The 141392-nt window shown below is 36.5% G+C and overlaps 1 protein-coding gene across 1 annotated transcript; it reads right to left on the reverse strand.

Annotated features, from left to right (window-relative positions):
• Positions 1–40189: 40189 nt before the first annotated feature.
• On the reverse strand, positions 40190–119489 carry LOC149564191 (chaperone protein dnaJ-like protein). The gene is made up of 7 exons (XM_089827268.1): positions 119402–119489; positions 117426–117605; positions 84067–84121; positions 41670–42004; positions 41432–41570; positions 41173–41298; positions 40190–40775 (listed from the first exon to the last, which is right to left on the reverse strand). The coding sequence occupies exons 1-7, from the start codon at positions 119457–119459 to the stop codon at positions 40403–40405; spliced, it is 1266 nt and encodes a 421-aa protein (XP_089683394.1). The 5' UTR covers positions 119460–119489; the 3' UTR covers positions 40190–40402.
• Between the last annotated feature and the right edge of the window lie 21903 nt (positions 119490–141392).

Raw genomic sequence — 141392 nt, forward strand, 5'->3', positions numbered from 1 at the left:
CCACATTGGGCAGCTGGTGGTAAACAATTATGTTTATAACCCGGCGTGCACAATAATGGAGTGTCTTTGATCTATGTCTCTTATGAGACTGTCGTTGCTTGCTTGAGGGTCCCGAACGGTCAACACCATTTGACTGTTCCCGTAGGGTCGAGAGACAGATATCAAAGGTCCACATTCTTACGAGGAGGCCCAATGGCGTATGGACGTAAACAAATTTTTGAGGTTCCCCGATGCTATGCAAACCTTCCCGTAGGACCGAAAAGAAAATTTTAAACAATTACGTTGTTACGCTTAGGTCGTAAGATCGATAAGATCGAAAAGCATAATCCTTTAGCATGAGAACATAGAGGTAAAGCCGTAGGTATTACGATGTTACGAAAATTGAGACCTCATGTGGGCATCAATCAAATTTCAAAAGACTCCGCTCTTACATTGTAAAGGCAACGTAAAGGCGAGAATAGAGATCAAATGGGGTTTTGGGCTTACATTTAAGCCCGTAAGAACGCAAAGGCATATTAAGCCCATCTGCACGTAAATGTAAATATGAAGAGCCTCCGAGGTTACGAGAAAGAAATGGAAATAATTAATTAATTATTGGTTAATTAATAAACTGTAAGGACTTCAAAAGGTCTCATCCAGTCAAATTGTGCCATGTGGCATCCCCGGATTGGAGAGATAAGGAGGATAAAGTAAAACTGAAAGTAAAATGAAAATTCAGAAAAGTTAAACGCATGGAATGAAAAGTTTGAAATATTTTCAAATTTTATATAGTTATGACTATGCAAAATTTTAAATTTTTCATTTTTAGTGCAAAAGCATGTCTCAGGACCAAAATTTCAAAGTGCTCTAACAAGGCGATTTTTATCAGAAACAAGTAGTGCAACATACCGTTGGAACCGGGAGAAAGTAAATTTTCTGAATTTAGGATTAGATTTTGCACAGGTCTTCACCGGTTCAGTCTGTAAGCAGTTTTGTGAAATCTGAGGCATTCTCAATGCAATGAATAGATTAGTAAGGTCTGAATATGAAGGAAATCATTTCCAGAATATTTCATTGGCTTTTAAAGAGTCATTTTTAAAAAAATTGATTTTCATTTTTACCGTGAGTAAAATATCAAGAATCAAATCAAAAATTTGTTCAATCATAGTTTTAGATATTTGATGCTTTTAGAGCCATAACTAAAAGGGATTTGATTTAGCATTGGAGGGAAAAGATCTGAAAGTTGTTTTGAATCTGTTGAGAGGGTTTTTCCAGGTGGATAGATGTCAGTTGGAGATTCAGATCCGGGAATTAACTCTTTCCGATATCTACTTTTCTTTTCCTCATTGTAAGGGTTCCAGTTCCTTGGAAAAAATTTGCTCATGACTGTGATACCAGATTTTGGATCCAGTTCTTGATGCATTTCCAATACTGAGACACCATATTCTTCAGCAGATTCTTCTTGTATGAACAGCAGTAGTGCAGATAATACAAATGGTTCAGACATGTTAGGTGTTTTCATATTTTGATTACATGCTTTTAAATGTATTGTTTCAAGGAAATTAATACAGAGAAATAGGAATTTCATTAGTTTCTTTCTGATTCTCATCTCCCTTATTAGTGATCTTCAATGTTTTACAATCTCTGAACAAAGAGTTTAGGTTGTAATTGCAGCTCCTTAAGGCTGTGTGTTAGTTCATTGTTGCTTATAACCCAAGAGGTTATGTAAATGCTTCAGAGAATCAACAGGGTTGCAGGTTTGTCGATGGGGATATCATGCAAGAATGAGTTTCAGATTGAGCATAGATGTCCATTTACAAGTTAGATGGATAGATTAGATATCTGAAGATACACATATGTCTCAAATATTCATTTGTATGCATTTGATTCATGGATTTGCCCAATAGATAAGACACTGGTCATTTACAGGATCACTTGTTCATGTTGCTACATTTTAGGGGTTTTGTTGAATCAACATCATTAATCAAACAATCTTTACTTTTTATGTTGAAGAGCTATCATAGAATGCCCTCACTCAGCTTATGAGGTTCATAGATCTGCATCTAGCTATCATAGGTCTGTGTTATTTCATGAATTCTTAGGAGAAATAAGGGTTTTTATCTGCTTTGAATAGATTTAGTGTATGCTTTGATAACTGGTATCATATAAAGAATCTATAGGTCCACCCGCCTAGGTTTTGCAGAGCCTGAAGTGTAGGAGTATAGCCTTATAGTTGGCCTGATGTCTAAATGGATGTGTTGATAATGGGAGTTAGCTGCCCCTAGATGCATCAGTTTCTCATTGGGATAATTGGAAACGGATAACATTTTTAAACACCAACACAAGTATTTTGACCATTGTATGAAGTGTGAAGTATGAAAAGGAGTAGAGTGTCTACTAGATGTAATTAAGTGATACAAGAGATTATTGGATGTGATTTTTGTGATATGGTTACAAGGTCAGACGGAGAAGAGGTCCAATTGATAGGATAGAGGAAGTACTATTCATTTCTATTATTCTACAAGAAATAATAAAGAGATCATTTGGAGAGTGGGTTCATTGGTCTTAACCTTGAAGTTGTTTGGGCAAAGGATCCAACTATCTTCCACAACTCCTAACAAGGTTGGCACAACTTCTAATAGGGGTTGATATGTACTGAATGTTGTTATAGACTCCTAATAGGGTCCATCCTCTAACAAGGAATATTTATATTAGTACATCATCTTGTGGGTATTGGTCTTAAAAGCTCTTCCAAATTTGCAAAATGTTAATAAAGAAAAAGGGTGTTCAAATGTTCTCTCTGATTTGGAAAACCCCTAGTGCAAGTATGCACTATTTTGCAAGTATTTCTTAAAACTATTACAGAATTTCTCAAATGTGTTACAAGAAGTTGTAAATGCACTCTTTTCATTTCATCACGATCTATTCTGCATGGTGGCATTTTTATAACTCTCAAATGCACTTTAATTTTTAGGATAGTCATTTCATATGATAAAAGTGTTATTACATGTTGTCTATTAACGTAGTGCAAGGTAGGAGAATCCCCAAAGGAGATGTCCTAATCCCTAGCAAATAACCACACAAAAACAATGCAACAACAATGCAAGATCTGATACCAAATGAAACTCTTTATTTATAGAATAATTGTTTACATGTAATATTCCCTACTATAATGCCTTCAAGGTTATGGCCAAATACAACAACAATTACAAAAATAATTCTACAAGATCCCTCAAGATCCAACTCAAATCCTATTTTAGCTAGCCCAAATCTATAACATAATAGCAATCTAGCAGAAACCTCCAAGATCTCAACTTGTTCTTGTAAACCACCAAGAAACATTCTTGTTTCTAAACCACGGCCACTAGCTCTTCTCACAAACTCACAACTCCACCACAATCCTATTGTAAACTACCTCACATTCAATGCTCTATCTACAAACTTAGGAAAACTTGCCCTTCAACTACTCCACATTGAACTCAAGATCCACTCCCTCTAAATGAATAAATCACTCCATGAATGAATGCCTAAAGACTCCACAAGACCCCCTACTTATACCTAACTAAGCCACAAGTCAACATAGCAATTAAAAAATTAAATAAACCCATTGCATTAAATATATATTTCAGCCACAAGTCAGCTCAAAACAAACATTAAAAAAAAAATGTTAACCCTTGCATTAACCTGTAGTTAACACGTGATAAGTACACAAAATACTTAGGATGAGCCCCAAGTTTACAACACTAATTGAATGCACACAGAAGAGATAACCAAGACCACACATAGGTCCACACAAACTCTCATATCAATCTATTTTACCATCACACACTATATGCATTAAATGCACTAAGAACTCTAGTTGGCATGAACATACTGTTGAGTGTTAGCAAACTCCCAAGCATTGTTGAGTAACCAACACATGTTGAGAAGCCAACACATGTCGAGAAACCAACACGTGTTGAGAAACCAATACATGTTGATCACAACAGTCTCTGTTGAGCTCCTTGAATGACTAAGGCCCCTTTAATAATTGAGCTACTCAACCAACTCTAAACCCATTAACAACTGAGCACCACTCCTTCAATTGAGTACCAATCCAAGCACCCTCCAAAGAAACTACTAAGCCTCCTCCCATGAACTCCAAATTTGTCACCAAGAAAAGCCAAGATGCTCCTACATCAGATTCCATAGGTAAATAGAAAAGTGTATCCTACACTTTGATGCCCAAAGAAAGATTAACAACCATCTTCATCTTCACCAAAGGCTTCCATTCCAACAAGAAAAAGAAAACCAACATGCAAATCATCCACATCTACATCATTTATTCAAACACTAGAATCTCAACCAGTCAATTAGCATGCATAGTCCCAAGAACAAAATTGAACACAATGCTTCATCAAAAAATCCTCATCCACAGTAGCAACTAGTGAATCCACACCAGCAACAGAAAACTTCATATCAGTAGCAATATGTAGATCTCCATCAACACATGTCAAACTCACAATACTAGCAATCTCATTGCTCACAACAAGATGATGTACAACATACAACTCATCACCAACAGTAACCAAATCATTCACAACCAAGTGTTGTGCAATCTCCATGTTAGACCCAACTGACTAATCATGAAAACCAACCTCCATCCTAGCATCAACAAGGTTAGGAATATCCTCAGTAGCAACCTCCATTTTCTTTGTAGGTTCTATATCAGACTCCACAAACTAATCAACAAAACTAAACTCTTCCACCTCGACCTTGCAATGCCATCTTCTCTCTCAAACAAGTCTTCTAATTGATTAAATAACTCTCTTGTGGATCAGTAGACTCCATCTCCACAAATCTCTATGGAACGCAACCATCCCTTCCTTAACTCGCTCAACCAAACTAACTTCAAACTAAGCAGACATCTCAAAAAATCTTCTCTTTATGACATCACGGATATTTGTAATCATCCTAGGGTCTAATCCTATTAGAGCCATCTCCCAAGATTTTCACAAACCCTCTGTAACAAATCCTTCCCATGCTACTTGTGATAGACCCAAATTATTTACAAGTTAGATTACAACCTACCACTTCACATGAACAATCAGGAACCACATCACAAGTGCAGGACCACATATCTACAATACACAAACTCTCTGTGATCATGCCTCAACATGATCAAACTTCAATATTCACATCCATCGATCCGTATGCAAGCTCTCTGCAATTTTAAGTGAGAGCCATGATTTTCCACCTCACAATAAAGAGATCTATGATTCTAGAAAGAAGAATTCACCACTAGATGAAGATCTTCTCATATCAACTTCTCTCAACCCAAGTCCTAGTGCAAACTACCACAACTTCAGTGATCTGTCTACACACTCAGGAACAACCTTCTCTCTAATACCACCTGACATAGTGCAAGGTAGGAGAATCTCCAAAGGACATGTCCTAACCCCATGCAAATAACCACATAGTGAAAACACAATAATAATGCAATAACAATACAAGATCTGATACCAAATGTAACTCTTTATTCGTAAAACAATTGTTTACATGCAATATGCCTAGCTATAAGGCCTTTCGAGTTATGGCCAAATACAACAACAATTACAAAAATAATTCTACAAGATCCAACTCAAATCCTATTCCAGCTAGCCCAAATTTGTAACATAACAGCAATCTGGTAGAAACCTTTAGATCTCAACTCATGCTTGCAAGCCACCAAGCAACCTCCTTGTTTCTAAACCACAGCCACTAGCCCTTCTCAAAAACTCACAACTTCACCACAATCCTACTATAAACTACCTCACATTTAGTGCTTTGTCTATAGACTTAGGAAAACTTTCCCTTCACCTACTCTATGTTGAACTCAAGATCCACTCCCTCTAAATGAATAAATCACTCCATGAATGAATGCCTAAAGACACCACAGGACACCATACTAATACCCAACTAAGCCACAAGTCAACCTATAGATTACAAAATTAAATAAACCCCTTGCATTAAATGCATATTTAAGCCACAAGTTGGCTCACAACAAATATTTTAAAAAAATGTTAACCCCACGTTACCCAGCAATTAGCACATGATAAGTACACAAAATACTTAGGAAAAGTTGTCATGACCCCAAATTTAAGGATATATGAATATTTGATTAACATATTATACAATGATAATAACTAAGAATAATAATATTATAATCCATTATAATAGTGATATATTAGACAATGTAAACAATATATAAGATTATAGCATAATTTTAATGTAAAATATTGTATTAAATAACAAATAAGTAGTTTGATTATAAATGATATCAAACACTAATAATAATTTTATAATGCACCTACATTGGATAATATTATAATATAATTGAAAATTACATATTATTATAAATAATATACAAAGAAATACACTACGTAATAGTATTATGAATAATGATATTATTAATATAATATATATATATATGTTATAATTACATTATAAATCTTTAACTGATAGTATATCTAAACTATTATCAAAACTAATTTAATATAACAATGTACTATATTATGATCTAATAATATAGTTAATATAATCAGTTAATATTAATGCAAGAATGATTGTGAATCTATCACATCATTAGTAGATTATTCAGCGACCTCCATTCTAGTATTGAATGAGTTGATATTTGAAATCAAAATAAATCGACATTTCATTGATTAAAATGATTCTTCAATATTACGTAATTATATTAAATGTATTAATATCATGCCATTGTATATACGTATCTTAATACATCCATATTACCCTATTCTTATATCATACTTTAAGAGGGAATCCTATAATTGGATAAAATATAATAATAGTTCATATGCTATTATCAATTGTTCACAAAAGAGATAATATTGATACACTATATGAATAAATATTAGTTATTATTCATAATAATGGTAAATATAAATATTATTAATAATATACGTTAATGAATAAATGAATTATGCAATATATATCTAACCAATAGTAATTGTATTACATATATAAAAATAAATATTATAATATATTTCATTTATGTAATGTTAATAACTAATAATGATAAATTGATTAATTAATCAATATAATAAGGATACAAGATTTGATATAAATACAATATGATATATATATAATAAAGGATGGTAATATTGGTGATAACATTATTATGTTATATAGATGGCTTATATTATCCATAAGCCCAAGGACACTACGAATATGGAAGTTTGAATAATTAATAAAAGTTATACATATATATAATATATATTAATGTATATTATTAAATATATGTTAATAATCATTATTTAACCCTAACCATAACAACTAGTTAATTATTGAAGGGTTGCAACCATATATGCAAAAAGAGGGGTAAAAATTTATTAAGACAGAAAGGAATACAACAAGGAGCTCGATCCTGAGCAACAAGATCATCAAATTCTTGCACCATCTCAAAGGACAGTTGCCCCCTATCCCTAATATTCCAACCCGGATCATGACTAGAAGCCCATTTGGCTAAACAATCAGCAGGTCTATTCCATTCTTGCGGAATATACTTGAACCTAATGAACTTAAAAGAGGAAGAGAAGAAAAGAATCTGCTTAACAACAGTGGCCAACTGCCAACTAACATCCTCAAGCTCTTGCGAAGAAAGCATGTTCACCACCACCTGGGAATCAGACTCACAAATTATCTTACTCCATCCCCACAAGCAACACTATTCCACAGCATATAAAATAGCCTGAGCTTCCATGAGATTGTTAGTATAATCACCCTTATGAATTGAGAAGAAAAATTTAACATTCCCAGAACTACAACGAGCCACTCTGCCAATACCAGCTGAACCAGGATTCCCACGAGAAGAACCATCAGTGTTAATTTTTAGAACTCCACAGGGAGGAGGAGTCCAGTGCCCATCCCGGTTAACTCGACCCTTCCTCTGATGGTGAAGCTGCCTGGACATAGAAGGAAACCTATGAGCCGCAACCCCATCCTACAGATGAAAATTGAGGCGATTACAGATAGCAAGATCAACCAGATCCATACCCCCATCAAGCTCACACTTCACAAGAATAGTTTCCTCGAGAGAATGTGATATTTTCCACCAAAGATGCAAAACACCAATCCGAACATCTTGGAATATGCGACAATTCCTCTCCAACCAGATATGCCAAAGCATGAAAGATGGGCTAGCAATCCAAGCAGCATGGAGAGAAGAAGACTTGGAGGGAGCAGTACCCAAGCGAGCCCAGAACTCAGTCAAAGAGGAAGCATGCCGACAAGAGCAACCCCAAGCGCTCCACCAAAGGTGCCATATCTGAGTAGAATAGGAGCAATGGAAGAATAGATGGGAGACAAACTCCTCTCCATTACCACACAAAACACAATAAGAGGGGCCCTAAAATCCACGTTTACAAAGATTATCCCAGGTAAGACAACGGTTGTGAGCCACTAGCCACATGAAATAATTGCACTTGGACCAAGAAACTTTATTCCAGACTTGCTTCCACCAAGGGACCTCAGCATCCCCCAATAATTGTCTAGTTATCTCCTGATACCCAGTAGGGACATGATATTTACTAGACAAGGTACCACCCCAAGCCAATACATCTGGACCAAGCAAAGAGGAACACTCTCTAGAGGCCAAAATTTGAGAAAGCTCCTGATGATCCATGTCTGTACCTCCAGGAGGCCAATCAGAGGAATGCTTCCATCTATAACCAACAACAGGTCCCAATTGATAAGGAGTCTTGTAATGAGCACTTTATCCCATCCAGCGGCAAGAAAAGACTCACAAAGAGGCTGAAGATGAGGGTATATGGATAAAATGCAAGGGAATCCATCCCAAGCATCAGACCAAAACAAAGCCTGAGAACCTCCTTTACATATCCAGAACAAACCCCTCTTCACCAACATCACACTTATCTTCAAAGTATGCCAAACCATTGAGCCACGACCTTCAAGAGGAAGTGCAGAAACAGAGCAAGGATCAGCACCATGAAAATATTTATGAGTGATAATACGAGCCCAAAGTTGATGCTGTCCAGAGCACCATCGCCAATAAAGTTTAGCAGCCAAAGCTTGTCTACTCAATAGAGCAGAACGAAGACCAAGACCACCCTCCTTTTAAGGCCTACAAACAGTTGCCCAATTAACCAAGCTCCATTTAGTACTACGCAAATTACCAATCTAAAGGAATTGTCGAGAAAGAGCATCAAACTCCTTGAGAAAGTAAATAGGTGCAGCATGAACCATGCTTCTATAAGTAGGAAGAGCTTGGATAACAGCTTGAAGAAGAGTAACCCGGGCAGCAGTAGAAAGCCATCTATGAGTCCAATGATTTACCTTATCCTGAAGCTTGGTAATCAAATTTTTCCAGAAGAGATGTGGCTGCCTGGAAACAGCAATAGGTATGCCAAGATAAGTCAAAGGAAGTGAACCTATCTGAAACCGTAGGATACCAACAATCCTGTGCTGAATAGAATCAAGAGTGTTAAAAAAGTAAATGAAAGATTTGTGCTCATTAACTTTCTGGCCTGAAGCTACCAAATAAACGTCCAAAGCATGCCGAAAGGCTTCAGCTTCCTTGATCCTAGCAAGACTGACAAGAGCAGAATCATCAACAAATTGAAGATGGGGAAGAGAAGGTAAGCCATTACCCCACCGCCAGCCTTGAATAGAATTCTGGGACACCTGATGCTTAATGAATCTGCCCAAGCCTTCAGCCATGATGATGAATAGATATGGGGAAAGAGGGTCACCCTGGCGGAGGCCTCTAGAAGCACCAAATAGTTGCGAAGGTTGACCATTAATAAGAATAGAAAAAGAGGCAGAAGTAATGCAACTCATAATCCAACTCACCCAGTCAGAGCTAAATCCCAAAGAAAGAAGAATACTCCTTAGGAAGCTCCATTTAACTCTATCGTAGGCCTTAGCCATATCCAGCTTAACAAACATGGCTCTCTCCCTTGAAGTAGCCATAGAGTGAATAGCCTCAGTAGCAATAACCACCCCATCCAAAATTTGTCTTCCAGCAACAAAACCACCTTGTTCTTCTGAGATAATAATGGGAAGCCACCTTTTCAGTCTCTCAGCAATCAGCTTAGTAATAAATTTGAAGACCACATTACATAAGGCAGTTGGTCTAAAAAACTCCAATTGATTAGCACCCTCTCTCTTAGGAATAAGAGTCAAGAATGTAGAGTTCAAAGCTCGAAGCATCTGCTTGCTAGCATAGGATTCTTTAACCACCTCCAACAAATCATGATTAATGATGTCCCAAAATTCCTGAAAGAATTCAACTAGAAAACCATCAGGACCAGGAGCCTTCCCCTTAGGCATGCCAAAGACCACCGCCTCCAGCTCTTCCAAAGAGATAGGACGCATGAGATAATCATTCATTTCCTGAGTGATAAGGGAAGGAATACAGGACAAAATAATATTTTCTTCATTATCAGCAGGAGGAGAGTCCTCAGAGAAGAGGGTAGAGAAGTACGAAATAGCCTCCTAGAACAAAGCTGGCAAGGAATTTAGTTGGATACCTTGAGAATTATCCAAAGAAGAGATAGTGCTCTGATTCCGGCGAGATTGCACTGTTTTATGGAAAAAGGTAGTGTTGCGATCACCTTCCTAGAGCCAATCAACTCGAGCCTTTTGCTTCCAAAAAATTTCCTCTCGAAGTTCCCATTCTTCCAGAGCTCTAGAAGCAAGGGATTCAGCCTATCCAAGATCCTCCGAGAAACCTCGATCTCTAATCTCTCTTGTGATGACATCAAGATTTCTTGAGCAAGCCTCTTCATAAAGTGAAGATTCCCAAAGCATTCCCTATTCCATATCTTGAGCTGCCTTTTAACATATTGAAGCCTTTTAGAAAATAAGAAAATTGCAGTACCATATGCAGGGGCACCATCTTTCCACCAACAAAAAACAAAATCATGAAGAGAGGAGTCACGAAGTCACATCAATTGGAACTTAAAAGGAGGATGCTTCTGAACATAAGCCCCTATAGCGGAAAATTTGATTTGCCAATGATCTGAACCCCTCCAATCAAGGATTTCTGAAGAGATAGTAAGGGTGCCACTAAGCCAGAAGCAAGAAATAAGAAATCAATCCAGGTGTTCTGAGATAGCAGCAACACCAGTCCTGCGATTATTCCAAGTATAGAGGCCATTAGAAGGCTTAACATCAGAGAGATGCAAAAGAGATATGTATTGCCGAAGAAGAGCAGAAGAAGGCCCCAATCTAGCCAAACCACCATGCTTCTCTTCCAGACTTAAAACTGAATTGAAGTCCCCTGCTAACACCCAAGGATGATAAGGATGACAATTTCTAACATATTGAATATGTTCCCAAAGTTCCTCCTTTCCCACAAAGTCAACAGGTGCATACACATTAGTAACCATGATTACCTCTCCTGAGTCTAGAGCAGAAGCTACCATAAAGAGAGCTGAGCAAGAAGACATCCAGCCAAGAGGAGAAATTTTTTGAGGATCCCAAAATATAGCTAAACCACCAGCACTGCCTGTTGCCCCAACACACTGGCATTGGCCATGAGACCAAATACTAGAGGCATGTTGGACCATAGACTCCACAGAGAGCTTAGTCTCTTAGATACAAAAAACATCAAGACTATGATCAACCACCAAGTTATGAATAGCCTTTTGTCTAGGGATGCTATTCAACCCCCTTACATTCCATGAGAGAATAATCATCATTGGGTAGATTTGGGAAAATGAGAATCCAAAGGTTTCACTGAACCAGACTCAATCAATATATCTCCTGTGAGTTTAATCTTCTCTTGGTCTATTTTGCACCCACTCCTTATAGGGGGAGAAGAAGAAGCCCTCTTAAAGGGTCGAGGCAGCAACCCCAAGGGGAGAGGAGATCCCTTGCCCTTACCTAATGGTAGCACATCCTTAACCAAGTCAGCTAAAACAACATCATCATCTTCCAACACTGCAGGAGTCACCAGAGCCGATGTCACAGGAGCTATAGGAACCTCACAATTCTAATATACTACAACTTGAGATGCCCCACAAGCATTATTAGGAACAGATCTCTCATCTGGGCAAGCTGGATCAGAAGAGATAGGAGGAGGAATACCCTCCTCTAGAACCATACTATCTAGCACCTCAAAACGGTTAAAACCTGAATCAGATAATCTTTCTTTCAAAGGCCTCTTTTGACCACGTCCCTTAGCTCGAGGATGAACAGGGGTAAATCCATCCTTATCCTGCATTGGAGCCTTACCCTTACCTGTAGCATCTTGTGGAGTCATCCCCTTGGTAGTATTAACCATTTGAGATTGTCCTTTCCCTGTAGTATCTGCCAAACCACCAGCATTTCCAGCTGTAGACCGATCCACTCCTTTAAAACTTGAGTTACGGGGGCACTTCCGCAGTAAATGACAATACTCATGACAAATTTGGCAACGGAAAGGGAGGGATTCATAATCTAACTGCTGCACCCAAGAAGAATCCCCCAGACAAATTTCCAAAGAATTTGGTAATGGGTTATCCAAATTAACTTCAACACAAATTTTAGCAAAAGAAATAACCTTTTTATCGAGGGTTTTATGTGCGATCGCAGCTGGCTTCCCCAACAAAGCAGCAATTTGTCGAAGGATGTCTTCACGCCAAAATTCCAAGGGAAGACGAGGCAAGCGAACCCAAACTAGCACTGTTGAAGGAAGATCCTCAGCAGAATTAAAACCTGAATGCCAAGGTTTGACAAATAACCCCACATTGTTGTAGAAATAAGGGCCTCCTTCAAAAACATGATCACAATCAGACATGCAAGAGAATACAACAAAAAAATAACTATTCCCTGCCAACATAATCTCCATATCGCCTTCCACCTGCCAAGAGCGGCGGATCCATGCCTCAAGAGCGGATAGGGAAATCCGGATTCCAAGAAATTTGCATATCAAAGCATGCTTGGTCCAATAATCAATGTCCTCCATTATAGCCATTGGAGGAATAACCAGAACAAGGCGATCATGGCTACGCGGAAGACAACCATTAACTTTTTTCAGCTTGGAGCTCTCCCCTGAATAAAACGATTCAGATCGCATTGCATGCATAGTTGGAGAAGAACCATCTGTTCTCACCAACGGAGAAGAAATCCCAGGCCCTGCCATGCAAACAATAAAACATCCAATCCAAAATTGACTGCAGAAGATCTCCAAAAACACCAACGCAAATTATGTCCAGTAGCTAACAATCTAAACAGAACAAAAAAATAGTAAAGATCAAACACCAAGAACAGGCTAGGGGAAAAACCCTAGCCAAGCCGGCAGTCAACGTTTCTCAGAGAATCCATCGCACCTTTCCAGAATATCAATCCTAAAAGGGTTTGTGGTAAACCTAGTGTGACTCAAACCGGAGTTGATGCATAGCACCGGGATCATTAGCCTAACACTATGCCTCACGACTCGCCTTCACACCAACTCGGCTACTCACTCACCCTTAGCAAAGGGTTTGTGGTAAACCTAGTGTGACTCGAACCAGAGTTGATGCGTAGCACCGAGATCATTAGCCTAACACTACGCCTCACAACTTGCCTTCACACCAACTCGGCTACTCACTCACCCTTAAAAGGGTTTGTGGTAAACCTAGTGTGACTCGAACTGGAGTTGATGCGTAGCACCGGGATCATTAGCCTAACACTACGCCTCACGACTCGCCTTCACACCAACTTGGCTACTCACTCACCCTTGCAACCATATATGACCTTTCACTTGTAATAACATATATAAGAGAGTAAATGATAGGCTAATGGGATATCATATTCATATCATTATTTAAAACTTATCAAATACGGAATAAGTAAGGAAATGTCCAAAATGGGACATTACAAAAGCCCCAAGTTTACAACACTAATTAAATGCACATAGAAGAAACAACTAAGACCACACATAGGTCCATAAAAACTCTTAGATTGATCCATGTCATGTTTGCACACTATATGCATTAAATGCACCAAGAACTCCAGTCGGCACCAACATACTCTCAAGTGTCAGAAAACTCCCAAGCATTGTCAAGTAACCAACACATGTCAAGAAGCCAACACATTTTGAGCAACCAACATGTGTCGAGAAACCAATACATATTGAGCACAACAATATCTGTCAAGCTCCTTCAGCGACTGAGGCCCCTTCAATGAATGAGCTACTTGGCCAACTCTAAACCCAATAGCGACTGAGCACCACTCCTTCAACTGAGTACTAGTCCAAGCACTCTCCAAAGCAACTATTGATCCTCCTCCCATGAACTCCAAAGTAGTCACCAAGAAAATCCAATATGCTCCTACATTATGTATGCACTGCCTGGGAAAGTATATGTGATATTTGGTGGCTTAGATGTGCATGTTGGTGATGTATATGCACTATTCTAGAGAGAAAATGTGTTATTTGAGGAGAAATATTGTTTCCTTGTGATTTTTGACAATTTTTAATTGAAAGTTTGAATTCTTAAAATGTTTATTTAACCCAAAAAAAAACATATACAAACTAAACAACTAGAAAAATAGTGAAATTCCTAGTACAAACCTAAAATGCAAATGGCTTCCTAATAATGGTTTTACTTAGGCTGGTGACTACTAGGATTTAGTATTATCCAATAATGATCAAATTTACCTCTCCATAAAAGAGATCTTCTCACCAACCTGGGGCAGGTTTGGTGCAATCCCTTACAAGACTATTGGAGGAAGGATATCTTTTAAACATTATTATCTTGCATCCCATTATGAATGCAAGTTTGTAGGCTATCCCTCTTGTCGGCCCTATTAAGGAAAATCTTGGGAGGTATGCCTTTCTATGGCTTTATAATCTACCTATAAAAAGTGAGGAAAACTAACATCAAAAGTAGGTATGGGAATTCGATCACCCTAAAAGGATGAGAGCATATCCCTACTACCTCAACTTCCAAGCACATCAGACATGACTTGTTCAATTCTAGAGCCTTTAATCTATGGAAAACAAGAGGCGCTTAATTAAGTTAGGTTTTTTTTTCATTTTGTAGCTAATTCTCATAACAAACTAGGTATTTTTGGCATTCTGATTCACTCGTGGGAGTGAAGAGCATAGCCCTAATACCAAGTTAGAGATTTGAAATAGCTTGTCTAGCTTAGGCTACATTTGGAACTAGAAATGCTGCAATTTAAGTGTAGATACCAAAAGGGTTCAGACTTACTTGATTCAAAGCTAGCAAAAGGCTAGGTGCATTTTTTAGGTTTCCTCACTTCGTTTCCACATTTTTGATGACCTAGTTGCTTCCTTGTATATTTTCAGAGACCTATGATTACCTAGAAATCAAAAATATAAATCAAATTAATTAAATATAAGATTTATACAAAAATAGAAAAAATGCACTATAGAAAGTTGCATAAACTTTATTATGTGTCATATAAGCACCACAAAATATTGCATATGTGATATAGAAAACCTCAAATGTCCTATATCAGAGAACATATGTGCTGAAAGAAATTGTATATGCACAATAGAATGTTTTAAATGTGCTAAAATAGAGACCAAAGCACTAAAATGACAGAGTAGATCTCAAATCTAGTATTTAGTGATCTCGAAGCATCTTTGAAAGGTTTTGATGCACATTGTGTGGCTTCTCAAAGTGCTACTAAGCCTACAAGAAGTCATATATGTCCAATCAAAGAGAGAAAAACATAGATCTGCAAGAAAATGTAAAGGTTAGCATGAAAAATTAAGTGAAAACAAGGCCTTAATTTGACCCCACGGTGGGCATTATTTTGTACACAAGGAAGGTGTATTCATGAGACCTTAGCACGAAGTGCTAGAGAATGATATTAACTCTAAAGTAGACCCAAGGAACAACTACCAAATTAACAATTCATGAACATCCCAACTTTCCCTAACTATAACTGCTAAAATTGCTCTCAGATCAACATCTTAGTGCTCAATCCTAGAATGGGATTAACCTATCATGCAGATCTAGGATGATATGATGAAGATTGGAACAAGCTATATGCAATCTATATGAACAATGGATATAACAAGATAAACATATGAAATTACTCTAAATATGATGCTAAATAATGTTAAATGATGCTAAATGATGCTTAATATCTTCTATAATAATGATGCTAATAACTTGATAGCTCTTAGCTCTAGTATGCCTATAATAAGGATGCATAAAACTTGGGTCCTTTGCTCTTGATTTTGCCTCCTATTTATAGGATTTTAGAAGGAGTTGGGGTAAAGATGTGGGATTATACTTTTTCACTAGGAGTAATGGTAAAATTGAAAATATCTCACAAAACACCAAGAGGAAAAGTCCAATAGACTTGAATTATGAGGATAAAAAGGCTTTTTCATTTCTTTTTAAATTAAAAAAGATGGATTTTCACTTTTGAGAGGATAATGGCTTTATTTGATTTATTTAAATTTGCATTTCTTTTCAATTTTTTTTTTCTCTTTTTTTTAAATTTTTTATTTATCCCTTTGAATTAATTTTCCTATTTGAAATGATTTTGGAGATTGAATTGCAAAATGATCAAGAACTTAGGAAATTAATTGATTAAATTAAGTACATAAATTACTTGATGTTATGATTAATCCAAATGTATTTTTTTCCTCATTTTCTTTGATTTTATCCTTGATCTTTACTTATTTGATAAAAATCATGTTTTTGAAGTCTTGCCAATTTTAGGGTCTCTACAGTGGTAATATATAAACTAGAAGCTTTGACTATAGCTTATAATACCTTCTTAATTCACAAATATAGTTAGAATTCCCTACTTTTGGGAGTCTTTGTGCCCCAATAGTAGAGGTTATTCTTGAAGAATAGGTTAAAATAGGACTTAGACTCAAACTGGTACACTTTCAACTAGCCTTGGAGTTAGTGTTGATCTATCGGTATCATTGTTTACAACTATTCAATAGAAGTGTAGTTAGAGATTTCATCTTTCCCATTACTTGATGCATGGGTAAGTGGACTCTTTCTTGAAAATTAAAATAAAAGAATATTAGTAACACTCTTTCAAAATCTCTCAACTTCTTGCTCATCTTGACTTGATCCAAGGAACGGTGAGAAGGGGGCACCTTCCCTAAAAATTAGGAGAGAGTTTGTCTCATATGTTGTGGCTGGTCTGCCTATTATGCAAGTGAATTTTAACAAACTATAGGTTGCACAATATCCACCCAACACACAAGATCTGGAAATAATGACCCATGTCATAGGAATTTCATATAGTTCAAGTTGAAAGAAAATATTCTATACAATTGAAACTATCATAAGGCATAAGGTATGGTGTATCAATACTATTTTTTATTTTAAGTGTAGACATATTTAAGTCAACTCTATTGAGGATTACACAACATACCTTCATCGCATTCATACCTATTGTAGAATTCATATCCAATATATTGTCTCCATATTGAAGTATCCAATCAAGTTTCTTTGAAATTAAATGCCTAGCACAATGTGACCTCTCCATCTCCATAAATACTAGCACTCTTGATATTCAAACCACTTTTTGGGGTTTTCCAAAACCTATTATTGTATTGAAAGGGTATTACTACTATTACACATGTATCTTCATGAGTAAATTTTGTGATTAATATTTCCAATATCATCCATTGTAGTAGAATCATCATTAGAAGATTGAACCTCAAATGTGATCATCTTCTCATGTACCTTTTCCTTGTATTTGTTATGCACTACTTTCATGGGAATTCCAAACAATATAAATCACTCAACTGATTGATGTGATTGCTTACTAATAATGGTGAAAAGAAGGACATTGTTTCCAAATTTTTATTATTCATTCGACTATGACAAGGTATGTCTTCCTTGCTCACATGTTGAACTCGGTGGTACCATTTCAATATATGTTTTAGCCTATGAATCATAATTTGAGTGTTAAAATGCAAGGGACAACCATATTGTGTATGTTCGTGACTAGGACTACTACCTTACCCTATATGGAAACCATGGAAGGATATTCCTCTAGTCTAAATGTGCATCAATACCTATGAAAATCATAAAGATTGTTCATATTAGTTATATGTGTTGGCAATATGACCAATCAGTCAAATAAGATGAGAGATGTGGTTGCCATTTATGGCAACATATGTTTTACAGTATAGCTATGATTGTTTGTGATGGAAAATTGTCTAAGTATTGGACAATGTTACAGTAGCATGATGATATTTATTGATAGTAGAATATTCCTTTAGAATATTCTCTTGTGTAGTTGACTATAGATACATGAAATCATCTTGATAATCTATACCACTGTACATGTCCATACAGAGAACCAAGTTCAAGTCATGAAGGAAATATCATGCAAATACTTCACTGCATAGAACAGAGCAAGTCAGCAAATCGAGTTGTATGACTTAAAGAATTATTTTGATTATTAATTCTTGATGAGCTAACTCTAAGGATGATATGTGAGGTGACTAAGGAAGGATCTATTAATATGACTGATATGAGTAAAGAACTTCATTTACAAAGTTAGGTTTGATTGCAAGGTCATGTTATGTGATATGATAATGCAAAATATGATGCAAATTGATACATGTGCAGTCACTCCTTGTTTATGACATTGAGCGAACAGGAAGGAAGATTGCCTACAAACTACCAAAGGCATGTATGAAGAGCTAACAATCAGAAGAATTGTGAAGTACAAAAAATGATCCATTATTGTATGTATATCTATTCTCTTGCAGAATCTATGGGCTCTTATTGCACACATTTGTATATGATCCACCAACTCCTAATAGGGTTGAGGCTTCTGACAAGGCCTAGTATCCTAATAGGGACTCGAGACACTATACATTCTTCATAGACTCCTAATAGGGTCAATATCCTTAACTAGATTCTTTATATAGTGAATCATCTTGTGGGTTTCATCCCCACTAGGGTTTTCCCTTGGCTAGGGTTTCCCTAGTTAAAAAATTATGGTGTTATGAGCTCTCTTTATGTATGGTTTTTTATATTGTTTAGCATTATTGGTTTACTTTCTTATGCATATGGAAAAGTAATTAATAATATCCAATTGTGGGAAAAAAGATTGAAAATACTAATTCACTCCCCCCACCCTCTCAGTATTATCTATTTCTAACAATTGGTATCAAAGCCTAGTTATTTAGAAGAGGCTTAATAGCATGAATAAAATCCCTATGGATATGGAATAGTTGAAAAAGAATCTTGAAGAAGCTCTTGAGAAAATTGATCTCCTTACTGATGAAAGAGATGGCCTAAAGGATAGATATGAAGATGCAAAAGCTTATATTGGTAAACTAAAGGATAAGATAGATAACCTGAAGCAACAAGGACCTAGTGAGAAAACTAGTGATGATGATATTGAAGATCTAAAGAAAGAAAATGATCTTTTGAAACATGAGTTAAAAATAGTAGAACTCAAGCTAAGTCTTAAGAAAAATGGAGGAAAGAATGATGATTCTGAAATAAAAGTTGAAAATGCACATCTAAGATCCCAGTTAAGAAAAGTAACATCTAAATTAGAATCTATCAACTTGGAACATGCAGAATTAGAGAAATGCAATATTATTGTGAAAGGTGAACTGGTGCAAACCAAATGAAAACTTAAGAAATTATATACCAGCAATGAAAAGATTGAAGAACAAATGTCTATACAAAGACCTATTTATGACAGGACTAGACTTGGATTCTTTCTTGGACAATCCACCAAGAAATCTATTGAGAGAAAAGAACTTGATCCTCTCGAAGTCAAGAAAGATTTAAATATGAGCAAATCTGATGATAAATTCAAAGTCAAAGAGAATGTTATTTACTCTACGAAATCTAAGGAATCTAATCAAGATGGGAAAAGTAGAGAAATAAAGGAATCTCATGTTAAATTCTTTCCATATAATGAACCTAAACATATTGGAGATGATTGCAAAGGTAATTTTTTTAAACCTATTTCAAGTTTTTATTATCATAATTGTCATGGATATGGACATTATGCAGTGCATTATAAGAAACCTAATTTTGATAATGATAATGCAAATAGTAGAATGTTTAGGAACACTAACCATGCAGATAATAGAAGAAGGTCTCATAGTAATGAAAGTGGAGAAATAAGACAAATTGTTTGTTATAGATGTAATAATCTTGGACACATTGCAAGGAATTGCAGAGCACCTGACAACCAATATAATGAACAAAGAAGGAATGTACTTGTATGTCAGTGATGTAATAACTTTGGACACACCAAAAAGTTTTGCAAAATGGAGAGAAGAAACCTAAACAAGAATTAGAAATACAGAAGGAACAACAGAAGAATTGATGACAGACTGAAGGAAGAAAGGAAGGAGCAGAAAAAAGCATTCAAGGAAACATTTGTAAAGGCAAAAGAACTTGTAAGTTCTCATACAATTTTGGAAGAAGTACATCCTAATGTACCCGATAAGATAGTAAATTCACATATTTTTTGTGACTCATCCTACCTTAATTAAACATTCCCATTAAAATAGCACATTAGTTAATAAAAATTGATGTTAGAGAGAATACCACAAGTTGCATAGTTAGCGGAATATACTAGACACTGAGAGAAGTCTACAGTAAAGTGTGCATTGCTTAATATGATCAATATAAGGTTATGCAAAAAAATAATCTCTATTACATAGAGATAGTATTTTAAATTAGTGGCAGATATGCATTTAATGTGAAGTACAAATTGTATAAGATTTAAAGGATGAAAATGATTTACAAGCATCATTTGCTTGTGTGAAATCTTAAGTGCAATATTGAAGAGTGATTTCATAGTCATTTGAAGTGTTGAAGAAGCTTGTAGATACATGTGATCAGTGAAAGCCCTAAAATGTGAAATTGAGGTATTTTTCAAATTTGTTGAGCATATTTTTAGCAATGGCAACACAAGAAGTGTTTGATATTAGTAATAGACCTAGATATAACTTCAAGAAGCACCCATTTATTTCTCTTCTTGATGATCCCATTGGAGCATTTTTGCAAGTAACAAAAACCGTTCTTCATGTTGAGGACATAAGAATTTATATTCACTATAAAATAGAAAGCATAGGAGATACTGAGATTCATAAAGAATTGGAGAGAATGTGCAACAATTATTTATCATTGAAACTAGAATATGCATACCTAGAACAACTTAACCTAGTTAAGTACATGTTTTATACAGACTTTGAAAACCACAAATGGAGAAAAATCATTTTGAGCAGAATTCATGATGACCTTCTATGGTTAGGAGATTCACTTATATGCATTGATAATGACCTAATTCACAAGGTCACTGGTTTGAGCAATGAAGGATGCAATCCCATGAACATAAAGAATGTGAGAAAAATAGTTGAAACAAATCTCAACACAAGTTTTGATGGCAGAAACATGAAGATTAACACTATTCAAGATGATGGAGTAAGACTTCTAAGTAAAATTTTGGGTTATAAGTTCAACCATGGATCTACGATAGATTCAGTCTTAGCCGAATTTCTTCACACAACTTATATGATGGCAATAAAGGGTGAAAAGGTTAATCTATGTGATATTATCCAAACTCACTTGTTGGATAACATATCAAAGATCAAGAAGTCTAAGAGCACAGTCTTTAGATTTGAATCCCTATTGACACATATATTCTTCTACACAACAAAGAAGTTTCCTAGTATTTCAAATTGGGATGGAAGCGAGTGCGTAATGCAAACTATCACTTGAGTTTATAGATATAAATCAAAAATAGTCAGGGACAATGATATTGGTCGAATGATGAAATCATTCCAAGCTAAAATGAAGCAGAGTTATAGGATACCACCTGTGCTGATAGAGAAATATAAGGATGAATTGTGTTTCATGGTAGAAATAGATTTCTCATGTATGGAGGCAATAGTTCCTTGAGTAAAGTTAATTGAACTTATGGGTTATGAAATGAACACTAAACTAATTGAAGGCTATGCACAGATAATTCTACACTCTGAAGTAGATTCTAGATGCCCTAGATGGGGTACATATACTAAAAAGATGAAAGAGGTCCGAACAAATCTAATGGACAAGGACATCAAGAAGAAAGTAGAAAAAGAAATTAATTCTATCTTAAAAGAATTAGGGTTGTCAAGAAAAGAACTAGAAGAGGTGAAAGGGATAGCCTTGGAGATCAAGGCTAGCAGTCAAACTGAACTATTAACTCCTAAACCTATTACAATGGTCGAACCTATTGTAGAGGTCACAATTGCACAGACAAGTGTGCAAGCACCTACAGTTCCATATGCAATAGTTGTGCAGAAGCAACCCTTGAGGAAAAGGACAAAGGAAGCATCAGTGCCAAGAAATTCTACAAGGTTTGAGAAAATAAAACCAGTGCAGATCCCCTCTCCTAAGAAGAGAATTAAGAAAACAACAAGTGGACCAAGTAAGAGGATGAAAACCCTGTAGATTAATTCCTCAAAATCTGAAGAAGAGACTAGTGATAGACTAGTAGAGCCTAAAAATCAGGAAGTAAAGACTTCAGCAAGAAGGAAAGAATGGAAGCCAAAGGTAGAAAATCTTAATATGAAAATTATTAATGACAACAATTTTGTGCAATTAAATAAGTATTATGACTTGTACAATAATATGAATAGGAGATAGCTAGAGAGTGTTGTAGTTAAAAACATGATTCTAAAAGATAAAAGGTTCAATAGCATAAAAGGTCAAATCCTTGAAGCTTTTTATAATAGATTGAGAAATAGAAAGAGTAGAGTAATTAAGGAAGATAAACAAATAAGGATAAATAAGGTGAAAAAGCTATGTATAGTAAGCAATGAGGAAGAGTTAAAGGAAATTCTAAAAGTTATAGCACCCTTGCTGAGGAATAAGAAGAGATCCATTCTTCTTATAGGAGGAAATTATGAAGAGGTAAATATGGAAACTCAAAAGGAAATAGTCGGATGCATGTCTACTATGCCTAAGGGGACTAAGAAGAGTGTGTAGTTAGGGAGGACAAGCCCTATGTGGCAACAGTCAGTCCTTCTCACAGTTTTAAGCAACCAACTTAAGCTTCAATTCCAAGTGATTCACCACACATTACCATTGATAGTGAATCCATGAAAGTAGATAACACTAATGTAACAATGGATAGAATTGAAGATCCATTCAAACATTTTGGCTCTAACATTGTTGGCAATATTGTTGACTACAGTAGCTCTACTGATGAAGAAGAAGAGTAAGAGCAAAAGAAAGAAGATGTATCTTCTAAGAAGAAATTTGAAACTATGTCAACTAGCAATAAGGTAGCTACTACAAGTATGCCCATAGCCATAGTAACAGTAACATCCTCTACACCACCTACACAAGTGGAAATGGTCACTACAGTAGTACAATCCGATGATGAAGATGAAGCACAAAACCTTATATCTTCTTTGAGTAAATTACTTGAAAAGAAGAAATCAGTTAAGTCAATTGAGAAGACTTTAACTTTAGTTTTGGACAGATTAGAGAAGACAGTAAGTTATGTTGATACATCTACAAATATTCAGCAGAGAGCAACAATTATGTGCAAAACTTTTGACAATGAGACTATAACACTTACCAATGTTACTATAATGCAAGCACAGACTGAGCATGATGCTAATCTTCTTAATACTATGTGTATAAATATAAGGAATGATATAGGAACATTAAATATATGCATTAAGGTATTGAGGCAGAGTATAAAGGAAGGGAAGTAGATATATGCTAAGTGCAACTTGGCATACCTTCACCTTCATAATTTTGATGAACATATCAAAGGAAAGATAACTGAACAATAGACGCTTACTAATAACTTTTTGAAACAAGATCAGAAGTTAGAAAACTTTGAGCATTCAATGGAAGAAATTTATGATAGCATCTGGGATATACAAGCAAAAAAAGAGAAAGCCCTAAAAAGATCTAGTCTTTTGAGAGATCATTTATCCTCACAGATTACATCGTTACAAAATCAGTTGGAGGAATGCTTGGCAACTAAAACTTCAAACAAAAAGTTTGTGGCTACAGACTTGAATGCAGCAGAGTTGGCCACATATTCCTTATGTGCACTAATAAATGTGTCAGATGCACTAAAAGACAGTTGGAAGAAACACCTTGTGTAGTTGAAGACTGACTTCAATGATTGTTTCTCCAGATTTTGATGCAGCCTTCAGACTCTGACAGGATTTTTTCCTTTATTGACACCTTTTTTATTGATGTCAAAGGGGAGAAATAAGGAAAATTGTAATTGTAAGTTATATAGTTGTATTTTGAAGTATAGTAGTAAGCTTTGCTTCAAGCAAGCTTTGTAATTAGAGTTATAAGGGATGTAATATTTTTCTCAAAACATGAATATAATGTTTTTACTGCATTATGTATGTTTATTTACTTTGATTGGTATGACAACATTTTTGGGACTTAGCCAATTTTCCCAAAATGTTGTCATCAATGCTAAAGGGGGAGATTATTGGTAATATGACCAATTAGTCAAATAAGATGAGATATGTGGTTGTCATTTATGGCAACATATGTTTTACAATATAGCTATGATTGTTTGTGATGGAAAATTGTATAAGTATTGGATAATGTTACAGCAACACAATGAGATTTATTGATAGTGGAATATTCCTTTAGAGTATTCTCTTGCACAGTTGACTACAGATACATGATGTCATCTTGATGATGTATACCAATGCACAAGTTTGTACAGACAACCACATTCAAGTTATGAAGGAAATATCGATGCAAATACTTCACTATATAGAACATAGCAAGTCAGCAAATTGAGTTGTACGACTTAAAGAACTATTTTGATTATTAATTCTTGATGAGCCGACTCTAAGGATGATATGTGATCTAACTAAGGAAGGATTTATTAATATGACTGATATAAGTAAAGAACTTCATTTGTGAAGTTGGGTGTGAATGCAAGGTCATGTTATGTGATATGATAATGCAAGATATGATGCATAGTCACTCCTTGTTTATGACATTGATCAAATAGGAAGGAAGATTTCCTATAGTCTACCAAAGGCTTATATGAAGAGCTGACAATTAAAAGAATTGTGAAGTACAACAAGTGATCTAGTATTGTATGTATATCTATTCTCTTGAAGAACCTAATTGTATAGTTGCATGTTAGGTCAATGGGCTCGTCTTGCACACATTTGTCTATGATCCACCAACTCCTAATAGGGTTGAAGCAACTCCTAATAGGTTTGAGGCTTTTAACAAGGCCTAGTCTCCTAACAGGGACTCAAGACACTATACATTCTTCATAGACTCCTAACAGGGTCAATATCCTTAACCGAATTCTTTATATAGTGAATCATCTTGTGGGTTTTGTCCCCACTGGGGTTTTCCCTTGGCCAGGGTTTCCTTTGTTAACAAAATATGGTGTTATGAGCTCTCTTTATGTATGGTTGTTTATATCGTCCAGCATTATTGGTTTACTTTCTTATGCATGTGGCAAAGTAATTAATAATATCAAGTTGTAGGCAAAAAGATTGAAAATACTAATTCACACCCCCCTTGTATTATCTATTTCTAACAATATGTGTAGTTAAGAAATTATTAGAGACACTCTTTCACTTTTCTTGCAATTATAAACAATCTCAGTTAGAATTTTCTTCTTACATTTTGTATTATAGATAATCATTAATCTTATTTTTTTTGTATCAAAACTTTAAGGTGGTTTCATTGAATGACTTATATGAAAGAAGTTCCATTATGAATCCCTTGAATTTTCTCTCTCAATTAAATATTTCAATATGCCAGCTTCAATCCAAGCATTTATGGACATACTTCTTCCATCAAAGATTTGTAGGAGACTATTCCCTACTACATAGGCATTGAACAACTTCATCAATTAAGTGATTCCTATCAAAATCAATCTGGTAGGCAATAAAAATGTTATCTACACATAATACAACAAACTTGGTAGAAATTCTACAAACATTTGATAACATACCAAAACATGCAATACATATATAGTAATCAGAAAATTAGTTATAAAAATACATGGACAGAATAAGTGTAAGAAATTCAAATGACAATTTGGCATACTATAAATCTTTAAACTAATAAACATGAAAAATATGACAATGACTTCATTGAAATTTGAAGATTGACAATGGTAAATAATGTTTTTGAATTTTGAGAGCAAATCAAGAGTAAGATTTATAAATAAGATTTGACACACTAAGAGATGTTTTAACTAATAAACATACAAAATATTATAATGTTTGCATTAACAATAACAATAACCATGGTGAGTGGAGGGTTGAGGTTGATGGTTAGCGCCTCTTATACAGTTTTGGGGCCAAAGCCTCCAATCGATTAGGGGAAAAGACCTTTGCAGATATCTTTCACTAAATCTTTCAAAGGAGATTAAGGGTAGCATCACAATTGTTGGTGTAATCAAAATTCACTAATTATACTTCTATTAAGTTTACTTAGGATAATGCATTTGCATATTTATCATCATTTAGACACATAGGAATTTGCACTTTATTTTAGCACGTGGTTTCCAAGAAATTCAATTGCACTTAGTTGTTATCTCATACATCTTTGTTTGTGAGATCCACCCTTGTGTTCTTATCACATTATCATCATCTCACTGTTGCACATGTTGTACATAGTTTCTTGCACAATGGAGGATGATCCACCTTTGGTAGACATGTGATTACACCTTATCTAGTTGATAGCTTATCACTTGTATATCAGATAACTCCCCCTCACCTCTGTCTCCTCCATCTCCACTCACACATCCCACTCTCTCACTGGTTTCTCCTTGGCTTTCACCTATCTTGGGATGGTTAATTATACTAACATGCACTATGCATAGGTTAGTGTCACATTTGTGTGCCTGATACTCACCCATGCCACTATCATCTTCCCCAATCATGACTAGTGTGCAATCCTAATAGTGACGCTCATACCTCATAGTCTACCTACCTCATGCAATACCAAAGGATGAGAAAACCCATCTGAAACTACATCATGGACCTGTCCAAACCAACATTAGTCTGTCAAGGGCATGTATGTAGTGATCATGTATGTAGAACACCCAATGATCAAGCAGTCCCTCTAAACATATCAAAGGTAATTAAAGTCCCCATTATTGTCCTCACAATACTCATGTTGTGTATGATCTCGGTGACCCCATCTCTTGCACCCTATATATGGTGCCTAGTTCAAGATGATAATCTCATTCTAATCATCTTCAAAACTCAATCGAGTTTATAGAAGTGTAATAGATGTGTGGTCTATATTAGCAGGCACATGGCTCGTGTAGTTGTTAGGTCTCTTGGTGCCTCAAAGGGTGTTTGTTCATTTTTATTCTCCCATGATCACACAAGCAGTAGTGTAACTCTAGGGCCCAGTGTCCTCCCCGTCCTTTAGGTGCACATGTGCAAATCGCAATATAGTTGACCCAAGACAGTGTGCAACCAATAGTATCTCTTGCCTCCCTCCTAAATCATGGTGCTCAAGACTCGTGTTTAGCCAATAAAAAATCCCTTCTCCACATGATCGAGCATCATTTGTCTGCCAATCAGTCCTGCCAAATAAAACACCAACCTTGGTAGTTCAGGTATCTCTGTCATATATTCTTACCATGATAGTCATTTCCTATTTGTTAGGATCTAGTCCATAGGTCACCTAAAGTCAGCCTCCATGTATGGCTCAGGATTGGGCCTCATACAGGTGTGTGATAGATCTTCCATGCATCATGCAGGGTGATGGTGGGAAAAGATGGTGTACCAACAATATATTTTGCCTCCTTCTTGAAGCATGTTGCTCAAGACTTGCACCCTAGGAATGGGAAATCACTTCCTTGCATGATCAGGCATCATTCACCCATTAATCAGTCCTGCCAAATAGAACACCAACCTCAAGAGTCGAGGCATCTCTACCATAGTTGTCTGTTATGATAGGCAGACCCTATCTATTAAAATTTGGTCCATCAGTCGCCTAATGTTGGTCTTTGTGTATGGCTCAAGTTCCTCCTAGATGTCCTCTATGATCAAGCCTCACACAAGCATTCACTAGATTTTCCACACATCATATAGGGTTATGGTGGCCTCCCCTTTTGGCAAATGGAAATTCAATGTCAGTTTGTGGCATCACTTGACAAGTTTCGTCATCAATGTTTTATGTGCCCATAGTATAGGCCACTCAAGAATGGGACAGGCTAATCTCCATCAAAAAAATACCAAAGACAAACCAAAGTCAAACTTGTTTTATCTAGATTCATGAAAAGTGATTTTTTTCCAAGTATTTTGTTGTTTCTGACTACAAACTATACAAATCATGAAGATCAAATGCTAAATTTCCAAAAAAATCCATGATTTTTTTGATCTTTTAAAAATTGGTCAACTATACAGTTTTGATGGACGATAGTTGTGTCCCTCGAGAACATGCTCTAGGTCACAGTATCTGACCTAGGCCCACTCACTGTATGTCAATCGCTTCACTAATGCCATGGTCCCTTGATAAGATGAATGATCTAAATGTTGGAATGACCCTTCCTATCAAACCCAAATCATGCTAGTTTCTTGACTAAGTCTAAGTCCTAACCCCTCCCAATCTAAGGCATCATAGCTCCTATCCATCTTGGTCAGTCCTCAACCCCTTAGTTTGGCAGTGCACTTAGTCCTTAGTCTAAATTGGTAGAGATGTCAATTCCTTATCAGAGACACCAAATGTCAAGACGAAAAAGTTTATTTGCCTCCAATCTCTTGTCATCTAACTCCCACCCAAGTTAGCTTCAAGAGACATTCCTATAAATTTCATCTACGAATATGACATTCCTATTAATGTTGTGAATGCAAATGATAGTCAATTGGTTATCATCTAATCCATACCACATTTTAAGCCCATTTCAGCCCCTGAATCCTACTCAACCTAGTGGAGTCAAGAAATTGATGGAGTGAGATTGTCACAACTCAGTAATGGTGATGTAGGGTGCTCCCCTTAATACCATAAACTCATAACAAAAACAAAGAAACAATAGCAAATGTGAGAACAAAATATGAAATTCTTATTATCACTGCAAATGCAGAATTACAGAATTCTCAATTACAATATGCTAACCCAAATGGGTTCCTTTGTTATAGTAATCTACAAGATAGCACTACGAACTATCAACCAGAGCTCTACTAAACAATGTTCAGGCCTTTATTAAATAGCCAATTTTATGCTGCTCAGGAAGGTTCTAGACATTGAAACTTCATACTTAGGGCTGACAAACGCTAACATTATATATAGAGTTGGCCAAATACATCTTTGACAATTATTTTAGATATTTCGGGTAGCCTAACTTTGAAAGGCCATAACTCATGAACCATTGCTCCAATTGGCTATTATAACCACTTTTTGGAAATGCTCACTCATGATCTACAGCCTCAAAACATTGCTTGCACCCTTCCATCAAGTTTTCATACCTCATCTGGGCACTCTAAGGCCTCTAACAATGAGCTTGAAGGTTTTTCTACAAAATTTTCACCGAAAATCTGTAATAACTTCTCTGATACTTATGCTTGAGCAATGAGATTTTTATGGTAGGCTTACAACTCTAAAATGAACCTTCCTCTAGAAAATGAGAACATTCTAAGCTCATATGACAAACTTACTAAAAAATAGCAAATTCCCATAAATAGTAACCACCCTGTCTACTAGCCCTTATTAAAATAGAAAAAGACTAAAAATAAAATATTTTTTGGTGATGCAAGATTGCCCTTGTACCTAGGATGCTCCTACATGAAACATCTAGGGTAAATTGAGAAATGACCCCATCACGTCTGAGGTGTTCAGAGAAAAACCAAGATGGCTAACGTCCTCCTTTATTAGCCATGATGAATCTTCAACTGGTCTCCCTTTCCATTTGACCAGCTATTCCTCATAAGTTCTATTTCTAGTACTTTTTCCAACATGACTATCTAGTATTTCCTCAATCTCCTTTGTAGCCGAACTAGCTATTGGAATGCTCCACTGTGCTTCTACAACTTCATCTCCATCACCTCCTTCATAATACTCTATCAAATCTGAAATGTTAAATATTGGTGAAATATTCAATTCAGCAGATAACTCCACTTTGTACGCATTTCCTGAATCATATCTCTTCACTATCTTGCATGGTCCAAACTTCTTCATTTTCAGCTTATTATATGTACCTACTAGAAAATGCTCCTTTCTCAAATGAACCATGACTTCATCTCCAACCTGAAATTCCTTATATCTCCTTTTCACATCTGCCTTAGCCTTATACTATGTATTCATCTTTATGATGTGCTTCCTCACCTCCTCATGGATGTTCTTCAAATGTTCAGCAAAATCTTCTGCTTCTGCACTACTTATCTCTCCTTTATCCAACTTCCTCAATTCAGAAACATTTTTGGGACTATTCTCATATACAATTTGGAATGGTGATTTACCAATACTCCTATTGATTTAATTATTATATGCAAATTCCGCTTGTGGTAAAATCATATCCCATCCTTTTGGTTTATCTCCAACCAAGCATCTCAGCAAGTTTCCCAAATTGCAATTCATAGCTTCTGTCTATCCATCAGTCTGTAGATGATATGATGAATCGAACTTTAAATCTATCTTCAACTTCTTCCACAATGTATGCCAGAAATACCCAACAAATTTGGTATCTCAGTCTGAAACTATACTCTTTGGTAGATCATGTAATCTCACCACTTCTCTAAAAAGCAACTATGCTACATGAACAGCATCAATAGTCTTCTTGCAAGGAATAAAATGTGCCATCTTTGAAAACCTGTCAACCACCATAAAAATAGAATCATGCCCATGTTGTGTCCTCGGTAATCCAAGAATAAAATCCATGTTGATATCCTCCCATGGTTTCTCTGGTACAGGTAATGGCTGATACAATCCTATATTTTGCTTCGCTCTTTTCACCATCTGACATACTCTGCAACTTTGTACAAACTTCATCACATCTTGCTACAACTGTGGCTAGTAGTAATTTTCAGCAACCAAAGCTATGGTTTTATCTCTGCCAAAATGTCCAATCAATCCTCCACTATGCTTCTCCTTGATGAGATTCTCTCTTATTAAACTTCTGGGAATGCACAATTGGTTTCCTTTGAACAACATATTATCCTGGATCATGAAATCTAACCACTTTGTCCTATCAAGTGTCACATGTTCTGTACAAGCCTTCCATGCTTCACCAAAATTAGGATCATCTGGATACAAAGTATTGAGTTCCTTGAACCCACCACCTCTATCTGCATTTTTGTCAACAAAAGTTGTCTTCTATTAAGAGAATTTGAAGCTTTGTTAAACTTCCCACTCCTGTGTTTCAAAAAAAATGTATAACTCTACAAAAAATGAACCCACTTTAAATGCCTTTGATTCAATTTTCCTTGACTATTCAAATATTGCAAAGCTTGATGATCAGTATACAAAAAAAACTCCTTAGGAAGAAGATAGCGTCTCCAGTTCTTCAATGCTTGAACTATAGCATAAAATTCCTGATCATAAACATTATATTTTCTTTTTGCATCATTCAACTTCTCACTGAAATAAGCAATAGGTCTACCTTCTTGACTCAAAATAAATCCTATTTCAGTACCACTAGCATCACAGTCTACTTGAAACACCTTGTTAAAATTAGGAAGTGCTAAAACAGGTTGCTCAGTAACTTTCTATTTCAATAGATTAAAACTCTTATCTGCTCCTACAGCCCACTTAAACTCTTTCCTATCTCTTCTCATTGTTTTAGTCAAGGGTCCACAAATATTACTAAAACTTTTTATGAACTTGTTGTAAAATGTAGCCAATCCATGAAAAGATCTTACCTCTGTCGCACTCCTTGGAGTAGGCCATGTAAGAATTAGGTGAAAAACTAATCTCCCAAGAACACCTGCATGCATAACCCTGTCACATGGATGAAGCAAAGAACAGAGGCAAGGAAAAATCAAGGAGGCCAAAAAGCCAGATCCATCTTATGGACATGCAAAGAGCAATATCTCATGTAATCCAATAAGTGAATGTTTAAAATACAAAGAGGTGAATCCTTATAAAGGAATCATGAAACCCGAAAAGGGAAACTAAAGCCTAAAAAAGCTAGGGTTGCACAATATAATTAATAGAATATTAATTATATGCACCTACAAGATAGCTTAAGAAAACTAGAGTAATAGGCAACTTAATTAATTAAATCAAAGTGATTTAATTAATAAGTTAGAACAAATAATTACTCTAACACCCCCCCTTAAGCGAAGCTTGGGAGGAAGCTAACCTAGCACAGCTATGAAAAAGAATTGGGTCCCGGCAACAAGCCAGATCAGGTACCCAATCACAACAAAATCTCTATAAAGAGGAGAAATAGAGAAAACCACATGGGAAAAATCCTACTCCAAAAAGAGATAGCAAAGAATGTTCTAGAAGAAGGAACAAAGAGATCAAAAGAGAATCATTGAAGCATGAAGAACCGCAAAACTCTGTCAAAATGCTGATCTGTAGAACCTCCATGGAAATAGAAGGCACGAACCGTCAACCAAAGGAACCTCCATGGAAATAGAAGGCACGAAACATCAACCAAAGAAGCATAGAATAGAAATATAACCTCCCCTTAAGGCAGGTGAGGTGACAGGCAGCTGAAAAGATGGGCCAAGAATCTCCTACAACACAGGAGCCAAACACATCGAGAGTGAGGTACAAAACACCCATAAAGGCATGTGTCATCGACACTGCATGAGGAATTTGAGAAAGAGGGCCTATAAGCGGCAAAAAACTATACCCCCCATGGCACTTTATAAAATAGTGCGAGTACAACGAATCACAATGATGAAAAGGATCTTGAAACGCAAGGGTGGCACTTTATCTCAGTGTGTTGCATAAAGATGCTTACAATGAATATCAACAATGATCAGAAAAAACATAAGGCTGAAACAACAGAAGGTAGAGCCCAAAACGAAGCAACTGAAGCATAAAAATCGATCCCCGGACCTGAAACAATCAAGACATCCACCAGAATGTTAAAACGTAAAAGAATGAATAAGATGTGCCTAGAATAGAATCTGGAACAAAAACTAGCATCACTGGAAAGAGCACAGAAAGAGCTTTCTAGCAATATAAAGAAGTCCAAAATCGGAGATCGAAAGCTCAAGATACGCCTCCCGGAGTGCAAAATAGAACATCCAGCTTTGACTGCCAAAACAGGCAACCAAACTGCATCAAAATCCAAAAAAACTTATACCAGCATCTCCGTCTCGGAACCAGCTTTTCAACGCATTTTTTGGATTGAAAAAATACGTCCGTATGCTCAAGTTACGGAGAAAAAACCTCCAGGGCCTTTGAAAATGCAAAAAATTATTTTTTTTTAATAAAAAAAATAATAAAAAAACAAAAAACTCCAAAAAAAAATCTCCACCGCCGGCGGAGCGGCGGCCGGGCGGCGGGAGGGAGGAGAGCCGCCGCGGGGCGAAGCTGCGGCGGTGGCCGCCGACGAAGCCGCTGGCGGACCGCCAACGGTAACCGCTAGCGGTGGCCGTCAGCGGTGACCGCTAGCGGCTCCGCTGCGGTTAATTAACCGCCGGCGGCTTAAACAGCTGAAATAAGATTTTTTTTTGCAATTTTTTTTATTTTTGACGCCTCATACTTCGTGCATGGGGTCGTACGGCCCTTTTGGACAAAAAAATTTGCCTCCCAGACCAACGGTGTCCAAAATGGACAAATTTTATATGGATTTTGACTGTAAACAGCCTTCCGAATCCAATGGAAGCGTCCATTTGAGCCCAAAGTGCTCCAAAAAAAAAATGTCCGTACAGCCTCCCATTGCTCCAAAAAAAAGCAGCTTCTGAAATGCTTCAACAAACCACGAACAGCGAGCAGCAAGCTAGCTCTGATACCATGTAAGAATTAGGTGAAAAACTAATCTCCCAAGAACACCTGCATGCATAACCCTGTCACATGGATGAAGCAAAGAACAGAGGCAAGGAAAAATCAAGGAGGCCAAAAAGCCAGATCCATCTTATGGATATGCAAAGAGCAATATCTCATATAATCCAATAAGTGAATGTTTAAAATACAAAGAGGTGAATCCTTATAAAGGAATCATGAAACCCGAAAAGGGAAACTAAAGCCTAAAAAAGCTAGGGTTACACAATATAATTAATAGAATATTAATTATATGCACCTACAAGATAGCTTAAGAAAACTAGAGTAATAGGAAACTTAATTAATTAAATCAAAGTGATTTAATTAATAAGTTAGAACAAATAATTACTCTAACAGGCCATTCGAGGATAGCCTTCACTTTCTCTGGGTCCATTTTTAGACCTTCTCGAGACTACAAATCCTAGATATACCAACTCTTTCTTTACAAAATTGAACTTCTTCATGTTTATCAACAACTTTTCTTCCCTCGACTTATCAAACACCTTGTGAACATGAATCAAATGCTCCTCTAATGTCTTACTAAATATCAATATATCATCTAGGTAAACAATGACAAACTTACCCAGATACTCCTTCAGTACCTCTTTCATGAGCCTCATGAAAATGCTTGGTGTATTGGTTAGCCCAAAAGGCATGACTAACCACTCATATAGTCCTTCCCTTGTCTTGAAAATAGTTTTCCACTCATCACCTTCTCTTATACGAATCTGATGGTACCCACTCTTCAGATCTACCTTTGTGAAATACTTAGCTCCACTCAAACAGTCCATAATATCATCCATCCTTGGCAATGGAATATGTACTTTATTGTGATTTTGTTGATAGTGTGAGAATCTGTGCACATCCTCCATTCTCCATTCTTCTTTGGTGCTAATACTATTGTTACAACACATGGACTCAAACTCTCTTGAATCAACCCCTTCTGCAACAACTCATGAACTTGCTTGTTCAACTCTTCACTTTTTGTTGGTGTCATTATGTGCACTGCCTTGTTTGGCAAACTGGCTCTTAGAACCAAATCCATCTGGTGATTGATCTTCCTCATTGCAATATCAGAAAACTCTTCCAACATATGTACAACTTCTATAGGTACCTCCTCTACTTCTTCTTTACTATCTTTAGGAATTATAGCAAAACACATATGCTCATGTTTCATACCTTTAAGAAACTCTTTTCCATCAAAAAAACATATTCTAGCAGCACTACATACCTTTTATTCTTTATCCTTCAATGGTTTTAACTTATGTTTCACTCCATCCTTGGTCAGAGTGTAGGTATTTGCTAGCCCATCATGTACAGCATGCCTATCAAACTGCCATGGCCTATTGAGCAACATATAACATATGTCCATAGGTATGATATCACATAGTACCTCATCCTGGTACCTTCCAATCTTGAACTTCACTGAGCACTGCTCATTGACCATGACCTTATAGTCATCTTGCACCCAAGCAATACGATTTGGACACGGGTGTTTATGTCTCCTCAACTTCAACTTAGTAACCATCATTTCTGACACCAGATTGTTAGTACTTCCACCATCAATGATCACATCACAACACTTATCTTCACATCTGCACCTTGTGTGAAACAAACTCCTTCTTTGATTAGGTTCATTCTCACCACTCAGCAAGACTCTTCTATTGACTAGGACTTTTCTTTTAGCATCTTTAGAATGTGAGGATTTGGCATCGTCATCAACATGTGCAACTCTAGTCGGGCCTTCAGTTCTTTGATCTGTCCTTCCTTGGCACTAGATACATTCAAATGCTCTATGCCCTTCTTCTCTATAGTGAAAACATTTTCCACGGAAGCCTCCTCTTCCAAATCCTTGTCCTCTGCCTCTTCCTCTTTGATCTCTATTGTTATGATCATGGAAATGATTGGAATTGCTTCCCCTTTGGTCCTAATTGCTACTTCCAGCCTTATCCTTGTCATTTTGATCATCATTATAGTCTCCATAAGATCGTCCACTAGATATTCCACCATGACCTCTTCCACTATTCTTATTGTCAAACTCTTTGCTCAATTTCTCCTCAACTCTTAGGGAAAACTTGTATGCCTCCTCAATACTGCTCATTTGAACCAGACTTAGCTCATACTGAATGCTTGGCCTTAACCCATTAAGATAACGAGCGACTTTCTCCTTATCAGCTTCTGCATGGCCGGTTCTAATGAGAACTCGGTAGAACTCTTCGATATACTCTTGAACAGATTTTCCCGCTTGCTTCATTCCTTGCATCTTCTTCAACAAATCAAGCTCATAATCCATAGGAATGAATTGTCACTTCATTTTAGCTATCATCTGATCCCATCTGGTGATTTTGTCCTTCCCCTTTCTATTTCACTCCAACTAAACCTCTTGCCACCTGATCTTTGCATGTCCCTTCAGTTTTGCCTTCGCAAACTTGACCCTATTCGGATCCTCAATATCTTCATTCTCACAGTACTCCTCTAGTTCATTGATCCAATTGATCAACTCTTTTGGGTTAAGATTTCCTGAAAATGTGGGAACCTCAAACTTAGGTCTTTTTCCACTCTTCGAGATGGCCCTAAAAAGTCTCTCTTCCTCTGGATTTAGAACTGCCTCTGCTTGGGCATTTTCTTCTACTTCATCCTCATCCTCGCTTTCATCTCTTACAGGAGGATTTATTCCTCTTCGCATTTGTTCTTCCAATGCTTGCATCTGCCTTTGCAGGGCTTGAAAACCCTTAGGTGTAACACCTACAGCTCTTCCGCCACGCTCTCTTTATGGTGGCATTTTTGCACTTCCACTGAAACCCTAATGTAAACTGTCTCACAATCGATGATCTGTCTACACACTCAACCCAAACCACGGTCCTAGGGCAAACTACCTCACAATCGGCGATCTATCCACACACTCAAGAATTCTAGCTCAGATACCACTTGATGCAGGGTGCTCCCCTTAATACCATTAACTCAGAATATAAACAAAGAAACGACAGCAAATGCAATAACAAAATATGGATTTCTTATTGTCGCCGCAAATGCGGAATTACAGAATTCTCAATTACAATATGCTAACCCAAATGGGCGCCTTCATTACAGTAATCAGCAAGACAGTGCTACAAACTATCACCCAGAGCTCTCTTAGACAATGTTCAGGCCTTTCTTAAATAGGCAATTTTATGCCGCCTGGGAAGGTTCTAGACATTGAAACTTGATACCTAAGGCTGACAGACCCTAACAATCCATATAGAGTCAGCCAAATACATCTTTAACAATTATTTTAGATATTTTGGGCAGCCCAACTTTGAAAGGCCATAACTCGTGAATTGTTGCTTCGATTGGCTATTATAACCACTTTTCGAAAACACCGACTCCTGATCTACAAGCTTAAAATAGTGCTAGTGCCCTTCTGTCAAGTTTTTGAACCTCATCTAGGCACTCTAAGGCCTCCAACGATGAGCCTGAAGGTTTTTTTGCAAATTTTTCTATCGAAAATCCACAATAACTTCTCTGATACTTATGCTTGAGAAATGAGATTTTTGTGGTAGGCTTACAACTCTAAAATGAACCTTCCTCTAGAAAATGAGAACATTTCGAGCTCATATTTCAAACTTACTAAAAAATGGCAAGTTCCCATAAATAGTAACCACCTTGTATATTAGCCCTTATTAAAATAGAAAAAGACTGAAAATAAAATATTTTTGGGTGATGCAAGATTGCCCTTGTACCCAGGATGCTCCTACATCAAATGGTCTAGCATTTGTCAATTTATGATGTATTTACACACGCTCTCCTAATTGCAATTGCTCTAGTGGGCCCTTGATGCTCTACTCTCCTCTCATTTTTCGCACTAGGTTTATGTGAAAATGACCTCTCCTTGAGCCCCTTAAAGGCTTACATAGGTCTCCTGACACTCGTTTTTCATCTTGGACCCTAGTTTTCATTTTGTTTCTTCTTGTCTAACTCATAAGTCATGCAAATGTCCAAATTCTTGGTTTTCCTACTAATTTTACATCTTGAGCCATTTTTGAGAAAAATCATTAATTTAATATTTTTTGCCATATTTTCTTAAGGGGACACCCTCCTCAGTTGTCGCCACTATGAGATGACTCTTAAGATTTCATTTTCCCTATGGGGTATCTTATACATTTATTCTTTGATGATGTGCTAGTTTGGATACTACATCAAAGACAGGGAAAATGTAGACACCCAAAATCCTCTCTTCAAATTTATATTAATTTATTTAATATTTTTCATATCCCTATAATTAATTATCAATTATTTATTTATTATTGTTATATTCAACCACATTTAATTAACTACGTTCATTTCTCTAATGCGTATGAATTTAATTTAAATACTATCACCTAATGTGTTAAATTTAATTTAACTTGTTTTTCTTGATAAAACCCTATTTAAAATAAGTGTTATTTGTTTAATTCCCCTTGCATGATTTTTGTTTCCTAAACTATGATTAAGTTCAATCCTATTTAATTTAATCCTAATCTAGCACTAGATTATACCCTACTCCCATCACTTTCTAGATAATAAACTTACCCGCTAATAAATAGAGACCTTGTCTCAAGCAATTATTATCTCCTAGTTTTGCATTAGAGTTATGGTAGTATTTTGCATTTTAAAAAATTATAATTATTAGAGTATTTTTTTTAAAATTATTATAATTATTAGAGAATTTTAAAAAAATTATGTGCTCGCATTGTCTTGATAAATTTAGATTCATTGCATTAGTTAATACTCATCTAATTTCGTGGATGCATTACAAGTTCTCTCATTTATTGCATTTGGATCTAGATCTTAGTTGCATCTACTCTTTCATATTGCTTTGAATGTTGTTGAGAGTGATTGATTGCATAACCATCTCTTCAAGCATTTAATATTTATCCATCTAAGATCTTGTATCTAGTTCATCATCATCCTTGCATTTACTATCAATCATATTTGCATTGTGAAATTTAATAATTTACTTGTGTTGAAAGAGCACACCCACAATCCTTGTTATGAGTAAACCAATAGGTTATGGGTGCACTTGTCGATCTTTGAGGTTGTAAAAGATGTCCAGTTGTATATTTGAGATCTTACTTTCTTTGTTTTGTCAAAGATTTATATGTTTGAATCCATGTTTCACTAACATTTGCATGTCGATCACATTTCCTCACATACAATTGCATGCACATTGAGAATGATTTTAAACTATGAATGCATATTAAGCATTGAGTTTCACTATTGAAATATTAAATATTAAAGTTCTGTGATGTTCAAATGGTATGGTTTATCCATGTTTTCCTATGAATATTATCTATATATGCAAATTTCCTATATATTTTATTTTTGTCATACCTTGTTCCCTATCATCTTCATCCTGAAAAGTTAGGATACCGCTACTCTTAATTACTTTTTTTTTATATAAAGCATAAATAACCTTACTCTCAATTCTACATTTGTGATAAGTTGAAATTTAATAACATAGCCAACCACAAGATGCTTACTAAGTCTAAATAAATCTCAATCAAAGGCTACAAGATAAAATATGGTGGTGCATGCAATGATTCAATGCAACTGAATTCCGGTGCCTACAAAGAGTGTGGTTATGGTCACATCACTCAAGTTTCTATTTAAAGACTTCAATAGGGTGCCTTGCTAAGTTAAAATCACTTGTAAGTGAAGCCCACATTTAATGAATGTGTTGTGTCATTTCCAAATGGGCCATGGTGGAAATTTACAACGCTCTAGTGACTAGTTAGGTTACCAAAAACTATCCACAAGGACTAGTGTAGCATCTTTACGATGATCTAGGAGCTAAATCTAATATTTAACCTAAGTGGCATGACATGTAAGCAGAGTCTAGAGCCTGCAGTCGAGAAGCAGAAAGCACCATTCTCTCAAATGGAGTTTTTGGGCAACTTCCTAGGGATCTCAATATACTAGTATGTTAGTCTTAACTATCTTTTGTTTGATTTTTCATATGCTTAGGAGTTGAAAGTAAATGTGCATATAAAAATGGACATGTCTGTTTCTGTTGTCTTAATAATAATGTTAAAAGGGAGCCATTTGTAGCATAATCTGGCTGAGGAAATGAAGTCTGCGGTCTCTTAGCCAGATTGTGTAAAGTATTTATTTAAAACATTGGAATTACGCAATAAATCGAATTCTTCTACAACCCCACTCTCATTAGTGTAGATGTGCCTACCACAGAAAATTGGCAATAAAAACCAAATTCTGCATTTGTATGATTTTATTTCATGAGAAGATTTAAGTATTCTTCCATAATTTAATGAGAAAATAAATAATACATAAATTTGCGCTTTGCAATGAAAATGAGTTGAAAAACCATCAAGTACAAGAAAGCATCTTCAATTATAAGATAGAAAACTGAATGCAATTTCTCTCACAATCTAGCTCTATAGCACCAACAGCAAGCTTACTCAAACTGTAAACAATCAAAAACCATGCCATAGAACACAGCAGCCTCACACAGGATGAGAGAACACAGTATCCTCTTGATCTGAAATCATTTCTCATCTTTTTCCTAATTGGCTGGCTTAACAGGTTCAAGGACGCAGCCAATTCAGACAGGAGCATAGCCCCCAACACCACTGCAATGGATAGTCCCTAACATACACCTCTCTGCTGAGGCCTATTATATAAAATGTAAAGGATCTATTACGATGGGTCATGATTACCCGTGTAACAGGTACAACAGTAATTTGGTGTCTTTCACATATAATTCTTGCAGTTGGCGGAACAGGAGCCCTATCAGCAATAATGTCAGAAGAGAATTTGTTAAGAGCAAAGACATTCGCTGGCTTGCACTGGTAAGCTTGAGTGTTATATAATTGTACACCTTTAGCTCTGTGGAATACTTCATCAGGAACAGAAGCTGCACTGCTACAAGCACTGACTTTTCTGGTTAGCAGCGTCCTCCTACACAAAGTACGAGGTACATCAATGTATGTAATAGGCATTGCCAAAATATTGATAACAGACAGGCAGATGCAATGAAAACAGTGGAAATGAAATTATCAAAGAACATAAACAAAATAAATGGACATAAAATCTTCAAATTTAATCAAACCTTAGGTTAAAATTACAATTTCATTTATATATATATATATATATATATATATATATATATATATATATATAAGTTGACAAAATTCTATATAGGCATTCAAGCAATGCAACCATAAGTGTTCCCTTGTCTTCCTCATTTGCTTTTATACGCAGACTAGGGAACAATTGTTTTAGAGAGAATATCTATTAAACAAACAACTCAGAATCTTATACAGTATTTTAAAAGAATTGTTTGCAAAATGCTTACCATCTTACTATTGCAATACTTCGGGTCAGGAGAGAACCGTTTCCCCGACACTTATCACACTTAAGTAGTCCACGGGATTGACAGGTTGGACAAGGAAGCCTTCCCTCACCTTTACAATTACCACATCTGTTTGGAAAAAAAATGATTGAAAATTGGAACAGAAGCTCAGTAAATAGCTACAGTTAAAAGTCTTCACACTTGAACTTTAAAGTACATGAATTTCAGAAAGTTATTCCCTGAAAAGGAGGAAAAAACTTACATTGTGTCTGATCCATCAGCATGAGCAATTAGTCCCCTTCCGTGACAAACAGAGCATACTGTCATTTGTGCTGTATAGGATCCAGGTTCTTTATTGGCATTGCATGTAGGACAAGCTAGCTCGCCACGGCCAGTACAAGCTGCCATGTTCTCAAAAATCATTTAGAATATCACTTTATTTTATATCATCAGATTTTCTATGTGCAAAAAATATACATATTCAATTTTTGAAAACCTACCTGAACATTTTTCTATAGCTTCGGAATGTGGAACTTTCATCCTGGCCTCCTTCCGTGATACAAACAAAAGTGGAAACTCGGATCTCATATCCAGTTCCCAAGGTCCAGGCTCTGGACCAGAGTCGGTCCCATCTATTTTTCCACCTGCATATGGCTCTACTTCTCCAATGACATCTCTTTCTTCAATAAAAGTTTCCAGAGTACCAACATATGCATTGCAATCTTCCACTGCATGTATTCGCCATCTACGAGCTGGCCGGTTTCCCCAACAACAACGATGACCAACATGGTCTATAAGCAATTCTCTGATCTCTACCTCATCCAGCGCCTGCCCACTGAAAAATAAATGCAACCGCTTACTCTGTAAAAGTTATCATCTAGATAAGAACAATCATCTTTAGGTTCCATGTAGTACCTAATTAAAACTAATATTATTATGATTATTATTTTAATTTTGGATACATCTGGATGAACGCAGATTGGATTACTATTTTGTTAGTCAAATTGGTATGACTAGATTAGCATTGTTGATATATTTGATCAAAATGTAACATTATTTCAGCAAGATGTCAATAATATAGTTCACTGACTAATGATGATGTGTACCAATAACTTATTTCCTCTGCCATATGAATGTGAAGAATACTTCATGACCAGACAAATGATATAATGTGGGAGGATGACAATCAACTCAGCATAATGGAAAAGGTAGAGACTGCTCAGTAGAACCATGCACATAACACATAGCATGTGTCCATGATCAATTAGCATTGTTCTAATAATATTAAAATAGTCTCTCTGGATGGCCTTAATCCAAGGCACAAGATTCATGTTCGTGTTTAAGTTTGAGGCAAAAATTCAGAACAAGTTCATCAATTGATGAAAGTCTAAAAAAGAATCAAAATTATGTTTAAAAATAAAAATCTATAATTTTTAATTATAATCCAAAAAACAAATCAAAAGATTATCAAGACAAATAGTACTAAACAATTTTGAAAATAGATAAGAAGGTTAAACTGTTGTTAAAATAGAAGATTAATACTAGACAAATTCAAAAACAAATTTAAATATAAGATTTGGCACAGCTTTTGAAAAAAAAGCTTAAACTAATATAGATTTTAGTGTTTGCATTAAAAGAAAAATATATAGAACTGTGAAAATTAAAAATAGCTATAACTAAATGTAAAGTTAACAAATTAGTACAAGATTTAGCCAAATAAATTCATAACGTAAAACATAAAAAATACAAAATATTAATAATTTTAAATCAAACATTGAACTTAACAATAACTAAAACTTACCATACAACTTCATAAAATTCAAAACTTATCATATAACTTAATAAAAATCTGTTAGCACGAATGCTGATGATATTCCTATGGGGGAGTATATTAGCATTGTTGGAGGCATGATTCAGAGCTTAGATGTTGCATTTATGATAGTGTTTGTCATTGATGTCAACATACTTATTATTCTATGAAGACTGGCAGAGTTACAGAGGATGAAGTGTTTAATGTGGTTCGAGAATTGACATAATGATACCTTTGTCATTGATGTCAATGGGAGAGAGATATGTACATGAAAAACATCCCTTGAGGGAGAGTGACATTCTTTGAAGAAGATTTGACGATGCTTATGTATGGGGGAGATTAACACCTTCGTTATGTATGCTGATTACCATATGGTTGCCATCTGAACATGAAAAACTCTTTACAACCTGTTTGGAACTAAGATGTATGATGACATTCCTGAGCAGCATGAATGGAGGAGTAAAGGCAGATGAGGAAGAAATATATTTGGTATTCATGGTACTTAGATGTTTGTCATCTATGTTGCCATCGATGCCAAAGGGTGAGATTGTTAGCATGAATGATGATGATATTCCTATGGGGGAGTATCTTAGCATTGCTGGAGACATGATGCAGAGCTTATGTGTTGCATTCATGTCAGTGTTTGTCATTGATGTCAACATACTGTTGTGAGGTTCTCACACCAGCGCCCCAAAATTTTTGAGGACCCCCTTTTTTTTAGTTGCCTTGGCAAAATTTTGGATTGTCCAACAATTCTTCGTTTTTTCGAGATTTTGAGCCTTGGACACCTTCAGGCCAGTGGGAGAGACTTAGCTTATTTCCACCCGGTTTCGCTTGCTTTTCCAGAGCCACCAATTTCATCCTTAGGCCGGACAAAATTTTAAAAGAGCAATATTTGGCAAGATAAAATTGTAAATTTGTACTTAGATGTTTTCTTTTGAAAATTCGGATATAACTGTGAAAATTTGAATAATCTTTCAAAAGAGGAAATTTTGTTAGACTTGGGTTTTGGAAAATCTTAAATTTTTCCTTTGGTGAACATTTTAATTTTGTAGAAATGAGGCCAAATTGCAAAAATCGATTTTTGGCTCTAGAAGCAATTTTGTTTTATTTTTGTCAAAAAAAAATTGAATTAGCATAGCAAAATTGATTTGGGTAAAAATTGCAAAAAATTGGCTTTAATAGATTAAAATTGCCTTGAAAACTTTTTGCCTTTAATGAAATTGGTAATTTAATATTGAAAAATGGCTTTTAGTTAGCCAAAAACCAATTTTAATGACGTATTAATTACTAAATCCTCATTAAATGGAAATATTTAACATCTCCAAGGCACCATTTAATTTCTTTTGCAATTTGGAGCTAATTGGCAATTTAAAAGGACAATTTTTCTTTTGGCAAAATTAAATTTTAAGCTTAATATTTAATTGTGGGCCATAATTTTGCATTAATTATTGTTTTTCTTGCTCCCAGGGTCCAAGTCGGCCAGCTTGGAGGGAGTAAGAAAGTTGAGTATAAGAGGAGGCCTCTCTCCCATTTCCTCCTCACTTCACTTCTCCTTCTTAAGGTGTTGGCGATTTTGCAAGAGCAGATCTGCATTCTTCTTGCTTGGCAAATTTTGTGGGAGCCGAATTTTGTGGAAGGCGAATTTTGTGAGAGCCGAAATTTGTGGAAGATAAAATTTTGATTTTTGCAAGAGGCTGCGATTTTTGCCCTAAGTTGGGTAATTTTATTTGGAGGTGAATTGCATGATAAATTTCTGATTTGCAAGTGGATTTGAAGTTCTTGAGGTCTAGTCCTGATTTCAAAAAGTTGTACGATTATTGGTTAAGGTGAATTTTAATCATTTAGAGTTGAAAGGGGTCCTTAAGCTGGCATCCTTCTTTCGTTCTATTCTAAGGATTGCTTCCCTTGGTTCTACTTGCCTTCTGGTCCACCACTCTACCATCCCGTAATAGGGTGGCGAGCATGGGGGATGTTAGTGCAAGTAAGAATCCCAAGCGGACAAACACTAAAAAAGAAAAAGAGGATATGATGCCCAAAACACCCTTCTTGAAAATGAAGAGAATAACCGACACCAATATTGATACAGTGGACATGATACGGATGAAGGACAGACTAAAGGAAGGACAATCCCCCTTGGCTATTGGTAAAGGTAATTTCAAATCATTTAGAGTTGAAAGGGGTCCTTAAGCAGATTTCTCTCTTTCGTTCTAGTCTAAGGATTGCCTCCCTTGGTTCTACTAGTCTAATTGTCCACCACTTTACCATCCCATAATAGGGTGACGAGATGGAGGATGTTAGTACAAGTAAGAATCCCAAGCGGACAAACACTAAGAAAGACAAAGAGGATATGATGCCCAAAACACCCTTCTTCTCGAAAATGAGGCGAACAACCGATACCAATGGTGATACAATAAAAGGATATACAAAAGGCGGTTGCACATCACAGCCCAGGCATCGACACTTCCATTACAACCATGATGAGCGACAGCAGAGCATCCCTTCATTTGAAGACATCAAAGAAGAGGATGTCAATGAGGCAGATTTTGGATCGAGGTTGGATGAGTTAGGAAAGGTTGTTATCAAGAAGAAGCATTTAGGCACCCTTTCCTCTCTCAATGCTTTTATTGGATTTGCGAAAGAATATGAGAAGGACCATGAAAGGATACTACAAGCAGCAAGCAGCGTGGTGAAGTCAGCGGAACTCAGGGCAAAGCACACACCTTGTCCTCCTATAGAAGAAGTTAACGAAAGGCTAGCTAAGTTCATTGCCTTAGCTAAAAAGATGAAGGAAAAGGGAAGAGTTATATTAGAAGATCATTTAATGTAAGCCCAAGTGGCAATTTCTCTTTCTTCTAGAATAGGACAAGTGTCTATTTCTGATTGGCCACTATTTTGGTGCCTTCTCATTGGTTGCCACTTTTTGCACTTTTTTCATTGGTCCATTGATGAGATGGCGTCTTCTCATTGGCTAATGGGGTGGCAACCCTAATTAAGGTTTTTAAGATCCAATCTGGATCGTTGATCTTGTTTTGATCTCCACCGTCCATTGTATTTTTGGCCCCTATATAAGGCCATTTTCTCTTATTTGTAAAGTGTTGGAGAAATTGTTGCGAAGATAATACCAATATTGCTCTCTTCTTCATTATTGCAATTTGCATGTTGATTAAGAACATTGGGTGTTATTGCATGTTTTCTACTTCCACTTAGTTAGATTTCCTTTCTAGTTGTTGAAGCAAATTTCATTTCAAGTTGTTTAAGTGAAAGTAAAGTAGATGGATAGTTGTATGGTAGCTTTGGTAAATGTTTGATAGGGGTCAATACTAGACCACTAGCATCCTAGCGGCTGGTTGGGAAGCTTTGTGTGGCAAACTAGTTTATTATTCCTTCGAATCATTGCACCTGTGGAAGTGAGGCCGCTGATCAACTCTCATTAGGTTCGATCCTTGTCCATTTGTTGACTTTCCATTCGTAGGAGTAGGAGTAGAATAGTGAGTAGCTAGGTAGTTGAAGTTTAGAAAGAGAAGTTAGAGAAGTCAAATATTAGAACACATCCATTCACCTTCCACTACCACTGCTCTCCCACCAACATCATCATTGGCAGACACATCCTACATCATCACCACCATCAACATTATCTGCCTCCGCACATTTCACAAACCGAACCACCATCACCTTCATCCCACCAAAGTCCAAGTCATCCTCAACAATTTGCGTAAGGCCACCTACGTGATTATCAGCAAATCACATCGATAAAACTGAGCGAGTATCCACAAGTGTAAGGAACATTGGAGTTATTCTCATATCCCATGAGCAATAACTTTTCAAGAGAGGAATTGTATGTTTGATACTCCGTATCAGATATTTTTTACTAATATGTTATGTAAGTGATACAAAACTCGCATCAACACATACCTGTTATTCTGTGAAGACTGGCAGAGTTACAAAGGATGAAGTGTTTAGCACGGTTCGAGGATTGAAGATCAGCTTATGCGCACTTGAGGATATGTTTATCAATATGTCTAGATGCTACAACGATGAACACATACGAAAAAATGAAGACTAGTTCAAGTTATGAAGGATTTACTAAAGGTAGCTTTTAGACAGCATTTTCGGAAAGCAGGTATTATTGTTTTCATTCTATCTCCTCACAAGGATGGAATTGGCTTAAACGGACTGAGACAGAGGTTGAACACATGTTAGAGATACCTTGGTTAAGCGGGCATAATAGAAGCTCATTGTGTGAAAAGTTATGGAGGCTGTGACCCAACAGTTTGCTCATAATCTTGAAAAGATGTAAAAGAAATTGTGTAATGTGTACTGTAATATTTCAAGATTGTCCTATATTATTATTGTAAATTGGGAAAGCCTTAAGGCCAACTCAATACTTATTCTTTAGGACTTGGTATAAAGGAAAGGTTGTTTCCTTGGTTGTAATCATCAATGAGATCATTTTTTTGTTATGCGAACTAAAAAGTGAAATCTAGTACGGATAGTTATTTTGTGAGTAAACCTGAATGAAATATATTTTGATCAGAGTAGAGATTGATGAAGATTGATGTATTGTGAGCTTCAGAGGAACTGTATTGACAAAGGAGTTGTTGGTTAGTCAATTCAAAGATCTTGGATATGCTAATCCGGAAGATTGTCTAGTGAAGACTATTTCTGAGGCTATTTGGACAATGGGTTCAATTGTCCTTACAACTCTATTAGGAGTTGTCACAACTCTTAACAGGGTTGGCATCTCCTATTAGAGACTCAAATGTTTTAATTGTATTTCATTGACTCCTAATAGGATCTATCCTTTCACAAGGAACTTTTATATTAGTACATCTTCTTGTGGGCATCATTCCCACCCGGTTTTCCCTCTAATCAAGGGTTTCCCTAGTCAACATATCTGGTTTTAAACATTGCAGTTGTGCATGGCTATCTTTCTATGGTTCTTGCATCTATTGTTTAATAAAGTTATTGAGAAATGTTTTAATTGCATAACTGATTCAACCCCCCCCCCCCCCCCGCCTCCCTCAGTTATCTTGGTGGACTTTGCTTTCTAACAAAATCACTATGTTCCCTAGAATCCATGTCTGTGGATCTTGAAAGATGCTCCCCTCTTGAATTACCTTGTCAAACTCGTTAAGTGCTTCAAGAGAGAATACCATGCCCTCTGTCATTCTTGCCTCAAAGTTATCTTGAGGCTGAATGCCCGAGAAAAAGCAATCTTTCTGAAGGGAAAAAGAAAAAGCCATGAACTTGGCAAGAAAATGGCAGTTGATAAGCTTCACTTGGAAGGAGATTCTCAAATAATTATAAATGCAATAACCAATGGGGAATCACAGGTCTGCACAATATATGAATTCACTAAACAAATAATAAGAGCCAAACTGTCATCCTTCAAAGACTTCAGAACTTTGCATATTTACACAGCTGGTAGGTAACATGGTGATGTGAACTGTTATAAGAAGCGAGTATGTTTGAGGTGGCATCACTTGTTTTGGCATTCAAAGTAGAGTGTGGAGAGCAGTAGCAAGGTAACAAAACCATAGCTCTATCCCCATTTCATACTACTTTGGTCATGGAGGGTGTGAAGCGAATTATTTAAATCTGCAAGTGACAAGGATTAGAAGAACAGCCAACTAGTTGGACAGAGTTCAAAACACAGTGCAGAAAAGCAGTGGTATGGAGCCAACTTTTCCCTGTGCATCAGCATTGCAGACCCCATGTTACAATGAAGATTTTGTTGGGTAATGATTACATGGACGAAAAGTACAACTACAGGACCAATCTATGGATATTGCATCCCTTTTTCTTGTCCAGTGTTTGGAATTGAGAGGCAAGGAAGATACCAGATAGACAATGAACACTTATGTACAAGAAGAGTGGCTCTATGAGTTGGAAGCTATTATCACCGTCTCCATTCTTGGTGAGGGCTTTAGGGCCAGAAGCGGGGGCTGTCTTTATGTTGCAAAATTTACACTGCCATTGCTCCACTCCTGATGTGGAGCACCACACCAGACAAAGAAAGCGGAAGGGCTCAAGCCCAGGCAAGATGACAAAAAGCATCAAAGAGTACCTGAATGAGTGGGAAGCAGAGCTACATGGGGTCACAAAGTAACAGGCTCAGAAGAAGAGGAAGTGGAAATTCATGAAAGACAACTGCTGGAGATGCAGCAAATGAAGAGAATCAAGTCAGATTGATCTCAGCTGGATTTTGTTCATATTTTGATATATATGTTTTCTAGCATATAGTGTTAGACAATATGCTAAACGTTAGTTTGTAGATAATGTAACTTTTGGTGTATGAAAAGAAATGGTAATATTGGCAAATTTTGTATAAACAGAGTTATATGGGATAAATTTCAGACTTAATGTCGAAAAAGCCACTCTCACGAAAATTAAAATAATATTTTTTGCCAATTAATATAATAAACTATTCTACCGATCAAGAAAAAATAAGAGATCCGAAATTCTTTTGGTAACCAAGATTTTTATGCTCAGATCTCAGCTGTTTTATTAGTTTGACTTTTTCCAATGGTTTTGGGGTAGCCATTTTTTGGTTTCTGATGAATTCCACCTTGCTTATCATGTGAAAATGTATTTTCCCATGAATTGTGAAATTATTCATTTTCCACGAATGTTGGCCCATATTAAGAAAACCAATTGAGATGTAGATGCATTGATGAGTGTGTGTGTGTGTGTGTATACATAGTTTTGTATTAATAACATCAACATATACATATAGATAAATACATACATACACACGTGTGTGTGTGTGTGTGCACACGCACGCTCCACCACTAAATCGACTGAAAATGAATTTGAAAATGACATAATATTTGTAACAGACATAGTATTTGCTTGTTCAAGAATGGCAATGTAGTTAATCCACTACTTCAATTCATAGGTTTGTTATATATATATATATATAGTCCTAAATTGTAAGCACCTAACTTATGCCCAATTTTAGGATCATTTTGTTCCTACTGTATTGTATTTTCTATGGTAGGACCTCGTGTAGCACTTAAAGGGTACTTAAATTCAAATATGAGTCCTCCACCTCTTTTGGTCTTGCTTAAACTTGAGATTGGCCCTTACTTCTAGGCATGCTTTCTTGTTTTCCATCCACTCCCATAGTTCATTCCTCTCCTAGGACCTATCCACTTATTTTCAGCCTTTGATATCTGCTCTAACCCTGAAATGAGTTTTCCTTTCTTTCCCCACACCTCTATCTCCCTAGCACCCAGATCAAATCTAGGCTCATTCTTCCAAGGACAAGTCACCACTATCAGCATGTCCCCAAGGAATTCGGCCCAAAATTGACCTAGAGCCCTATGCTAGGATTTGGTGGGGGTGGGGGTGCGGGGGAGAACCCATGGTTGGCCTGGTGAGGTTTAACTCCCCGAAATGTATATAATCCCCCTATCTCTCTTCATTTGATCACCATGAATCTATTATGAACATCCATTATAACTGAGCAATCAAGCATTCAAGTGTGAGGAAGCAATCAAGAGCTATTAAGCATTCAAGTCTTCATTCTTCCCAAAGCAATCAAGGTGTCTACTTTCATAGACCTAGCTTCTTTACCCCATTAGAGACCAAGCGAAGAAGTTTTCCATCAAGGAAGGAGATCCACATTCATCTACTATCATTTACGTCTTCTCAATCCCACATTTTGGCAAGTTACAACATCTACTTCATAAGGTTTTGTCTTTTCATACCTTACAATCTCTTTTTTCCTATTATGTTGTTCTCCATAATGCAAGACTCTTTGCATAATATGCATTAGAGGCATCATAATAGGACTTCCTCCTTGCTTCCTCACTTGGGGGTTAAGTTCTTATTATTTCACCTTCTTTTAATCTTCATTCAAAGAATCCATTATCTCTTTATTGGTCATCTCTTTTCTATCATGATGTCCTATGCTCGAGCTTGTTGATCAGGAACTTTCTCCCTAGTATCCTTCTTTCAATTTCTTCCTTGCTTGGAAGTTCATATCTTGTCTAATTGGGTTAACCACTAAGTTGACATAATGTTGCATCATTTTTCCTCTTCATCATCTCTTTATGGATATGTATTATTTCATAATGGTACATCCTTTATGGTATGAGATACTTTGCTTCATGCAAGATACTTACATCTTTGCTTAATATTTTTCATCCCTCAAAGGGCATGTCTACCACAAAATAATATTCCTATCATTTATCTCTTTCCTTGATGCTTTGCTTACTTTACAATATGATGTTCTTTCAAATGTAAATAAATTTGTTTTACATTAGGAGTTTTTCTTTGGTTTACAGCTTATTTTTCTTAAAATTATATATGCATTATAAATTGACTATCATTAAGGATGCATCACATATTTTATCTCGCCTTCACTCTCAAGGGAAAGGTTTCATATTTTTCCTACTCTTTTATAAGGATCTACTTTCCTTAATATAGAGGAAATTGTTTAATATGTAATATTCTTTTCTTATAAAGAATTGATCGTCTTTTATTTGGGATTCTCTCTTATCACGAGGTGTGAATCCATGATCACAACCTCTTTATTTGTTAACTACTGTTCATTATAAGAAAATTCCCTTACTTTGGGTCATAAAGTATGTCATCTTTCATCAAGGATCAGTTTTCCACCTAGCAATAGGGGGCTAAAGGGTGCATTCTTGTTCTCTTTCCCTCTTTTTATTGAAGGTGTATTGTTGCTCAAGAACTCTTCTTGAAGGTAGATGTCTTGGAACCAAGATCTCTTCCTTGCAAGAATCTTGTCCCATAAGTGGACTACACTTTCACGATTATCTATTTTCTTAGCTAACAAGAATTCAAACTTTTTGCTAAGACTGTGGCATAGATTGGTGTTTTAAGGATATCTTCTTTTTGGTGGAAGTAGGTACCATTGTTTTCTTTCCTTATGATGTCACCTACATTGCCATCATAAGGAAGGGGCATACATGCGGGCTCCCTTGTACTAGTATATGCAAAAAAAAATTGTTTTTGATCCCCTAGGAGACCATGCTTTCTTTAGGTCTGCTCATTTCATGGATCTACATGAAGACAATGTTTTCCACAAGACTGATGCCTTAAGCTGCCCCTTTGCGCACAACATTTTCCAAGCCACACCTATGTGCAAAACATTTTCCAAGCCACCCCCATGCACAAATTTTCAAGTTATAATTAATTAGCTTAACACAACTTGCTAGACCATCAATTAACTCTCTCTCTCTCTCTCTCTCTCTCTGAGATGAGCGGAACTAGCATAACACAGCTTACTAGCCTCTTCTAGTCTTCTCTCCTCTTCAATAGATCACCTAGTATAACACAAGTTGCTAGCCCATTGGAATCATTGTCTCCCTCTCTTTTTTCCATGCTCTCATAGCTATGCTAGTGGGTTAGATCATGGAGTTTCCTAACATCTTTGTCAATGCCCTTTCTATTTGATGGATTATGCTCTTGCAATAACTTCCTAGATATTATATTAGTGGATGGGCCACTTTCAGTTGAGGTCTCTTCTACTAATTGATTTGGAGTTTTGTTTTCAGAACTAACCTCTTGTGTAGTGTGTCTTTTGTCTTTGTTTCAGTTGTAGTGTCCCCTGAATAATGAAATTTAATAACCAAAATATAAATCTATAAACACTTTGAAATCAAAAGAAACAATATTTATGACAAAGATATTGATTAAGAGATTATTATTAATACCTGATATTATTGGAAATATATATATATAAAGAATTATATAGATCTAAACATTATAATATATACTCATATTAAATATATATTAATTGAATTATAATTATAATAATAAAATGAAAATAAACCCTGATTAATTAGTCACTAAAGGTTGCGACCATGGAGTCTATTGAATCACCAAATGGGAAGTAATAAAGGGAGATTCGTAAGGAGAAGAACAGTTTTTTGAGAACCATCTAATATTCACCAAGTGAAGGAGTAGAAAGTCAATGTGAGCCATAGAACAGTTAGTTGAGAAATGACGGAAGCTTAGTGACCTTGGTGTTTATCAAATGAGACTTTCATGGCTATCGATTCAGGGAAAGATGGAAGAGCTTACTAAGAAAACATATCCAGTCATGGCTGTCAACTAGTATCATTGAAACCATAGAGACAAAAAGAAGTGAAGAATGAGAACACTCCAGTGTAAATATCTATATCACATCATGCTGCCATGGGGGGAATACTAATATCGAATAAGAGGAAAAATAAAAGGCAGAAGGAGTTATTTCTAGTGAGCGGCAAGACAGAAGATTTGAGCCAATAAAAAAATCAATTTAAAACCATCAATATAACATCCATGTCAGACATAGAGGATGAACGGAGCAGTATCCAGATCAAAAGGAAGACGTAGACATCCAACTTGACTGAGCTAGCATCGTGATCAGAGCAGTTATACAAGGTTTGACAATAAATATATATCAGTCACCTTCCAACACAGGATAACAAATAAATCCCTTTTCCAACGTGAGTGCAACAATCATTGAACCGTAGTAAATGAGATTTACTCAACGCAGACCAAGACCTGACCTTTATCCATTACCGCACAGGATATAATAGAGACATCACCAGACATAGAAGCAGAGAGTAACCGATCCGGGATTCATAAATAATCGAACTTGAAGGGGCAAGGCAATATAGACATTCACAGATTACAGGAGGAGAAACTGATCTGAAAGGAGTGATCAACAAATATTAATTACAGTCAGCAATCTGGGCAACATTATTACGCTGAATAATAAACTGTAATGTGTAGAGTCATTGCAAATCACAGGCTGTGACCATATACAAGAAATATCAATAATATATTAGTCACTGAAGGAGAATGGTAGAATTTCATAACATAATAAACACAGATACGGAATAAGATTGCAGAATTCGTAACAAACTCAGAGACCATCCAGAGGTATAATATTCTTATTTTATTCTCAGAGAGAAAGGAGAGATTGTTCGAGATTCAATCATTAAAGGGCATCCATTATGGACGTTGAGTTTCCCAACAAAAGGAAAACTCAGGGACTAGAGGGCATTCCAAGTTGAATGTCAGATCTCCAAATTGGGATCCAAAGAGGGATCTCTAGAGGATCCATTAGAGGTAAAATATATTGTAGTGGTTAAACATATGCATATGTTAGAGATAAGAGACTTGGCAGAGGTGGGATCTCTACCAAGTAGTGTTACCAGAGATCCCAAAGAGGCCTAAGGGAGAAGCTCTTTCTATGACAATTACCTAATCAAGACGTAGTTCTCACTAGAGGGTAAGGTGATTGGAGAAAGGATCTCTCCCGAAGGATTAGGATGGGTAGCTTGGGTAGTATTTAGATTAGTATTTATTTCAATCTAATGTTGCTAATATGTTTTAATATACAATTTTCAACATTGTACTGACAAATGGTTGTAGGTTACAACTTTCGAACCTAATCGGAAATCGGGGACATCACATCAGTGTCCTTGTGCATAAATGTTTGAGTTAAAATCCTATGTTTGGGGGCTTGTGTCCTTAAACTTAATGATATCTTGTCTCTTTGCAATTTCCCAATGATCATCTCTCTCATCATTTTCGCTTTCTTCTATTTCTTCCATTATTGTGAGCATGAGCTTGTCTCATTCTCCTACTAAGGTGGGGGCTAAATTTATAGTCCTAAATTGTAAACACCTACATGTGCTCAATTTTAGGATTATTTTGGGCCTACTTTAGGGTATTTTATATGGTAGGACCTCATTTTGTGCCTACTTTAGTGTACATAAATTCAAATATGAGTCCTCCACCTCTCTTAATCTTGCTTAAACTCAAGGTCGCCCCTTACTTATATGCATGTTTTCTCATTTCCCATCCAAACCCCGTTATTTATTTCCTCACCTAGGACTTATCCACTTATTTTTGGCTTTCGTGATCTATTGTGACCCAAAAATGAGTTGCCCTTTCTTTTGTTGCACCTACTCTATCTCCCTAGCACCCAGATCAAATCTAAACCAATTCTTCCAGGGACATGTTTCCATTGGTGACGTGTCCCGAAGGAGTTGGACCCAAATTTGTCCCAGAGGCACCTATACTAGGATTTAGGATTAAAAAAGAACTTGTGGTTGGCTTGCTAAGGTTTAACTCGCCAAAATGATGTGAAATGTCTATAAACCCCTTTTTCTCTTCATTTGATCATCATGAATCTATCGTGAGCATCTATTATAACTACACAATCGAGCATTCAAGTGTAAGGAAGCAATTAAGAGCCATGAAGCATTAAAATCTCCATTCTTCCCAAAGCAATCAATGTGTTTTCTTCCATAGCTCTAGCTTCATTCCACCATTGGAGGCCAAGCAAAGGAGTTTTCCATCAAGGAAGGAGATCCATTCATCTACCAACATTCAAGTTTTCTCTTTAATCCCATATTGTGGCAAATTATAACATCTACATCATAAGGTGTTGTCTTTTCATGATTTTCTTTTGGGTTTTTGTATTTAATCAATGTTATTGCATCAACATACTTAATAACATTTAAAGAAGTAATTGTATTTACAATGTATGATATAGTCCATTTTCTAGATCTAGCCTTTTGCTACATGACAACATGTTTCCCTTCATTTCATTTCAAAGTTGATTCCTAAACAAGGGTGTGATTGAGGAAAACCCCTTTTCAACCTTCTTCCAATTTTTTCTGTGCAGGAAACAAGTCACGGAGCTATCAGATCTTTTCTAGGCAATACATGAGTCATTCAACAATCTATGAAAGTTTAGTCCAAAAGTGTCGAGTACACATTGCCGAAGCCAACCTGTCCCCAAGAACCAGTGAAACTCCAAGACTCGTAACCCCCCCCACCACCAACCCAAAAAACATCTTGAAGTACCCGTGCCCGACACATCCCCACACCAAGTACTTGGAGTACATGAATACCCCTGCATCTACCATTTGGCAACCACACCACTGTCAAAACAGGTACTTGAATATTGATTTTTCAATGTTACTATTGTGTATGTACTATATACTATGTTATTATGTTGAATTTTCAATAGTTATGATTCATGGTGCAATTTTTTTATGTTCAAGAATTTCAATTTGGTATGTTATACTGAAACATCATTTCATAACTAGCATTTCAAGTTCTATGTGTATAGTAAACAGCACTTGCCATCATCCCCCCATCGTCCCAGAATTGAGGCCCTTTCTCCCCCCTTCCTGATGTACTGCAGCACCAGTGTTACATTGCCAAGAAGAGATCAAATTTCAACCTGTCCCTCACATTTTTTGATGAAATTTCTGTAGCAGGTGCATTTTGTCTTCTGATTTTTGTTTTCGTTTGTATCAGACTATCGGTTCATATTAGTCTGTTTTTATCAACCTTTTAGTGACTTTCTCAATAGATGACATACATTGCTTAGACATTCTTCCACTTCAATCATTAACATATTTAGGAAGAATAAATTGTATTCTCCTTAGAGCTTGAGTAAACCCTGGAGCCTAATGGGGATACTATTTCTTCTTAAAGTGCGAACTATGAGGTGGGGAATAATTCACATCAAAGCATTGTTTTCCATTTCCCACTATACAACATCTCTCTCTCTCTCTCTCTCTCTCTCTCTCTCTCTCTATATATATATATATATATATCAGAAAAAATAGGGAAAATTTTTGGTTTTCAAAAAGTGTAGAAAAAAGGGGAAAAAGAGAGAAAAGGCTACCATTTTAAATGTAAAGATGTTTTAATAACATAGAGATATAGAAGGCAAATAAAATAAGAGGTTAGCCATAGGGTACCCAAAATAGAATCTAAAGAAAATCCATATCAGAACTAAATCCAAGATTTTGGAGGGAGGGATCCAATAATATAGATTGTTGCCTTTTTGGATTAAACCGTGTGACTTTTCATCATCAATGTTTCAAATCATACTACACAATCCATCATCAGGAAGAAGCAAATAAATAGAAAGAAAATAATGCTTCATCTTGATGACTGATAATGGGGTATGATCCAAAACATTGATGATGAAAAATCACACAATTTAATCCCAACAATCTAACATGATGCACTATGGAAATTACATGAATCTTATTTAATATATCTGTCAAACTACCTTCAAGTAATTTATTTATTTTTAAAAATGAGCATTTTGTACCTGCATTTAAAGAGTGTTTATGATGTAATTTATTCATACTTCACAATTTGTTAGCAAAGAAATTATGAATTGATTGATGATGAAACAGGAATAGCAATTAGTTAGGTTTAGCAAGAGCGAAAAGTAAGACTATTGAATGCATCACATGTAACCTTAGTTACCAGATTCGTGCCCTTGATCCGGATCCAGATCAGTGGCTGGATTCATCTGGATTCTTACCAAAAAAAAAAATTCTATTATTTTCTTATAATTATAATGAATTTGATCCATAGATTCATACCAGAATCATAGATTCATACTATGAAATGATTTAGAATCATAGATTCATACTTTGAAATGATTTAGTTTTAGAATTATGTATGTTTCTCTCCTTTTTTAGTATATATAATGCACAAATATATATATATATATATATATATATATATATATATATATATATATATATATATATATATATATATATATATATATATATGCACGAATCATAATTGGGGAAAAAAATTAGGAATCCACGAATCCGATTTGCGTACTCAAATTGGATTCATTTCACGAATTGGTTATATATATATATATATGCATGAATCATAATTGGGGAAAAAAAATTAGGAATCCACAAATCTGATTTGCATACTCAAATTGGATTCATTTCACGAATCGGTTACTAAGCATGTAACTAACCAATGAGACGCCGTGTTATAAAGTTTAATATTGACCATGATGTCTAGAACATAGGATTTAAAACACTGTTTCAATTATTTGTGGTGGTGGTTGTGTGGTGAGGCCAAAGGGAAAGCATTTCTTCACTCTATTGTTTGCCGCCATCCCACCATGAGTTGTAATGTTCCCAACTAGGACTATACTTGATTTACCCTACAAATCCCAACTAGGGTTTCGATTTCACTTGGAAATGACAATTCATATGTTCCCTACTTGGCTGCCAAATTCCAGTGATTTATACATCACTATGCCTTTCAATCACATTAAATTGAGAAACAATCCCTAATTCCTTACTTCTTTCCTAATTAATAACCATAAGGATGACGATTTACTTGTCCTTAGGAAACTTGGAAACCAATCTATGAGTAGACTCCCTGAAAGTTCCAAAACATGTGTTGAAAGGTCCCCCTCTTTTCAGTACATAGAGAATTAATATGCCAGCCCAATTAAATATTAAAATTGGCTTATGAGGGGCTTAATGCAGAATTATAAAAAGGTCAATTTAATATTGTAAAGAGGGTTAATAAGAATCAAAATGGCAAGAAGACAAGGAGACGGGATGTTGAAGATTATGTACTTGCCTACAATGAGGAAGAGGATATTGACATTATGGAAGAGCTTCATTATGCCTACAAAGTAGATGGAAAGCTTAAGTAAAAGAATGCACAACAGAGATCACAAATTCAAGAATTGTGTGAAGCCCAAAAAGAATTTGGCAAAGTAATTGAAATTTTGAAAGTGCAATTAGAGGAAGCCAAACAAATTGAGAATGAGATGATGAGGAAGTTAAATGCTAAAGAAGCGGATTATGCAAAATTAGAGGAAGAAGTCACCATGCTGAAATGTGATTTAGAGAAAACCACTGCCAAATTGAATACCTATCTCAAGCTCAAAAAGAGTTCTGAAATCCTAACTAATATCATTGACAGCCAAAGGCCATCTTCCAGCAAGACAGGAGTAGGATATGACAGAGGTTCAAAGCATCAAGATTGTACATTCAAAGGCTTCGTTAAGGAAGAAAATAATATGCAAGACTCATCCACAAAATTTGAAAGAGAAGTACTTTAAAATAATTACAGGAAGCAAGGATATAAACACAGACTTCAATCTAGCTTTTATGGATATTGCTATTCATGCAATTATTTTGGTCACAAAGTAAAAGAATGCAGAAAACAAAATAAAAGCTTTCTTGGATGGAGAAATAGAAACCAGTATGGGCTCTTAGTGTACTATTGCAGATATGGGTACATGAAGTCACACGAAGGGTACAAGAGATTTTATACCAAAAACAAAGAAAAAGAACCTATCTTTGTACGGAGAAAGAAAGTTGACAAAGACATAAAAAAGACTGAAAAGAATGATTCCTTATGGACTTCAAGACAAAATAATCAAAAGGAAAGAACTACGAGAGTTTGGAGAATAAAGATGACTAAAGGAGAAGAAGAAATGAATGCAAGTGCAACTTGCAATTCATGTCCCTCTTAGATAAAGTAAGAAGCATGAAATGAGGGGGAGATACTTATGATAATATCCATTAGTCCCTTGAAGTGAGTTGGTGAAGACAAGTTGATATCTCAGAGGATTGAAAAGCAGATTGTATTTATGTCAAAGTTGCAAAAAACGTTCAAAGAGAAAGATGCATTAAGGGCATCACTAGAGCATGCAAGAGTACAATGGAAAACCCTTTTCTAGGGGAGTATGAGAGGACTTTCACAGGGGGAGTGTTTGAAGATTAGTTTGCAGATTGAAGCCTAATAGTTATCCCTTTGCCATTGATGTCAAAGGGTGAGAGAAAACGAAAAAGGAGGAGAATCATGAGAGATAATAAAGTATTGTAATCAATGACAAAGGGGGAGATTGAAGGAATATTGTCATTGATGTCAAAGGGTTTCACAAGCATGGACAAAATTGTTAAATGCAAGTATCATCAATGTCAAAGCAAATCAATAGCAATGTCTATATGGAATATATATGTCATGGAAGATACAGCTACAGTGATCATGTGAACAATAAGATTCATACAACTTCAAGAGATGGCTTAAGATGGAGTCAATAGAAAGAAGAGTGAATGAAAGTCATGTGATTAGATAATAATGATATAAATATACAAAGAAAATCTAGCATGATGAAAACATTTAATTAATGTGGATAGAAGTGGTGAAGATCACAATCATTTAATCAAATGTTACAAACCAGATTTAACAAATCAACCTGTCTAGTCTGCCGAGCAAAGAAGAGACGCAAGAGGGTAGTGAAGAGAAACTATCATTATCTTAGAAGCAACAAATATTCGCAAGGGAGCTGTGACATTCATTTGAAGTACCCAAAGAGTATACTATTCATAAAATACACTACAACATTGTTATGCAACAGAGCAGTTTAGATGGAAAATGTTTTATTATAAATGGAAGTTTTAATTGAGATTATCGAGATCTATCACAATTTGACTTGCTGTGGAAATTATCTCTTACTTATCAATTGATGAGTTTGAGGGGCTTTCTAATGAATGGTTCATAAGGCACAACACTTCGTGAAGGTTTTGCAAATGGGGTTGCAAACTTTGGGTTTAACCATGGAGGAAACTCCGTAGTTAAGCGTGCTCAGGCTGGAGTAGTACTGGGATGGGTGACCTCTCGGGAAGTCCCGGTGCTTCACACCTGTGAGCATCACCTAGATCCAATGAGTCCTAAGTGTTCCATTTATTCTCATGAGAGATGGATTCATGTTGAATCACTATTCGTGAAACATGGGTGAATGAGTTTGACTCAAAATCACACAGTTAAATCCTGATAGCAATATCACAATTTGACTTGCTGTGGAAATTATCTCCTACTTATCAATTGATGAGCTTAAGGGGCTTTCTAATGAATGGTTCATAAGGCACAACACTTGGTGAAGGTTTTGCAAATGGGGTTGCAAGCTTTGGGTTTAACCATGGAGGAAACTCCATAGTTAAGCGCGCTCAGGCTAGAGTAGTACTAGGATGGGTGACCTCTCGGGAAGTCCCGGTGCTTCACCCTTGTGAGCATCACCTATATCCAATGAGTGCTAAGTGTTCCATTTATTCTCATGAGAGATGGATTCATGTTCAATCATTACTCGTGAAACATGGGTCAATGAGTTTGACTCAAAATCACACAGTTAAATCCTGATAGCAATATCACAATTTGACTTGCTATGGAAATTATCTCCTACTTATCAATTGATGAGCTTAAGGGGCTTTCTAATGAATGGTTCATAAGGCACAACACTTGGTGAAGGTTTTGCAAATGGGGTTGCAAGCTTTGGGTTTAACCTTGGAGGAAACTCCGTAGTTAAGTGCGCTTAGGCTGGAGTAGTACTGGGATGGGTGATCTCTCGGGAAGCCCCAATGCTTCACCCCTGTGAGCATCACCTAGATCCAATGAGTGCTAAGTGTTCCATTTATTCTCATGAGAGATGGATTCATGTTCAATCACTACTCATGAAACATGGGTCAATGAGTTTGACTCAAAATCACACAGTTAAATCCTGATAGCAATATCACAATTTGACTTGTTGTGGAAATTATCTCCTACTTATCAATTGATGAGCTTAAGGGGCTTTCTAATGAATGGTTCATAAGGCACAACACTTGGTGAAGGTTTTGCAAATGGGGTTGCAAGCTTTGGGTTTAACCATGGAGGAAACTCCGTAATTAAGCGTGCTCAGGCTGGAGTAAAACTGGGATGGGTGACCTCTCAGGAAGTCCCGATGCTTCACCCCTGTGAGCATCACCTAGATCCAATGAGTGCTAAGTGTTCCATTTATTCTCATGAGAGATGGATTCATGTTGAATCACTACTCATGAAACATGGGTCAATGAGTTTGACACAAAATCACACAGTTAAATCCTGATAGCAATATCACAATTTGACTTGCTATGGAAATTATCTCCTACTTATCAATTAATGAGCTTAAGGGGGATTTCTAATGAATGGTTCATAAGGCACAATACTTGGTGAAGGTTTTGCAAATGGGGTTGAAGGCTTTGGGTTTAACCATGGAGGAAACTCCATAGTTAAGGGCGCTCAGGCTGGAGTAGTACTGGGATGGGTGACCTCCCAGGAAGTCCTAGTGCTTCACCCCGGTGAGCATCACCTAGATCCAATGATTGCTAAGTGTTCCATTTATTCTCATGAGAGATGGATTCATGTGGAATCACTACTCATGACACATGGGTCAATGAGTTTGACTCAAAATCACACAGTTAAATCCTAATAGCAATATCACAATTTGACTTGCTGTGGAAATTATCTCCTACTTATCAATTGATGAACTTAAGGGGCTTTATAATGAATGGTTCATAAGGCACAACACTTGGTGAAGGTTTTGCGAATGGGGTTGCAAGCTTTGGGTTTAACCATGGAGGAAACTCCGTAGTTAAGCGTGCTCAGGTTGGAGTAGTTCTGGGATGGGTGACCTCCCGGGAAGTCCTAGTGCTTCAGCCCTGTAAGCATCACCTAGATCCAATAAGTGCTAAGTGTTCCATTTATTCTCATGAGAGATGGAATCATGTTAAATCACTACTCATGAAACTTGGGTCAATGAGTTTGACTCAAAATCACGCAATTAAATCCTCATAGCAATATCACAATTTGACTTGCTGTGGAAATAATCTCCTACTTATCAATTGATGAGCTTAAGGGGCTTTCTAATGAATGGTTCATAAGGCACAGCACTTGGTGAAGGTTGTGCAAATGGGGTTGCAAGCTTTGGGTTTAACCATGGAGGAAACTCCGTAGTTAAGCGCGCTCAGGCTGGAGTAGTACTGGGATGGGTGACCTCCCGGGAAGTCCCGGTGCTTCACCCTTGTGAGCATCACCTAGATCCAATGAGTGCTAAGTGTTCCATTTGTTCTCATGAGAGATGGATTCATGTTGAATCACTACTCATGAAAAATATGTCAATGAGTTTGACTCAAAATCACACAGTTAAATCCTAATAGCAATATCACAATTTGACTTGCTGTGGAAATTATCTCCTACTTATCAATTGATGAGCTTAGGGGGCTTTCTAATGAATGGTTCATAAGGCACAACACTTGGTGAAGGTTTTGCAAATGAGGTTGCAAGCTTTGGGTTTAACCATGGAGGAAACTCCGTAGTTAAGCGCACTCAGGCTGGAGTAGTACTGGGATGGGTGACCTCCCGGGAAGTCCCAGTGCTTCACCCCTGTGAGCATCACCTAGATCCAATGAGTGCTAAGTGTTCCATTTATTCTCATGAGAGATGGATTCATGTTCAATCACTACTCATGAAACATGGGTCAATGAGTTTGACTCAAAATCACGCAGTTAAATCCTGATAGCAATATCATAATTTGACTTGCTGTGGAAATAATCTCCTACTTATCAATTGATGAGCTTAAGGGGCTTTCTAATGAATGGTTCATAAGGCACAACACTTGGTGAAGGTTTTGCAAATGGGGTTGCAAGCTTTGGGTTTAACCATGGAGGAAACTTCGTAGCTAAGCGTGCTCAGGCTGGAGTAGTACTGGGATGGGTGATCTTTCGAGAAGTCCCGGTGCTTCACCCCTGTGAGCATCACCTAGAGCCAATGAGTGCTAAGTGTTCCATTTATTCTCATGAGAGATGGATTCATGTTGAATCACTACTCATGAAACATACGTCAATGAGTTTGACTCAAAATCACACAGTTAAATCCTGATAGCAATATCACAATTTGACTTGCTGTGGAAATAATCTCCTACTTATCAATTGATGAGCTTAGGGGGCTTTCTAATGAATGGTTCATAAGGCACAACACTTGGTGAAGGTTTTGCAAATGGGGTTGCAAGCTTTGGGTTTAACCTTGGAGGAAACTCCGTAGTTAAGCACCCTCAGGCTAGAGTAGTACTAGAATGGGTGACCTCCCAGGAAGTCTCGGTGCTTCACCCTTGTGAGCATCACCTAGATCCAATGAGTGCTAAGTGTTCCATTTATTCTCATGAGAGATGGATTCATGTCGAATCACTACTCATGAAACATGGGTCAATGAGTTTGACTCAAAATCACACAATTAAATCCTGATAGCAATATCACAAAATGAAATGGAGTTTAGAGGGCAATCACAGATGGCATATTGAAGGAAATTGCCAATAACATTAAAGATACGATTTCAGGAAGCCCCATAAGACAAAGACATGTCAATAATCAAACATATCGAGAAGCAATGTAATTAAGAGCATCCATTTATGGTATCGAGAGCATGCAATTACGATAGAGAGGTGATACGTAACTCATTTGCAGTCATAAAAGAAATGAATACAAAGATATAAAGTGTGCATGGTGTTGTCTCCGTTACTCAAATTGAGTGCGTCTTGTATATTCCAGCAGTGCTGTCTACTCTTCCGAGATGACAAAGTTTTCAGCCAGTATATATATTCCTAGTCAGCTAATGAGAAGCAATTTGTTTATAGAATGATGACTAAGCAATGGAGTTTAAACGGTGGCATCGACAATAGCAGTAGAGGCACAACATACAATTATCACATAATGAACAAGACAAATAAAATCAGTAAATAAAAATAGCCATGTTTGCGATATGTTAAAATTTCTATAAACAAGGGGAGTACTATTTACGAAAGGATACATTCATTTAGAATTCAAAAGCCACGTCTTTTACATATACAAGATATAAAAAGAAAAAAAACATATCATTTAGAGAGTGTGGAATTTCAATAAAGAACAGTAAACAAAGATGTAAGCGGTGAAATAAGGAAGTGCAAGCGCAGAGAAGAGTATGAAGTCAGTGATAAGAAATAGAGAGATAGAAGTATGTGAAGAGAATAGGGAAAAGATAGATGTGCGTAGAAGAAAAAGGGAGTGTGTGTGTGTGTGTGTGTGTGTGTGTGCGCGCGCATTTATAGAGCAGAGGTTGAATAGGTGTTATTAAAATAAAAGAGATGTATTGAAGCAATATATAGTAAATAAAAAGAATTGGAGTGAAGTATTCATAAAAAAAAGAAATATAAAATAAAAAGGGGAGAGAATTAAAATAATAATATATTCAAATATATTATATTCAAAAGCTGACTTGAAGAAAAGGAAAATTAAGTGATAAGAGAATATATGAGCAAAGATTAAAAAATATCAAACTGAAGAAGGGAAGTTGTGCATTTGAATTGTCTATTATGAGTTAAAGTAAGCAACAATATCAAAGTGGAAAAAAAGTTTTTGTGCAATGGGTTGGTGCTTGCAAAGATAGAAGCGGGAGTTGGTGCTTCCAGTAGGTCGTAGCCTGCAAAGCGTGGGAGTTGGAGCTTCTAGTGAATCGGTGCTCATAAGCATAGAGGTTGGAGCCTCTAGTAGGTCGAAGCCTACAATACATTGTAAAAGAACAAAGTTCATATAAAAGCATTTATTGTAATGGTTTTCTCCCGCATTGGGTTTCCATGTAAATCTTTGTGTCACTGTGTTCATGTGCATAATTATTGATTTCAGCATGAAAAGTAATTAATTGGACAAAAGTTTTAAATTGGCAAAAGTTGTTAATATACTGATTCACCTCCTCCCTCTCAGTATAATCACGTGCACTTCAAGAGAGTCATGCTTGGGCATTAAAAGAGGAAGACTTCATTCATTTCATCATGCTTGGATATTGATTTGGTTTTGAGATTTCTCTTGGAAAATTTGAGAAAATTTCAACTTCTATTCAGGGATCCTGAGAACTCAAACTTGGTTCAACATTAGCTGTGGTAAATTCACAACAGAATTCACATCTTGATTTACAAAATTTGATTGTAAAATTATATTGCTGCTGGTTGTTTATGTATATTTCTGGAAGTGGAAATAAAATCAATCATTTTCCTAAGGCTATTATTTGCTGGTTTAAATCTGAAGTTGCTTAATTTTTTGTTTGCATTCTAAAAATTGTTTGTGAGAATTTGGGAGAATATCTGGACTGGGATATTTCATGTGCATACCTATCTTAGGACTTCCCCCTCGAGGATTCATGATATATGTCCTTACCCCATCTTGTGAGTTTCCTCCTACATTGAGAGGTATTAATCCATCTTTCACAGACAATACCAACCTATCTTTGTAATGGTATTAGCGAGTGATTCAGGAATAGGCTATGTATATAATACTATCTTATTTTTTACAAACATAACTGATAAATAATTCCAATTTCAATATTATTCCTATTTTATGTATTACAAACATAACTGATATGTAATTCTGGTTTGATTATTATTAACAGACCATATAAAGGTTGAAACAGTTGCAACTGGTGAACCGGTTTCACAACTACCAATCCCTTGCGTGAGTCCAGCCATACGGTATGCTTTCTCTCCTTTTATTTGTGCTGTGTATGAGTAGTACGGCCTCTATGGGCTGACTTTATGTACTGCACATTGTTTTTCCTTGCTGCCGTACCACACCTCATGCTATTCCTCAAATCTGTACGGTTTTCAATCAACGTGCTTTAACCATGTATTTACTTCCCAACTATGCGGTATTTATTTGTTTGCATTGCAGGCGTACGGCTCTAATGGTCACCCTTTTATTTCCTGCTTTGTCCATACAGTATTAAACTTTCCTGTCTATTAAGCCTCTTTTCAAAGTCATACTGCACCAAACAACATGCTCCTGCTATTTCATCACAATCGTACAGTCTTTCCTCGATAGCGATTTCTCCTTGGTGCAATGCCCTCCATACGGTGGTTTTCTTCTTGTTTGTCTATACAAGATAGTTCCCTTTCTTGCCTCCCACGTCCGTATGGTATCAACCTCTCTTCTCCAATTTCACTATGTCTATACGGTAGCTCTGTGGTCTTTTCCCTTCTATTATGTCCGTGCACCGTACGGTATCCTCTGCAACAATTTGGTCTGTACGTTCTGCCTTGATGGAGCCTTCAATCCCGTACGGTATTTTATTGAGCTACTCACCCTTCGCCTACAAGGTCGTATGGTATAATCACCCTTCGATATATCCCTGCCTTTTCCTTTCTAATTCGTACGATGGTCTCCTACTCCTGATTAGTTGTACGATACAATGGTGATCAACAAATTTCTCTTCTATACTTACCATATGGTAATGACCTATAGCTTTTGTGCTGACCATTCGGTGTACAATAATCTCCTGCTTGTGTTGGTAGTACGATAGAACCAATGTGTTTCTCACAACCTCCCTATGTCTCCTTGGGTTGTATGGTATTCTAATACATAGCCCTCATATATAACCGTATAGTGTGTTGCCTAGTGTCCGTATAGTAACTTTAGGTTATGCCCGTACGATGCCAGGTGTATTTGATTGCTTCTCCAAGTCATACGGTGCTATATAATCTCTTGCTTGCTTAATTTTGTCATTGTTGTAATTTCCATACTATAATTTTCATTTTCATTTTCCCTTTGACTGCTTGACCATCTAGTATCTTTGTACTGTGATCCTTTTGTCTTGTTCTTATTTTGTACATGTTTATTATAATTATTTATATTTACTTATCTTACATATATTAATACACATTACTAACTGTTAGTCTTATACTATTGTTGAGTTGCTCGTCTGTGAATGCACGTTATTTCTTTCATGATAGACTTTCAGCTTCAACCCATTTACTGCATCGGGCACTTCCTTCCCATTGACAATTCAAAGTTTTATTGCTCCATTATTGCCAACTTCGCGAATTTTATATGGCCCTACCCATTTCACCTTGACTTTGTCTGGTTTGATCTCATTGCGCCCATTATACTTCAACACTAGTTAGTCTGGTTGGAACTTGTTGAGCTTTAAGTGCTTGTCGTGCCATGCCTTACATCTACACTGTGTAACTTCAGTGGTCCATTGTGCCTACAGTCGTCGTTCGTCAAGTTTATTTAAATTATACAATTTTTCCCTCAGACTTTTTTTATCTCCTAGTTTGTTTTCAATCGGAATTATTAAACTTGGTACCATGAATTTCATTGATACCACAGCCTTCTGTCTATACATCAACTGAAATGGAGTGTGTCCCATGGTTACCTTGTATGAAGTGTGGTACGCCCATCCGATGGTAGCTTTTCTTCCCAATCCTCTCCTTCGACTACGCAAGATTTATAAATTACCCCAACTAAGATTTTATTTGTAGCTTTCGCTTGTCTGTTTGCTCTCGGATAATATCTCTGTGGTTATTAACCAAATGACATGATTGACAAAATGTCCCCCACGGTCGCTTGTTCACTATAGCCGGATTTCATACCTTGTAGTGATTTGCTCGTAAATGAATTTCGTTGTGCTTACTGCACAGTTGTCTGCTAGGTCTTGCGCCTCTACCCACTTGGTAAGGTACTCCGTCACAATGTACCTGCATCTCCGGGTTTTACTTACCTTGAGGGGTCCCACAAAGTCCAACCCCTAGTGTTTATATAATTCCTATGTGTGTGAAGGGTTCAGAGGCATGAAATCTCTCGTCAATGGTTTTCTAGCCCTCTGACATGTATCGCACACAACAACCCACTCCCTAGTGTCGTTGTGCACTGTTGGCCACCATAACCCTGCTGGAAGTATCTTCCGCGCAATTGTATCTGGCCCCATATATCCTCCTATAGGTCCTTCATGTGCTTCCTTCAACACTTTTGCTATTTCTTCCTCTAGAACACATTGGCTTAAAATTTGGTCAGGTCCCATCTTATACAGTAACCCATTGATCAACTAGAACGTTCAACTCCTTAGCAATAGTTTTCTCCTCTCGTTTGATGGCATTTCCCTAGGAAATTGCCCCGTTGAAAGATATACCCTGATGCTTGCATACCAGAATGGTAGTACCGCAATCTAGAATAGTTGTGCGTTAGGAAAATCACTATTGACTCCCTCTGGTGGTTCTCTCGATTTGGTCCTTGATAAATGATCTGTGCTTACATGGCTTTTTCAGGTCGTACCACAATTTTGAATGTGAACTCCTGTAACAATAATAGCCATCTTCTTAACCGTCCTTGGATGATCGGCTTGTTCACGAGATATAACAGTGCTTGATGATCTACATAAAATACAAATGGCGCCGCCAGTAGATAATGTCTAAACTTCTATACGGCATATACCATTCCAAGAGCTTCACACTCGTACTATAATTCTTCTCTACCTTAGATAATAATCTACTCGAAAAGTATACTGGATGATCCAATCTATGGTCCCCTGTCTGTGCCAACGTTGCTCCAATTGCATGGTTCGATGCGTCGACATGGACGTGGAACTCCTTATCCTAGTTCGGATAAGCCAGGATAGGTGTTTTAGCTAATCTTCTTTTTAGTCCATCGAAAGCTTCATTTTGCTCCGCTTCCCATTTGTAGGGTTCGCCCTTGCAAGTTAGTTTGTTGAGCGGATAGGATATTTTCGCAAAATTCTTCATATACCTTCGATAGTATCCAATGTGTCTAAGGAATGATTTTACCTCCATTACATCCGTCAATGGTGACATATCCAAGATTACTCGAATTTTGTCAAGATTCATTTTTAATCCTGCTTTGCATACTATATGTTCCAATAGCTTCCCCTACGGTACCATGAATCTACACTTCTTCGAGTTTAGTGTCAGTCTCACTCATCTACATTTTTCTATGCATTCTCTGAGTGTAGTCAAATGCTTGTCCTCCACACAAAAATTGACCAATCGTACAAAAATGCCTTGAAGTTCACAACCGACATCTTATCAAAGATGTGCAAGATAATTCTCTGAAATGTTGTTGGGGCATTGCATAGTCCGAACGGCATTCTATCGTAGGCATATACTCTGTCTTCTACTATGAAGGTTGTTTTAATCCTATCCTCTTCTATGATGGATATTTGGTTGTATCTAGATAATCCATCAATAAATGAATAGATTGTGTGCCCTACAACTTCTTCCAATATACTATCGATGAATGGTATCGAGAATGGATCCTTGATCGTTATTGCATTCAAGCATCGAAATTCCACACATCTTTCTCTGAGTGGTGTCCTTCTTCAGAGATATGACAATCGATGATACCCACTCACTTGTTTGCACCCTAAAAATAATGCCTACTTCAAGCATTCAGTTGATCTCATCAATGACCCTTACGGCATAATTTTTGTTCATCCAGTACGGTCGCTTCCATATAGGTACTACTCCTATCAGTGATATACTGTGGACACATTAATCCAATGGTACCCCTTTCAGGTCCTTATATGTCCACGCAAAGACATCCTGATATTCCATGAATATTTTAAACGCTACCGCTTTCAAAACTGGATTCTAGTCATCTCCTACAAATATATTTCTCGGGTTAGCCTCATCCCCTAAGTTCATCATTTTTACTATAGGTTCTTCGTATTTAATAGGTTTGTCTTCACTAAACATATGCACAGGTGTTTCATCTATCTGTGCTTCTCCTTCCTTCACTTCTCTATACTCCTTCAGGAATTCATTCTCCTCTCCTTTATTTCCATGCTCGATTCCTAACATGGTATAGCTCAGAAAGAGCTCATAGTCCTCCATCTGCCAATGGAGTAGGTCGTTCACTGAGTCCAGGTCCTCATTGTTAGACTCTCCTTCCAATCTCAGTATTCCTTCTTTGTTAGGCTTCATTTGTTTCTTCCCTCTATCGTCTTCTTTGCCTTCGCCTTCGGAATCTAATGATGTTGCCTCCTCTCCTATCATCTGTGTATGTAGGTCAATTACAAATCTCTGACCTCCGCCTTCCATGGACAAAGTATTTCGTTTCTAGTCATGTTTTACTTTCACTTGTACTAGCTGGCCCCATCCAAGGATGCCATCGTACCACTTTCTTTTTAATGGTATAACCACGAAATCCAATAAGAATGGTTGTGTCCCAATTCTTACAAGTTGCGCCATCAAGGTCCCTAAAGGCTTGATCCTGTGTTGATTGGCAGTGAGCAATTGAAACGTAGGTGGCCACAACATAGGTTGCCCCAACTTATTCCATATATCTTTCAGTAGTACATTCACTCCTAATCCTCCATCTACGATTGTGTCCGTGAGGATGGTTCCGAGGATACCCATTTCTACTACTACAGGGTGTCTTCCTATAGTGAGTGCAAGTAGCATTGTGCCACCTTGTGTCTCTTTTCCTAGCTCTTCTATCGCCTTCTAGAGTGGTGTCATGTTTACGATTGCAGTTTGTAGCTAAGGCATTGTAAGAAGGTCATTCAACTTCATAGGAACCTCTGTTTGTATTACCTATTGTATGATATTTTGTTCTGCCAAGTTCCTCTTTGAGGTGCCGACAGTGTCCTTTTTTAATGATTTTTCAACTTTCATTTCTTTTTCTAATTCTGCCCGTGCTTGTTGCAACCTCCTCTTCTCCTCTTCCGGATCTGGATACGTTGTCTTCTTTACTTGCTCGCAAGTGATAATTAATGTCTCTTCATCACATGTTTCTATACTTAACAAGTTCACCCCTTGCTTAGGGCATTTTGAATTCTCATGGTCTTAGGGACCACACCATCTGCACAACAGCTATGGTGTTCCCTTCGTGGTACAGCCTCTGTTGAAGTGTCCCTTGAGGTTGAATGCACGGCATTGTATCACCGGTCATCCACTTGGATTGTACTATATTCGGCTTCCGCCCCCATTATTGTTATTATTATTATTTTTGTTACCACCTTGTTCGTGTCCATTGTTGTTACAATACCCTCCCAAGGTTGCGTCATTGTTCATATTCATTCCTGCTCCCGAGGTGGATACTTCTTGCATCAATAATACTTGTTGATGTCCCTTCGTTTTCATATTGAACAGGAGCCCTTTGTGTGGCCCTCCTTCTTACAATCTATACACCACAGTTCCCCTTCTCTCGCTGGACCAAGATTCTTTTTCATGTTTTTGAATTCCTTCATCATTTGTAATGTCCTTTTGTAGTGCTCAAACCTTCTTACTTGACTTTTCGTCGCTGTTGCTACTTTTGGAGGATGAATCGTCTGAGCCCGATGATTTGTTTCTCTTCTTTTTGCTTATTTTCTACTCACTCTCCAGGTTCATCACCCAGTTATATGCATCCACATATGATGCTAGGGGTACAATTTTCATCTTCTTCTTCAATGTTGGTCGTAGCCCTTCGACAAACCACCTTTTCTTCAACCCGTCAGCTGGTTGGCTTTCCATTTTTCCTACTAGCGCTTTCAGCCTCCTTGTATATATGCGGATTGTTTCATTTTTTCCTTGCTTAGTACTGTAGATTTCCACTACTATCTCGTTGTCATCCCTCAGTAGTCGGAACTCTGCTATGAATTATTTCCTGACGTTTGGCCATGAAGTTAACTTCTACAGATTGGCATCTGAAAACCAATCAATCACTACACCCCGTAGGGTCGCCGAAAACTGTCGGACCATTCATCTCGGTCCATTACATCATCTGTCATCTAGATTGTTTCACATGTCTTACAATGTCTAACTAGATCAATTATCCCATCACCATTAAACTTTGGTAACTTTTCCTTAAGTCCTGCCATCGTTAATTTCTTCAGAGGTACTTGTTGCGTACCCACATTGTTCTGAGTACCCACGTTGTTCTGAGTACCTGTGTTGTTTTGAGTACCCATGTTATTCTGAGTACCCACGATGTTCTACACAACCACACTACTTCAGACAACTGCCTTACTTTGGAGTCTAGAAAACCGTGTTACCCAATGTGAAGAGATCTTCTTCAAGTGAAGTTGTTCAATTCTCTACCTATATTCGTTCATTCATCAAGTGTATCAGGAACGAAAAGTTCACCCCACACTCGTGCTCCTTTGGCACTTCGAGCCATGCGAGTTCCTTCCCTTCCATTCGGATTCTCTACCCTTGGCGTATACAAGTTTAAAAACTCCTCCCTTGTCTCTTCCACCAGCGTCAATCTCTATTGCATTTCCTCAAGCAAGTCCTCGGCACTCCTTGGTCTGCTAGGTGAATGCACTCCCTCCATCAGTGCTCCTTCACCCCCTCTGTGTCCATCGGTAAGCTGCTGAAACTTTTGTCTACACTCTGCTTGTTGTGTTAATAATGCTTCCTATGTTGTGTGTATATCATCCTTGTCTTTTATTTTATTCCTATCCTTATTGAGCAAATTCGGCATTAATCTTCATAACACCTCTTGTATACCAAGTTCAATTGGCAACAGTGCCAAATGTTTACCATACAAGGTAAACGGATACTATCGCATTAATAGATTAGAAGGTAACACAAAACAGAGACTTTATTCATATAAGCAATATGCAATTCCAATTACAATGATTACAATGATGATCCAATAGTCCATTCGAACGATGTACAAATACTTTCCCAAAGGGGTGACTCAACTGTCACGTGCCCTTTTGGATACAACTCTACCCGTCGGCTATAATACTTTTGACTAACAACACCCTGTCCCTTGTAGAATTCAGATATAACATTCTGTAAATCAGTATCTAACTCATAAATACATTGCAGCATCATTCGCTGTCAGCCAGCCAGCAATGAAAAGGATATATTTCCTTTCTCACAACTTCCTTGTGAAGAGTAACAAATATATTTGGTAATATTTATCCTTCTATTATTTCAATCGAGGGATCCAACTCTTTCGTGATCCATTGCATATGGTCAGTACCAAATGTATTTATATAAACCCTTATTTGATTTCTTCTGAAGTGTGATGGAGCTTGCTCTTATAAGTCCAAAGCGTGGCAACCTTCAAGGTTCAATTAGTCATGTCTTTCCTTGATCGATCCATTTCATAACAATTGTTTGTTTGTTGTCTAGACATCAATAATAACTGCTATCATAATTGATAATGGATTCTTAGTAATGTTTGGTTCCTTTAACAAGTATCTGAATTTCTAGCAATTATCATGGTTAATTGATGTTCCTTGATTCTTATGTTTTTTTTTATAAAAGTCTTGATAATTGATTTCACGGATGTTGTTTAGTCACTTGTTAATACTCAGCAGCAATCTAATTCCTGAATCATATGTGTATATCGGCTCCCCTTACTCATATACAGTGATCTATTTTACGTTATCACAAGAGATAATGACAAGAACAAGGATAAGTTTCTCTATGCTGATAACAGGATAATCCAAGCTGGATTATTGCTCTAGTCTGATGCCAATGCTCTATGATATACTAGTTGTATACTATCACAGTAGCCACAATGAGTAGGCTGTAGGATATGAAAGTTAAACTACATTTCAATAAGTTTCATTGTCTTAGTCCACAAAATATTCATGCAATTATTCAAAGTCTCGCCAACGCAAGGAGCTCGATTATGCAAATGAATAATTTGTCCTTTAGAGCCACTTTAAACAACTTCTAACAGCTATTGTGGATTTTAATATGGAGGATATATTCACCATAGAATTAATATTATTCGTTCCAAACAAGAGGTTTCATAAAGTACGATTACAAATATATCACTCTTAACTATCGTCAGCTTCTATTCTTCTGTGATTTTTTTCCTTAGAGGCTTCACAAAATTGAGATAGCTAGTTTCCTCGTGATTCTATTATATTATACTTTATTATTATTTCTTTATTTTTATATTTTGTATTTTGTATTTTATTATTACTATTTATTATTAAATCCTATTTCACAAAGGGGATAACACAAAAGTTGTCAGGTCACCTCTCATCTTGGTGGTCATTTAAGGAAAAAAATTTAAAACCCTAATATTAAACCTATTTAAACAAATTTAGGGGTGAATTAGAATGAATTCAAAGAGGATTTTCTCAAATTTGTAGATTTCTAATAATTATTCAAAAATTTGTGATTTTGAAAGAAGCGTGAAACCTTGCAACCCACAATTTTTATGATTAAAATTGCAAAAAAATTACAAGTTTTTGTACTATGGTTTAATGTGCTTGCCAATGTTTTATATGGTTTTAATTGATCAATCATTGTACTTGCATTTGCATTTGATTGGAAACATTCATTATACATAGATACCTCTACTCGCTTTGCAAAATCTCTCATTTCTAGTATGGATTCAAGTAAACAACCTTTTTTGCTTGGACTTCAGCTCTAATTGATATTGTGCTACTTTTCTCTACATCAATTATGTTGTGCTCACTTTCTACTTTAAAAACACAACTTATCATGTTATGTTTTGGGTTCTGTAATGATGGTTTTTGGATTCATTTTAAAACCTGACATCAAGGTTAGGGGTGCCTTCAAAAACCCTAAGGATCTCCATGTTCAAGAGACTATTTCCTTGATGTAGGCATTGGCCTTGTATTAGGTTCATTGAAGAAGCTGATGCATTGTATGATCTATGGTGTAAAGTTGTTGTCTCTTTGCTGGTTCTGGGCTGTGGTTTTATAATGTTCTATTTACCGTAGTTATTTACATTGGTGGGGTTCCAAATCCCACTCAAAATTGTATTGTAATAGGCTTTAGGGCCCATTCAAAGCCTGTTTTTCTTTAATCAAAAACCTAACATCATCCTGTTCTACTCTATCTTTTTGGAAACCATGTACGTGTCATGTCCCCTTTCTAGCGACATAACTTCTACCAGGGATTTGCCTATCATTGACTCTCGTAGGCAAATAATTTTGGAAGAGAGAGTCATCCTGTTGACAGATGATTACATTCTTGCTCTCAGAAAGTTATTATCCAGTTAGTGGGGCCTACTTGTCTTAATGTTGAATTGAGATTGTACTTTAACTTTATAAAGTTATTTATTTAATTTTATAAAGTTAATTAATAATAAAATACATTATAATAAGTTGTTCTGGAAGCTTCCAGCGACTTCTCAAAAAGTGAATAAATAGAGAACAAGAGGCACCCATTTGAGCAAGCGGTTTTGTGGATTGGAATTCTATTTCAATTGGAGCAATTTGTAGTCATTTGGTCTGCAAATTCTCAAATTATCCTTGGAAACGAAAACTTCCATGGGTAAGCAATTTTGAGGATGTGGAATATCATCCGAATTATTGCAATCAGGAAGTGATATTGCAGTCACTTCAACAGAGCAGAAAATCTGTGGCCCAAGGCCAAGTGAGAGTTTCTTAACTAAGAGGAATAAATCGCCATCTTTCAAGATTATTGCAAGATTGGGAAATTTCGTAGTGAAAGCCAGAATAATGATTGGGATCAGAGAAGAATCTGATATACGTTTCAAGCAAGGAGGCGGAATTACAATCAATCACAAGCAGAGTTCTCCTTCTAGCTAATAAGTGTGGGCCACCTGATCTGCCGGCGTCTCATGATTATTGGCGTCTCATAAAAGATTGGATTTCAGGCCGGACAGGAAATAATCAGCCACACGATTTGAGTTAAGGCGATTACAGTGGTTAAAACGGCAGCCACGACCACAACCTAGAGTAATCGGGGGCATTTCGTGTGAGTCTGGGCATTCCCGACAACGAGCTACGCATTCATGACAAGCGTCTGTTAATTTCGGCGGCTAAAACTGGGTGTGGTTTGATCCAATGTTGACTATGTTAATAGATTAAAGCGAATCTCTCTGGACCCGACGGAACGACCAGCACACCATTATAACTGGAAGCAAGAGTGCACAAACCATAGCAACTGGAGTCGGCAATTCAGCACGATTTTCGACAGGGACAGCCACAAATCCGTCAGTCACTTCATCAGCGGGTTTACAGTCAGACTTGGAGGAGTGTCTTCATGCCTATGATGATTCATTTGGGAAAACCTCAAGTTCTTGCTGTTAATCTCATTGTATGAAAACTAAATATGAACATTGTTATTCATTTACCCTTTGATATTACCGTTTGAAGTGTCACAGTTTTGTTGTTCTCCTGAATATTGTTGTTTTTTATTTATCAGTACACCTGTAGGGTGGATCTGTTTGAGATTTAACAGTTACACATTAGTATTTGACAAATTTGACATAAGCTCAGAATTAGGGTTTTTGGTGACCTTTATAATAAGGGTCATCTCAATGGTATCAGAGCAGTATTCCTGCCATCCTATTGGGTAGAACATTTTATGCAACCATATTCCAGATATTATATTCGCAAGAGAACAATACTTAAGGGCAGAGATATGGGTGAAAGACAGTCACAGAGTCCACCTAGATTTCCCAGAGTTGATGACGATGAAACCAGAGAGTTTTATAGAATCATGACTACCGGACAGCAAGAAATAGCTCAGTCACTACAAGCTTTGACTACCATAATGGAGAGAGTTGTTCAGACCAAGATTCAGGAACATGGTAGAGGTACACCTGATCATGATAATAGAAGTGTGGCAGGCTCACAGTGTGCTCCCAGGCGCAGATCATGGACAGCAAATAGGCCTACTCGTCCCACCTTCCTGAGGGAAGAGGCTCAGGAGATAGGAGAAGACGATTTGCCGGATGATTTTCAGGATGATCTCAGAGCTGCTACCGCGGAATGGCAAGCATTACCCCCACATGTGCGTGAACTATTGAACTTTGATCGCTATCTGAACCAAAGGAGAGAGCATATGAGGAGCAGCCGTCAGAATAGGAGGTCTAGAGGAGGTCATGATAGTGAGTTGCAGCGAGCTGTTAGCAAACTTACTTTACCATCTTTCGATGGTAGTGGTCAGATGACAGCACAGGCTTGGGTTCACAAGTTGGATACATTCCTGGCATTGAGGCCTATGTCAGAGATAGATGCCATCAGATATGCCACTTTGCATTTGGAGGGAGCAGCTCATGATTGGTGGTCACACGGGATGGTTACGTTGCAACACAACTAGGTGACATCTTACCAGGACTTTGTGGATAGATTGGTTGAACGTTTTGATAAAAAGGATCCGGAGATTTATTTTCGCGACCTCGCTCAGTTAAGACAGTCAGGCAATTTGGAGGTTTATATTAGTGAATTTCAGAGGTTGTCAGTTATGGTACAGGATGTGTCTGAGAGACAGTTGGTTATCCTATTCACAGAAGGATTGTCTGAACCCCTCAAGGGGTGGATTAAGGCATTTGATCCACCAACACTTCAGGAGGCCATGAGGAAAGCGCGGAGTATGGAGTATGGAGTATGGAGTCTGAACTACTTCTTTTAGAGATAATAAGAAGTTTGATAAGAATAAAGGGAAGAGTATTGAAACCAAAGGAAAATCCACTACACCCTCGGATGTAAAAGCATTAAACGATTTGCGCAGAAAGAAACTATGCTTCTATTGCAAAGGCCCATATGACAGGGACCATGGCCCATATGACAGGGACCATGATTGCCCTCTGAGACCTAAAGGGAAGGCCAACAGAGTTATGTGGGCATATTACGAAGGGTCAGATTCCAATAGTGCAGCAAATGAGGATGATCACAGTAGTTCAGAACTTGAAGGAGAAATAGGGAATTCAGAACAAAAGGAAGAAATTGAGTTACATTTACAACAAGGGTGTTTGTTTAGTATTCAGCAGGAGGGATCTTTTAGGTTACGTGGTGTTCTAGCAGGACAGAAGGTGATCACATTGGTTGATACAGGTGCCACACACAACTTCATTGATGCACGATTGGTTGAGCACCGTGGAATCAAGACAGAGGAGTTTGAGGGTCTCCGAGTACAGGTTGCCGATGGATACACTCTTAAGTACAATAGAATGGTCAGAGACATGCCTTTACGTCTGAATAATTATGAGTTTAAAGCAAATTACCATGTGGTCAATATGGGCGACTTGGATATCGTTTTGGGTATGGCATGGTTACGTTTATTGGGCGTAGTCACTTTCCGTCTCAAGGACATGGAGATCAAGTTTGAGGTAGATGGGAAGCAGCATGTGTTGAGAGCTATCAGGAATAGTGATATCCGAACTATTTCTCTCAGAAGATTGGAAAGATTGGTGAGGCATAACGATATTGAATGGGCAGCCGTGTGTACTCTCATGCCTACAAAGGAGGAACAACAAAAGACAGAATATCATCCAGACATCCAGATATTGAGGGAAAAGTATAGTAAGGTATTCAGCGATATTCCACCTGGAACACCACCTGATAGAGGGATTGAGCACATCATCGAATTAGAAGAGGGTGTTAAACCAGTTATGATCACTCCATACAGGCATCCAAAGAGGCTCAAAGATGAAATAGAAAAAACCATCAAGGAGCTTCTCACAATGGGACACATTAGACCTAGTAAGTCTCCTTTTGCTTCTTCAGTAGTTTTGGTTAAAAAGAAAATGGTTCTCTTTGGATGTGCATTGATTACAGAATGCTGAATAAGAAGACCATTAAGAATAGATATCCTATTCCACGAATTGATGAGTTGATAGATGAACTACATGGGGCATGCTACTTTAGTAAGATAGACCTGACATCCGGTTACCACCAGATTAGAGTCAGAGAACAGGACATAGAGAAGACTGCCTTCAGATGTCATTGTGGACACTTTGAGTTTGTAGTGATGCCATTTGGGTTGACCAATGCACCAGCTGCTTTCCAGTCCACCATGAATAAGGTCTTCCATCATCAGCTGAGAAAATTTGTGTTGGTTTTCTTTGATGATATCTTGGTATACAGTCAGACTTGGCATGAGCATATGGAGCATTTAGAGACAATATTGAAGACCTTGCAGGCAGAGTCTTTATATGCCAAAGAATCCAAATGTGATTTGGGTATGACCGAGTTATTATACTTAGGTCATATTATCAGCAGAGAAGGAGTACGGATGGATCCTGATAAGATTCGTGCTATTGTGGAGTGGCCTATTCCTGAGAACCTAACTCAGCTGAGAGGATTCCTTGGTTTATGTGGCTTCTATCGCAGCTTTGTTTGCGGATATTCGCAACATGCGGCTCCTACGACAGATTTGCTTAAGAAGGGAGCTTTTGTTTGGACAGCAAAGGCACAGGCTTGTTTTGACAGATTTAAGGAGATCATGACTTCATGCCCGGTACTAGCATTGCCCGATTTCTCGAAGCCATTTGAACTTCAGTGTGATGCCTCAGGAGATGGTATTGGGGCTGTTTTGATGCAAGACAAACACCCTATTGCATATGAGAGCAGGAAACTCCGTGGGCCAGAGAGAACATTCAGCATTTATGACAAGGAGATGTTAGCTATCATGCACGCATTAGCTAAATTCAGGCAGTATCTAATAGGAGGTAAGTTTTGTATAAAAACTGACCACAACAGTTTGAGACATTTCCTTGGGTAGAGAGATCTTAATGATAGACAGCAAAAATGGGTGAGTAAGCTACAGGCATACGACTTTGATATATCATACGTTAAGGGCACTCAGAATGTTGTAGCAGACGCCTTGTCACGCAGGCCACATCTTAGTGCGATGATTGCGATCTCTGAGGATTGGAAGCATTTGATTGTTGCAGAGTATGTTAGAGACTCTTGGGCAGCTGGGATAGTTGATGGGACAATTGTTGACACCAGGTATTCACTTATGGATGACTTGATCATTTACAAGAACAGGATCTTTTTAGTCCCAGGATCGAAGGTGAAACGGTCTATTATGCGGGCTCTTCATGATTCACCCATAGCTGGTCATCCCGAGTACTTTAAAACATATAGACAGGTGCGGGAACGGTTTACATGGAAAGGACTCAAGAAGGATGTATTGCAGTATGTTCGTGAGTGTCCTGTTTGTCAACAGAATAAACAGGAGCACACCTTCCCAGTAGGTCTCCTACAGCCACTTCCCATCCCTAGACAAAAGTGGGAATGCATATCCATAGATTTCATTACAGGGTTGCCCAAGGCTCAGGGACGCGATTGCATTTATGTGGTGGTGGATAGACTAACGAAATATGCTCACTTCTTTCCCATTACCACGACTTATACAGCAGAACAGGTAGCCGAGGTATTCTTCAGAGAGGTTCTCAGGTTACATGGGATACCCCGTAGTATTGTCAGTGACAGGGATAGTAGATTCTTGAGTCTTTTTTGGAAGGAGGTGTTTCGATTATGTGGCACTGAGCTCACACCCAGTACTAGTTATCACCCGCAGACTGATGGACAGACGGAGATAGTAAACAAGTGGGTGGAAGGCTACTTGAGGAATTACGTGGCTGATCAGCAGAAGGCATGGGTAAGATGGATTTATTTGTGTGAATATTGTTACAATACCACTTTTCACATGTCAATTCAGATGACACCTTTTCGAGCATTATATGGGTATGATGCACCGAGCTTTACTGACTTGCTGATGGGGGATGTGCGAGTTCCACGTGCTGGGAATTTGATTCAAGAAAGTAAAGACATTATTAGCACTCTTCGAGATAATATCGCTCGGGCACAAAATCAATATAAGCAATATGCAGATCAGAAGAGAACTGAGAGAAGTTTTGAAGTTGGTGACATGGTTTACCTCATGCTTCAGCCCTTTCGGCAATCTACTCTTAAAAGAAGTGGGTCAGAAAAGCTCAAGCCTAGATATTATGGGCCTTTCAAGATCACCAGACGAATAGGGGAATTGGCTTATGAGCTTGAGCTTCCAGCAGATAGCAAAGTGTATAATGCGTTCCATGTGTCGCGCCTCAAAAAGGCGTTGGGACAGAATGTGGTACCTTCTACAGTATTACCTCCTTTGGATGATGAAGGGAAATTGATCTTAGTGCCGGAATTCATTTTGGAAAGTAGGGAAAAACAGCTCCGCAGAAGGGTAATCAGAGAATATTCGGTTAAATGGAAAGATCTACCAGTTGAAGATGCCACTTGGGAAAATGAAACAATTTTGCAGCATCCAGCTTTAGGATTGCTCGAGGACAAGCAATTTCAGGAAGGGCGGACTGTCATGTCCCCTTTCTAGCGACATAACTTCTACCAGGGATTTGCCTATCATTGACTCTCGTAGGCAAATAATTTTGGAAGAGAGAGTCATCCTGTTGACAGATGATTACATTCTTGCTCTCAGAAAGTTATTATCCAGTTCGTGGGGCCTACTTGTCTTAATGTCGAATTGAGATTGTACTTTAACTTTATAAAGTTATTTATTTAATTTTATAAAGTTAATTAATAATAAAATACATTATAATAAGTTGTTCTGGAAGCTTCCAACAACTTCTCAAAAAGTGAATAAATAGAGGACAAGAGGCACCCATTTGAGCAAGCGGTTTTGTGGATTGGAATTCTATTTCAATTGGAGCAATTTGTAGTCATTTGGTCTGCAAATTCTCAAATTATCCTTGGAAACGAAAACTTCCATGGGTAAGCAATTTTGAGGATGTGGAATATCATCCGAATTATTGCAATCAGGAAGTGATATTGCAGTCACTTCAATAGAGCAAAAAATCTGTGGCCCAAGGCCAAGTGAGAGTTTCTTAACTAAGAGGAATAAATCACCATCTTTCAAGATTATTGCAAGATTGGGAAATTTCGTAGTGAAAGCCAAAATAACGATTGGGATCAGAGAAGAATCTAATATACGTTTCAAGCAAGGAAGCAGAATTACAATCAATCACAAGCAGAGTTCTCCTTCTAGCTAATAAGTGCAGGCCACCTGATCTGCCGGCGTCTCATGATTATTGGCGTCTCATAAAAGATTGGATTTCGGGCCGGACAAGAAATAATCGGCCACGCGATTTGAGTTAAGGCGATTACAGTGGTCAAAACGGCAGCCACGACCACAGCCTGGAGTAATCAGGGGCATTTCGTGTGAGTCTGGGCATTCCCGACAACGAGCTACGCATTCATGACGAGCGTCTGTTAATTTCGGCGGCTAAAACTGGGTGTGGTTTGATCCAATGTTGACTGTGTTAATAGATTAAAGCGAATTTCTCTGGACCCGGCAGAACGACCAGCATGCCATTATAACTGGAAGCAAGAGTGCACAAACCATAGCAACTGGAGTCGGCAATTCAGCACGATTTTCGACAGGGACAGTCACAAATCCGTCAATCACTTCATCAGCGGGTTTGCAGTCAAACTTGGAGGAGTGTCTTCATGCCTATGATGATTCATTTGGGAAAACCTCAGGTTCTTGCTGTTAATCTCATTGTATGAAAACTAAATATGAACATTGTTATTCATTTACCCTTTGATATTACCATTTGAAGTGTCACAGTTTTGTTGTTCTCCTGAATATTGTTGTTTTTTATTTATCAGTACACCTATAGGGTGGATCTGTTTGAGATTTAACAGTTACATATTAGTATTTGACAAATTTGACATAAGCTCAGAATTAGGGTTTTTGGTGACCTTTATAATAAGGGTCATCTCAGTATGTGTTGCCTAAGTTCATGTAATACTTAATTGGTGACAGAATTGTGGAAAAGACACCCTAAAAGGATCTAATTGAGAGGCAACAAAAATGGGTGAGCAAGCTTCGTGCCTATGACTATGGCACAAAGTGTGCTGAGGGAGATAAAAATGCAGTAGCTTATGCTTTCTTAGAAAGCCAATTTATGCTCTATGTCTAACAATTTTACAAATTGGATGACCAATCTTACAACAGCATACACCAAGAATGTTTTTGCTACTACATCCAGAAAGGAAAGTTGATGATTTTTTGGTCTTCCCCCTTGCCAATTGCCCTTCTGTGCACTCTTGTTTTTCCTCACAACTCACTCTTCCCCTTTTTTGCCAATAGAATGAAATGAGCTCACTTTTAGGGTTGAGGAGACCAAATAGAAGGGGGAAAAAACAACTTTAAAAACTTTATTTTCTTGTTTTTCGTTGCAATTTTAAAACTCAACATCGACCTAGTCCTATCATTAGGACTTGTCGAGTCAAATTTGGCTCACCAAGTAATGTGTTTGGGTGAGTCTCACCCAACACTCAGTTGAGTCTGAGTCTAGGCCCCTAGGATGTGTCCACGGTCACCTAGCCCAAGACTCACCAAGTTCTGGCGAGTCCCAGAATTATGGTCAAGATATAGGCTTTATTTCAATTTAAATGCATTTTTTTGGTTCCATTTATGAGCCTTTTCTATTATTTATATTCATAATTTGTTGTTTAAATTCTCACACATTGTATTGTTATATGTCAAACATTATCTACTTATTTTGAGATAACTCTATATCAATATACAATCCATATTTTAGATCTATAACATCATGCATTGAAAAAACAATATGCCACTATCTTGATGTTAGGAAATACATTTATGCATCCTAACACCCCCTATGCCATCGTCTTGATGTTATGCATAGAATCTTAATCCAATGTTTGTTTAAACATCCTAAAGCAAAGGAATAATAATAGCAATCCCTAAGAATGGATAGTTTTGAGTAATAGTAAATTATCATAGAAAACCTGAAGTATGAAATATAATGTTAATAGTAAATACTTGTATGTCAATATTGACAATTGGTTACAAAGCAATATTCATGCAATTAATAATATTATACTAAGAGGTACAATTATAAATGATTATATCTGTGAAATGTGTTTTTTTGATGTGAATGCCTTTAAATTTGAGATAAGAAGACATTTTAAAACCTTACCTGCTAGGCATCTTTTGATTACCATCCACATAAGTTTGTTGCACGTCAGTAGAACCTGCATAAAAATGATTTGAAATCTCAGTACTACTCATACACACTTTATGGTCTTCATTTATAACAAGCATCTAACAAAGAATATGATTAAGCCACAAAATGAAAGCAAGTAAAAAGGTAGTGTTTTCTAAGCTTACACCAGATATTTTTTATCTAAGATGGCACACATCTATAATGAACAATATGGTCATAACATAAGGAAAAATTCTAATGCATCTGCATGCATTAATTATCACTACAATATAGAAATGTCAAAAAAAAAATCCAGAATTCAGGTGCCAAATTAAACCAGATAAAACAACCATATAACCCTTGCCTAGAAACTGGAATATAGAAAAGAACTACATATCCAAAAAAACATTCAAGGTGACTCTTCATGGGATTAGGACCTAGTTAGAACACCTATCTTTAGATTTCTTTTGTAACCAATAACTGTGAGAAAGCAAATGTGAAGCATGCCCTGGACTACAACATTGTAGCGATTCAATGAACTAATCATGGTAATTATGATTGGTGCCCAACCATAATTTGCATGGGTTACGCATATTATAATCAAGCTGCACGAACTTCAACAAAAAACAACTAAATGGATGGGTATCTATTGTAACTTAGCACTTGAATTCTCTGTGAATTAGTAGGCAAAAACTTCAATTCAAATACAGCTAGGAATGCAAAGCTTCATACTTAATTCGCTGGATCTAAATATATAGATGCTTTCAACATTTTTTTCAATAAATTTTGTGAGAAAATGAAAGGGATATCAACGAGAAGATTTATAGTGAAATTAACGGCAATAAGTATGGTCCACATGAAAAGTACAAAGATAGCTTATTAGCATTTATAATCAGAAATGCCACCTTATTCTGTCTAGAACCTGGAATTACATATTCAACCTAACATACTAAGCCTGACCATGGTCTTCTAATAGATTGTTGTTGTCTACATTGTTTATTTGGAGATACCCATGATTGACTAGCTCCGTCAACAAACTAGGATCGTTGTATTTTTTAATTTATTAGTAGTGTACTCTAGGATGGGCAGATCCTACTCAGTTATAGATGCAAGTTGACTGCAAATGTTGAACTTACAAGCACCTTTTTTCAACCCACAGAAGGCACAAGTGATAATATCCATACTTGCAGATAACATCAACATCAAGTGATACAGAACACTGAACTATTAATTTAGTGGCACACAATAATTAATTTCTTTTCAACCCTGAGTGTTTGGAAAATGGTGTTTGCAATGTGTTACAATTGAATTATTTTATCAACAACAGTAAAAGAAACAAACCACACACATTGCAATGCAAATTCAACTAGAAACGGTATTACAAATTCCAATAAAGCTTTTTGAGTGTAAAAATTCAACCAACATAAGCATCTAACATACTTTAGTCTAACAGAAATATAACTCAAAGTAACCGACACAGACAAGGAGTGTATAATTTACTAATGCTCAACAACTCATGCACTGGAACAGTCATATAATGAGAAATAAGAAGAAAATCAATATTAGCACCATAGCAAGATTACATCAAATAATTTGATAATGTCCCACCAGATTTCACATTTGCTGTGATCTTATTTATACTAATAGACTGACAATTATGGGATATATACTTTTACCAAATTCTAGCTTCCTATCAACACTGGCATGTTTGCAACAAATGACACAGATTACTCCCACATCATGGCCTTAAAAAAGATGACCATCTTCAATGTCGTCATCCACATATTAACAATAAACATGTTGGTCATTATTAATACACAAGAAAATGAATATCACAGGGTAAATGAATGTCTTACCCTCAAGATAGTGAGAAACAACATTTTAGCAATATATGGGACAATACATGAGATTACAAGTTCATGAAGATCACTACTGAGGAGCATCCCATAGTTCAAAAAATTGTAACTTGGGAAACTCAGCAGACCCAATTTGGACTTGGACATGACAACTTTCCAAGACTGGCCAATGCTCGCCAAGACTTGCCAGAACTCATCGAATACTCAGCTAGGCAAGAAAATGGGTGATATACTTGATTTTAAAAATAACCCAAATTTGGAGAGCAGTTGACAGGTATTTGAGCTATGATTAGAGCACAAGATTAAGATTGTAATCTTAAGAGAGCTTGTAAAACAAAAATCCAAGAAGGCATTTTCAATAGAAATCTCTTCCATATGAAGATAAGCATCAAGAGCTTTCTAACAATATACAGCATGCTATGATTGGTAGAACAAACAAGAAATCAATTATTTTAACTTCATTTTTCTTAAACTTTGAAGTCAAAAGTCCACTGCCTACTGATGACTGATTGCACAACACCACTCATCTCCTTTGATCATCAACACTTGTTCCCCCTTGGATCCATAAGGGAAAGAATTTAGGCAATGGGAGTGACAAATCCAAGGACAGGAGGCGAAATCTAAGGCAGCCTCATAGCCAAAATCCATACTTTATACACGTTCCCTATGCACTATGAAAACACAAATGCTATGGTTATGATTCAGGTTTAAAAGCACACAAAATTGGACAACAACTATTTGAAAATTTATCACAGGCCTTCAAAAACTTGTATCTGTTCATTTGACCTCTCTATACAAAATCTGATCTGGGTTTTTCTAACCCCTCTGATTTTTCAATTCATTGTATAGCAGCCATAGCAATTGATTTTCCATGATGCCACTCTTTCACATTCTCTTGTCCCTTTTTGTGAATGCTGCCCAAAATAAAAAATAAAAGAAATATTTCATGCCTTTTCAATGTCAATCCCTCTATACCTACGATGATCATGCTCCATATACCCCATGTTACTAAAACGCATTGCAAGCTCCTTCTCATTAGCCATAAACTCTTCAACAGTGTGATCAAAGCCACCAATCTCTGCAGGCTTCAACCAATCAAAATCCTCCACTCCAATTTGACAAATCCACTCTGTCCTCTTGGGATGCACATAATCCAACTACTTCTGAGATTTCGCACTATTGCCCCAGTACAAATGGGAACTGTTGTCCTGCATTTTGAAATGTAGGTAACAATACGAAACTTTTTCAAAATAGTTTCGCATTTCTCTAAGTTGAATTTGTTATTTGATTGCTTAATGTTTATCAATCAATCAACTCCAATTCATGTAGCAAATTATTTTACGGAAGGCTTTTGTTAAGTCCTTTTCTTTTTTCTGATTGTCGAGCCTATGCTTAATTTTGAGGCCTTCATCGTCTTTTTCTTTATTTTTGAGCATGTGTTTCTCAGTTTTTAGTCCTTTGTTTTTGCTCCAATCATTGCTTTCGGTTTCCCCTTCGATTTGATCTAACTTGGGGCTTAATCAAAGTTGTCAGTCAAAAGATATGACCATTATAGTGCCCAAAAAGTGGACCTTTTCTATGCAACTGCACGAATTAAAAATATCATATTATATTTTTAATTTGACATTCACTTTTTTAAAAATATAATTTAAATTCACTTTATGTTATGTTTTTAAGTTATTTTATCAATTAAATTTTCACTTAAAAGTAACTGTAGTGCACTTTAATTATATTTTTAAGTTGAGTTTGCTTTTTCATTTTTCACTTAAGTGACTATATTAACGATATAGATCAAGTGAAGAGAACAGCGGATTTGATTATCAAAATTCAGAGAAGAAGAGACAAGTTAACCAAAACTTTGCAACTGACTAGTTTGGCTCCTGACTCAGGAGGGCGATTGCATGGGTCCCATAGACTACTTTAGTCTCGTGGACGTCATTAAAATCTATCATATCATATCATATCATTTAATTTTTGATATTTAAATCAAATGCTTTAGTAAATATTATGTATCAAATTATATTTACACAGTATAATGTGGATATGATAATGTAAATATAATTTATGTCCCACTTAAGTAATATTTTATCAAAATTAAATTGACATGTGCTTATAAAAATCACTTAAAAGTAAACCTTTTTCATGCCATTACATATAAAATCACTTAAAAGTGGACATTTTTTATGCTATTGCATCTAAACTCACTTAAAATGTGCAATGACATCAAAAAAGTGAGCTACATGTGTTATATGTATATGCATCAAAAAGGTGAGCTTTTGCCTTGAGTTGCATATGCATGTAACTTAAACATGTCTTTACACCAAAAAGGTGTGTTTTGCACCAAAGACATGTAATTGCACTTCTCAAACTCGTCTTTGGGCAAAAATCATGTTTTTAAAACATGCGCATGCACCAAAATGGTGTGTTTTTGCCTTGGGAGAGCTCATGCCTCCAAAAGGTGTGTGTTTTGCTTCATATGACATTTTTAAAACATGCTATCACCTCCAAAAGGTGTGTTTTGCATTGAAACACATGTATTTGTTCCTCCAAAACCTAGTTTTGAAAAAACTTTATGCGGTTGCTCTCCAAGAACCTGTTTTTCACTCAAAAACATGGATTTGATCATGGAATGACTTGAGAATCCCAAAGAGGATAGGCGTTTTTGAATCTTTTGGCATTTCCATGCTATGGATGTTTGATTACATGCTAAAAACGTTCCTTTTATGATGATTTGCAGTTACGTTTTTCTTCAAAAACGTCCATTTTAGAGTGATTTTAATCACATTTTTGCTTGGAGAAGGGTCGTCTTGGCACATACATCCATCTTTAATAAACCAAAGGGCACGTTTTTGCATTCAAATGACAAAAACGACTTGCAAACATGCAGATTTGAAACACGTTTTTTTCCCAAAAACGTCTCATGAACGTGCATTTGTTAAAAACATTGGAAGTTTGAGGGATTCTAGGGCACATTTTTGACATTGTGCATCAAAAACGTCTCATTTGCTGCCCCTTGTGAATTTTTCTTGCAAAGTTTGAAAAGATCTAAGTTTGTTAGAGAATTTTTCAATATTGGAGTTTTTCCCCCCTTCATTTTTGGCACATAATAATCATGTAAGTTGACATTTTCCTTTTTGCTAATTAATTTGTTATTATCTTGCTGTTTTAGGCACGTTTTAGCTTGATGATTTACACTTGTTGATTTTGTTGCCATGGAAAATGTGTTTTTCCTTTAAAAATGATAAAATGGTTCATTTTCATGTTTTTGTTTTTTTTCTCAAACTCCAAATTTGAAATTGCATATTGAAGTGCTTTGCCTGTTGACACGTTTGAGTCTTTTGCCAAAGATATGTTCTTTTTTGAAGTTTGTTTTTGTGTTTTGTGTGCTTGCTTTGATTTTTCTTCATTTTTGGAGAAGTTGCAAGTTCCTTCCCAAGAACTTGGTCATGTTTCACTTCACTCCACCTTCCATTTCATGCAAGAGCATTATCACATTCCATTTCTATCTTTATGCCACAACACTTTGCATCTCATTCGTCAAATGCGATTACATGTATTTCATATCATTCATCATCCACACGTACATGTAATCTCATTTTCCATTTCCATTTCCATTTCCACTCATCTCACTTTCCGCATCCACTCGCACAACATGATTACATGAAAAGTCTTACGAGTAATTGCATTTTTAAAATTTGTTTGCTTTTGACTTAAAGTCACTTTTTGAAAGATCAAAAATATCATATGCATGTTTTCCCATGTATTTTGACTTCACCTTTCCACAAAGATGATTATAAAGTTCATTTCACCTCAAGCTACTTTCCATTTCCATCTTTCCATATGCACTTATGCCTCCATGAGCAAATACATGTTATTCCACTTCTCGTGTCATTACACACTTCACATCTCATCCATTATCTGCACTTACATGTAAGCTCATTTTCCATTTGTATCCGCATCTCATCTCACTTTTCATCCCTCCTTACATGTTGCATTTACATATAATCCATTTTCCATGCAATAACATCTTGAAAACCTAAGTCACTTTTTGGAAATCAGCAATCTTCATTCATGCGCATTCCTATGCGTTCCACTGTCACATATATTCATATCCTTCCATTTCCACTTTCATAATATTTCACTCCACCTTTCATTTTCATTCATTGCATATGTATGATGTCTCTTTTTGAGATGATTTCATCAGATCTACAAAGTATCTAATCCATACTCAAACTTTAGTTGCTGATCAAGAATCAACCTTTATGGCGATTTCCTTTGATTGTGTTCATATTTTGGGATTTTTGTGTTGCAGCGCAAGCGCAAAAGATGCCCTCACCATCCAAATCTAAGGGCAAAATCAAATATCAGTCTGATAAAGAGTTAGCTCATGCAACTCCATCTCAAGTTACATCCATTCTTGACAACATGTTAGACACAAGGATCAGACACGTGGACATGACTAATTTTCTGCAAAGAATAAAAACCCATGTTGGTCATGAGATGAAACGTATCAAGAGAAGTCATATTCACTTGGTATCTATGTTTCCCATGGTTGCCATGGAACCTGAGTTTGTTCTCGGATGCGCAAAGCGCTTCAGCCCAAAGTCAGAGACGATCAAAAATGTTGACGGCAAGGTTATTATTAGTCTTGATCCAAAAATTATTGAGCAAATTTTCAAAGTGCCGCATAATGCAGAATGCATAGATTTGACTAAAGAATATCTTTGGAAATATGGAATGAGAAAAAAGGAGATTATCAGAAGTATGTGAATCAATATTGATTGACTACCAAGAGAAACAACTTCTCAAGATGGACAAAGACCGTTCACAAGTCTAATTTCAAACAGGAGTACAAAGATCTTATCATTCTTCTTAGCAAGGTTTGTAGTCTTAAAGATTTCACTGATTTTGAACCATGGATGTACAAATTCATCTTCCAAATCATGGAGAATAAAGAACATATCTTTTGGGGAGAACTGATTAGCACTGCACTCTATCAACAGTTGCTCAATGTATGGACTTCAATGCCTTTCTACATGAATTCCTACCTTGTTTATGTTGTTGTTGCCATTGGATCTTTCTCGGGGCTCTCAACCAAAGGATATCGTCTTCAAATTCTAGTTTGGGATTACTATGATCAAATCACTCTACCTAATAATAAATTTCATTTCAGAAGAGTTCATGACACTTTCTTTGGGCATTTCCAGTGTCTGTTTGATAGACAATTATCCATCAAAATGGTATCTGATGAAGCTTGGGAAAAAGTAAATGTTACATCCCAAATTTGACCTAATTTAAATTTATTTATAGTCATTGGATTGAATGGATTTTCTTTCATAATCATGTAAAGAGAGTAATTAAATATATCTGTTATATTCATTATGTTAACTGTTTAATGATGACGGTCACTATCCATTATTTGTCATGTGATGATTAGCAATTGCTTGATTTCGGAATTATGGTTAATAATTAAATTCTTTATCTAGATTAAATGTTATTATGGATTTATCATGGAACTTGTTATTATCGTGGAAATGTTGCACAGGTGATTGCAGGAGAAGATGATGGGGAGAAGCATTTATAAATGAGCTCAATAGAATGGGATACTAGCTTAGTCTAATTATCGAGTTGACAAGTGTGACCTTTAATTGTCTTGGTAAGGACCTAGTGACCTGAACATCAGGATACAATCGATGGATCCACATGAGATATTAAATAAACATTAATTATTTTAATTAAAAATAATGTGTACCTCAAATGGTTTTTTATTGACTTTTCCACCACATCATTATAACGTATATTTATGTACATGCACATAGATATAGGAATAAAGGTGACACCATAATATTATTTTTATAAAATAAATAATATGATGCCACCTCACAAGTACATCTACATGCAAGTAGATATATATTATAATTATCCTTGATTTATAACTTTCAAATATTTTTCCTTATTTATTCAAATTTTTGATAGAAAGCGAAATGCACAATTGGCATATTGGCGTTCAAGAAGCCAAGTCCTTTTCTTTTTAAGTTATGGCTTCTTGAAGCCAAAAGGTTTTTTGAATACTCCTTTATATTATGAAGCCGTGAGAAACCATGGGCATTATTACTCACGACATATCTCTGCATTATTACACCCGATATTCCTTTGCATTTTTACTTGCCGCAATTTACTATTTCATTATATATTTTCCTTGTTGAAGCACATAATTAGTATCCCCACTAAGTCTGCAACCAAAGTTATTCTGTGAACGAGACTGATTGATAGCATCCACCCAAGACTCAATTATATTTCTAAATTTTACCAGGTTATGTGGTTGCCCCCATATCCCAGTGATTGTAATATGTTTTATTTTCATATACTACTACATTTTGAAATTACAACAGTAAGATACAATTCCAGAATATGTTGTTAATCATCTTTGTTTAAATATCATCGATTAGTCCCTCTTTAGGACAGAATTGCTTATGATGAGTCAAAACCTAGTATCCATGACATGATATCATATCTTTATTATGCCGTTAAATGTCAGAATCAAATGGTATTTATTCTGCAAGTCTTAAAGTTACATTTCTCAGATCACAAAAATGTGATCAACTGGAAACATATACTATTCTTATATCAGTTAATGATCAGCAAAAAGAATTGGTTGCTCTGAGATTCAAACACCTGGAACTCACTCGACTGTATAGCCAAGGAAGAGGTGAAGAGGTGAGATAGAAATCCACAATAACATGGAAATAAGAATAAAAAATGACATAACAATTCTAAATTATTTTTAAGAGAAAATCATTCAATAGCTCATGCATGTTCATACTTAATGTTCCCCTATTGTCAAGTCGAGCAACGGTGATTGGGTCATTGAACCCATTAGAAAACCTTGGCCAAGGTCGTTAAAAGCATGTTTTCCATCTATGATCACTTGATATCAGTAGTGTCAGTTATTCAAACATGTCCGTCCATAACTGTGCGAACATTCTAAACATCAAAATGCTCAAGTGGTTAGACTAAACGTATCCCAAACCTGATCCCAAGGTAGGGAGAGCCTTTCTATTCAATAGATTGTGTGGGGATGAATATGGTCCGAGGTTGGGAAGTTAAACCTAAGTCAATGCTTCTCCTCTTATCGAGAGCCAAAGCTTGCACAACCTATTAAAGACTTACCACTTACTTCTTGTATGTTCCTCTTTCTATTTCATGTTATGCATTTACTTTTACTTGTATGCAAAGAAAAATAGTAGATCGATATTTCAATTTATCATTGTTACAGTTGTTTCAATTGATTGTTATTACAGTTACTTCAGTTGATCATTGTTATAGTTGTTTCAGTTGATCATTATTACAGTTATTTTAGTATATCATTGTTACAGTTGTTTCAGTTGATCGTTATTACAATTATTTTAGTTTGGTTTTGTTATCTCAATTAATCGTTAGTAGTAAAAATCAGTTCATGTCTCATGAAAAAGAATTCAAGATACTTTGTTTCAATAGTTAGTTGAGGAAAATTCTTTCTAGATCAACTTTAATTTGTTATGAAAATCCGCTTGTTACAATCAATTAGTATGGTTGTATCTTTATCTAGTTTCCAACTTTTACTTACCTGAGGGTTGGATACTTTAAAGGTGAGTCATTTACCTTACCTAGGTATGCTACTACTGATAAGATCATTCTAATGGAATTAACCAAACAACTCATGGAAATTTAGTTTGATCAGCAAGCTTTGCATAGGCCTGGTTTTGGTATTTCTTCTGCCAAACCTTTGGTAATTGGTAATTATTTGATCAATTATGTACATAACGCAAAAAATATGGAGCAAAAGTGCAGCTGATCACTTTGAAGAAGTTTAAAGTCGAATTTGGCTTTGATTACCGAGAAATGAATTCTCAAATCAAGAGGGCTTTAACACATGTTCATCGCATGGAGGATGTTTGGATTGACATACAAACAGAACTGGATATAATGAAGATGGTGTTGATCTCAGATTGGTTTTGACAAATGAGTGTCAACACATTTAAGCTATTTACTCAATTTATGCCGAACTAGTAATACAAACATGTAAATATTAGACCATGCCGAATTGCAATGAGTGTTGAGTCACTCAAGTGTCGAGCAGATAGACTATGCTGAGTAATGCAAGTGCTTAGTCAAAATCAGAAATACAATGCATGCCGAGCACCAGTGACTTCCTATGCCCAGTGACACAGTTTTGACATATTTGTTTGTAATGGCACAAACAACTATGTAAACCGTTTTTAAGCCAATTTAAGGATGGATTACAATTTTTTAAAGATAAGGACGAATCTATATTTGGATTCCCTATGTAACTACATGGAGCCAATCACAAAATGGGAAGGTTTAAACGGCAAAATGGATGAATCTCAGCTGTAGATTCATACCTAACCTTAAGCCACCAGAGTCTTCTTAAGGAGGACGAAGCCCTAAACTCTTAATAGTGTATGATGGGTGAATGATCGAATTGGAAGAGTGAACAAGATAGTTTACAGAGCATTCAAGGTGACTTAGAAGTAAGAGTAAATTGCAGAATCAATTAGAGAAGAACAGAGAATATAGAGAAGGATACAGCATTAAGACATCAGATTATGAAGGATCAATTAGAGATTGTGTAAAAGTGATCTGTTATCAGGCAAGCAAGTGCCAACCGCATGATCTATGCTAAGACATTTTAACAGGTGATTTCAGTTAAATCTCTTAACAAAGTAATCCTAACAGGGGCTGTATGAAATCTTTTAACAAGGTGCTTACTTAATTGTAAGTTGAAGTCCTTTAACTAGGCACACTTCTAACAAGGTGTTGAAATCCTCTAACAAGGTGGGACTTAACAGTCTTTGTAAGCCTTCAACAAAGCAGGCCTTTCACAGAGCAAACCATGATTCATGGTCAAATCATTGTAACCTTCATTAGATACATATTATTGCTGCAGTAGTGAAGATTTGTGGGTGTCATCCCCACCCCAGTTTTACCTTCTCATTTCGAGGGTTTCTGGGTAATCATATATAGTGTCATGTGTGTGATTGATTACATGTTTACATGATTTAGATGCATATGCTTTACATGTTATTTTAGCTTATTAGTTAATACATGTGATGAATGAATGGTGAAAGTTTTACAGGTCCAAGTCTAAACTCCTGATTCACGCCCCCCCCCCAGAAGTTTATTCTCTTCCCACTTGTAATTCCAACAGATGGATTACTGCAAATTAACATTGCAGCAAATCTTTGATCTTAACATGCTGGAAATCCCATTAGATTTCCAAATCAAAGATGATGGCAATATTCTTGATTCTGAATGTCATCAGGCAGGTTTTGATAAAAGGTGCCCTTTTTCCATTCGATGGCAGCAGAAGGAAGGTACATCCATTCTTGATAGATTTCAATCCATTTTAACAAACACCAACAAGTGGCTGAAAATTAAAAGCCTAAAAAGGGTTAATCTGAAATTGGATTTGGATTCTAAAAGGTTTGGTCCTCTTAGAAGGAAGTCACAGCTGGAAATAACAAGTAAAGATGGAGCTTCTTCTTCTGATGCAAAGAAGTCTCTTAAATTCAAGTTGAAGGGCACAAAGGGATCCAAATCATCTCAAATCCCTAAACCAATTCAGAAGTTAGAGTCAGAGGAGTCAGACGAACAATCAGAGGAAGAATCTGATGAAGAAGATGAGGAGGAAGAATGGGAAGTTATGATCATATCTCCCCCAAGACCTACACAAACTCATGTACCATCCATGCATGAAGCACCTTTTTTGGATGAGATAGATGATGATGTGGATTCATTTTCCATTGTTTTCACACCTTACATTCCGGCTTCAAAAGTCAACACATTGGTTCTTCCTATTTCTTTAGCCGTTCCTCCCATTTTAACAAATAAACAATATGAACATTTGGGAAGTGTGTTTGAAGATTTTCCAACTCTTACAAAGGGTCAAGTTTCTCAGCTTGATACATCTCTGACAAGTTTTGAGCTTTTCATGAAAAAATCCTCTCATCATGCTCTTGTAAACAGATTGAATTTTGCTCAATCACAATGGAGATACAATTAGGATCAATGACAATGGTCTCCACTATTGTAATGTCCCCATTTTTAGCAAACTCCTGCAAATGGCTAGGTCAGTTCACCATCGCAACCCTCGTGAGCTGGCAGTAGGATTTGAAGGTCTCAGTTATGTGGTTATAGGCTTTCCAGAAGCCTACGGTGTGTTTTTGCTCTATTTGAGGGGCTTACCATTTATAGTAAGTCAAATTGTTGGTTTCGATGAGACTCCTGCAGTTGGCTAGGTCAGTTCACCATCGCAACCCTTGTGAGCTGACAGTAGGATTTGAAAGTCTCAGTTATGTGGTTATAAGCTTTCCAGTAGCCTATGGTGTGTTTTTGCTCTATTTGAGGGGCTTACCGTTTATAATAAGTCAAACTGTTGGTTTCGATGAGCTCAATTGAGTTAGAGTTGTGTGATGCTCTCAGTTTTTATTTTGGGCTTCCAATTTGGACTCCAAGAATTTTGGAGGGAGCGTCTATTTATAGTAAGTCACCCCGTCAGGCTCATTCGTCGTCTTTCATCATCAGGATCACTTTGGTGTTGTCAAATTTCGATTTTAATGCTTCTTTAGTTGTTTTCGCAAGACGGGTGAATTATTATTATTATTCATCTAAATATGTTGAGGTTGTTATTTTGTTGGTGTTGTTGGTTGGTCACCTCAATATCATAACTCGTTGGAACTGGGACGAAACATTTTAAATCATGGGAACAAGAAACAGTGGGTTTGTGTGTCAAAATCAATGTTCCGGGACTCTACGAGTCCAAGGCAGAGGCGGCCTTTCCAAGGGAAATGGCCTCTGGACTTTGACTTGGCCGAGCCCTGGTTTTATTTTTTTTAATTTAAAAAGATAGAGATTTTTGGAAGGTGTATTTTTTCCAATGTATATTAATTTTGAAAATGATGTTGTGGTATGTCAGGAATTTATTAAAGATTGAATCTTAAACCTTCGACTTTATATTATGTTATTCAGTTTTTTTCCTTCAAAAATTCGTTGTTATACTTATATGATGTATGCAAAATTGTGTATGAGTGTTAAGTAGCTTCTATTTATCTCAATTATTGTGTATTTGATGTTAATTGACTAAATGATGCATGAAAAAATCATTAAATCCTTAAAAATCTTTGAATTTCATGGGTTTTTTTATTTTCCGAGTCCTTGCCGAGTTCGAGTCCGAGTCCGAGTCGGATTTTGACTTTCCAAGTCAGAGGCGAGTCCAAGTCCTGTAACTATGGTCAAAATATTAAGTTATGGTGGAAAAGGTCATTTTTGGAGCCAAAAGCAATTAATAAATTATATTAATGGTACTTTATTATATTTTAATATGGTGTAAATGGAGTTCTTTTGGAAAACTAGTGCCATTTGGAGATGATAAATATGAGGACATTTTATGAGAAAAGCATCCAATTATTTAATTATCTTATTTGCTCTTCATGTCTTTGTGACATTCCTGAGTCTGGAGTTTGCGCCCTTGCTGAAGTATAAGGGTTTGGATTGCTTGGTAATTCACAATTGAAGTATTGTGAATTATTCTCTAAGGATTAATCTTGCAAATTGTGCTGAGGTAAACAATTTGCCAGTTCTCCTACTGTCATTTACTGTGTCTAAGGAGATCCATATTGCTGGAGATTATTGTGTGGGTTTAGAGGGATTTGATCTGGACATTTATTGCTATCATCTTCATTTGGGATATCAAATTTAATTGCAATACTCAGGTCTGAAAACGTCATTTTGAAATCCGACAATCAGTCCTCAAGGTTGTGTTCATTCCAGGGCTGTCATATGCTGAATTGGGAGCTAGCATTAATTTCCAGAAGTGTTGCATTTCATCTGCAGGCAAGGCACATTCATATCTCAACCTGCGATTAGTATTCCTGCCCATGCGTTGGGAGTTTGCTATTTTCTAGGAGCTCGGCAATCAGTTGAGGAGCTGCAATATTTATCTGAAAGCCTGCATTAATAATTAAGGATCTGCAAATTAGTTACAGATGTGTGCACTTGGGAATTTAATTCTGTAAATTGGTTTTAGTGTTGGCAATCAAGCTGGAAATATACTACAAACAGTGTTGGAGACATACAAACAGGCACAATCATCTATATTGAGGCACAATTGTACAATCATCATGTTTGGGGCAGATAGCAAGCTCCTCTGAAATCATATTTGAAATTTGGAAAACTATTCTTTTAATAGTTGTTATGGTCATTTTAAAATTATGAAGTATTACTGTTGTTATTCTTGGCATTTAGTTTCAGTAATTTTATATGAATGCATTTAGATATGTTATATATCATAAAACCATAAAAGCAAATGTATTCCAAAACCATAATAGAAGCATTCCTTGGATGGGTGTCAAGTATCAAGTGCCAAATCTCTGAATTGCCAAGAAATTAGAGTTGTTAAAGTTATAATCCAAGCAGGGTTATTACAACTGTACCTGCTTTCACAGATGAAAATTTCAGCTTGTCTGCATGGTTGAGCAGGATCACAATGAAGAGAAAGAAAGTGGTTGTACCTCCGGATAACCTCCCTGTAAAGAAAACTAAGTCCAGATCTTTGAAAAGTAAGATTGTTTCAAGGATCTTAGTTGATTCAGAGAAAACCAAGTTTGTAGAAGTTGTTGAGCCATTAGTGGACAGACCTGTTGAAGAACTTGTCCATTTTGATTACAAATTAACTAAGGTAGAAATCGGGAAGCAGTCACATTTGAGATGCTTGCAAGATGCTCAAGATGCATTAGCTAATGTGTCAAAAAGCAATCATGAATTATGGGAAAAGAAGAATCAACTCAAATAGGAGGTTGCTTGCCTAAATGAAGTCATTCGGCAACAATCTTCTCAAAGTGTTGTTATTATGTCTCAGACATCGAAGGAAAGAAAGTTGATTGAAGCCGCCAAGTCTTGGATAGGAAAAGTCATTTTTGAAAGAGTTTGAGGTATTACAACAACATTTACAGTTCTTAAGTGTATCAAAGATATGGATGAAATGGAGCAAGGCTTGATTTCCTCCTTGAGTCAAGAAGCGGATGATCTGAAAGAGATTCTCAATGACTAGGATGAGATTGCTAAATTTGATTTAGATGCCATGGTTTCATGTGACATTCTTCCATCTTGTGAGATGTTCTTCAGATATCAAGGGCTTATGGATTATAAAGAAGAAACATTGAGAAAACTAGTTAGAAAGTTGCAGACAGCTCTAAAAAACTGTCAGATGATAAAAATAGGGATCACATGTGATTTAGAGCAAATGGGATGTCAAATTCTTGATGAACATGGTAATCTAATTGTAGTTGAACGAGCAAGTTTAGAATATACAATCAGGATCAATGCTGATTTAGATTCTGAAGATTTTGGTTCTCACACAATGAACAAGTTTGTCATTTATAAATCTTCGACAAAACACTTGCTAGATTCTCTGACAACAAATTCTAAGGTTGTGCAATCAGCGTATTCAGATGCAATAAGGATAAAGACAATATTGAAGACAATGGAGATTTTTGATCTTCCTACAGTGCGTGATGTTACCATCAAGTTCAAGGAACTAAAGAACAATCTTTTTAATTGATATTTTGTTTTTATTTCTATTTGTAGATCAAAGAGGATACATTGCATGAAAAGATGTAATTACATGTAATGCAAGTTGCATGTAACCCAATAGTTTCTCTTCTAGTTAGACTTAGTCAAAGTTGGTTGAGTTGCTCCAACTTTTTCCTCCATCTTTTCTCAACTCCTATGCCTATATAAAGAAGTGCCCCCTCATTGTAAAAATCATCTTTTAATGTATGCAAGAGAGTTTTAGAGAAATTGTGCTAACAAACTTTGTTTGTGTAGCACTATTTTGATAGAAAAGTGAATACAAAAGAGCAATTGAAACTTAACTTTGATTGAGTGAGATTGTTACTTGTGCAAATTACAGGCTTTCTCTGTGATTTGCATATGTTATCTTTGATTCGTGTAATCTTGTGTTCTTGATAATTGAGTATAAAACAAGTTGAGAAGCAATTGGAGTCGGAGCTTTGACTAGGAGCAATTGTGGAGATATATAGTTAGAAGCTTTCTCTGTAGCTTATACCTTTTTCTTGATTCACAAAATAGTTATCTTTACTTTTGGAAGTCTTTGTGCCCTATTAGTAAAGCTTATTCATATAGAATTACGACCGGACTTAAAGCCAAATCGGTACACTTTCAGCTAACCTTTGAGTTAGTGTTGGTTTATCGGTATCATTGCTTACAACTTTAGATAGAAGTGTAGTTTGAGGTTTCATCTTGCCCATTACTCACTTTGCGGGTAAGTGCATTCTTTCCTAAAAGCTAAGAGGAAATAATATTGGTAACACCCCTTTATAAAATCTCTCAACTTCTTGCTTACCTTGAGTTGATCCAAGGAACAGTGTGACGGGGGAACCTTCCCTTTAAGGTAGGAGAGACTTTGTATCACACAGTGTGGTTGGTCATCCTATTTTGCAACTGGATTTTACCCAAAACTATCGGTTGCAAAATATCCACCCAACAGGGACCCCCTCTTTTGCTGCTTAATTAGGTGGCAAAGCGAATTTGGCAACAATCAAGGTTACAGCCTTCTTAGAACATGAAGCATGAAAATTGAGAAAAATTTGCAAACTTGGCCAAGTGTGAAGAACTTGAAAGTGTTGGTGTAAATAAGTATTTACTTATTACACTTACTTTACTTAGGTTAATGCATTATTTAATTATTTTGCATTATTTTATTATTATTTTAGGTAAGACACTTAGGAGTTTGTGTACTCTCATTGAGTTACGCAACTCTAATTATGCACATGGTGTCTACAACACAGGAGTATGCATCATTCACTGAGCTGTCATGTTGACAACACAGTTATCCGCACTCCTCATTTAGCACATGTTGTCTACACCACTGATTTGCGTGCTACACCATTGTAGGCTTATCCTCACATCATCGCACTTAATCCCGTGCTCAATGGAGGATAACCCATATCTGATGGACATGTGCCTGGTTGTATGACATATCATGATGCTGACTTCTATGCATTCTAGAAGCTCTTCTGAGGCCTTTATATTCAGGCACTCCTAGTGTACTCTCAACCAATTATTGAATGAATATCATCATTCTGATCATACTCTATCTATTTTGGTCTACTGTGTGCTTGTGTTGAGTTCTTTAGTTCTTGGGTGAATTCTGGCCTAAGTCAAGTTCTTACATGGTATCAGAGCTAAGGGAGATTCTCATCACGTAGCCGTTCGAGACCGTTCATGCTTCAGCACCTCGACCTGAATCCAGAGGATCCGCAAAAATTGGGGGCGTCTAGAGCCAGATTTGACCTCATTGTTGCGTCCGGAGTGTCGATTCGGTGAAGATCGATTATAAATTTGCCTATATTGGGTGAAAGTTGATCGTGAGGCAAAAATTTTTTGCAAATCGGAACCCGGAAGCCCTGATTTGCAATTCGATTATGGTCAAGTTATTGCTCTAATTATTGTATTTTCGGATCTGCATTATAGTTATCTCTGCAACTCTGGTCATTTTTCGAATTTCATTTTCGGAATTATTTTTCGTCCAGTCAGAGAAATTTTTTTTGGCCGAACTAGGCAGTGACATCCCAGCTCGGCTCTATATATTTTTGGCGGATTTTATTATTTATTCACAGGTTTATACTTTTAATCTGCAGGCTCATAAATTCATCCGCGGGCCGACCAACCAAATCCAAGCCGACCTTATAATCCCGGCAGTCATCAAACCGGCGAGGAAGGCAACAGACCCGGCGACCCAAGCAACCTCACAGCGGACTTGTTTGGCGTTAAAGTTTGCAGCATTCTTTTTAAAGTCTCCACAAACCCTAAGACCCACGAATGTGGGATTAAAGGTTGTAAATCCGGCACCATTTTTTAATACCGCACACACAATAATTTCTAGCATCGACAGTTGACAAGCTCCGGCCATCGCAAAGCAGACTCTGGCAACAACAAATATTTCGGCATCCCACAGCGAATTTCAGGCACCGCGCTGCAAAGACCCAGCACTTGTCCAATCCTATGTTCCCCCAAGTTTCCGATACGGGGACGGCAGGGGACGACGAGACGGATTTCCGAGACGGCAAATTTTTTTGGCAATTTTGGGGACGGGGGGGGACGGCAAACGGGGACGGCTATATATATATATAGGAAAATTTTTAAATATATATTGAAATTTGCAAATATACATGTCATTCATCTGAGCATGTCATTTAAACATTATAGAACCATAAAATACAACATTTGAATGCCATCTAGGAAATAATATCCGATTTTAGTACCCAATTGTCAAAACGCATATCAATATCAGTGAACACTGAACAATGAACATTAACAATTGTCAATATCATAATGTCATAATGATAAATATGATAAATCTGAAAATCAAAATCAAAATATGCCCAAAGCTATAGGCCCAAAGGGTAGAGGGCTGCCATAAAGTCATAAGTATCAATGTATTATAATCATGTTCATGTTCAACATTAAAAAAAAAAAACATAGAAAAATGAAGCAGCCTGCTGCTCCTATTCTGCCTCTACTGCCTTTTAGGGCATTTGGAGGGGTGGGGACAACTTGGCCGACCAAGTTGGAGGCTTTAAAAAAAAAAATTATGTTAAAACTTTTTAAATTTTATGCAAACAAAAAAGGGGGACAGCCAGAAGTACCCAGTACAGAAAGGGGACGTCCAGACGTCCAAACGTCCCCTTTCCAGACGTCCAAACGTCCCCTTTCCGTACTGGGTACTTTTGGCCGTCCCCCTTTTTCCCTCAGTCGTCCCCAAGTTTCCCAGCCGTCCCCTGCATTTTTTCACTTTCTGGGGATGGCTGGGGGACATCCCATACCCGTCCCCCCGTCCCCCCGTCCCCGGGACGTCCTCGTCCCCGAAACGCTAGGTTTTAGGCCGGGTACGCATCCTCGGGGAACATAGGTCCAATCCAAACATGACAAGTGGCGATTGTTGATTGATTCATCAATCATTGTCACTTGCTGACTCTGCGCTATCATGGAGACACAGTCAGCATTCTGTACGGTACGACACGCCACATCAACCACTGACGTCATCTTAGGCCTTTGGAGTTGTTGACGTCATCAATTCAATAGCCTAAATTTGACGCCCGTTTGGACGTCATTTTAGGGCAAATTACAACTGCTTCGACGGCCGCATGACCATCAAATTTAACCTCATCATTCGCTGATGCAACCCCTCTCCAGATTGATTTTTGTTTTTGTAATCCAACTTTGGGAGGCCATAACTTGGACATCGGGACTCCAAATAAGGTGCAATTTTTTTTGAAATTAGGTATAATTTTCTAAATTTTTCCTATTTTTTAGTTTTGGTGCACAGATTGTTCAAAAATTGCATTTTTTGGCGACTATACCTGGATAATCCTACATTTTGCAACTTCAAAAGCTCCATACGAGCACATCTGGAGTCGAAAACAGGTTCCATTTTTTTTGCAAGTGCGTTATTTTTTGTCTACTTTCCAGATCTGGCATCAGATTGTAGTGTTGTGTGGACAAAATTGTCACTTTCAGCAATAGGGCCTTCTTTGCTTTGTAATGCTTAAGAATTGTAGCACATTGTAAAGTTTCAGATTTGTACTCCATTAAGAAGTTGTAACAAGCAAAATCAGAAGTCCACAAAGGCCAAAATTGGCAAGTGGCCCATTGTAATCGCACTACTGATAAAGTGCCCAAAGCATCTATTTTGGGGGGGGTTTCTTGATTTAGTGAAAAGGGGGGGTGTTCTTGGTGTTGTGTTCTCTCTTTTCTGCACTTTTCTTTCATTTTCTGCATTATGGTCAACTTTAAGTTTCCTAAATTAACTCCTCATAACTATGCTTTGTGGTCAATCAAAATGTTGTATCACTTAATGCATAATGGAGTTTCACAATATGTAGATGGTACTCTTCCTAAACCAGCAGGTGATAATGTTTTTGCAAGTGATATTTCAAATTGGGTAGCAATGGATAGGAAAGCCCTAGGTGATATATGTTTGGGGGTAGATGATAAGATCATGTATCAAATCAAGAAATGTACTACATCCAAGAAAGCTTGGGATACCCTCGAAAGCCTTTATGGGAAAGTGTCTGAAGATGATGTGTTCAAAATTGAAGATGAGCTTGTATCCTTAGATTCTAAGTCATATGACTTAATTCAGGATTTCATCATCAAGGTGAATGAATTAAGGACAAAGCTTATTGATTGTGAGAGTTCTATCAAAGATGACAGACTGATCTATCTCATCCATAACAAGCTGCCATCAGAGTATTCCACATTTGTATCTTCTTTTAACACCTCAAAGACTACCTTAGGGTCTGCCTACAAGAAAGTCACGTTTGATGAATATGCAAAACTATTGGATGATGAAGAAAAGAAGTGGAAATCGATGGGGATTCTCAAATCACCTCAGTCCAAAGCATTGATGGCCAACAATGAGGGTTCTCAAAATTCAGCTGCACAATCTTCAAATAAAGGAAAGGGTAAGAAGAAATGGAAGAAAAACAAATCAGAGGATGCAAAAAAGACAACACCACAATCCAATCAACAAGGCAAATCCTTGAATTCCAACAAGAAGGGGGACAACAATAAGGAGAAGAAGTGCGCTTATTGCAAAAAATCGGGTCATCAAGAGCATGAGTGTTATCTCAAGAAGATTGATGAATTAACCAACATCATGAAGAAACACAATGTTCCATTGCCTAATGCTTACAAGGAGAAAGGATCATATTCAGATTCCAAGGGCAAAGGGCAAGCACTCATGGCTAATTTGAACTCTTCAAAGGAATGGATATTTGACTCAGTGCCTCATATCACATGGATTTTTCAAAGAAGGATTTGTCTTCAATGAAGCAGTCCAAGGTACCGCATATCTTCATGGGGAATGATAGCAAAATGAAAGTTGAAGAAAAAAGAAATGTGGAAATGTCATGTCCCCATTTTTGGAGACAATTTGATTTAATTAATTTAATTAATTAGGTTGTCCAAAATAATGAATATTTTATGAGGATGACTAATTAATTATTTTAATTAAATAAATAAGTGGTATTAAGTTAATTATTTATAAAGTTATCAAATAAATAAATATTAAAAGGTAACTTTATATTTAATTAATTTAATAAAGTGACTTGAATTATAAAATATTTTTTATAAAGTCACTTAATAGATAAAATAAAATAATGTTCTAGAAGTTTCTGGAGAAAGTGGAGAAAAAGAATAAATAGGCACCCCGGACTTCATTCTAATCATTCAGTTGTTTATTTCTCTCTTGACATCAAATTGTGATTCAATCACATAGTCTATTGTGGAGCCAAGTGGTTTCAGATAGTCAGTTGATCTTTGGGAACGAAAACTCCCTTGGATTAGCATAACAGAGGAAGTGAAATATCTTCTGAAGGGTTGCACATTTGGAAGTGATACTTCAGTCACTTCAGCTAGGGCATCATTGGGCCTAAGGCCATTTTCAACATTTCAGTATTTCAAGAGGCAATTTTAGCAGGGCCGAAATTATTGGAGGTCATTTCTAGTAGGTCCATAGGCTGAAAAAGCAGTCGCAAAAAAAGCAGACCGAAAAAGCATAACTAAAAAAAAGCAGTCCGAAAAAGGCAGGCCGAAAAAGCAGACCCGAAAAAAGCAGGCGGAAAAAGCAGTCTGAAAAACAGCTTTGAAAAAAGCAATCCAAAAAAATAGTTCGAAAAAGCAAAAACGAAAAAAGCAAATCCGGAAAAAGCAAGTGGAAAAAGCAGATCGGAAAAAAGCAAAGCAGTAGGGGCAGCATTGTAGAAAATTATTACAACCATCTGCAATCAGGTTCTTCACTTCTCATTTGGCATATTTACTGAGAAATGTAGGTTTTCAGCTGAGTATCAAATATAGCTTCAGCACTTCACTATTTCATATTGTACTTGTCTTTGTTTGCCATTTGGCATTATTGGTATCAAAGGAAGGCTAGGATTTTGCAATTGAAAGAGCACTGTAATTTTAGACTATCTATATTGCAAACCTAGGGTTTGATGATCAGCTTATTAGTTTGCGTGCCAATTGTTTGACAAAATGTCAATAGGTTGTAAGTTCTCTTCTTGGCATAAATAATGTTATAATTTTGCATACTAAGTGTTTATATTAATGCCACTTGGTTGTAAGTGCATTAATGCCATCCTAGGTTGCATCCAAAATATTTGTCATAATTACTAATTGCTGTAGCTGCATATTGCAAGTAGTTAAGTCACATATTTGTATTGAATATTGTCAAAAATTAGTTGCACATTCATGTTAGATCATTGTTTAGACAATCTGGAGTCTTTTTTGTAAGCATTCTCTTTGATGCAAATCGAAACAAGAGTCATTGCAGCAATCTAGAAAGTTATATCAGTCATATGACCCCTTGTATGCAAAGTGTTTGACAAAATTCTCCGAGCCTTCAACCAGCATTTTTAAGGTCGGAATTGAGCAGGACTATTACAGTGGTATCAGAGCTTGCTTGCAAAGTGTTTGACGAAATGTCAAACAACTGAAGTATAAAGATTTTTGGTGTTTGAAGAAGTTATAACCTATTGGGGTTATTACAGTGGTATCAGAGCTATTGACCTGCCATCCTATTGGGTAGATTGGATATTGAATCAGTTAGTTAATCATGTTTACTTCAAGTACCCAGAAGCAGTGGGACAAAGATACGAAGAAGCTTAAACAAAATTTGAAAAAGTTGGATGAAAGTCAAAAAAGGATGAATGAATTGATGGTTTCCATGTTTAAGAGGACTACATCACAGAACAAAGAGAAAGAGGAACAAAGGGTCTCTACAAGTGAGGTATCTAGAAACCTCTACAAGGAGTTTGCAGCAGTTGGTGACCAGCATATAGCTGAATCTAGGGAGGACAAAAATAAGACTAGCTTGGAGGAAGATGTTGGGCACACAATACTTCAGAAGGTAGTGGGAATGGATATTACACAGATTGATAGTAACGGTCAACTTGATACTCAAGTTGAGACAATTGTATACAAGTCGTCAGAGGGTGATGTCACAGGTACTCGGGATGGTTTAGTTCGAACAGGCAGTGACTACAACGTAGTGGGTTCAGATGATGATTATGAGGATGTTGTTGTGCATGATGGTGAGATACTTGGTAGAGATGAGCAAACATTGAGCATTCATGACTTTGCTGAGAGAGAGTACCCGGCACAGATAGATGCTTCGTCACATGAGGTTGAGGCTGGTAGTACTTCACATGATTTGTCCAACCAGCTGAAGGTGAGCGAAGACAGTATTATGACTTCATTATCACTCATGACAAGATGCGGGATATGATAGAGGATCACATTCGGATGATTCAGTTACAGGGTAGACATAAGGGAGTTCAAGCAAAGTCTTCTTGTGTTGACTTACAGGCGATTAGGGAAGGAATGGGAACGATGAAGTTGAGTTATTTACATCTTCTATCAGATCGTGACCATCTTCTTAGCCTTGTCGAAGACTATTCAGATGCCTTGAGGAGGAAGGAAGTTGACAAGCTTTCTCGCGAGCTTGAGGACACTCAAGCTTCTTTGGTGAATACTCCATTGGCATTACAAGACTGGGAGAGACATGGGGATAAGCATGGCATGGAGTTGAGTTTAGTTTCATCTTGCACTCCTGATACTCATCTTTCTGCGGCACGTAAATCATATGTGGTCGTTGATAATGTTGTGAGTTCATCTTGCATTCACATCCAGGATACAGGGACAATGTCAGACAGGTATGTGGAGTTAGTTGGTATTGGTCATATTACTCAGTTGAGGAGTTTGCTTGAGTTACCAGCTGATTCTAGTTTACGGATATGGACTTGAGATTGTTATATTAGCATCCGGGATTCAGTTGACTAGAGATCTTTTTTTGGTAGTAGTAATTGTTTGGGTGCTATCATGGATTTGATTAGCAGATTGCACGGTGTTGTCTTTTCTTGTGCCAGCAGCTTGTCCGATGTTGGTATTAGTTTTTATACACCGGTGTTGGGCTTTGTTCATATATCCAATCGACCATTCTTGCTGGAATGTGTTGATGATCTTTCATATTTGGCAGTGTGTACAGATGAGTCCCAGGATCATATTGGCATTGATGACATCCAGGAGGATGCAGTGGACAGTTTTGAAGACTTAGTTTCCTTGGCAGTTTCTTTTGGTACAGAGGAGTTGGACAACAGTGCTACAGTTTTTGATACTCCGTATGTTGATATGAGCTTTGGAGTTGATTTGCAGGATATGGATGGTAATACTCTAGAGACCAATAACTTTGAGGATACTCCTTTAGACAGTGCGTCAGAGGAGGTTGGTAGGAGACAGTCTAGCCAGTGCCATCATGTGTCTAGTCAGTTGAGAGTTAGTGAGCGAGACATTGCTATAGCTTGCCAACATTTCGATGCTGCTCGTCAGTTGTTAGCAGTTTATGAATGGGGTTCTCCTACTAGTGATGAGCAGGGAGGCAGTTATCTTTCCTTGACAGAGTTCCACTCTTTATAGGAGGCTATCTGGATTCTGAGACAAAATTATATGCAGTTGGTAGCCGACAGAGATTATCTTATGGAGTGGGGGAGTACAGCATACGATGCATTATTGGCCAAGGAAGATGAGGTGAGTGAGCTTACTCAGCAGCTCGAGGTGACTTCTGAGATTCTTGAGAGTACACAGTTGGCTTTCGAGGAGTCACAATTTCATTTGGCTAAGGTAACCATGGAGTTAGAGCGACTGCAGTCTTTATCAGATTCTGTACAGTCACAAGCTGTGGTGTCTGGTGATTCGAGGATGTCCATGGTCGAGATTTTCAAAGACAGTGGAGATGGGGATGCATCCATCCTTGATACTAACATTGGCATATCAGGTTCGTTCCCACTAGAGTCAAGTTCAGTTGAGTTAGGTGCTCTAGCAGATTGTTGTGGTATGCCTAACATAGTGGTGGCCTCTAGTACTGATGGTACAGAGACTAGAGATGTTGTATCAAAGATCATGGGTAATGTTGGTGAGCCGGCAGTTGGCATGGTTCCTGCTAGTGATACCACTCCTTTGGCGATGTCTTTGGAGGCAGTAGTCAGTTCCAGCTTGGTTAGTGATTGATTGCAGTTAGTTTCATCTGGATTGCAGTCCGAGCCACTGACTGAGACTAGCGCATTCTATCAGCATTACACTGTGAGGTATGCTCATCAATTTACCTTTGATGACCATGTTGATGAGATGATGATACGGAGATGTACTTTGGTTCCTAGTGCTTGTCATCAGTTATGGGACGGTTTGACGCCACGAGATGAGAGTTGTGATGGGCATGACATGGTGATAGGTTCTGCCGTTGACATCTTGATAATACATGACTTAGAGCAAGAGTTTGGGAGTGATGCTTCAACGGTTGATGTTATTGATTCTACTCCTTTGGCTATGACATCTTCTGACCTAGCTGGTGATCAGTCACAGTGGGTTGTATCATTTGTTCATGGTGAGCTGTTGACTGAGGATGGTTCTTTTTATCGGCATTATACTGCAGGGTATGTACATCAGTTAGCATTTGATCCTTGTGTTGAGGAGTTGATGGCAGGCAGATTTGGTTTGGGTTCCATTTCTTGTTGTTTATCTTGTGATGTCTTTTCGCCATCAGCGATGAATGGGAGTTATGGTTATGAGGCAGTGGTCGGTGATCTGCAGAGTTGTGTTGACTACAGGAGTTGTACAGTGTGTGGATTCTCCATACTTGGTACAGTTTCATTCGGGAGTGTTCGCCATTGTTGCAGAGTTGGATTGTACATTCCATATAGGCCAGTGGAATGCGTTGATGGTATTTACTATGTTGGCATTTTGAGTTGTCCACTTTACTTGGGTTCTAATGTTCTAAGAGTTAGTGTCTCTTGGGTTTCCGACTGTGGCAATTGTGATTTTGGAGTTTGGTTGAGTTGTAATTGTCAGTTTGATTATGGATTCCTCTTGGTTATATTGTAGAGGATATTGCAGGAGCCTATGTTAATTAACAGTGGTACAGTTCATGACTACATTTGGGATCCAGGCGGATTGATTGGTTTATTGTTCAACCATTGCTTGGGGACAAGCAATTTCAGGAAGGGCGGACTGTCATGTCCCCATTTTTGGAGGCAATTTGATTTAATTAATTTAATTAATTAGGTTGTCCAAAATAATGAATATTTTATGAGGATGACTAATTAATTATTTTAATTAAATAAATAAGTGGTATTAAGTTAATTATTTATAAAGTTATCAAATAAATAAATATTAAAAGGTAACTTTATATTTAATTAATTTAATAAAGTGACTTGAATTATAAAATATTTTTTATAAAGTCACTTAATAGATAAAATAAAATAATGTTCTAGAGGTTTCTGGAGAAAGTGGAGAAAAAGAATAAATAGGCGCCCCGGGCTTCATTCTAATCATTCATTTGTTTATTTCTCTCTTGACATCAAATTGTGATTCAGTCACATAGTCTATTGTGGAGCCAAGTGGTTTCAAATAGTCAATTGATCTTTGGGAACGAAAACTCCCTTGGATTAGCATAACTGAGGAAGTGAAATATCTTCTGAAAGGTTGCACATTTGGAGGTGATACTTCAGTCACTTCAACTAGGGCATCATTGGGCCTAAGGCCATTTTCAGCATTTCAGCATTTCAGGAGGCAATTTTAGCAGGGCCGAAATTATTGGAGGTCATTTCTAGCAGGTCCATAGGCTGAAAAAGCAGTCCGCAAAAAAAGCAGGCCGAAAAAGCAAAACTAAAAAAAAGCAGTCCAAAAAAGGCAGGCCGAAAAAGCAGACCTGAAAAAAGAGGCGGAAAAAGCAGTCCGAAAAAGCAACTCCGAAAAAAGCAATCCGAAAAAACAATTCGTAAAAGCAAAAACGAAAAAAGCAAATCCGGAAAAAGCAAGTGGAAAAAGCAGATCGGAAAAAAGCAAAGCAGTAAGGGCAGCATTGTAGAAAATTATTACAGCCATCTATAATCAGGTTCTTCACTTCTCATTTGGCATATTTATTGAGAAATGTAAGTTTTCAGCTGAGTATCAAATATAGCTTCAACACTTCACTATTTCATATTGTACTTGTCTTTGTTTGCCATTTGGCATTATTGGTATCAAAGGAAGGCTAGGATTTTGCAATTGAAAGAGCACTGTAATTGTAGACTATCTATATTGCAAACCTAGGGTTTGGTGATCAGCTTATTAGTTTGCATGCCAATTGTTTGACAAAATGTCAATAGGCTGTAAGTTCTCTTCTTGGCATAAATAATGTTATAATTTTGCATACTAAGTGTTTATATTAATGCCACTTGGTTGTAAGTGCATTAATGCCATCCTAGGTTGCATCCAAAAATATTTGTCATAATTACTAATTGCTGTAGCTGCATATTGCAAGTAGTTAAGTCACATATTTGTATTGAATATTGTCAAAAATTAGTTGCACATTCATGTTAGATCATTGTTTAGACAATTTGGAGTCTTTTTTGTAAGCATTCTCTTTGATGCAAATCGAAACAAGAGTCATTGCAGTAATCTAAAAAGTTATATCAGTCATATGACCCCTTGTATGCAAAGTTGACAAAATTCTCCGAGCCTTCAACCAGCATTTTTAAGGTCGGAATTGAGCAGGACTATTACAGTGGTATCAAAGCTTGCTTGCAAAGTGTTTGACGAAATGTCAAACAACTGAAGTATAAAGATTTTTGGTGTTTGAAGAAGTTATAACCTATTGGGGTTATTACAGGAAATGGAAGATGGAGAGTTTCAAGAGGTTCTCTATGTTCCAAACCTAAGTTCGAATGTCCTTTCAACACCAAATCACTCACCTCGGAGATGGACATAGAGTTGAGTTCCTTCCAGACTTGGTTCAGGTGCACAATCTCAAAGATGATTCCTTGGTTGCAGTGGAGAAAGTGAATGATAACAAAAGGTTGTACTCTTTCTCTCATTTTGTACCCAAGTCTCCTTCACAGGCCTTGTTATCTCAATCCAATTCAAACATGCAATTATGGCATGAGCGGTATGGTCATCTTGACTACCACTATCTTCAGCAACTTTGCACAAACCAAATGGTGAAAGGTCTACCTCAAATCAACTTTTCTAAGGGTGAATGTTCAACAGATTCAGTGAATATGCATTCAGAGGGGAAGTTACAAAGAGGGAAGTCTTCTAGAGCAACAGGGGTTCTACAGATGGTTCACATGGTATTAGCAGGTCCTTTTGCATCTACACAGGGTCGCTACATACTTACCTTTGTTGATGACTTTTCAAGGTTCACTTGGGTCTACTTTCTGCATAGTAAGAATGAAGTGTTGGACACATTTCTAGGCTTCAAGACTCATGTAGAACGGAAATCTAGAAAGGCCATCAAAGTACTCGGCATGGACAATGGAAGCATGTATGTGAACAAAAGACTTAAGGACTTTTGCAAACATGAGGGAATTGATCTTCAGACTCCGCCAGCATTCAGTCCGCATAAGACAGATGTTGCAGCCTTGAGGATTCGAACTCTTAAGTCTATGGCTAGTTGCATGATACATGCCAAGTCTCTCGATCCATCATTAGAAGTTGAAGCAATCTCTAGTGCCACTCACATTCTTAATCGTTCTCCTCATCCAGCCTTAGATGGCAAAAACTCCTTTTGAGGCATGGTGCGGCAGAAAACCTATTGTGACACACTTCAGAGTCTTTGGTTGTCCTGCATGGGCAAAGAGATCTTCCAGGGGATGCAAGGCACAGTCATCTCGGTCTTGTACTTTCATTGGTTATGAAGACGGTGTGAAGGCATACAGACTTCTAGATCCAGAGACACATCAAATATTTGTGGAGAAGGATGTATATTTTGAGGAAAGATCACCAAGCTTGTCCTTTACTCCTCTTCGCACATCATACAGTGTGGATACTAATAGTGATTTCAGCGATAGTGCTTCAACAGATTCAGACACGTGGGGTTCTATCAACAGTTGCAGTGAGAGGTCACTTCATCAATTCAATCCACATGCATACATTGCCACAGTGATAGGTCCAGAACAACAGGGTACATCTAGTCTTCCAGATACAGGTTCAGTGACAGATTTGGGGGACAGTATTGATGATCTGCCTCTTCTTCTTGATGTAGAAGTACCTTCTTCAATTGTCACGAGGGTTCCATCCGACTCTCTTGTTCATTCTCTGCATGATCGATCCTCACAGGTTGAAGTGATTGTGGATACTTATGATCAGCAGTTGCAGCAGGGTTCTTCATCAGTTGCAGAGATAGATAGTTCTTTGGGACAGGTTCTTCAGCTAGTTGAGCAGGTTTCAAAGACATCACTTATCCATGGGATTCTTTCCACGCACAGTGGAAGCGTCTCACGTGTACCCTTGGCATTGTTTCTTCCTAAGGGGAGGAACACCATTCTGCAATCTTGGATCAGCTTCTTCATCGGAGCAGTCACTGTTTGACATTCTTCTTTGGGAGGGGGGGGCCTATCCTGTCTCTCTTCCTCTCTCATCATTCTCTTATGTATATACTGGATGTATGTCGTAATGGGGGGTCTTGATTACTCCATCCATCAATGCATCCCTAGTTATCTCTCTTTTGGGGGGAGGGTTTTTCCCATGAGGTTTTCCCTCTTTCCCCGCTTTATGGGAGATTGCATATCATTATGTACATGGGTACCTAACATGGCCTAGTAATCAGGACCCATTCTTGCATTTCATTCTAGATTTCGTAAGCTTAAGGGCATTCCCTTAAGTTGCACTTAAGGGGGGGTGTTGGTGTAAATAAGTATTTACTTATTACACTTACTTAAGTTTACTTAATGCATTATTTAATTATTTTGCATTATTTTATTATTATTTTAGGTGAGACACTTAGGAGTTTGTGTACTCTCATTGAGTTACGCAACTCTAATTATGCACATGGTGTCTACAACACAGGAGTATGCATCATTCACTAAGTTGTCATGTTGACAACACAGTTATCCACACTCCTCATTTAGCACATGTTGTCTACACCACTGATTTGCGTGCTACACCATTGTAGGCTTATCCTCACATCATCGCACTTAATCCCGTGCTCAATGGAGGATAACCCATATCTGGTGGACATGTGCCTGGTTGTATGACATATCATGATGCTGACTTCTATGCATTCTCGAAGCTCTTCTGAGGCCTTTATATTCAAGCACTCCTAGTGTACTCTCAACCGGTTATTGAATGAATATCGTCATTCTGATCATACTCTATCTATTTTGGTCTACTGTGTGCTTGTGTTGAGTTCTTTAGTTCTTGGGTGAATTCTGGCCTAAGCCAAATTCTTACAGAAAGTTTGGCAAAATTTAGCTAAGTGTCAAAAAAAAGGGGAAAAAATGGTAAAATTTGGCTAAGTGTAAAAATTGAGAAATTCAAATTCAAATTGAGCCAAAAATACATAAAACCTGCCTAAGTGCATGGTGATTTCCACTTTGCTTTGCTTGCACTCGCTAAGTCACCCTTTACTTCTAGTTCAATTGTATGTCTCGCCCTTGATTTCCACCAAATAATTGTATAGTTTTGCGTATGTCATAAGTGAATTCCACTTCGTGCATACAGATTTCGCCTAAGTGGGTAGTGGTTTCCACTTGCTGATTAATGGTTTTGCCTAACTCTCTAATGGTTTCAGTTATCATTTAATGGTTTTGCCTAAGTAGGTAGTGGTTTCCACTCCAAGATTAATAAGCAATCTCAACCATAAAACCATCCTACCTCTCGTGGAGTTTGATAAGATTGGAAATTTATTGCGGAAATGTGAGATATTGTCAAAATTTTAATGGAGTGAATCACATTTATTGGACAATGGGACCAAAAGTGAGATATTTGAGCATGGAGATTGAATTTGAATTTACCATTAGAAGATAATCATTTAATGTAAGTAAGCCTTGCATTGAAATTTGGATTAAATATTTAATAAATTTAAGCAAGGGAGGATAAATTTTAGTGCCGTTAATTGGGATGGAAATTAATTCAAATTAAGAAAGCAAAATTTGCCTTGATTTTGCACAATGAAATAAAGATTTAAATTAAGATGAGATTAGAGAGAGATAGACAGACAGACAGAGAGACAGAAAGACAGCCAGGCAGGCAGACAAAAAAACTTGTACGGACGAATCTAAAACAAATCCAAACCCAACACTAAAAAAAAAAATTTGAACAAATTTTGAACCCAAATCTTGAACCCACATATGTACCAGAATCCAGAACAGCATATAACATGTATATCAGCTGACAAGCAAAATATTCTATATCTGATGCAAGTTATGATTGACATACAATTCACTACAATATACAGCATACCCCCAACAAGTATGGAGGCTGCAAATTAATATATGCATTTTCTGAAAACATATACTTATCATATTACCTAATGATTTGATGCTGTTGTCCTTGTTCGGTGTCCTTTCCTTCAAAGAGGACCCGTTCTATATAGAGGCTGAACCATCACCTCTTCCAGTGGTTCTGCACTTTCAAAAGGGCAAATCTCCTCATGATATTGCTCCCCATCCAAATCGCTGCCTTGCTTATCTACTAACCACTGCCTTAAATGAAAAGAATGAATTGTTATTGATAAATAATGTATTTCTGTCCTGTCATAATAAGAATCGCTGCCTCTTAATTAAATTTCCAACCACCCATCAATCTTGCTTTGTTAGTAACTCAAGTCTTGACATAGGCAGTTAATACTAAGCGTATGATATTAAAGGACCGATACTCCTTTCCATTGTAGATTCGTTACGTATGTGCCTCATTGATTGTATTGGAAGAGTTATTAATTGCATTCAATGGTTTACCTAATACTGCATATAATCTGTTATTCAGTGTTTAGGGTGGGGTTTCAAAGGGTGGCTAAGTTGATAGCTTAGTCAGGGTCCAAACCTTGTTGATAACAGGACTTAGGATAGAGGATTACTTTGGGCAACCCATATGTCTCATTATCCAAGCCCCAATATGATTGAACCCAAATAATAAATTGTACGTTTTATATGATTAAAGATGATCATGAATATATTCTTTAACCCCAGTCGTAATAATTGATTTTATGAATTATATCTTTAATAATTGTCTAACATGATTGCAGGATCTCAACATTGATCCATCTTGCTTTAATATTCTTTGAGTGAAGTTATATCTCTAACTTTATTATGTTCCCTGTTTTATTGAATTTGTGATTACAGAACAAAAAATAGGGTAATCCCAGAAGGGGTCATTACATTAGTCAAACGGTCTCATCCTTAACCCAAAACATTGGTGTAAGTTGTTCTCACAAGCAGGGGTCTGTGTTCAAGCTCTGAACCTCACTTGTTCAAAATTTGACAAAATGATTGCAGAAGCACCTGTGAGTATGATTCATACACATGCAGGTATGAATCCAGAGCTTCGAAGATATTCAAACCCTAACCACAACAAGAATGAAACCTAGCTAAGAACATACAAAATAACCAGTATTGGCATTCCCAAACATACTCACAAGACCAATCTTTTGGAACTCAATGTATATACAGCTGATACAAAGGACAAAACTCTGGGCTCACTTGGCAATAAACTCACCTTAATTAGTGTCTCATTTCTAGTTCAAAATTTTAAAAAAAAAACATATCTCATCATTCATTTTGATTTCAAAGAAAAAGGAGACCCAACCATATCCCTGCTTTTTACTTTTTAGTGAGAGAAGATAGGATGAAAAAACTCATTTCAACTTTTAAAATCATATTAAACATTGAATATGGTATTCAAATACTCTCAGAACGGGCAATTAAAACTAAAGTAAGACTAAATACATTAGAAAACCGAATAAATGGCAGCTCAAATAGGTCAAACTTTGTAAGACTCAATATTTAATAACCCAAAATATAAATTATCTTTGTCACCTAACTGAATGAATTATCTTATAAAATTCAGAGTCCAACAAATCTACTAACAATTTTGTAAAACTTATTTTTCTTAACCTAGATTAGTGAATAATTTTTGTGGAGTTAAAACACCGTAACCAAAACCACACAATAATTTTCTAAAATTCAGACTCCAGGACCTAGCTAAGTCAATAATGTAAAATTCAGACTCCACCAATAGTTCAGCCTAAAATTCAAACTTTATAACCTGGATCAGCCAGGATAATTTGTAAAATTAGAAGAACCTAAAACTTGCTCAGTCAATTAATTTTGTGATATTCATACTTCATGGACCATAACCGAGTTGAGATGATAATCCTCAAAATTCAGACTTTGAAACCTGGCTTAATCAATAGTTTTCAAAAGTCAGACTTCCAAATTCAATCTAGTCAATAATTTGGTAAAATCAGTCTTCATATCCATACTCTAATCGAAGGAAGATAGGAAACAATTTCAACTACATTCAAAAACAGAAGTTCCAGAGAGGTTATTAGCAGTAAATTTGAATTGCTTAGTTAATCAAACAAAGTGCAAATAGTTTTAGAGTTACCCTGAGTTGATGACTCTGGAACAGTAAGAAGGGCACCATGGATCCATGGAGGATAAGGATCTGAGGAAGCAGCAGACCGAATCTCCTGCCCAGTAACCACAGCATCAATCTCAACACTTGCAGGTTGCCGTGGGGCTGTGCCAACATACTGGTCCTGTGCCCATTCTGCTAGCTGGCCCTCTGGATGAAGACGTAATCAATGCACAGGAATCAAACCTCTAAACAGAATGCACACATTTTGTCAACAATTACAGTGCAGCCAATCAAAGTTTAAAGTAGCTTCTAGCTGACAACTCCAGCCTTGTGAATTAACTACTATGAGACCAATCTTTAAGTCCTGAAAACTAAGTTGCTAGACATGAAACCCACCTTGTGAATTGACTTCACTATGAAACCAGACTGAAATAGTGAATATTAAATTCTCATCGGTGAAGAGTGTTTTTACTGCATTCAATTAAAGATTACAATATATTGTGGCCAAGAAACCAGCCATGTAAGTCTTCCTACAACACCGTCCTTAAAAGTATCAAAAACTAAATTTCTAAAATGGCAATGGTGTTTACACTGCACCTAGTAAAAGCTTAAACTAAAGTCTACCAAGGGACACCAACCTTGACCATCAGCTTTACTAGAAGGCCAACCTTTTAAGTGCTGAAAATTAAATTTCTGGATGATTAAAGGTGCTTATGGTGCTTTCAGTAAAAGGTTGAAGCCGTTTAACTAAATTCTGGCCCAGGAAGACGAACCTTGCTAGTTGACTATTCTAGAAGACCAGCCTTAAAGTACTGAAAATTGAATTTCTGGATTGCAAAGAATGTTTATAGTGCTCTCAGTAGAACTCAAACAAAACTCTAACTAAAACACCAGCCTTGTGAGTTACATTTACTACAAGAATATCCTTAAAGAACTGATAATTAGAATTTCTAGACTACAAACAATGCTGCAGTTATTGAATAAACAGGTAAACAAAATTCTAGCCAAGAAGATTAGCCTTGATAAATGGCTTTACCAGACCAGCCTTAAACAAATGAAAATTAAATTTCCAGATTGCCTGTTTAGGCTGCATTTAGTAAGAGTTTAACCTAAATTTGAACCTCAGAACACGACCATGCACGTTACCTATACTGCGAGATCAGTCTTAAAGTACTGAAACTTCAATTTCTGAAAGGCAAATAGTACTTAAAGACTTACAAAATTCTAGAAATGAAAATTAAGTTTCCAGATCGCACTGTTCAGGCTGCATTGAATAAGAATTAACACTAAATTTGAGCCTTGAGCCTCTCAGCACGACCATGCAAGTTAGCTACACTACGAGATCTGTCTTAAAGTACTAAAAATTCAATTTCTGAATGGCAAATAGTACATAGAGACTTACAGTGAATTAAATTAAAAGTGAGACAAAATTCTAGCCAAGAAAACCAATCCTGTGATTTGGCTTTACAAGACCAGCCTTAGACTACCGAAAGTTAAGTTCTTTAATAGTAAAGCATGTGTTTAAGGAAACCAACTCTGCAAGCAACCCCTACGAAGGGGGCGGCAAATGAACCGTGTGATGAAGAAAATTTAGGAACTGTGTTCCTTGCACAAGGAGCATCAATCAAAGTCTTCTTTTTTATTTTTTATATGCCATTGTCGCAGCAAACTTACTTTGAATTGTTTTTTTCCCCATTTCAAAGACATTAATCCCCTAAGAAATTCTGATGCCTAATACAATGTTCCAAACTCCTATGTTTTTCATCTACAACTTCAAAGGCACTTAGAACAATTGACGTGAAGTCATTCTAACCCTAGGATTTCGGATATCAAAGCATGATTCCGATGGATCTTACATTTGTATAACAAGTAAGTCCAGTGAAGCTTTTCAGTTTTTATTACAAAATGTAAAGTTCAAGGTAACCGTGACTTATCAGTGCGCTAATTGTAATATAGAGAATTAAATAAATGGGCATTGGAAGCATCAAAAGATAAGGAATTACGCGCGGAAGGATGAGGCTGGAGGAGGGGCTGCGTGATTGAAGCTGATTGTTCCGCCATGGATCACTGCACACAATTCTCAAATCCTTTAATCCTCGGATTTTATGCCCACGCTTTCTTATATACAGCTGCAATTGAATGGAGTTTGCCATTCTTGGGAATAGTGGTGGCCTACCCTTCCGTTTGTGATCACGCGGGAAGCGTAGATTTTGTGGGTGTTTTATCCGGTATGAAGTTTGACTTCCTCAATAAGAATTATTCGTTTTTAAATATCTAAAACAGCGTGTAAATAGTGTAAAGCTGAACATAAGGACAAAAGTGAACAGCTCCACCTAATCTTCTCGACTAAGAAATCCAACGAAGACAAGATGCCAAAAACAGGTATTAACACTGTAAATCAGCTCAGTGTATAGACCCCACTAAAAGGCCCCATTATCTCGCTAGAGGGTTAAGAACTTCACCTTCCAACGCACATGATCCTCATGGACTGGACCCCATTAGCATTAAGGCTTTGGAATGATCGTTGTCTGGCATGAATTCTGGTCCTCTATTGTTTCCTTGCAGATGAAGGAAACCATGAGGATGATAATATGTTGAATTTTCATCGGAGTTGTGTCAAATATGAAAAGATAGGGGGAAGGGAAAAAATATTTCGTGCCTTTTGTTAAGTAAGAAAATTAAAAGCTTTTTTATTGTTTTTGAATGAATGAAGGTATTTAAATGACATCTATGAGACCGGCTAGTTTATGTGACCCTTTTCGTGTTATTTTCAATGTCAACCCACCTGTTATGAATCTGTTTTAATAAGTTTTTGTTTTATGTAGTCTTGTTTTCTCAAAAATCCGGTGTACTGATGAAGTTGAATGGCTCACAAAGAGTCCACCAAAGATCAAGTCTTGTTGAGTGCAAGGCTCGAAAACATTACAAGTGATGAGGTCAGGATCATGCCTCGGGTGAATTTGGCAACATGGATGCTCCTTAGTCCTTGGCTCTTAGCCGAAGAGGTTTCAAGCACACGGCCGTATCTGGTGTAATTGGCCCTTGAGTATTTTTTTGTTGTTGAAAAATAGCATAATGTGCAATTTTTTTTTATTTTTTTTTATTTTTTTTTCTTCTTAAAACTATAGTCTTGTAATAAAACTCTTGCTAAAAAAACTTAATTTGACATTTTTTTAAAATAAAGGGAGGGCACTACAATCAAATGCTTTAGATTACATTTCTCACATATGGCATTTATGGTTGGGGGTTAAAAGATGGTTGTTTGAACAATACTTGCATGTATCTATCAAATAATAATAAAAGAACAATTGGCATTTTCCCTTTTCAACATGAATGTGGGTGTGTTGTGCTTCTTCAGCAATTACCTTCTCCGGAAAAATCTCACTCATGAACTAACTTAAATCTTTCTTTATGGTTATACCCAAATGCTAAATACGAAATAATAAGGGTAAATTTTTCAAGAAGAAAGGGTGTTTAATCAAGAAAATTGTGCACAAGTGTTTGTTGGAAATAACAATGGGAAAGTAAGTTTTGAGAGGGGAGGTGAATCAACACTTAAAACTTTTGCCTCTAAAACATATCACCAACATCTATCTCATAATTTAACATATAAACTGAAATAACTTAGCATGCATCACAACCATAGCATAAAGTAAATAACACATAACACAATAAATTGGTTACCCAGATACCCTCCAATGAGAAGGTAAAACTGGGGTGAGGATGACACCCACAAATCATCACTACTGCAATTGTAAAGTGTGGCCAATTATGGCTACAAAGTGTTGATCATAAGCTATGATATGCTCTATTAGCGGCTTGCCCTGTTAAAAGCTTACAAAGATTGTTAGGTCTCACTTTGCTAAAAGATTTTAACTCACAATTAAGTAAGTACTCTGTTAAGAGATTTACAACAGATTATTAGTACTACTCGATTAAGAGATTTACTCTGCATCACCTGTTAGAATGATTCGGCACCTAATCTTTGGTTAGCACCTTTGTGCTTGATATTAGATCTCCTCTTTACTAATTGTATCTTGATCCTTATGATCACATCTATCCTTTATAATCCTCTCACTGTTTGTTTTTGTTTCTCTTAAACTAATTATGCTTTGCATAACTCTGTCATAGCCACCATGAATGTCTTCTCAACTCTTAGCATTCATCTCCTCACGCAATGATAAACTTCTTAAGGTTTTGCCTCCTTAAATAAGCACAGGTGGAGATGGACTAGGTTAGAATCAATGGTTGTGGTTGATCCTTATTGCCACCTTAACCTTCCTTTAATCTAATTGGTTACATGTATTGTATAGGGATTTGTAATATGACTCCATACTTATCTCTCATAATCGTAAATCCATGATTATGTTGCCCAAAAATATTTTACATAAGAATTTATTCCATAACAAACAACTATGTCAAAAATTGTTCACTCGGCATCCAAAGGTGTTGATGCTCAGCCTTCACTATGCTCTGAATGTTGTAACTCGGCGCTAACTGTTACTTGACACCTAAATCACTCGACATGTATAGACTATTCGACACTTGAGTGACTTGGTAAATACTAGTGCTTGGCACTAACTAGTCATATTACTTGGCATGTACTAACTGAAACTTATGCTTGGCATGCATCAATCACTTGGCTTGCACTGATTACTCGGCTCGCCCTAATCACTTGACATGCACTATGTACTTTAATTCTGATAGATAATGACTAAGTGTTTTGTCACTACCTTGTCAAAACCAAAATGAGATCAACAATCTCTCCCTTTGACATGAGTGGCAAAAACACTTTGTCATGGCATATACATCCTTATCTTGTGCATACGTCAAACAATGTATATTCGTTGCTTGACTTCTGTACAAAATATTTAAAACTTCAAGATTTGCAAAATTTTATATGAAAAATGTTGTCTAACTTTCATATTGTATTGCTCCCCCTGAGTAAGTACTTTGTTTCTGTGTTTGTTTCAATTACTCCTGTTGAGTAGATATCTACTTGGACAAACATTTTTCTCCAAAAAATTTATAATCCCCCTTTTTGGACACTTATGTCAATTGGGTGGTACACTGACAGTGTGTTTATCCAAAAATGGCTTGTGTGGCTCCATTATTATCTTTAATGTTGCATCCCAATTTCATGTTGTTTCATCTAGGGATTGATATTGAATGTCTAGTTGGGCAGCAAAGTCAACTAAGCCTTTATGTGTAGAAAGATGGGAATCTTTCTTCAACAGTGTATCAACATAAGCTAGTTCTTTGTGTAATACTTCAATGTGAGGTGTCAATATGGATTGGATACTGATCATAGTAGACCTAATATTAGCATCATGTGCTTCCATCTTGGCAAGCCTACTCTGAGATGACAATAACCGCTAAAAATGTAACTGACTATTATCTAGAGATTGTTGCATTGTGGTACCTGTGAATTGTGAATCTCCCTATGGATGATCAATATCCCATTGAGTCTCCTTAGTAAATATCTCAACATTGCATATCTTTGTGTATAGAGAGAAACTGTTCTCTAACACCTTCTTTACATTTTCCATTCTGGTTGCTAGATCAACCTGTCTAAGTGCAATGACACTACATATCTTCTCCAAAACCTTGGTTTGAAACTTCCTTTCAAACCATTCTAATAATTTGACATTTGTGTCTATGTCTTTATCCTTAATCTTGTCCACAATGCTAACAAGTTACTCCGTAATACACTTATCTTCATTTATTTTTGAGAGGCTGAAAGCATCAATAATATGTCTTTGATTTCATGCAAAACTTGTTTTTTCTTATGCTTCCTCCTTAAGATTTATTGTCTCTTCTTCCTTTGTAGAGCATTTTGAAGAATGCTCATTTCTTCAATATTGATTGTATTCAAATCAAACTTTGGTAGCTCAATCACCTCATCTAAGATTACATCCTCAAATGATGTAACATAAACACTCTTGGGTATGTTGGAACTTGACCTTGATATTTGTAGTGGAGTATCATGTGTACTTGACCTCTAAAGAGCTTGATTGTTGATAGGAGATGTAGAGACTGGCAAAGTAACCAGTGCATGTATAGAAATTTTCCCCTCAAGTTCAGTAGTCAACTTATCCTCTTTATTCTTTTCTCCTTCTTGTTGAGCTTCACCCTGTAATGGTGGAGTAGGTACAGGACTTGCTTCCTGATCCTTGTTTGCTTTTGTTCCATCCTTGTAAACAATTTCTAGAGCTAGTAAAGTTGAAATATTTAGGCTTGGCATTGATATACCTGTAGATTGTGCTTCTGCCTCTTTCATCTGAATGACAATGATTGGCATTGCAGATGGTGTCTTTTTTGTGTCATCTTCTTGTTCAAGGTTTACACTTTGATATGTATGTAGATCCTATGATTGCTTCTCCTTTACTTTTGTAGTTTGTGGGGGCACATTTGATGTGTCTTGTTGTTTCTCCCTTGCAGATGTAAGTTATGCCTTTTGAATCTCATCCACTCTCACCAATATTGGATTACTACATAGAATTGCTAAATTGGTAGAGTCTTGTAGTATTTTCTTCAAATCATCCTTAGTCGAAGGATTTACATTCTCTGATGTAGTGTCAGGAACATCCTTGATGCTTAATGAGTCATGTTGACTCTCTTGGTCATCATGTGGGGGATTGACACTCGACACTTGTACATCTTATACATCATGTTGCTCTTCTCCAGATGTGGCTTCCTTTGTTGTTCATACAGTTCCCTCCATAGCACCTTCCTTGATTGGGTTCTCTTTTTCAGTAACTACTACTTCTTGCTCACCTTTCTTAGTTATTACTTTAGTGGATAACCCATAAATAGATTTCCAAATTTATGTACTCTTGGTTACCACATCTTCTATTTGCTTTGTTAAAATATGGAATGCTCAGTATTTGGGAGAAAATTTCCCTGTGTGCTTCTCTGTTGTCCTGGCAATCATCTACTTATCAATTCAGGCATCACTTGGGCTAAAGTAGTTTCCCTAATTTGTCTTTCAGTTTTTAAACTAAATTTCCACTTTTGCTCAACTCTTTCATATAAACTCTTTGGTAATGAGTTGACAATCTCTAGAGGAGTGGTCTTAAAAGTTACCATCATGTCATATATGGCCTCCTTTGTATTATTTTTCTCTATATTTCCTAAATTATCAAAATCAACATGTGTGAAATATGAAAAATTTGCATTGGTCTTAATATTTTCACAAAAGTTATCAATGTCAGAAGAGGGATTGTGGCTTACCACTTTGAATTGACTGAAGTCATGAGACTTTGTCTTCTCCTCATCTGAATCTTCTTGTGGCTTGTACTTCTTCCTCAATCTCTTGAAAGTCTTTTGAGTAGGTTGGCTCGACTTTGCTACGACATTAGCTCTTTTTCCTTTAGGCTTTGCAACTTCTTTAGCATGTGTAATGGTTGCCCTAGTGCTTGACCTAGTTAAATGTACAACTGGATTTTGTTGTGACTTCTTCAAAGTCTTCTTTGGTTTCTCCACTACCCGTTTCTTTACTTTCCTCTTCTTCTCGACAACCTTAGGTGCTTCCCCAGCTTCTTCTTCCTGGCACATTATGCATCAACATCTTCACCCAAATCTTGTGTAAATTTCAAAAGTCCTTGACTTATGCTTCTTCTCCTTCATCTTCTACTTCTTCATCACCTTCATCGAAATTTTATTTAAGCTTTTTTGCTGTCTTGTTTTCTTTCTTACTACTAAAGCAGTTTATAAGTTTATTGTTATTATTAATTTAGCCTTGTCATATTTTCCAAAGGATGTAGCATCCTTGTCAATTTTGTTGGTCGATAGAACTATGATGGATATAGAGGCTTCATCCACATTAATTTCATATGGCAAGGGCTTTAACCATCTAACCTTGGGAATTGATGCTTGCACATATGTATAATCTACATCAACTAGGAAACACACATCATTGTAATGTTGTTCCACTAATGATATAGGAATCCTCAATCTTTGCTTCATGAATTTCTTGAAATCCTCAAAATAGCTATTCATTACTGACTCAAAATTGTCTCCAAGTTGCTCAATGAGCTCTGCTATCTGTTGTGTTACTGACCTGGTTTTCTTTCAAGAAACTTTACCAAAAGTGGGGAATGTGTTTTGCACATAGAAAAATATGCAAACAATTAAAGAACCAAACTTACAATATGCACTTTTGGCCTTCCTAATGGTTTCCATATTTTCTAACAATTGTTGAAGTTGAAACTCAGCTAAGTCATAAGAATGGTCTTGTTTTACAATCTTGTAATCAAGGTCAACTTCTATATAGGAAACACTATTCAATCAGCTTGACCAAAAGAATTTGTGAGCTATAACTCTGATTGCAAAGGCTACCAAGGGATCTAAAATTGTATTAATTGACATCCCTTGCTTGTTCCATACGACATCTGTGTTCTTCTCAATAACCTCCTTTGCATCACTCTACATGTTCTTTGGTCTATCTAGGGTAGGGTACTCTAATACTCTATGCATAGCTCTTTTTGTAATTTTGATTGGTCCATTCTCTAACCAAATTTGGTTGTCATGTATATGGATCAACACAATTTTAACCCATTCAATTTTGAAACCTTGAGGAAAGTCTAGGGAGTGTGTCAACCCTTTTCACTAGACAATCTTATTTTCCTCCTTCAATACTCCATTGTCACATAACTTTTGGTAGGTTTCTCTAATCTTTATGTCTCCAACCTCTCCAATCTTTCTAATGTAGCAACATCTCACATCTTGAACCCTAAAGACCTTTGATGGTATCATAGATAATACACCAGATAGATCTCCTTTATACACAATCTCAGGAATAGCTCAGAATGGGGGTTTTCTCAAATCATTATGAATTAACTAAACATTGAAAACTTCCCCTTTTTCCTAACTGTTGCAGAAGAGTTAGCTTCCATTTCGACTTCCTAGGGTTTGCAAAAAACAAAACAATGTAACTCAGCACAAGCTAAATACCTCTCAAATTTGATGAATGATGTCAAGTTGTGGTTGAATCTCATTCACAAATACTAGAATTGCCTTTTGCAATTCACCTTCTTACTCTTTGCACTCTTTAAACTCTAGTAGGTGCAAATGAGTAAAAAATTGACTATATAACCCTTCATATTTGGTGTTAATTGCTCAATTCTTACATAGCTATAAACTCAGCTACCATAGGATTTTCAATATGCTTAGCTAATATAGCGAGGTCAACTCACACTACCATATCTACATTCCTTGGAAACAACTACAATTCCTTCCATGCTTGGCAAAAACATAGAAAAAAATAAAATGATAGATTTTCTCTTGGTTCTAATCACTTCATTGCATCTTAATTCATGCTAATATGATCTTGTCAGATCTTAGATATTTGGAACTAATGCATAATTTAACTTTTCAAATGTTAGTTCCACACATACCTTTGATTGCCTAGTTGGGGTTGATGTGATCACCTGATCCATTGGATGAAGTGACCTCATCTACATTTGATGTGTTACAATCTTCCTTATTTTTTCATGTCTTGTTCATCTACATCTTCATATTTTTAGCATCAACCTTTCCTTTGCCTTTTTTTCCTTCATTGCTCAGTGCAACTGACCAAGTTGGATAGTTTTTGTTAACATGACTAGTGTTAAGACAAGTAAAGCATACAATCTCATTAAACCATATATTGTAGTTACCTCTGAAACGTGTTCTTATGCAGTTTTCAAGAATGTGATCATATTCTTGGCAATAGTCATAATTGTACCTTGTATTGTAATCCCAATCATAAGATTTTCCATTGTGGTTTACGTTTGTCTATTTGTTTGATGTTTACTTGGATTTGGATCTACATTCATATGCGTTGTGTCCATACTTCTAGCAATTGTAACAACAATCTTCAAATCTCTAAGTGTTGGTTGTCTTGGTCTTGCATTCATGTGTCAGATGTCCATGTTGTTGCATTTATGATAGTGTCCATTGAATTTCTTCTTAGGGTTCTAATTTCTAGTGGTGCTCTTGCAAACATTTGTTCTATGATTTAATTGTCCATAGTGATGACAAGTGGGCTTGATGTTCTTTCCTTTATTGTTCCTTTGTTCACCACTCCTAGATGATTCTTCTTGTTCAGTAGTAGAATATCCTCAACCAACAGTGTCATTCTTTGGCCTTGGTGCTTCCATTAGTTTTTCAAAGTATTTGATGGCTTCACTAGGCTTGTTAAGCTTTTCCTTCTTAGCCTTCAATTTATTCTGTAGTAGGGTATTCTATTAGAAATAGGGACTACTAAGAGGGGAGGTGAATCAATAATCTACAAACTTTAGTTGCCAACTAGATATTATTACTTACTTTAAACCATGCATAACAAAGCAATAAAGTAATGTTGAACAATAATAGTAACAATGCACAAAGATAACTCATAACACCATATTTTGTCAACTAGGGAAAACCCTGATGGGGATGATACCCACTAAATAATATATTGATATATAAGTTCCTTGTTAGAGGATGGACCTTTTTAGGAGTCAATGAGAAAATTTAGTATAAGGAGTCCCTGTTAGGAGACTTTAAATCCATGTTAGGAGGTTCCAACCCTGTTAGGAGCTATGGTATAATGTATGCAAGAAGAGTTCATTGCCCAAACATGCAATTTCAATTACAAGAAGAGCTCACTACTCAAACAAGTAATTTACTATTATCTCTTTTCCTTGACTGATCTATGATCTTTAGCTTGATCTCAGATCACCAGATAGCTCATATAAAACTTCGCATATATTACTTTCACAAGAGTTTTCTCTTTACAATTCACAATTCACATTTTTCACAAAAATAGCTTTCTTTCATCATATCGCAAAATGTCCTTTGCATAAATACCATGCCTTTACACAAATTGTTGTTGGGTCAGCTAAGACCACAAACCAATTTTCCAAGTTAGAGTAAACATCTAGGATGTCAGCCCTAATTGGATAAGTAATTGTTTTGTAAACAAAACAATTCTTTCCTTCAATTTCGTTATCTTGCTTTATCAAAACATGATTATCTCTATTCTATATAGTCTATGCTGACTTCCAAGGTTATACACATCATCACTAACATGTATACTATCTCCAAGTAACTTTGCTAGTCATAATATGATGTCAGCAACATGTTATAAACAAAACAATACACTACTGTAAACCAAACTCTATACTTCGACAATTTTTTGATTACCAAACACTAAGTATCTTTATTTCTGAGGTTTCTTGTTATTATGTATATCGTGTGTTGCCATAAATGAAAACAATTACATATCACTATTAGCCAATTGTCAACAATCTCCCCCTTTGGCATTGATGGCAACAAAATAGGAAAATTGGTTAAGTGACAAAAACTTAACATAAACAACATATAAACATTGCATTTTTTACAACTTATTCAACTTTACATATGATCCCCCTTACAATATACTTTACTAATTTTATTCACATTGTATCTCTCCCTTTCTTGACTCTCTCCCTTTTTGGCATTTATATAATTTTCACATGTATCTCTCCCCCTTTGACATCAATATTAAAGGTCAAAATGTCAAGATTTTGTCCAAAAACTATTGTCCTTCCTTATGTTGATATGATCTTCATAAAATCATCAAAAATAGCCTTCATATTGTCCATATCTTTGGTCCATGTTTCCTTGGTAGACTTAGTTGAGGTGAGAATTGCACATTGTTGGGTGATGCGACGTGCTCCCCTGCCCACAGGTGGTTAATTATGTGGTGTTCCATGTTCACTAACAGTCATGGCTTTTGGTGCAACAGAAAATGGGCCCTACAATTGGTATCAGAGCCTGGTTTTGGCCTGGTCATGGGTTCAAATCTCCTCGGTGCCTTCTCGACCCGCATAAGCACCTGGTATGCGCGTCGAGGGGGAGATTGTTGGGTGATGCGACGCGCTCCCCTGCCCACAGGTGGTTAATTATGTGGTGTTCCATGTTCACTAACAGTCATGGCTTTTGGTGCAACGAAAAATGGGCCCTACAATGATGCAATCTCAACTGCATTAATATCTGAATACAAAAAGTTTGAATATGTGTCCTTGGCCCTGACACATTCCTCTAACTATTTCTCAACGAAGGATAATTTTAGAGTAATAGATTCTCTAAAATTAGATGTCCTCTTCAAGATCTTTTCTTTCCAAAGTTCTAGTTTCTTGATGTCATTGTGAATATTGGCAACTTGACCTTCAAAATCATCTGCGTTGGAAGATGGATGCTGGATCTGGTTGGATAAAGCCTCTAGCTCACTCATCTTTGTCTCTATCTAACTATCAATGTCTTTAGTCAGCTTGTATGATAGGATACACTTAATATACAAAGTCTTCCCTTCTTGCTGGCATTTTTGAAGTTCTTTTATACAAGTATCAAGATTAACTAAGTCATTCTTGATATTCTAACAAATGGTGCTAAACAAGTTAGCATCATGGGAAATTTGTGCCTTCACTTTGTAACATTCAATAGATTTGTAAACTCTTCATCAAAAGATTTTAGCACAGCTTGTGCTCTCTATTCAAGATCTGTTTTAGTGTGATGAATTGCCAATGTACTGTGCAATCTATCAATCACTTCCATTAATGTTTTCTGCAAACTTTTCACTATTTTATTCTTCTATATAAGTTTGGATAGGGATGATATTAGATCTATTTGATCATCATCATTAGTAGCCAAACTGGCAAGAGAGAGTAGAGTGGATGAACTAGATGGTTTAGTCTCATCCTGCCTCGATTTCTTTATTGCTTCTTTTGTTGTTTTCTCTTATTCTTCTTTCTTTTCCTTTTCCTCTCTTTCTCTCTTCTCTTCTCATATTTTCTTTTAATCTTCCTCAATTTTCTTTTTCTTCTCTTCATCTTTCTTTCTTTTGTTATCTTCCTCAAGCACTTTCTACTTGAGTTCCTCAATTTTGTTCTTTTCTTCTTCTAGTAGCCTCTTTTCTTCCTCAATCTGTCTCAACTTATCCTCAATATCCTTGGTGTCTGGTTCATTTGGTTTGGAACCACCAAATGGATTGGTATCATCAATGTTAATGGTAACATTGGTTTGATCAATTTGCTATAGCCTTGTTTCATCATGACAAACATTCTCAATACTTCGCATCACGAAATTCTCTGCAAAAACACATTTTTCATATTCTGTTATAGAATCAACCTTTATTGTAATATTAGTAACTCTGAATTCCTTTGTAACTTGTTTATATGAGCTCCAAATTATAAGTAAACATAGGTATCATCTAAACATAACTAGATACACCTTTTCCCAACTTTGTTACCTCTAATTTAATGTTTCACTAAAGTTCTCAAATTCTGATGCTGTGAACAAGCTTAATTCAACTTAATTGAATCAAACTCAACAACTAACTTTGATCTTCTTCTCTCATCATCATCTAATTTTTATTTTAAGATATCTACTCCTTTCACAAATGCTTCATTAAGTTCTTCTCAAAGTTCACTAACAATGTTTTTGTGTTCCTCTTTTTTAGTTCTAGAGTTCCTTTCATGGTTCCTTCTATCATTTCTTATGTTCCTTTTATTCCTGAAGTTTCTTCCATTATTTCTTCTAATTCCAAAGTTTTTGTCCATTTTGCAGTACTTCATTGTGTGTCTGAAGTTGTTGCATAACTGACATACTGGTGCTCCGCTTCTAGGGTTCTGCTGATCATCAGGTGCATAACAATTTCGAGAAATGTGTCCTAAGTTGTTACACTTATAACACACGATCTTTCTTCTATCTTCATAAGATCCTCCTTCTCTTGATGTCCTTTCATTAGATCTTCTTCTATCTGCAAGGTTAGTATTTCTAGATATTCTACTATTTCTTCTATCATTACCATACTTAGGTTTCGTACAATCAATTGCATTATAACCTATACCATGACAATTATGAAAATAGAAGTCCTTAACATGATTAAATGACTTATTAGTACAATCTTTTTTCATATGACCTATTTCATTACATAAAAATCACTTACCTCTAAGTTCATACCTGGTTTCCTTAGGAGTCTCCACTTGCTTTGGTTCATCCAAGATTTCAACTTCCTTGTTTTGCTCAAATTCTTTAGGTTTCTCAGAAGATTGACTTGATTTAATCTTATCATCAGACTTGTCCTTTTCTTTTGGATCTGATCTAATCTCAAGTTTCTTTGCAAACATGTTAATTAGATAACCAAGACCAGTCTTATCATAAGTAGGCCTTTGTATTGACATTGAATCATCAAGCTTTTCTCTAGTAGAATAAAGCTTCTCAAGCTGTTGTTTGCACTATGCCAATTTACCTTTCAGAATAGCATTATACTTATGAAGTTCTTCATGATCTACTTTCATTGTTTCAAACTCAGATGTTTTCTTTGCCAAACTTGCTCTCAGGTCTGCATTTTCAGTCTTTAGGTCAAATTCATCTTTGCTAGGATCATTTCTCAAAGTCAACTTTAGTTTTGTAATCTTCAACTCATGCTTCAAGATCTTGTACTCTGTCTTCAACTTTGAATAGTCATCATCACTAGTTCTAGATTTAGTAGACTCAAGCTTGGATTTGAGATGTTCAATCTTTTCCTTCAATTGACCAATGTATACTTTTGAGTCTTCATATCTGTTCTTCAACTTATCTCTTTCTTCAGTAAGGAGATCAATTTGTTCAAGAGCTTCTTCAAGGTTCTTCATCAATTGTTCCATATCCATAAGGATCTTACTTAAGTTGTTAAGCCTCTTCAAAGGAACTGCTCTCTGATACCAATTGTTAGAAATATGGATTACTGAGAGGGGGGGTGAATTGGTAATCTAGGGGGGGTGAATTGGTAATCTACAAACTTTAGCTGCCAACTTGATATTATTTTTTACTTTAAACCATGCATAAAAAATCAATAAAGTAATGCTAAACAGTAACAGTAACAATGCACAAAGATAACTCGTAACACCATATTTTGTTAACTAGGGAAACCCTGGCCAATGGAAAACCCCGGTGGGGATGATACCCACTAGATAATATACTGATATATAAGTTCCTTTTTAGAGGATGGCCCCTATTAGGAGTCAATGAGAAAATTTAGTATAAGGAGTCTCTATTAGGAGACTTTGAATCCTTGTTAGGAGATTCCAACCTTGTTAGGAGTTGTGGTACAATGTATGTAAGAAGAGCCCACTGCTCAAACATGGAATTTCAATTACAAGAAGAACTCACTACTCAAACAAGTAATTTGTTGTTATCTCTTTTCCTTTACTGATCTATAATCTTTAGCTCGATCTTGGATCACTAGATAGCTCATATAAAACTTTACATATATTGCTTTCACAAAAGTTCATTCTTTACAATTCACAATTCACATTTTTCACAAAAATAGGTTTCTTTCATCTTATCACAAAATGTCCTTTGCATAAATACTTTGCCTTTACACAAATTGCTATTGAGTTAACTAAGAACACAAACCATTTTTCCAAGTTAGATTAAACATCTAGGATGTCGGCCCTAATGGGACAAGTAATTGTTTTGTAAACAAAATAATTCTTTCCTTCAATTCCGCTATCCTGCTATATCAAAACATGATTATCTCTATTCTGTATAGTGTGTACTAACTTTTTAGGTTATATACATCATCACTAACATGTATACTATCTCCAAGTAACTTTGCTAGTCATAATATGACATCAACGACATGTAATAAAAAAAATAATACATTGTTGTAAACCAAACTCTATACTTAGACAATTTTTTGATTACCAAACACTAAGTATCTTTATTTTTGAGGTTTCATGTCAGCATGTACATCATGTGTTGCCATAAATGACAACAATTACATATCACTATTAGCTAATGGTTAACATATTTTGTGTTTTCAAAGTTGTAATCTCAATGTCTTTCCTATTTAGTTCTTGATTTGCAATAATTAGTTGATTTATTGTATCCAATTGCATGTTTGCAAGCTTTTGCACATTTCATGTCTTCTCTTCAAGTCTGTTAGCTAGTAAAATTTTATCTTCTTCAATCATGGCTCTATCTTTTTCAGTTTTCTTTCTTAGTTTAGTTGTCTCACACAACAATATTGATTGAACTTCTTATTCTATTTTTAGGTTCCTAGCTTCTTCACTTAGGGCATTGTTCTTTTCCATCAGGTCTACAATTGGTGCATCAAACTCTTCTAAGTTTCCATCTTTAAATAATCCAATAGTGTCTAATTCTTGATATAGAGTGTCATCTTGTTGAATAGCTATCTCTTTCATTCTCTTAAATGAATTATGTAGTTCATCTCTTGCCTCCTTAAGTTGATGTAGGGAAAGTTGTATTTCAATCTTCTAGTTCTCAATAGTCTTTCCCAACTTGTAGACTTCCATCTTCAAGATCTTACCTCCGAAGTTGTAAAACTTTCCTTTCTAGAGAACAAAGCTCTGATATCAATTGTTGGAAATAAAAATAAGAAAGTAAGTTCTGAGAGGGGGTGGGGAAGTGAATCGACACTTAAAATTTTTGCCTCTAAAACATATCACCAACATCCATCTCATAAATTAACATATAAACTAAAATTACTTAACATGCATCACAACCATAGCACAAAGTAAACAACGCATAATGCAATAAGTTAGTTACCTAGAAACCCTCCAATGAGAAGGTAAAACTAGGGTGTGGATGACACCCACTAATCTTCACTACTGTAGTTGTAAAGTGTGGCCAATTATGGCTACAAAGTGTTGATCATAAGCGATGATCTACCCTGTGAGGGGTCTACCTTGTTAAAAGCTTACAAAGACTATTAGGTCTCACCTTACTAAAGGATTTCAACTCACAATTAAGTAAGCACTCGATTAAGAGATTTACAATAGCCTATTAGGACTACTCGGTTAAGAGATTTACTCTACATCACCTGTTAGAATGATTCAACACCTGATCTTTGATTAGCACCTTTTTGCTTGATATTAGATCTCCTCTTTACTGATTGTATCTTGATCCTTCTGATTACATCTATCCTTTATAATCCTCCCACTACTTATCTTTGTTTCTATTAGACTAATTCTGCTTTGCATAACTCTATCATAGCCATCATAGCCACCATGAATGCCTTCTCAACTCTTAGCATTCGTGTCCTCGGGTAATGATAAAATTCTTAGGGTTTTTCCTTGTTAAATAAACATAGGTGGAGATGGATTAGGTTAAAATCAACAATTGTGGTTGATCCTTATTGTAATGCCCCACCCAGATATCCTTGGAACAAGGATGAAATACAAGCAAGATAATTTTTTTTTTAAAACCAAGTGTAAGTGCACATGATAACAACCTACATAGATCATAAAGATCACAACGGAAGACTGAAAATCAACCAACACCAACAGATCTCCAAATGCCACTACTAACCAAAACATAAATAAGAAAACATACAAGATCAACTAAGCTAACAGACAAATGCTGACTCCTAAAAATTGGCTAAGTCTAAAATCCTGAAGCCCTGAAATTTGGCTAAGTTTGGATTTTTGAAGCCTTGAAATTTCCTAGAATCTTTATCTTAGCTTGTAGAGGTCTAGAACCTATCTCAAATGAATCGTCGCATATATTAAAATATATCTTAAGTATAAGGAATTAAATATACGTCAACTTAGACTTAAATGATATATTTCAAACCCTAAGGGATTGATTACAGAAACACACACAACTGAAATCAAAATGCAACACCATAGAGTTGAAGAACACCAAAGAGGGTATCCAAAGCAACTCCAAAAAAAAGTTCGAAACAAACTGAAAAGTGCTCGCTGCCTGCCCATACAGGTTTTTCACAAAACCCAGGTGATACTTTAATATAACATTGGAAAGTATCGCACGATATTCCTAAAGAAGGAGGAAGACACTTTTAGGGACTAGGTGATACTTCTCTTAAGGGCGTGTGATACTTTTCAAATATCGTACGATATTTCTTCAAAGTGAGTGCAGTACTTTCTAGTATTGTACGACAAAACTCCAAAAGGCATGCGATAGAACTAGGGGATGCATAATATAATTTCTATGGGTGTGCGATACAATATTGTGTCTCACCATGCTAATAAAAGGTCACCCAAGGAACACAAGAAAAACACTTAAGGACAAACAACAAACTAAAACTAAGTTCAGAAGCTCCACACTGGGGAGTACCGGATCCAAAATTCGAGGCGTGAACACTTGAACACACTACTGAAAGATGTAATCTACAACTAACCATCTAACAAGCTGTAAGAATCAAAGGTGTAGAAAGAGCATCATAATGTACTAAAGCAACATCACATTAATAGAAATAACATTGCAATGAACAAAATAACCAAACTAAGTATTCGATTCCTCCCAACTGTCAACGGCATCATAAGACCATCGTGGGCCCTAGCCATCCCCTGCGCATAACATCCCAAGCCACCAATAAGATCTTTGGTACTATCGTAATAGGGACGTCACTACTAAAACATGCTAATAACAAAAGCATAAGAAAATCTAACATGCTAATAGTAAAGCATAAGATAAACCTACAAGTAGATAACATCACCTATCACATACTATTCATCATAATAAGGAATGCGTCAAAACTAAGATCATCTTGTTGAGATAATGGGTGTTGCACACATTACATAATATTGTTATTTTATTATTTTATTTTTATTATGTAATTTTGTACCTAGATAGACGTGCAACATGTAAAGATTCCCATGGAATATTCTTGATGAGTTGTATTGTAACATTGTAAAAATATTTTATGTAATTATTTAATATTGGGGAAAAGAATTAAATGCCCAATATTAAATGTGGGGTCAGTGGGTTAGGTAGCACATGGTTTATGTAATACCACTTAGTGGTTTTGTGGGACTTGCTACTATATAAGCAGCCACAAGGGTAGTTGTTGTAGAGAGAGAGAAAGAGTGACAAGGAGAAGACAAAAGGCAAGAGTCGAGCAGGACAAGGCTTGACAGGTTAGCCAAGGGAGCATTTGTGAAGGTTGAAAGCATGGCATGGGATGTGTGGATTCATGCTTGTTCACATAGTTTGCTCGGTTGTGGCTATGGCCATGAAGATTTCCATGGTTGTATGGCAATGCTATTTTTGCTGAATAATACATGGTGATGGATGCTTTTGGAGGCTAGGTTTTTCCCTCAATGAGGGTTTCCTAGGGTATATCTTGTGTCACATTTTGTGGGTATGTTGTCTATTCTCTTGCATGTGAATTTTAATTCTATGTTTATTTAAGATCTATTATGGGTTATGTGGAAACGGTTATATTCTTTGTTGCCAAGTTTCCTTACACATCTAACATGATCAACAACCATTCCAATGAAAGCATAAATCACAAGAAGCATACTCCAAAACCTGAAGTACCAAGTGAACACATCCAACAACAGTCACGGTAGAATAGTAGATCGTCTCTGTACACTAGTCCCTAGTAGTGGTGTGAGTAGCTATGCCTCACAACCACGTGGCACCCATAGGTCCACACCTTCCATGCTGATGGAGATAATGATCCAACCATAAATACACAAAACAACATCCATGGCTAACACACATGCCAAGCAGTATGATGACTGAATCCAAGATATCGACAATGCATAAACTAGAGGTCTTCGTTAGACATCTCAATGGGCTACTATCTAGGGACTGGCATCATGGAGAGTCACTTGGCATCCAAAAGCCTAAGGTCGGATCACATGGGGAAACACTCTCAAGGTACTCCCTTGGAGGCCATCACACGAATGCAGACACTCACTCAAGATACTCCCTTGAAGGCCAATCAATAGAGCTTTTTCAATATCTTAAGTTTTATTACCACCCAATGTTTTATTTAATTATCACTTACTTAAAACTTTTTCACGCCAACCCTATGGGACAAGGTCACCAGGCTATGAGATAGAAGCCCCCTCCATATGCTACCCTACCCTACCCATGCTCATCCAACGATGAGTATTTGTAGGCATGAAAACTCCCAACCCAACCCTAATGATCATAACTTCTGGAAAAACCATGAAAGATCAGGCCCTGCTGATCACCCGAAAAGAGTACTCATGTGTGGTGCACCACCATCACGAAGATCAACACGAGGACTAGATGAGAACCCCAATAGAAGGTCAATCAACCGAAAACATAATCGGGATGATGGATGCTACACGCATCCCAATGCAACAAAAAGTGCAAAAGTGGTCTGATGGATATCCAAACAGATCATCCAAGTCCACGACCCTTATGCCAAGAAAACCTAAGAAAATAGGGTGGCATGCAAAATGAGGCAAAAAATCTAAATTTTGGAAAAAAATTAAAATTAAAACCCATTTGACCTTTGGGTGCAAAAACCCCAAAAATCCAAAAATAATTGAAATCAGACATTGTATGCAAAAACGGCCAGCATAACAGCTCAAAAACCCAAACCCCCATTTCAAAAATAGGGAAAACGTTCATACCTGACCAATCAGGCAGAACATGCAAATAGAAACAGAGGGGAACACTAGTTCTCTGCCTCTTAACATACTACTAAAAGAAACAAAAGCTAAAACAAAGTGAAAACAATAAAATGAGAAAGCCCTACTTGACAAAAAAAGGGTAGAAACTGAAACTCGTACAATAAAATAAATCACTCGCCAAATCTGCTGAAAATAATGGCAAAGCATAAACTCCCCGAGCCAAATCCAATTAGACCAACCTTGCAAAGATCCCACGCTCACAACTCCTAGAACAAACAAAACAAGAATCCTTTAGAAGAGGATTTCTAAAATAGCTCTCAAATTTTCCAATTCTAAAAAGTGAGAAGTGAATAATGAATTCATTTTTCCAATACTTACTCATTTTTAAGTGAATAGTCGATTATGGAAATTAGCCAGCTGGAGTAGTTAAACTCCAAATTAACCCAAACGAAAATAGGTTATTATCCATAACAAAAATTCACCTAAGGCAAAGCTACCAAAAATTAAATCCAAAAATATTTAAAACTCAAAAACCCAAAATTATAGAAAATAACTTAACACTTTCGTGACAAATGCGAACTACTAAATGCATAGACACACTCAGTGGTCTAATCACATAATGCAAATGAGTTCGAATTTACCAATCATCGAAAGGTTTTAATTAAAATAATTAAAATAAGGGTACGCCAATCATACAAGGACAACATTGGAAAAATATGAACAACTGAATCACTAACTCCATGTGCCACTGCCAGGGATATAATTCTTGCACACTAAAATACATGACCAAGTGCAATTGCATATAATATCATAGCCGAAGAAACATGTATTGAAAATACCTATTTAATCCATTTACATCACTCACATTCAAAAAAAGCGTTAAAATACACGAATGAAGTAAATAACCATGGCATAAAATTCATCTCATAACATAACCAACAAATTTGTCCAAATAAACCATATAACTAGATATCATCATAGATCTACTGTTATCTCAAACATAACATCAACATGCAAATATGATAAACTGAACAACATAGCAGTAATGCACTTATGGTACCAAATCCAAGTATAACATCTAACCCTTAGATCATCACAAATTTCATATAATAAGAGTATCAAGTATCTCTCGAATCAAAATAGATAAGATATAGACTACAAACATGAGAGACACTACACTTATTGCCCCCTTAACCTTCCCTTAATCTGATTGGTTGCATATATTGCATAGGGATCCTTAATATGGCTCCATACTTATCTCTTATAATCATAAATTCATTATTATGTTGGCCAAAAATGGTTTACATAGGAGTTTGTGCCATAACAAACAACTATGCCAAAAATTGTTCACTCGACATCTAAAGGCTCTAATACTCGGCCTTCATTATGCTCTGAATGGTGTAATTCCGCCTTTGTAGGACTCAACAGTAACTATTACTTGGCACCTGAATCACTTGACATGTATAGACTACTCAAAACTTGAGTGACTCGACAATTATTATCTGCTTGACACATATTAGTGCTCGACATTGACTAGTCATATTACTCGACATGTACTATTTGGAAACTTATGCTCAACATGCTTTGCTCACTTGACTCACACTAATTTCTTGGCTTGCTCTGATCACTTGACATGCACTATGCATTGTAATTTTGCTAGATAATAACTAAGTGTTTTGTCACTGCCTTGGAAAAACCAAAATGAGATCAACAATGTCACCTTCAAAACAATATGATCAATAAATAGGTCAGTATGCTTTTTGCTTCTAAGGTGGTTTATTTTCTTTCTGTTTAAATCTAGGTGACCCTTTCTATCCAAATTGCGCCATTATTTTTATGAAAGATTAGGTCCTTTACTTTTACCCAAAAATGTTAGATATAGTCATTTTCATGACTAGTGAGAATTTGAGCCATCTATAAAGAATATTCAATTTAAATAAAGAGGGCTTCAAATGGATAGTTGTGAATCTTTCATGACTTACTTCTATATTGTATCTCTTGAAAAATAATTTAGCATTTCAAAAGAAAAACTCTAAGAAATTATGAAATAAATATAGCAAGGAAATTTTGTATTTAGAACTTTTGAAAGTTCTTAAAAAAAATTCTTTCAGAAAATAAAATCTCTCAAGAACAGGAGATATAGGGAATACTTAACATCTTGTGCACAATGTTTTTATATAGTAGGGAAACCTCCATATTGTTTGTAGACTTAAATTTACAAAACACAATTGGCATATATTTGGTTATAAGTTTATCTTGATTTTAAATTATTATTTTTGGCATATTGATTTGATTAAAACTAGAAAGCATTTCAAATTATGTATATTTCATTGTTTAAAAAACTCTAGATACCCTACTTTATATTCAAAATTAACATTTATGTTAAATTCAAGAATTCCAAAATTGGATAATCCAGTAGATTCTTAGTAACAAATTGTAGAGTAGAGTTTGCATTACAGATTATAAACTTCTACAATATGTCGATGGTTGGAAACCTAGAAATGATAAGTTATACCTACTTGACCTATGGAAAATGTTGTCAAAATAGGATGACATCATTGAAGAACATTCAATTGGTTGGTTCTTATCAATGTAGGATTTGCTTCTACTTAGTAAGGTGTACTTAGATAGTTTGAAAGAGAAATTTGACTGAAATTTGTGTCTTATATTTTCTTTATACTTCAGCTTCATGTATAAACCCAAGGTAAAAAGAAGTATAGATGTAATATTTTACAATCTATAGATTCAAACTTTTGTGTCTTCTCAATTGATTTATACCATAAGATTTGAAGATTTTATTTTGTTGGCAGTATTTCAAAGATCATTATCAGACTAATAGTGAAAATCAAGAAGCACACTCTATTTGATCATCTCGGTATAAAGTTAATGAGATTCTATAAATAAAATAATAAATTAGCTATCACACTTACCCTCTTGATAAATGGTTGTTTGCTATTCAAGTTGAGGTACTCTATAGAGTGGGTGAGTGGACAAGTGTGAAAACTACTTTGTGATTTCTCCTTAAATAAATCTTAGAGAGTGCAAATGTAATGCCATAGAATAACCAACTAGTCAAAAGATTTTGCAATGTCAATCTATAGATATAAAAGTTTACATTTAAACTCATCTTGACCTTTGAATCATATAGGAAGTTAAAATATAGAATATACTATCAAAACTTTATTTTAATGGTCTTTGGCCTATTTGTCACTTTATAAAGTACAATAAATGTTTCACAAAAGATAATATATGTGTGTGTTATTATTATATTTTACAAGTGAATGAAAAATAATACATATCTCCTGCTTATATCCACTATTAATTTTGTATTCTATTTTTTCGTTTAAAAATATTTCTAATAATTTTATTCTATAGCTTTTTTCTTATAATAAAATAGAAGCATTTGGAGTACTCACTCCTCAACAATCACTTAGTTTTAAAAAAATTCTTATAAAATGAGTTGATTGCAATATTTATGTACATTAATTGTTTTAATTTTGTAATTGTACATTAAGATTCTTAATTTGAACATAAAGCAATTTTTTATATAACTCTGTCAAATGTGTAGATCCATTGAATACATTCACTTAAATAGTTTGTTTTATTTCAAGTCATCATACATACG

Source organism: Cupressus sempervirens, chromosome 4 (assembly GCF_028749045.1).
Source record: "Cupressus sempervirens isolate cs-2001-9-10 chromosome 4, ASM2874904v1, whole genome shotgun sequence".
NCBI classification, from domain to species: domain Eukaryota; kingdom Viridiplantae; phylum Streptophyta; class Pinopsida; order Cupressales; family Cupressaceae; genus Cupressus; species Cupressus sempervirens.

Coding starts and splice junctions, on each gene's coding strand:
- LOC149564191 (XM_089827268.1), bottom strand. CDS start 119,459: ATGGCGGAACAATCAGCTTCAATCACGCAGCCCCTCCTCCAGCCTCAT. Junction 41,299..41,431: donor GCTGATGGATCAGACACAAT/GTAAGTTTTTTC, acceptor TTTTCCAAACAG/ATGTGGTAATTGTAAAGGTG. Junction 40,776..41,172: donor AGTATTGCAATAGTAAGATG/GTAAGCATTTTG, acceptor TACTTTGTGTAG/GAGGACGCTGCTAACCAGAA.